Here is a 143,423-nt window from a genome sequence, read left to right on the forward strand (position 1 = left end):
ATCTAGTGTTGCGAAAAGTGCTTGGCGCTACGAAAGATGCATCCCTGGGAAAGCTGGGTCCCAACTGGGAAGGTCCGTACCGAATCATCTCATGGCGCAGGAAAGGAACGTACTACTTGGAGACATTAGACGGAAAGAAGTTAGGCCACCCCTGGAACACAGAGCACCTGAAGAAGTACTACCAATAGTGCAGCAGTCACAATACCTACTGCCTTACTTTTCAGTCTAATTTTAGAATGTTATGGCTTTTACTTTTTAGAGCTCAGTTTTTCTTTTTCATGAACAATTTGGTTTATTGAACTTATGAGAGGAATTTTTTATACATGCTGACGAAAGTCTACAATGAAATCAAAAACAAATCCACAAAGTGGACGGATCACCCAAAGGGTGAAAAACCTACGAGTCCACGAAGTGGACGGATCACCCAAAGGGTGAAAAACCTACTAGTCCACGAAGTGGACGGATCACCCAAAGGGTGAAAAACCTACTAGTCCACAAAGTGGACGGATCACCCAAAGGGTGAAAAACCTACTAGTCCACGAAGTGGACGGATTACCCAAAAGGTGAAAAACCTTCAAGTCCACAAAGTGGACGGACCACCCAAAGGGTAAAAACCTAGTCCACAGAGTGGACGGATCATCCCATGAATGAATGTTTGCATGGTGGACGGTTAGCAAAAATACGTTTGAAAGTCCATTCAAAAAGTGGACGGGTTAACTGGATACATGACGGTTAATGAGCAAGCAACATGCAATAAAAAGATTTGATAAAGTCAAGTTCAAAAATTACAAATGACGGTTCAAACAAAGTTCTCTAAACAGTGAAATTTTTTACAAAAGGGAAAGTATTCTATTCATTCTTCGGAGATGAGTTCCCGTCCAATGGACCGTCGTCTGGCTGAGTAGGAGGTTGAACTTCACCTTCATCGGCTGGAGCAGTGACGGCAAACACTTCGTCTGTACTTTCTGACTGGACGGATTGCGCGAGTGTTTGCCCTTGAGCATCAATGTTGATATGAGATACGTCCAAGTCAGGGTACGACGACTTAACTTGACGGATAGCGTCATCGAACCCGTCTGCAAAGGAGTTTCCAAGCTCCGTCAGAAGATTCTCAGAATCACGGTATTCTTGGACGGCTATCTCCTTGGCGTTGTCAAGCTTCGACACCGTCTCCGTCAGCTGCTTCTCTTTATCCTTCAAAAGTTCGCGTAGATGCCCATTCTCTTTCTCCACTTCGCCTCTAACTTGCTCCGAGCACTTGAGCTTTCTGTCCATATTAATCTTATAGGTCTTCAGCTCATGTAACTCTTCCTCCATCGTCTTGTTTTTCTGTCTCAGACGGTCCATGGACGTCTCATGATTAAGGCAACGGCCAAAAAGCCCCTTCATCATCACCATGGCCTTAAAAAAAAAAAAAAAAAAAAAAAAAAAAAAACAATGTCATGATAATGACGGGTGTAAAGGAACTTAGCAACAATACTAAACGGATCCAAAATTACCTGCGCAAGGGTGAAGAGGCCTGTTTCACCCATCGCCTCCGTCGAGTGGTTGCCAAGGTCTGCGTAGTCGTCAGCTGTCAGCATGGATGACATCTTCTCAAGGGCATAGTTCGAATCTTCCCGGAAAAGGACGGGTGGTTTCTCCCCTGAAGGTGCTGGACCCTTCATTAAGCCTTTGCCTTTTCCGTGTTTGATGGGCGTTTTCTCAGCTTGTAAGGCCACGACGGGTTCGACGGTGGTCCTTTGTTTCTTTTGAGGACGGTCCGTCTTCTCATGTTGAGTTCGTTTTGACGGTACCGTCGGGGTCGTCCCCTTTGCTTGACCTCCGTCCTGCTTTTTCTTCGCTGCTTGCTGTTTAATAAGGGCTCTCCTTCTGGCGGCGTCCATCTCTGCAAATCAAAGACGGATGAGAGAGGAAAGGTAAAGTAAGCATAAGAAAAATGAAAGACAGGAATAGTTTTGACGAACTTACGTTTCCGAATTCTGTTGTCGTATTGACGGGCAGCGGATGAAGGTTCGGGTCCGTCACAATACCAATTCAGAGTATCAAGGGTGACGAGCTAAGCCCAAGTTCTTTCCTGCAGTTTCGTCTTGTTAAAAATTCTCTCCAAGAAACTCCACTGCTCCAAGTTAACCTGAGGACGGTCCCGAGCTGCAATAAAGGACGGTTAGACCTAGAAAATAAATTAACTTCAAAGACTGGACGGAAACAAAAAGGGGTACACATACCCGACGGAGGCATTATGCCCCATGTTGTGTCGACGGGCATGTTAGTTACATCTCCTGGACGGCACATCCATTCGTCCCCTTCCAAAAAGAAGTAACGACTCTTCCAGTCTCTATTTGAGTCTGGAGTGTCACTGACGAGCCTCAATAAGGGACTTCTAGCTGCAAAGCTATACATCCCCTTGGACTTGACAATCTCTGTTGGACGGTAACAATGGAAAAATTCTTCCACCGTCAACCTTCGGGCACCTTCAGACATTGCCCCATACAAAACCTCAACCCCAATGAACACTCTCCATGCATTTGGGGAGATTTGGGTGACGGACAGACCAAGGTATTGAAGAAGTCGACGGTGAAGAGAACTTAAGGGAAATCTGAGCCCCGCCTTTAAAGCTTGCTCGTAGATCCCAACACCGTCTAACCCCTTGTAGTAGCATTTCTCGGATTTGTTGGGAAGACGAAGACGGATGTTGTCAGGTATTTGGTACTTTGTCCTAATTGTGTTGAGTTGAGATTCAGTCATGGACGACCTAAAATCATTTACCGTCCAGAGAGGCAGCATGACGAACTCCCTAAGCCCATCTGGGCCAATTATTGATTGAACGGGGGGATCCACACCGTCCAAGCCACTGCTGGACGAGTCAGAACTATCCGTCTCTATACCACCGTCAAGGGAAGAAGAGGTACTTGACGGATTCCTCTCTTCACTTGAAGTGTCAGGATCTCTTGGACCTGACGGAAACTTTTCATCGTAGCCCGCCCCCTCGCGGACAAACGACTGGTTACTTGACGCACTAGACATTACCTACATTTATGACGGTATAACCTAAGACACCGACGGTTCTAAAGAAAGTGCATATACTTAAAACAATGAAATTCAAAGAAAGACGGAGAAAGGTTTGGAATACATACCGGATTTGCTGTGCGACAGGAAGGCACTGTAGTTGTGACGGTTGCGCTCTGCTCACAAGTTTTTGACAAGAAGAAGAAATGAAGGGAGGAATATCTGGCCTTTTATAGAGCAAAGGGCACGGAATACGAAGCGACGCCTCGAATTTGGGAAATAGCCAATCCACGAGGGCCACGTGCTCTTCGTCAGAAATACAGGCCACGTGTCATCCGTCGTGGTACACCAAGCCCGTTCCCATTTAATACATTGTCTTCAAGTCATTCCATGGATCCGTCAGGTTATAAGGACGGATCCAAGGACTGAAGGGGGCAACTGAAGGGGATAAAAATGGTAAATGGACGGAGACGTTGAGGACGGATCGACACCATCGGTGACCCAGATATGACGGTTGGATGTTGCTGAATATCCGTCTTGTATAAATTAATTATGGATGCCACGTGGCATGCCGTTTGATGTACTTCAGATAAGCCTTTGCTTTATCCCCACGCAAACGTGTACACTTAGACTTCTTGCGACACACGTTTGGGAAGACTCTTATATGGAAAGGAACTTGAGAAGGAAGTTGTATCCTTAAAGAAAGGTAATTCTACTCAATATAAATACCCCAGAAACCCTAGGTATGAAGGTACGCATAATATTCTTAACTCTAGCACTCTAGGGTTAAAGGAACAAGACTCTAACTTGACCTTCGGAGGGTATTCGGCCGACACCACACCGGTGCTCTCTTCTAGGTCCTTCGTTTCCTTTTTGCAGGTATTGCTTTCGTTTGAGGAGCGCTTGCAACTCACTGGTGATATTTTCGGCATCATCAATAAGGATTATTTTAAGCACCGTATCTGGTTACACATAGTAGAGAGCGCAAGTTGCAAAAGCTATATGTGACCGGAGACAAAATTTGCCCTAGTTCATCTTGTTTGTGAAGAAGCTGTTGTGTTTGTGCACCGTAGGGTTTTGTAACCAAACATCTTCTTGTTCTTCATTGTGAAGATGAACTGAAGAACTTTGCAGCCAACATCTTTCTCAAGTTGGTGATTGAAGTCGCGTACTGGGATCCGTACAATTGGTTAGTCACGTACTGGGAGCCGTGCATCAAAAGGAGAGATTATACTACAGAACAAGTCCAATTGAGTATTTGGGTAAGGGTTCAATTGTAGGTTGGTAGAAGGTACTGAGATTCCTTTACTTGTAACCGCTTGTTTTGATAATAGTGGATTCTCGGGAGTGGTGACCTTAAAATCACCCGGTGGGGTTTTTGCCTTGGAGGTTTTCCCCATTCGTAAACAAATCACCATGTCAAATTTATTTTCCGCTGCACTTTAGTTTATAGGTGATTTGTTTGTGCTACCACGCATTTGCATGTTAAATTGGTTAATTAATTAAACTTAACTAATTAATCCAACAAAAGGGGTCAATACATTTTTGGCCTATCACTATAGGTTAATGGTGATTGGGTTTACTGGATTTGGGTTTGGCCATTGTGGGTATTTGGAGTTTGATATTTTTGCTTGGGGGTTGATGGCAACTTTGTGAAGTAGGACTTGGCTTTATGTAATTGGCTTTTACTGGGTCTCTTTGTAGAGGAGCAAAAGGGTTTGGTTTTTAAGGAGCTTTTCCTTTTGGTTTCTTGTCTCTTTTGTGCATGTTTTGATTTTTGGTTTTTGTTATTGTATTTAATTTATGAGTGTAATTAGACTATCGCTCGGAAAAAAATTGAGTATTGAGTTATTATTTTGTTTATTATTGTTTATGCTAGTTAGGGCTTAAATTAAATATAACCCAAATAAAAATGATCAAATTCATTCCATATCTCATATTAAGAAATTATTGCTATTTATTTAATAATTTAGTTTTAATTATTTTATAATTTATTATTGCTATTTATTTAATAATTTAGTCTTAATTATTTTAGAATTTTTTAGCTTACATATGAATCCATGGTTTTTAAAACCAAACTGGACCGTTCGGTTCAACTAGTTCGATCGTGAACTGATGCTAATATTGGTCAGAATATGTACAGAAACCGAAAATTCATAAAAATCGTTTAAACTTGGAGAATCGTAGGTTGAATCGTTGGAATCGGCAACCAGTATGATTGAATTGGTTCTGCATGTAGAGAGATCTTTCAGATCTAAGACCTTTGGTCGACGATTTGAATGGCTGAAGTGGTTGAGGATGTAAAGTTGTAATTTACAACTATGTTTTAAGTTGGCTTTATTCCATGACAAAAAGTGTTGTATTTGCTTTAATTTTGTTCCTTGTATTTTATGAGATTTTATTGTATTGGGTTTAGTATTAAGTTGGTGAAGAATCGAGCATATATTGGATGAACAAGTGGATTTCGCGAGTGTCTCATGAGAAGCCTGCCCTCGAAAGAGTCACGTAAGAAGCACATGCTGAAAGCTGAAGAGTCGTGTCAAGCTGTTAGTGTCACGAGTGTCTTGCGAGAAGGCCAACCTGCAAGATACCTAAGAAACTCTCTGCCTAGAGGATTTTAGGAGTGACTTTCTTACCTGTTGGGAAATTTAGACCCCAGTTGTAGAATTAACAAGTTTTAAACCAAAGTTATTAATTAGATTTATTATAAATAAAACTTGTTAAAACAAACAAACATCAATATCATGTTAAAAATAAGTGCAGCGAAAAAGTAAATAAGACAAGATATAATGACCTAGGAAAACCAGTGAAACAAACTAGTTTCTCAATAAAAAAAACCTAGAGAAAAACCTTCCCGAAAAGCAATTCACTATAATAAAGAGAATTTTCAGATCTAGTATAAAACCTTTGTCCCCAGACCCTACAATCCTTACAGATGAACTTACAGTAGAAACCTTCTACCGCTTCAGAACCTCTAAACTCTTCAATATGTGAACGCCACCCTTTTAATGCATGGATCTCAGTACGTGACTCACTCACCAACTTAAGGAAGAAGAATGTTGACTGCAAAGTTCTTCACTTCATCAACAATGAAGATCAAGAAACACTTAGTTACAAAACCCTAAGGCGCAAAAACACAGTAGCTTTTTTCAGAGAGAATAAGGCATCGGTCAACGTTTTTATGTGTTCTTCTTGTATTCTCTTATGTGACAGCCTCTAAAATAAGCCTTATATATGTCTAGAGTTGTGAGAAAAGAAACCCTACACAAATACATAAGTATGGGCCGAAAATCAGATCTAGAAATCTGAATTTCGTAATTTTCGATAGATACCTCGATAGATAGTACCTGTCGAGTCTCGATAGATAGATATCTGTTGAGCAGCTGTTGAGCTTTAATGAATCAACACTTCTTCACTTGTTTCTTGGACAAATTTGCATAATTTCAATACTAGACTTGAACAGATTTGCGTGGTTTCAATACTAGACTTGAACTCTTGTTCTTTGAAGTATTAAACACATCCTAAATCTATCCAATTATAAGTAAAATGCGTTTTGTCAAAGGATTAGCCAATTACATAAAATATGTCCTTAACATTACCCTTCACTCATTTTATATATACCCTCATTACCCACAAATGTATAGGAGGTCATTTAGAGAGAAAAACTCTAGATAGGTTTTCTATAACACAACACACGCATCCTTTAGAGAGAGAGTTACTCATCCTTAGTGAGAAATCATTACCTAAACACAACCCACATCTTTTCAGAGTATAGAGAGTGTTTTGGAGCTTGGGAAGTTTTGGGGATTTGCCAAAAGAAGTCGGTAAGGCTTGGCGGATGCAATCGGATGTATTGTGGGATCCGAAAAGCTAGTGAAGATAAGACTACGAGAAGTTCGTTGGTAGCAGGAGCTTGGAGGGCTCAAGTACATTAGGTAGACTAGGCTTGGAGGGTCTTTTATTATTCGTGTACTCCAACTTATTCACTAATGGATCGATTTCGACTTGGAGGGTCGCGGAGAAATTTTTCGCCGAGTTCTTCAATTTCCTCTTCGATAACACGTCTTGGTGCTATTGTGTGTTTGCATATCTCTTTCCTTACTCTTATACTTTACTTTTATTGTTTTATTGTTCATGTGTATGAACTAGAGTAGATCCGGTGATTACATTTCATTTACTCTTATTCCGCACTTAGATAAGTTAGAGTAAAAGCAATCTAGCCTTAATTTTAAAATTGGGGTCTAACAAGCTCTTGTGTTTTAGCACAAATCCGAGCTTTCAATTATGATAACTAAAACCTAATCTATAATCCAAAATGGATCGAAGTGGACCAAAGTGGACTGAAGTAAACGAAGTAGATCGAATAGCCAAATTGGATTGAGTTGGACCAAAATGGACCAAAGTAGTTAGGATGGACCGAAGTGGATCAAACATGACCAATATTTCCTCTCTCTTTTTTCTTTACAACTAAAGTTTTTAAGTTTCAAATATATTATTCAAATTTATCATTCCCTTAAAGAAGATTATTATGATAATCAAAACTCATCACAAAATTATACTTGATATTACTCAAATAATTGATAGACACATTCAAATGAATAACCAAGATTGTGTTTTGATATATATTCAAATTCTCACTTTCAAAATGACTAAATATTAACTCAAGCAAAAATTAAACCAAAGCTATAAGAGGGAGAGAGAGAGGAGTTGTCATAGGGAACTCAAAAAACACAGCACCAAAAAATATTAACCCAAAATAGAGTTATAAGAAACTCAATTATTCGTCAATCTAAAGTAGGGTTGCATGAAAGAATGAAAAACAAAAAAAATATTAATCAAGAACTTAAAGGGTGAAGCATAAAAATATCATTTCTCATATAATATTTATTGACAAAATTTTGTACATAAGCTATATTAGAAATTTAACAAATTTTCTCAATATCCCTAATATCAAAAGCATATAGAACATATATAAAAAATGCATAAACCAAAGAAAAAATGAAAAAAATTACTTTCAGGACCTAAAATACAACAAAGTCATATTTTTGGAGAAAAAAAAAGGTTACCTTTAATACATTAAACAGTTTCTAAATCTATTTCATCTTTCTATCTTTACCAATATATCATACTATTATTTTCGGAGTGTTTGATTGGTATTATTCCTTTATGAGGTGGTAAATATTCTTCAAAATTATGTTATACTGTCTAAGTTTCAAATAAATTATTCAAATTTCTCTTACTCTAAAAGGAGATTATCAAGATAAAAAAAAAAAATCATAACAAAATTTCACTTAATATTACAAAAAAATAGGCACACTCAAATGCATAATCAATATTGTGTTTTGATATAAATTCAATTATCACTTCTAAAATAACTAAGTATTAACTCAAACAAAAATCAAACCAAAGTTATAAGAGGGAGATGGACTATTTGTGACAGGGAACTCAAAAATACAACACCAATACGAATTAACCCGAAATAAAGTTTTAAAAAATAAAACGATTTGTCAACCTAAAGTAGAGTTGTAAGGAATAATATAAAATCAAGAAAGAGAGAGAATAATAACTTTTTCTAGAGAAAATATGAGAGAGAGAATAACAAATTTATAGAAAATAAGATGAGAGGAAAAAGAGTAAAAATAAAAGATATAGTAATAAACACCAAATTATTCAAGCCATGCTATGTAATAGAATAACATTATATTTCTTATATACTATCTTTATAATTTAATAAGATAACATCTATGAAATCAAAGAAAAGAAAAATAAAAAAAGATAACAACTTAAAAATAAAAAAATAAATCACATCAACCTAAAGTAAAGTTATAAAGAACAGAAAAATTCATCAACCTAAAGTAAAGATACAAGAAAAATAATAAAATCCACCAAAAAAAGCAAAAATAGAGAGAGAGAGAGAGAGAGAGAGAGAGAGAGAGAGAGAGAGCTTTTGTGTGTGGGGGGAAAACTACGCATAGGATGAGAGAGTGAATTGCAAATTTATAGTAAGAGGTTAGGAATAAGAAGAGCCAAAAAAAGAAGAAGATAAATGGATAGAGGAAAAATGATATTAAGGTAGATAGTAGTGGGGATATGAAAATGTAAAAGGGAGAGGAATGTTGGAGAATGTGTAAAAATTAGTTGAGAAATTAATGATTGGAAGATGATGACTTAAGAGAGAGAAAAAAATTATTGATTATAGAGAATGTGTGAAGTGGAAACCCAAAAAATATATATATATATATATATATATATATATATATATATATATATATATATATATATATTATTTTGGTATCTAGAATATAAACAAGGTTATTAACTTACTAAGTGATGTAGAACAATATCAAAGAGGAAGATAATACAACAAAGTGTAAAATGCAAAACTGACCTTCTAATTTTCTTCAAATTTCATTTCAGTCATCTAACTTTGCTTTTGTTCATTTCTATCAATTTTTGTTATATGTTGTGGTTAATTTTCAATTTTATAAATTTTTCTTCAAATTTTTTAAATTTAAAAATCCAATTAATTATTGAAAAATATTTTCTAGATTTTTTAAAAAAAATTAACAAAAATTAACGAAAATGCCTTAATTGAATAAATCTGAAACTTAGAGGACCGAAATGAACGAAAGTAAAGTTAGAAGTCTGAAATAAACGAAAGTAAAGTTAGAGGACTGAAATAAAATCTGAAGAAAGTTAGAGGGTCAGTTTTGCATTTTAGCCTATAACAAAATTTAAGAGACAACCTAAGAATTTGCACTTAGGTTGCCTATGTTTTTCTATGTAATTAGTTAATCTTTCGACAAAACGCACTTTACTTGTAAATTGGATAGACCTAAGAAGGGTTTGATACATATCAAGTGGTTGTATTAAAAATATGAAGATTAATCCAAGAAACAAATGAAGAAAAACTATTTTACTGAAACTCAACAGATAGCTTGATAGAAGGCATCTATTGAGATTTACTGGACAAGCTCGACACTAGCTTGATCTATCGAGCTTTACGAATTCAGAAATTTTAGATCTAAATTTCGGCCTATGCTAATGTATTTGTTTAGGGTTTCTTCTCTCATAATATAAGGCTTATTTTAAGAGCCATCACACACGAATACAGTGACTACGAGCTTAATTTTCTCTGTGAGAAGCTGCTACGTTTATACGCCATAGGGTTTTGAAATCAAGTACTTCCTGATCTTCATTGTTGAGTGAAGAACTTTGCAGCCAACAACAATCATTCAAGTTGCTGGAGTTAATCACAAACTAGGATCCATGTAAAGGGTTAGTCACAGATTGAAGATTTGTGCATCAAAGGAAAGAAGACTACTACAAGATCAAGTCCAATTGGATATTGGAGAGAATGTTTAACTGTAGATCGATATTTTGGGATAAGCTAGGGTAGTGGTTATTCTTCATACTTGTAACCGCTTGATTATTGATTAGTGGATTCTTGGGAGTGGTGACCTTAAATTCACCCGGTGGGGGGTTTTTGCCTTGTGAAAAGTTTTCTCCATTTATCAACAAATCACCGTGTCAATTTAATTTCTGGTGCATTTAGTTTATTTGATGATTTGTTGGTGCCTCCACAATCTGCATGTAATTTGACATAATTAATCAACTTGGATAATTGAATTAATTAACCGGGGTCAAGCTATCTTAACCCAACAGCCTAGAATTTACACGAAGCACAAAAATTTAGGAATCAACACCCAACAATTTGGAATATATCCAATATAAAATTTTATTCATCAAATGTCCCCTTAAGATAAAACCACCTAAAGCCCTTTTATAGAGCTTCCAGAAATAAAAGATAATCCTAGCAAAAAACTGAAGCTAATCTAGAAACTAATCCCTTTTTAAACTTATCTGAACTCATAATAAATCTTAAAATCTAAAATATTACAATGCAAATTTGAAATAATGTCAGTTGTGCTCTCGCATCATACTACCTCAGTTGGAGAAAACTTGACATCGAGTTTTGAAGTGTTATAGAATTAGGACTTTGGCATATAACACTTCAATTTGGAAATCACCTTAGAGAGCATTGAGAATAGAAAAACCATGCATTCATCACATCATTAAACTCTTTCAAAATCACAAAATCAATGTGTGAAATGCATCATCTTATCTTGAACTAATGAACCATAGGAAGCACCTTGGTATCAAGCTTTCGTCTTAATCAAACTGTAGATCTTTATGTAACATAGAGGGTTGATCAATAGCACAATCATCAAATTCACCATTTACGTTGTGCGCACCCTTTAAAGTTGTACTCTTTTGTTCACATTTCTCACCTTCTTGTTGAAACTCTATAGTAGATTTGTCTTATTGCACACGTTAAAGCAACACTTATTGGTGGTTGTACCTTGTTGTCAACATAAGTCTATGGTGTCACTTGATGTTTCCATTACCAAGATCTCAGCACCAACATTTGCTCAAAAAAAAAAAAAAAAAGATCTCATCACCAACATTGTCTTCTGTATGGGAAGCAGTAACCTCATGTTAATATGTCATTCATGGCACCCTCACTGAATCAAGTCAAGTATTAATTTTTTCATGATCTGGATTAATCTCAACAACCAAGTCTTGAAAAGCTTTCAAGAAATTTTCGAATGTTTGGTCCATGGCATATTTTGATTTCTTTAGTTTTTTTAAGTTTTGATGAAAGGTGGATTGTGCTAGAGTGGGCTGAAGACCAGAAATTTCACGAACATTCATCTTCTTTTCATCAAATTGTGCAATTAGTTGTCTATTTTATTGCCACACACTGTCTTTAAATCTTCAAAATTGCCATGATGAAACTAGGATGGATAATTTCTGTTGAGAACATTATGATGCATATATATTCTTATTAAGGCTGGCTTTCTTCTTCTTCTTTTTCCCAAGTAATTACACAACCAATCCATTTGAAATGAAAATCCCAGTGTTAGGACATATGTGATTCATGTTAGGAACATATGTCAACATTTTATGTAATTGACTAATCCTTTGACAAAACGCACTTTACTTGTATTTGGGTAGATCTAGAATGTGTTTAATGCTTCAAGAAACAAGATTTCAAGTTCAAGTGTTAAAGCCATGCAAGTTTTTCCAATAATCAAGTGAAAAAATGTTGTTCATTAAAACTCGATAACTAGTATCAATTGAGGTTTAAAAGAGCTATTCATCCCGAGGCTCGATAGTTAGGGTATCTGTCGAGGTTTATGAAACTCATTTTTTTAGTTTTGATTTTCATCCAATCCGTGAGTATGTGTTTGGGCTTTGTTTTCTCACAACCCTAAACATATATAAGAATTATTTTAAGGGTCGTCACAAGGAGCACAATTGCACAAGTGTGGTTACCTTAAAATCACTCGATAGGGTTTTTGCCTCAGAGGTTTTCCCCATTGTAAACAAATCACCACGTCAACTTTATTTTTCGTTGCATTATACTTTAGTTGGTGATTTATTTGTGTTGCCACATACATTGCATGTTAATTTGATTAATTAATAAACTTGGGTAATTAATCAATTAATTTATCACAAGGGGTCAATACATTTTTAGCCTATCATAAATAATCTATAAAAAAATATTAAATAAATGTAACCAAATACCTAAAATCTCATCACAATTGTCAGAGCTCTAATTCCAATGATCCCTCTAATGTATCTGTAAGGGAGAATAAAAAGGGGGGGGGGTGAGATAACTCAATAAGTGGAATTCACTAACATTGGGGTGTGGGAACAAACCTTTCAAATAAATAATTCTTACAACAAATTCATAACTTGTAACTCATTAATATTTTATCATCAAATATTTCATATAAAAAAAATATATCTTTATATTGTGAGCCATCATAATATATATATATATATATATATATATATATATATATATATATATATATATATATATATATATCAATACCATCATATACACAATTTCCTAGGTTTTTCTCGTGGTCAACGTTTACGCCCGTTGACATGGTTGTGTTGTTCCCTTTTTGGGACTGGAACCTCATTTTCATCCCCTTTCTTAAGGATGGCTCCTTTGGAACCTAAAGATGCACTCTCTTGCTAAGGAGCTTCCTTTTTGGATCCTCAATAGTATACTCCATTGCTAAGGAGCTCTCAAATGTGCATTGTCTCCTTTTCTAGAACCGTTCCTTGCTAAAGACTAGCTGCAATATGATGGTCCCTTGCTAATTTTTTTTAAATGGATTTTTAAATATTTTAACTTTATTTCTTATGTAATTTCTACTACTATCAAAGAACATCTCTTTTTTAGTTATGATTAATATGGTTTCCATAGTTAGAGTTTGATTAGTTTTAAATTTAAATTTAGTACTATGATTGTATTTAATTCTTGATTGTTGATTTAACTATCAAAGAACATCTCTTTTTTAGTTATGATTAATACAGTTTCCATAGTTAGAGTTTGATTAGTTTTAAATTTAAATTTAGTACTATGATTGTATTTAATTCTTGATTGTTAATTTAATTTTTTAAGTGAATTCAACGGTTTATGTTACTACACTGTAAAGTTTTTAATGTTCTCCACATGGTAATTTCTATTTTATTTTTTACTTCTCCTTAGAACCTCTTTGTTTTCCAATCAACGATTACTAATTGACATTTGGCTTTTTTTCTTTATCTACTCTTTATTACTTTGTATTGGTTTTTTTCTATACCATATCTCTCTCTCTCTCTCTCTCTCTCTCTCTCTCTCCATTGGCAACCTATCGTTTTCCAAAATTTGATGATGATTCTATGACATTAAATATGCATTATTAGTTTGTTTGTTTTTTTTTTTAATTTAGTGTTTCTAACTTGATTTGTTTTGTATTTCATTCTTTCTTTGATGCATTGGGTGTGAGAATGAGTGTTTCCCTAACATTACTCCACTTAATGTGGACAAATTTATTTATCTAATTTAGGCAAAATATTATATTTTAAAAATTTTAAAATAAAAAAGGAGTGGAATTATAAATAATTTAATGATATATATTGGGGATGTGGTTGAATTTTTTTTTTTTTTGAGAATCGGATGTGGTTGAATTTAAATGTTAAATAAAATGATATGAGAAAAAAAAATACATAACAATAAACACTAACTTATCCAAATAATTATATGTAATATAATAAAAGTTCATTCTTATATACTATTTTTAATTATTTATAATGCAATATGATAATATTTAACAATCAAAGTCATAAAAAAAAAATTTTAAAAAAAACTTAAAACACAAAACTAAATCCCATCAACCAAAATAGAGTTCTAAAGAATACAAAACTTTATCAAGCTAAAATAAAGATGCAAGAAAAATAAAAATAAAAATCCACCAAAAAATTGAGGGACAAAGAGTGGGAAATAACTACTTTTTTGTGAGAGACAATTATGTAAAGAATGGAAGAGTGAATGACAAATTTATACTAAGAGGATGATAATAAAAAGAAATAAAATAAAGGAAGATAAAAGAAAAGAGGAAGAGTGATATTAAGGTAGAATGTTTGGGAAGATGAAAAGGTAAAGAGAAGGAGAAAGGTTGGAGAAAGCGTAAATGTTAAAAAAATGAGTACAATTTGATGAGCACAATTTTCTTTTATTTGAATTTAAGTAAAATATTACATTTTTTATTTTTTAAAACAATAGAGAGAAAATATAAATAATTTAATGATAAGGAGGATGTGGTTGAATTTCAATATTGAGTAAAATAAAAGAGAAGAAAAAAAAATAAGAAAAATTAAAAGATATAACAATAAACACTAAATTATCCAAATTATGCTATGTAATGGAATACTATTTTATTTTTATCTACTATTTTTAATTTTTTATAATGTAATCGGATAAAATTTAACAATCAAAGAGCAAAATAATAATAATAATAATAATAATAATTTAAAACACAAAACTAAATCATATCAACCTAAATTAGAGTTCTTAAAAACATAAAAATTTATCAACCTAAAATGGAGATGCAATAAAAAATAAAAATCCACCAAAACATTGAGAGAGAGAGAGAGAGAGAGAGAGAGAGAGAGAGAGAGAGAGAGAGAGAGAGAGAGAGAACCTTTTTGTGAGAGAAAACTATGCAAAAAATGGAAAAGAATGACAAATTTATAGTAAGAGGGAAGGGATAAAAAGAGACAAATAAAGAAAGATGAAGGGAAAGATGAAGGGAAAGATGAATAGCAATATTAAAGTAGAGGATAGTGGAGAGATGAAAAAGTAAGGGAAGAAGAAAGGTTGAAGAAAGTGTAAATATTTAAAAAATAAGTAAATGTAAAAAAATTTATAGGAAAATTGGAAATAAAAAAGAAATATATATATATATATATATATATATATATATATATATATATATATATATAGATGTTAAAACCGAATAAAATGAATATGTAAGGTCAATAATCTATTTATATATATATATATATATATTGTAAAAAAATATGAATAAATAATAATTATGTGGTGAATGACGTGGCACAATAGGAGCTCAGCAACAATAAATGTCATGCTTCAGCTTTTAGTAATGTAAGTGCACAATTTGTACTCGGACCCAAAACGAGCGATGGGCTCAGGCCCAAAGATCCTTATACAATGAATTTGTAGAGTATGGGTTTGAAACCTAGGTTTGGGATGTTGAAAAATTGATAAGCAGGCTAGAATGCCGCAATATAAGCAAGTAACAAATGAACGTGACAAAAAACTCTCTTCGGACGTAAGCCGATGACAATTTGTATAGCCCCTTTTTCTCCAAGCCAAAGATTACAATTTTTGGGTTTCTTTTCAAAGAAAAGCCTTTTCCTTTTTTCTCCTCTCTCGTCTTCTTATATCATTCTTCTTCTTCCTTGTTTCATCCACGTGTAACACAGATCTTTTTTCCAGATACTTGTCCCATCCACCACCTTCTTAAAGTATTCAAACGATAGCTGGAAGGCTGAACACTACTGTTCAGAGGTCATTTCTCTATTAATGCGGCCAGGGAGGTAGATGCAGGGCCTTTAATGCGGTGGTAGCAGCTTTTTCTTCAGATATTTTCTCACTCATTCCTGCTTCTAACGGGTGCTTGGATCACACCTTTACCCAACAGATCTTTCAGAATTCTGTCCCTAAATCGTTTAGCAAGTCCCACGGCCTTTACCGGGCCTGTCCGAGGAGATACTCCTCCTTGGACAACTCCTCGGACCATTATAGTGCGGACTGACCTATAAGCCTAGTGGACTTTGAGTGGACAGACTTGTACCAACTAACCAGGCCTAAAGCCCAAACGTTTATTTAAGCATTTTTACCCCCCCACAATAGCCCCTCGAAACTTCATTTTTCTCTCCCATCCGAGGAGAGAAATGGAGTTTTGAACCAAACAGCGCACCCTCCACACATTTTGCAGACCGCCACACGTGTAGGGATCCTTTCGCTCCTTTAAAACCGTCTCTGACGCTTCGAAATCCAGAACACTTGCATTTATGACTGCAAGTTACATCTTGTCCCCCACGTTCAACGGTGAGATATGCATCCAACAGCCCAGGTTTGTTCTAAAAAATTGGGCGGGATAATTCTGATTCGAGGCCGCCACCCACACATCAAAACGCCTGGGAATCCGTATCTCCATCCATTCTTTCAGAAATCAATCACATCTAAGTGTTAATCATTATCTTTCCTCTCCAGAAGCTCGTGAAGAATCGCCTAATCATTTCCCGTAAGTTTTCAATTTTCTTTACTCATTTCTTCTCGGCTTCTGTCCTCGGCCACCATTTAGACCCCTTCCCTCTTTTAAACTTTTTTTTTCACTCCTACCAAATGGGTAGATTTAAGTGTTTGGTAGATATCGACGCCGGTATGGAGGGTTTTTAGGCCAAATATAGGATTCTCCAAGACGTAGGCTTGAAATATTGCCCAGTAGAAGCCATAGGCGACGCTAGGAAAGAGGGAGAAGTTATCATTCCCATCATCGCCTTCCTAGAAGGTGGGATGACCCTCCCCATGAAAAACGTAACCAGCGAATACCTACGCAACCATAGGTTATACTCAAATCAGTGCACACCAAATGTATTTAGGGTCTTAGGTAGTGTTGATGCCTTAAACGAACAAATGGGTCTAAACCTCACGTGGCACGACGTTGTTTATATGTACGAGTGCCATAAACTTAAGAGTGTAGGATACTACCTTAAATCCAGGTCTAGCATTGTTAGACTCATATCCTGTTTTCCCAAGTCCAACAGAGGCATGAAAGACGACTATCTTATCGCCTCAGGAAACTGGTTTGACAGTCCTCACTGCCTAGTCGAATAGGGAGACCCAGGTGTGACTCCATAGGAGTTAGATTTCCTAACCCATGACTCAATCCCATTTATTTTACCGTTTATAATTTCATTACACATTACTGCACTTTCCTTTGATATTTATCGCTAATCTAACCATGCTCGTCTCCTCGGATGTTTCTTTTCACAGATAAACAACACGTACGTCAGCATCTAAGCCTTTGCAACGTCGCAGACTTGAATCGCGTTCTTTGCTTCGAAGTCTTTGTCAGCGAAGACCTACAAGTGAGAGCAGCCCACCTGATATTAGGATACGATCTTTTATCAGAGGATTTCTAGGAGATTGACAATGCAATCACTTCGGGAGACAAACGACGCAAAAGGATAGACGTTTCTCGACGAGGCTTCCTTTCTGACCACAAACTCCCAGACGACCCCTCCATCATACTATACTCTCGCCCTATTGCAGCGATTCCTCTTTCGACACATTCCCAGACAACCGCCATCCGAGAAGAGCCAGCGTCCTCGCAACAATCGTTGGACGAGGAGATAGATTAGTTTCGACTCGAGGAAGCTGAGAGACCTCGAGAGGATCAACTCGTCATCCTCTCGGACGAAGAGCACGTGCCTACAGAAACTTTGGGCATACAAGGTTTAATAATTGCACAACCTAACTCTAGCTCCGAAGAAGACGATATGTCCACTCTAAGGAAGCTGATGACAAAGAGGGGCTCGAAAGCCTCTAACAAGGACGCAGGTGGGTCCTAGGTCCCTCCATCCTTGCCACCACCCCCTCCTCCCTCCGATCCTAAGCTTCCCATTCCGGAGCCTAAGAAGAAGAGGAAGAATGAGGCTGAGGAGGCAGATGCGGAGAGGCAGAAGAAGCTAAAATAACAACAACAACAACAGAAAACTGGCAAAGGCAAGGGACGTGCCTCTTCAGTGGAAAGTAGGGAGAACTGGGACCTGGCTGAGGTACACCATACACCGGCCAACTGGTCTCCCGAGCTGAAACTGGATGGGGCACCAATCTCTTGTCAATCCAGCATTAGGGCGTTCCAGCAAGGTCACGCTCACCACCTGGCCGAGACTTTGGAAAGGCCCCTTCTTCTGCCCAAGGATATGGACGCCTTGGACAAGATGAACCAACCGCATCTTTTTCTTTCGCTCAAACAGGACTTGGCTTTGGTGAGTGTCTCAATCTTACCCCCACCTTACTACTTTCATTGCACTTTAACAAAAAAACCGTTCTCATGTATTTTGAATTTGCTTTACTAATAATGCATTTATTTTAATATTTCAACACAGGCCATTCAAGAAGTCTTCGCTGCCGAGAAGTGGGTGGAAGACTCTCGGAAGAAAGCTGTAGCTAAACTGGAGGTCAGGTAGGAGACTAAGAAGTCCCTAGGCCAAGCTCTTGCGCAAACGAGATCTTAACTACGCAGTTGGCAGAGCAGAAGAGGGAGAGGGACGGTGCCGAGGCCAGTCTGAAGACTATGAGGACCCAGGTGGAGGGGCAACGCAAGCTTCTGCGTTAGAAGGACGAGGACTTGTCCAAAGCCCAGCAAGAAAACTCTGACCTGAAGAAGGAGCTTGCTAGGATGAGGGAAGAGGCTCGTACCTTCAAGGATACCATAGAGGTCGCGAAGAAGGCTGCTTATAAGGATGGGGTGGAGGCGAGAGAAAACCAACTGACAGAGAAGTTTGCCGAGCTGTACAGGGAGTACTGCCAACAAGTATGGGCGGAAGCTCTAAATGTGGCAGGAATTCCCTCAACCTCTGAGTTGAGGAAGCCTGAAAACATTTGGCTTCTCCAGGACATCCAGGTGCTCAAAGAACTTCCTCTTGTCGCACCTGCCCCCGAGACGGCGCCTTCAACGTACCCATCCATGATTCTAGAGCTCGTTCCAACTCCTAAAGAACCTGAGGGTTCTAACAAAGAGAAGGAACAAGGCGATGGAACCGAGAAGCCTAGAGCCAAAATGTCGAGGCCAATGTCCTCCCACCAGTGGTAAGAGATAAAGGGAAACAAGTCCAGACCTCATTCGAAGCAGAGCTTAAACAAACAGAGGAGGACCGCAAACCAAAAAAGGCTGCCAGCACTTTCGAGTAGGACCCCCTTCAAAGGCTTAAGGCTTAGGCTAGTTAGGACTTCTTCCCCTTTTCTTATGTAGCAAATTTTGTATTAAGGCCTTTGCTTCGAATGTACACTTAAAAGAAATTAATGAGAGACTTTGACCGGTTTGATCTTCATCTGACTTCCAATCTTTAGTACAAAAATACTCATTCGCCTCTTTTTAGCGCAACAATGAATGAATGGAACAATTAACTCCACCTTCAACATTTCAATTAGCCGTAACTTTAAACAAAAGTATATACACTTAGTGTATACTTGTAAATCATGCCTCAAGAGCATAATATATGTAACACAGCAATACACAATCAAAATTTAACTCAGGATTCAATTTGGGGCATAAAAGCAATCCACCAAACTTATTGTGGTTCATCAAGACATCAAGACTAACGTGGTATGGCTTCTGCTAATGTTCTCAAAGTAGATGGTCTAAGGACCCGACATAACTGAGGTTCTGTTTAACAAACAATAGGATATCAATTTTCACAAGGCATGTGGCCTGAGGACCATGCATGTCCAAGTTTCTATTTGATACTTAGAAATAGTAAATTGAAATGTTAATTTCTCCAAAGTAGAAGGTCTGAGGACCCGACATAACTAAGGTTCTGTTTAACCAACAATAGGATATCAATTTCCACAAGGCATGTGGTCCGAGGACCATGCATGTCCAAGTTTCTGTTTGATACTTAAAAATAGTAAATTGAAATATTAATTTCCCCAAAGTAGAAGGTCTGAGGACCCGACATAATTAAGGTTTTGTTTAACAAACAATAGGATATTAATTTTCACAAGGCATGTGGTCCGAGGACCATGCATGTCCAAGTTTCTGTTTGATACTTATGAGTAGTAATAAATAAATCGAACTGTATAATGATAATTTGAACAACGAACGACAAAAATACTTTTTATTAATAATAATACCTTCGTAGATTGTTTACATTCCATGGGCGTTGTACAATTTTTTCATCTAAATCAGCTAAGCGATATGACCCTATGCCCGCTACAAAGATGATCCGATATGGTCCTTCCCAATTTGGTGCTAGCTTTCCCCATGCAGGATTTTTGGCAATACCCACGACTTTCCTCAACACCAAATCCCCAGGTGCTAGTGGCCTTAACTTTACATGAGCATCATATCCTTGTTTAAGCTTCTGCTGGTAATAAGCCATTTGGACCATGGCAGCCTCTCGCCGTTCCTCAACCAGATCCAGGCTTTTTCCCAGGAGGCCATCATTATTTCCCGAGCTGAAAGAACTCGTCCTTAATGTGGGAAACCCAGATTCTAAAGGTATCACCGCCTCGGCCCCGTAAGTCATAGAGAAGGGTGTTTCTCCAGTGGATCTTCGCGGCGTAGTTCGATACATCCACAAAACGTGTGGCAACTCCTCTACCCATATACCCTTCACATCATCCAGCCTCTTCTTAAGTCCACTGACTATAACTTTGTTAACGGTCTCGGCTTGCCCGTTTCCCTAAGGATAAGCTGGGGTGGAGTATCTATTTGTGATGCCCAAGTCATTACAATATTTCCTGAAAGCTTTACTATCAAATTGCACACCATTATCTGAAATAAGTGTGTGAGGGACCCCAAATCTAGTGATAATGTTCTTCCAGATAAATTTCTTGGAGTCCACATCCCTAATATTTGACAAAGGCTCAGCTTCGACCCACTTGGTGAAGTAATCAATTCCCACGAGTATCCACCTTTTGTTTCCCATAGCCCTCGAAAAAGGCTCAACTATATCCAGTCCCCATTGAGCGAATGGCCAAGGACTAGACAAAGGATTAAGGACTCCCCCAGGCTGATAAATATTGGGAGCAAACCTTTGGCATTGGTCACACTTTCTAGTGTAGTCTTGAGCTTCTTTCTACATATTAGGCCACCAATATCCTTGAGTCAGAGCCCTATGGGCTAAGGATCTCCCCCCCAGTATGGCTCCCACAAATTCCCTCGTGTAATTCTTCCAAAAGTGCCTCTGTCGCTTTAGGATGTACACATAGCAGGTATGGTCCGAAAAAGGAGTGTTTATACAATTTCTGATCCACGGACAACCAGAACCGAGGCACTTTTCGGTGAATTTTATCTGCTTCAGACTTCTCCTCAGGCAGAACATCGCTTTTTAGAAAAGAAACCACGGGGTCCATCCAGCTAGGTCTGGGCCTTATCAGATGGATATTGACGGCACTTGTGGTGGTTAAAGTTGGTTTCAACAAGTCTTCGACAAGGATAATCCTAGGCAAACACTAAGCCGAGGACGTCACAAAAGTGGCCAACAAGTCCGCATGCGTGTTTCCACTTCTAGAATCATGCGAAAGGATGAAAGAATCAAACTCGGATTGTAAACATTTGACCTGGGTTAGGTACTCTTACATTCTTGGATCCCTAGCCTCCATAGTCGCTGTCACTTGGCCCACAACTAATTAAGAATCCGAGGACATATGAACTACCTTTCCCCCCATTCTCCGCACCATATTCATACCAACCAGAACAGCTTTGTACTCAGCCTCGTTATTAGTGACCGAGAACGCTAATCTCAATGATTTTTCAAAGATAATTCCCTCAGGGGATACCAAAACAAGTCCAACGCCAGACCCTCTCTAGTTTGCTGCCCCATCAACATACGCTTTCCAAATCGGAGGTCCTTTACCCGTGATCATGCCAACTGATTTTTCATCCATGTGCGATTCCTTCGCATTTTCTTCTAACGATGATTCAGCGAATTCTGCCACCAAATTAGCGAGAACATGGCCCTTCACCGAGGTGCGTGGCATATACTTGATATCAAAAGCTCCTAGAATGGTTCCCCACTTGGCTACCCTCCCCGAGTAGTCAGCACTTCGTAGTACCGACTTGAGAGGCAGTTGAGTCAAAACCACAACGGTATGGGACTGGAAATAGTGAGGAAGCTTTCGTGTGGCATGAACTACAGCCAAAATTGCCTTTTCCAAAGGCAAATAATGCACCTCAGCTTCATTCAAAGATTTGCTGACATAATAAACCGGTCTTTGTATCCCATTGTCGTCCCTTATCAGAACCAGACTGACTGCATGGATAGCTACAGCTAGGTATGCAAACAGGATTTCATCGACCTCCGGCCGAGACATGATGGGTGGCCGAGAAAGATATTCTTTAAGTTGCTGAAAGGCTAAAGCGCACTCCTCGAACCATTGGAATCCTTTCCATTTATTTAACAGTTGGAAAAAAGGTCTGCACTTGTCAGCGGACCAAGAGATAAATCTACTGAGAGCAGCAGTCATCCTGGTCAATTTTTGAACTTCCTTTGGATTCCGAGGTGGTTGCAAACCCTGAATGGCTCTGACCTATGCCAGATTCACCTCTATTCCTCTATGAGTCACCATGTAGCCTAGGAACTTTCCAGAGCCCACCCCAAAAGAACACTTTGAGGCGTTAAGGCGCAGCTTGTACTTCCTAAGTGTTTGAAAGGTGTCATCCAAATCTTTCACATGCATAGGTACTGCCTTACTCTTCACTACCATATCATCCACATATACCTCAATGGTCTTTCTAAGTTGCGATTCGAACATCCTGGTCATCATCCTTTGGTAAGTAGCCCCTACATTTTTTAAACCGAATGGCATCACTTTATAGTGATAATTCCCCGTAGAAGTGATGAAGGTGGTTTTCTCCTGATCACCCAACGCCAATGGTATTTGGTGATAACCTTGGAAGGCATCCAAAAAACTCATCCAAAGAAGCCCGACCGTAGCGTCCACCAGCTGATTGATGCGAGGCATCGGGAACGAGTCTTTTGGGCAGGCTTTGTTCAGGTCTGTAAAGTCCACACATACTCTCCACTTTCTGCTCTTCTTTTTCACTACGACTATGTGCGCTAACCATTCTAGGTAGAAAACTTCTTTAATAGCCCCAGCCCTTTTGAGCTTGAGCACCTCTTCCTTGACGGCCTCGGAATACTCTTTCGAAGAGCGCCGAGGTGGTTGCCTCTTGGGAACAACGGTAGAGTTGACGTTCAAATGATGGCAAATGAAGCTTAGGTCAACTCCTACAGCCTCATAGGGATCCCAGGCAAAGACATCAATATTGTTTTTCAAAAACATCACCAATTCCATCTTTTCTTAGTGTGGTAACCGTATCCCAACTTGAAAGAACCTTTCGGGGTCATCAGTTATGAGAAATCTTTCCAAATCTTCACATATGGCCTCCTCTGCTGTCACCGCACCAGGCACATCCAGAGTTGTTAATTGCTATAAGTCTTCCACGGCCGAGGTCGAGGACTCTGATTTGGCTTGATGCAGTACTGCGGTCGATATGTATTGCCTTGCCACTGATTGGCTACCAAGAATTTCTTCAATGAATCCCCCCGAAGGAAATTTTACTTTAACATGCAAAGTTGAGGAGACGGCACCCAAAGCAAGCAGCCAAGGCCTGGCGAGGATGGCCGTGTATGGAGAATATGCGTCAACCACAATGAAATATACATTGACCGTTTCCGAGCCAGACTGTACGGGCAAGCAAATCTGTCCCTTCAATATAACAGCCTTCCCTTCAAAACTTATCAACGGCAAGTCATAAGGAGTGAGATCCTCCAGCCCTAACTTAAGCCCTTTGAATAAGTCAGGGTACATAATATCTGCACCGTTACCTTGTTCGACCATCACCCTCCTGAAGTCATAATTCCCTATCCTCAATGTGACCACCAAGGCATCGTCGTGTGGTTGAATAGTTTCAACCTTATCTTCATCGGAGAATCCCAAAATAGGCATACTCCCCTTGATCCTCTTCGGCCTCGAGCCAAGCTCCTCGGCCTAGGAATGTGACACCGCCATCACTCTTGTGGGACAGGAACTGGTCCTGCCCGGTGCAGTGAAGACGACATTAATCGTTCCCAAGGGCGGCCGAGATGAGTTGTTCTTCTGATTATTTGAACCCGAACGATTTCCTTGTCCGTTGGGTTGATACAGGTGCTGCTTCAATTTTCCCTCGCTAACGAGCTGCTCTAAATGGTTCCAAAGGGTCCGACTATTCTCGGTGGTATGACCCACATCTTGATGATATTGGTAAAAAAGGTTCTAATTCCGTTTCGTAGGGTCCCCCGCCATCTTACTGGGCCACTTGCAGTAGGAATCCTTACGGACTTTTTCCAGCAATTGGTGCACGGGTTCTCAGAATACAGTATTAACTATTTGAGGAGTGGCTGAACCAGATTACCCAGGGTAATCTCTCCTCGGCTTATTGTTATGGTACCTGTCCGACCTGAAATCCCTACTCTCCTATGGGATAACCTTCGCCTTACCCTTACCTTGTTGTTGATCTTCCTCAACTCTTTTGTACTCGTCGATGCGATCCATGAGGCGACGTACACTCCGTACAAGCTTTTTGGTCAAGGATTTCCTTAAATCATGATAAGTTGGGAGGCCCACTTTGAAAGTGTTAATCGCCACCTCATCAAAATCTCCATTGATCTCGTTAAACATCTCCCAGTACCTGTCGGAGTATGCTTTCAAAGTCTCACCCTCCCTCATGGCCATAGATAACAATGAGTCCAAAGGTCGGGGGACTCTGCTGCATGTAATGAATTGAGACGCGAATGCCCTGGTAAGTTCCATGAAAGAATCGACAAACCCTGACTTAAGTCCGTTAAACCATCTCATAGCAACAGGTCCCAGGCTAGAAGGAAAGACTTTGCACATCAAGGTTTCGTTCTGAGAATGCACCGCCATCCTCTGATTAAAATGGCTCACATGTTCGACTGGGTCTGTCTTGCCATTATAGATGGTGAAGGTGGGCTGAGTGAACTGTCTAAGGAGTCTTCCCTTCTCAATCCTGCGTGAGAAAGGTGACTTAGAGAGTTGGTGCAACGCTCGGCTTATAGCATCGTTCCCCAAGCCCCTAGAGGGAAACTTCTTATGCTTTCGACTCGGTAGGTCATCCTTTTCGTAAGAGAAGGTTTTGCTAGGGGGAGTCCTGGACCTTGGACTGTAACTGCTCCCCCGGGACCCCTTGAGGAAGGATTGGATGGGGGTGAAGCCCGCCTTCATCTGACACAGCGCAGCTTTTTCTTGAGGTGGTCAATCTCCCTCTGCATGGCCTTGGCCTCATCCTCATAGGTGGCACTGCTTCCATCACGCGAATAGCTTGCATCAGGGTACACGGAATGCACGCTTCCCTCTTGATCCCTCCGACGCTCAAGAAGCTCAAAAAGATCTTCGCGCTGGGACCCTTGAGATTCTGCATGATGCGAACCCAAGCCTGCCATGATGTTCCAATTCCTTCAACACTAGATCCTCACAGATGGCGCCAATTGTAAGTGCACAATTTGTACTCGGACCCAAAATGAGCGATGGGCTTAGGCCCAAAGAGCCTTATGCAATGAATTTGTAGAGTATAGGTTTGAAACCTAGGTTTGGGATGTTGAAAAATTGATAAGCAGGCTAGAATCCCGCAATATAAGCAAGTAACAAATGAACGTGACAAAAAACCCTCCTCGGACGTAAGCCGAGGACAATTTGTATAGCCCATTTTTCTCCAAGCTAAAGATTACAATTTTTGGGTTTCTTTTCAAAGAAAAGCCTTTTCCTTTTTTCTCCTCTCTCGTCTTCCTATATCCTTTTTCTTCTTCCCTGTTTCATCCACGTGTAACACAGATCTTTTTTCCAGATACTTGTCCCATCCACCACCTTCTTAAAGTATTCAAACGATAGCTGGAAGGCTGAACAGTAGTGTTCAGAGGTCATTTCTCCATTAATGTGGCCAAGGAGGTAGATGCAGGGCCTTTAATGCGGTGGTAGCAGATTTTTCTTCAGATATTTTCTCACTCATTCCTGCTTCTAACGGGTGCTTGGATCACACCTTTACCCAACAGATCTTTCAGAATTCAGTCCCTAAACCGTTTAGCAAGTCCCATGGCCTTTACCGGGCTTGTCCGAGGAGATACTCCTCCTCGAACAACTCCTCGTACCATTATAGTGCGGACTGACCTGTAGGCCTTGAGGATTTTGAGTGGACAGACTTGTACCAACTAACCAGGCCCAAAGCCCAAACGTTTATTTAAGCATTTTTACCCCCCACAAGTAATATAATAATAATAATAATATAGATATAGATATAGATATAGATAAGACTAAGATGAGAACATTATGATGCATATACATTCTTATTAAGGTTTGCTTCATATTTTTTCCCAAGTAATTACACAACCATACCATTTGAAATGAAAATCCCACTAAAACATCTTCAGGCAAAACCAACTTTTTTTTGTTCATTTGATAAACCCAAACATTCAATGAGCCTGTCTATCTCATAAACCTTGAAATTCCATAAATTTGACTCTTGATAAAAATAAAAAATAAAAAATAGTTGGCTCAACTATTACCATGGTTCTCTAGAATAATAATTAATAAATTTCAACAAAGAATCTTAATAAGAACCTGTATTGCTGACTGGTGCCCTAAACTGATCATATCGTGTGGATTGTCTTTGCACTGCTTCAGATAAGTTTCTAATGGGTTCTTGAATTGGGTCTTGTATTTGTTGGAAAAAACTTGGTTTGGGCTAATGTTGTTGTGTTGAGCTAAGTCAAAGGCTTTGTCTATAACCAGATCCGGCGTTGGTGTGCCATTCACGATGATTGCTATTTCCATGGCCAAAACACCAATTGTTTTTTGGCAAAAATACTATTTTGGTCATTTCATTTTCGGACTCACTATCAATTTGGTGCTTCTTATTTTTTTTTAACTTGCAGTTAATTTAGTTCTAACATTTTGGTATTGCTCATTGTTATTTACAACTTGTGGATAATTTGGTCTCTATTATTTTTAATTTGAAAACTTTACTAATTTAGCTAACCAAAACCCATGAGGACTAACTATTTGGAAAATCTCCAACATCAAATTTTATTCATCAACAGTCAAATTTCATGTCAGCTTCTATTTTGCAATTTTGAGAAAATATCAAACATTTATATTTCGTATCTAGGTCTCTTTCGCAATCTTTGCTATGAAATACTCAGCATAGAGCTCGTGGTGCAGTACTAATTTTGGATAACATGCTTAATTGTTATTTGCTAAGGTTGATGGGAATTTCGATAATCAATTTGTTTGATTGATTTTAACAAAGGATGGATTTCACATTTAAAAACACTCGAAATTTGCTCCTTTCGTAATTAATTTTGCTAGATTGTCTTGTTGTAAGTTGATATAGACGTGATAATTTGTACTTAACAAGGGCCATGATAGACATATCACCATATCCGCCATCTATTCATTTACCTTTTTCTGGCATGTTTGGTTGAGTTATTGGAAGTTATGACGCTAAATTGTTGAACAAAAAATTAAATAAAAAGCTTTTATTTAAAACTTAATTCTTTAAATTACAACACTTTACCGGCTCTGATGCTTTGACTCACTAACACTAGTGCACACGCAGCAGCACCTTTTCTTTCACTGCACATGGCACTGCCTCACTAGGTACACTTGCACACACTTCACTCTTTTAGACACCTACTGACACACACAACCACTACTGACTTTATTTTCTTCTCTTCACCTGCTTCACTTCACGTCACACTTCACCTTACACACCACTTCACACGTCACAAGTCTCTCACTTGGTGTTTTATGACACACTCCACTTCACAAGTCTCTCACTCACCTCATTTTATCTATTTATACTAGATGTATGTTGGTTAGGAAACCAACTTGAAGCTTCCTATTGGCATTAAATTAATATCTTTCTCTAATTTTTTAGACATCTTATAAATTTGTGGCTGAAATTCACTAGTGCATGGAAGCTTTTAGAGAAAATATGAAAACTATCTTGAAGAAAATTCCTAAAAGAGAGCAAGAGAGAAATGTCTGGAATTAGAGAGAAACTTCTAGAAACAGAGAGATTGTGTGAGAAGTTTTAGAAGATTCTAGAGAAAGAGAGAGAGCAGAGAGGCAGTGCTTAACACGTTTCTTCTTATAATTGACTTACAAAAAGAAAAGAAAAGGAAATCCATATATATAACTACTTTGCCAGCTCCTTTGTTGGGAAGTGCATTATGATTTGTCAATTCTCGTCTATTAGAGTACGAATTTTCCTGATCAATCATCTTTCGCATGTTCATCATTTAGCTGCTCGTAGAATTAAAATTCCTGATTCTGTGAGAGCCAATTTATCATTAATAATCATTTTGTTAGTCCCTGATTTTGTCTAGTATCTTTTGAATCTGACCACTAGTTCAACTTTGACTGCTTGGCTTGTAAGCTGCTAGCTTTACCTTCACTTTGTTGAGCAGGTTCTGTTTCGTTCTATATATTCTAAGTATTGGAGTTGGTAAAATGGAGGTAAGGACAGGCTGGAATGGAAATACAACTATGCACGAGGATGCTGCAATAAAAAACAGTGAAGAAGCAGAGAAAAGCCCTTCCATGATTAATGATCAAGATGATTCGGATAATAAAGGAGAGAAGAATGCTAAAACTGTTTCATTTCTCAAGCTGTTCTCATTTGCGGATTCCACTGATGTTCTCTTGATGATCATTGGCACAATAGGTGCCATTAAGAATGGGCTAGGTATGCCTATTATGACAATAATCTTTGGGGAAATGGTTAATGTTTCGGGAATTAATCAGAATAACAAAGACATAGTTCGCGAAGTTTCCAAGGTAAAAATATGCTCCAAAAGCTTAATTTATGATGTCAATTTCAATCTTTTTCACTAGAAAGTGTAGTTGAACATTTGGTTTTATTCTTTACTTATTTTTTACGACAATTAAAAAGTCCCATCCAAATTCTATTAATGTTATCATCTAGTTTTTCAATTAAAAACTTATCTTGATTTTAAAGATGTATGTGAATCCTTTTCCTTTGTGATATGCTATTATTGATAGAAGGTGACATTTAGTACCCTGGTACTGTTATAGGTTTGTGTAAAAATTCTCTACTTGGCAGCAGGGATAGGTGTTGCAGGATTCCTCCGTAAGTACATTCCATGATCAAAATCACTGCAAATTTTTAACGCATAAAAGAAAACCTTTCATCCATCACACATTGGGAAATGATAAACTTGTCTTTGTTCTTGTTAGAGGTGGCTTGCTGGATGGTCACAGGGGAGCGAACACGAATAAGGGGTTTTTATTTGAAGACAATTTTGAGACAAGATATTGCTTTCTTTGATATGGAAGCAAACACTGGAGAGGTTGTTGGGAGAATGTCAGGGGACACTGTTCTAATACAAGATGCCATGGGTGAGAAGGTACTATATTGTTGCACCAATAACTTTAAAACTCACAACTAGCCAAAAGTCGGCCTGAGTTATATTCATATTATGCATCTAAATGTGTTCCTGGTAATAAAAGAGTATGTTTGCTTGTACAGGTTGGGAAATTTCTGCAGCTAGTATCAACATTCATTGGGGGATTTTTTGTAGCATTTTTCAAAGGGTGGCTTCTTGCCCTTGTCCTGCTATCCTCAATTCCTCCTCTAGTGGCATCTGGTTGTCTTATGTCCATCATCAGATCCAAGACAGCATCCCGTGGACAAAGTGCTTATGCAAATGCGGCAAATGTAGTTGAACAAACAATTGGCTCAATAAGAACGGTATGTCATGTTTTCAAACTATCTACCTGCCAGAGAAAATTTCTAATTTAGCTCTGAATAGAGTGTGTTTTGCATTGTTGGTTTTTCTAGAAAATGTATGATATCCACCATTTGGTTCTTTTCTAGGTTGCATCATTTACTGGGGAGAAGCAAGCTATAAATAATTACAAAAAGTACCTTATAACTGCTTACAAATCTGGTGTTTATGAAGGTTTGGCATCTGGATTAAGTTTGGCCACTGTTTTGTTAGTCATGTTCACCAGCTATGGTTTGGCTATATTGTATGGATCAAAATTGATACTAAGGAAAGTATACAATGGGGGTGATGTGCTGAACGTGATCATGGCTATAATGACTGGATCTATGTAAGATGCAATTTGAAATTGTTTACTTCCAATTGTATGTAAACATGCTAAAAAAGACTTAATTCATGCTTCATGTGGAAAAATTTCATCTATTCTCTTCCCTAGTTAAGGATGAAACATGCACACTCAAACTTATGTAATGATGTATCTGTAACTTTTTTGGCTTATTCATTATTTATTTCATTCATTTTGCTATCATGTGGATGTTTCAGGTCCCTAGGCGAAGCATCTCCCTGCATGAGTGCCTTTGTTGCTGGTAAAGCTGCAGCTTATAAGATGTTTGAGACTATCAAGAGGAGGTCAGAGATAGATGCTTATGACTCAAAGGGAAAAATTTTGGATGACATTCATGGAGATATAGAGTTTAGAGATGTTTATTTCAGTTATCCAGCTAGACCAGATGAGCCAATATTCAGTGGATTCTCTCTTTATATCCCTAGTGGCACAACTGCAGCTTTGGTTGGACAAAGTGGAAGTGGAAAATCAACAGTGATTAGTCTAATTGAGAGATTCTACGACCCTCTAGCTGGTGAAGTTCTCATAGATGGCATTAATTTGAAAGACCTCCAACTTAAATGGATTAGGGAGAAAATTGGTCTTGTTAGCCAAGAACCTGTCTTGTTTTCATCCAGCATTAAAGATAACATTGCATATGGAAAAGATGGAGCAACATATGAAGAGATCAAAACTGCATCTGAACTCACAAATGCGTTTAAATTTATTGATAAATTGCCTCAGGTTATCTTATCCTCCATTTATTGGAATATAAGAGGCTATTTTCTGCTTTATCACCACAGAAATTGTTAATTTACTTTCTAATTTGAATTTTGACTTCCAGGGACTAGATACTCTGGTTGGTGAGCACGGAACACAACTGTCTGGTGGTCAGAAGCAGAAAGTTGCCATTGCAAGAGCAATTCTAAAAGACCCAAGAATCCTACTTCTCGATGAAGCTACCAGTGCACTTGATGCAGAGTCTGAGGGGGTAGTACAGGAGGCATTGGACAGGATTATGCTCAACCGGACAACTTTCATTGTTGCCCACCGTTTAAGCACGGTGAAGAATGCTGATACAATTGCAGTCATTCACAGGGGGAAGATGGTAGAGAAAGGTATCTTGCTGTATAGCCATCTGACTCTTTTCTTTATAGCCTAAATCTGTTATCTTTGCAATTATTCCCACATTATGTGAACACTAAAATCAGCAATTTTCATTAAACATATTCATCATTGTGCATAATTTCAGCAACTATTTGATTTACTGGTTTATATTGGATGTTAAATGTGTCGAACCGTGAGCTGTGCCATTTCACCTCAAAACCAATTAGTGATGAGGAAGACACACTCAAATTTTTTATGGCATTCAGCATCATACCATGTGGGCCTGTTTTAAGAGTGGTTGTAGAGAATCAAATTGTGGTCCCCCAATAATCCCTCCCTCACAATGACACTCCTGTGACTTGAAACCATGACCTTGGCTCTGTGTACGTTTTTAGACCCCTTAAATACAAACAGATTAACCTAGTTATTTTGCCAAGTGGTTAACTTAGATAAATTATTCAGATTTAGGTTAACACAAGTAAATCATATTATGCAAAGCAGTGCGGAAATATAAAGAACACACGATATGATAATCCAAGAAAACCAAACCAGTAAAAAACTTGGGAAAAATTTAACCTAACTATCTTCAAGGTAAAACAGATCCACTATGAAAGAATTGAAGTTTTACAATAGCGACTTAGACCACTAACATCCTATTACTACCTCAAATAGAAAACTTACTATCACGACTATGTGACAGTTCCGAGTCCACGGACTGCTTCTTTTTTGGATTCATGGCAACCACAAGTACTCCCATTTGTGTTTTTCTTTAAACTCTTTATGCAGTAGCTGAAGCGATCACCAAGCTCTCGACATCAATCTCGATCTTGATAACCCTAAGTGTGTATGAAGGCAAACACCTCTAGATCTCAGAAGAGATTCATACACACAGCATAAACAACAACCTAAAAGCGTGGCTAGGGTTTTTCCTTTTATACTTAAGGCAAAACATAAAACCCTACACGTCATATGGGCTTAGGCTGAGTTGGAAAATCCTGCAAAAAAAAAAATTTTGCATGAGCTTCGATCGATCGAGCCTTGCAGAAAGTGAATAGTAATTTTCTGCAATTACTCGATTCCAACTTTACATTAAACATACTTTGAGCAGCCTAAATCTATGCTCTAAGTTTTGATCATGGTTTGCCAGCATTACATATTGAAGTTCTAATATATTTAGATCCTAAATTCTTAGAACCCAACACTCTGATACCATTTGTCGGACAGTAAGCTGTGTCATTCCATCTCAAAACCAACTGGTGATGAGGAAGACACACTCAAATCTTTTATGACATTCAACGTCATACCATGTGGGCCTGTTTTTAGAATGGTTATAGGGAGTCAAATTGTGGTCCCAACAAAATGAAAGTTACAATTTGCAAGAGGAAAAAGATATTTCCTTACAACACTTATTGCCACTCAAATTTGTCTTGAAATCTTCCGATTGAATTTCTAATCAACTCTCAAACCTTGGATTACTCCAGAATGGAAGATGCATATAACCTAAAAATTTATATGTCAATCTGTCAGGCACACACTCAGAACTAATCAAGGATCCTAATGGAGCATACTCTCAGCTTATATGCTTACAAGAAGTAAATAAGGATTCAGAACAAGGTGCAGATGATCAAAACATATCTGAAATTTCTCTTGAATCTTTTAGACAGTCAAGTCCTACACATGGTCAAAGAATGTCATTTGTACAAAGCTTAAGTCGTGTATCATCAGTAGGAAGTGGCCGTCATTCTTTCTCAGACACAGCATTTGGTTTGCCAACAAAAGTTACCTTCCCTGATGAACAACTGGCAGAAACAGAAGAAAAATATCCCAAGGTCCCAATCAACCGCATTGCCTACCTCAACAAGCCAGAGATTCCAATACTTCTTCTTGGTACTATTGCTGCAATTATCGATGGCGTAATACTTCCTATATTTGGTATACTGCTTGCTAGGGTAATCAAATCATTTTATGAACCACCTCCTAAAATGAAAAAGGATTCAAATTTTTGGTCACTAATGTTTGTGGCCCTTGGTATGGTATCATTTCTGGCAATTTCTGCAAGAGGGTACCTCTTTGCTGTAGCTGGGTGTAAGTTAATAGCACGTATTCGATTGATGTGTTTTGAGAAGCTGGTTCACATGGAGATTGGTTGGTTTGATGAGCCTGTGCACTCAAGTGGCTCAGTTGGTGCTAGGCTCTTAGCAAATGCAGCAACAATGCGTGCCCTTGTTGGAGATACACTTGGTCAGATGGTTCATGTTATCACTGCAGCAACTGCAGGTTTGGTCATTGCATTTCTTGCAAGTTGGCCGTTGGCATTTATTATCCTTGCATTGATTCCTCTCATTGGAGTCAATGGATATATTCAAATAAAGTTCATGAAAGGATTCAGTGCAGATGCAAAGGTCAGCTCTAAAACTAATAACCCCATTTTCCTTTTTGTTTGGCTATGGCATGCTCTATAAATTATGACTTTCAAGAGAAAATGAAGTAAAATTTAGTTCTTGATTGGAGAAAATGGACTCAACCATTTAAAAATACTTGGAGTCTACTGGTTAAACATACGCAATAATTTCCTCTGTTTCGAAACCAAAATAAAAAAATAAAGAGAAGAAGAGTGTCGTGCAGGGAACAGCCTACTCACTTGAGGCTGTTTAGTTTAAAATCTCTGAGCTGCCACTTTAAACACAGCTAATTAATTTCACAATTTTAATGGTGCATAAAATTATTATTTACTTGTAGTTAATGAAAATCTATGTGGTTGCAGTTGATGTACGAGGAAGCAAGCCAAGTTGCTAAGGATGCAGTTGGAAGCATCAGAACAGTTGCTTCTTTCTGTGCTGAAGACAAGATGATGGAGCTGTACAGAAGCAAATGTGGAGGCCCAACGAAGTCAGGGATAAGGCAAGGCTTGATCACTGGAATTGGATTTGGGACTTCTTTTGCCTTGCTGTTTCTTGCATATGCTACAAGTTTCTATGCTGGAGCTCGTCTCATCCATGCTAGGAAAGCAACATTCTCAGCTGTTTTTCAAGTAAACATTCCTCCTATATTTATATTTGACAAGCTTAAAAATTTCGTATTCTAACTAGCAGATAATATTTAAACAAGACTGTTCCACACCAAATTACCTTATCTAAAGATGGATATTTGGCTTGCAGGTTTTCTTTGCTTTGACCATGGCAGCTTTGGGAATTTCTCATTCAAGCAACTTAGGTCCGGATACTGGCAAAGCAAAGAATGCTTCTGGTTCCATATTTGCAATAGTGGACCGGCAGTCAAAGATAGACCCAAGTAATGAGTCTGGGATGACACTGAAGAATCTGAAGGGAGAAATTGAGCTTCGTCATGTAAGCTTCAAATATCCATGTAGGCCAGATATTCAAATTTTCCGAGATCTTAGCTTAACAATTCATTCTGGGAAGGTAAAGTTACATCATTAATTTCCTGCAACCAGCACAAAATATAATCACAAAAGTTGTTCTTGCTTGCCATTATACAAAAATTAAATTAGTATGCAATCTTTTTTTCTTTTTCTTTTTTCAGACAATTGCTCTGGTTGGAGAAAGTGGGAGTGGGAAATCCACTGTGATAGCATTATTGCAAAGGTTTTATGATCCTGATTCTGGTCATATTAGGCTTGATGGAATTAAAATTCAGGAATTTCAAGTGAAATGGTTGAGGCAGCAGATGGGAGTTGTGATTCAAGAACCAATTTTATTTAATGAAAGTATTCATGCCAATATTGCATATGGAAAGGGAGGAAATGCAACTGAGGCAGAAATCATAACTGTTGCAGAGTTAGCAAATGCTCACAGGTTCATTGGTGGCTTACAACAGGTTAGAACAAAGAAAAGCATTTCCCCATATTCGTTTCATTATCATTTCTAATGTTTCAAGTGATTAAGTCAATTAACAAACTATATAAATGAAGAGGATAACATCACTTTGACTTCTACAACTGTTGGTAGTTAATTTTAATGTGCAAATAGCAAACTATAATTTTTTTTCGTCATTGTTACAATGCAAAATGCAGGGTTATGATACAATAGCAGGAGAACGTGGAGTTCAATTGTCTGGTGGACAAAAGCAACGGGTAGCCATTGCACGTGCTATGATTAAAAGTCCAAAGATATTATTATTAGATGAAGCTACTAGTGCACTAGATGTTGAGTCTGAGAGGGTGGTCCAAGATGCATTGGATCGTGTCATGTTTAACCGAACTACAGTTGTAGTGGCACATCGATTATGCACAATTAGGAATGCAGATGTAATCGCAGTGGTTAAAAATGGAGCTATTGTAGAGAAAGGAAAGCATGACAATTTGATTAGAATCAAGGATGGCTTTTACTCCTCCTTGGTAGCGCTGCACACAAGTGCTTCAACTGCTTGATCGCCAAATAATTTTTTTTAACACTGCTTTTACCTTTTCAAATAGATGAAATACATAAATGTATGTTATTTTTTCTTCTTTTAAATTTTATAGTTTAATTTATTTATGCTTTTCTTCGTAAATAATTTGTCCATATTTGTAATATCAAATGTTAGAACTTCGAAGTATTATGTATTTATAGTGGATGAATAAGAAAGAGCAGAGGATGAAAAAATTGCCATATGATGGTGCTAGTAGACAAAGTATGAGTTTCCACATATCTCATTGTATTTTCTATAATTTTTCTTTAAATTTCAAAATAAATGCAGCAACTATATATAGTGTTACGTATGGTTTTATCTATTACAAAAGTTTGGTGTATAAAGTCAATGACTAAAGCATTTGAGTCCAGAAGAAAGAAAGAATATCAATATCTTAATAACAAAATTGGGTTTTATTTTCGGACTTTTGGAAAGAAGAACCAATTTGCATGTTGTTGATACCATATTTTGTTCGGTTTTAAATTTCATTACAAAGTTTAGTCTAAAATTAATGAATTTCATTGTTATAATAGTTCTACACCATTTTTTGTTTATTTTTATCAATTTCTATACGGTTGACTAAATTTGATTGAGCTTCATTTGAAATCTAACCAGGTGATTGGATTAATTTTGGTGTTATATTTAAGACGATGACTAGGTATGAATTTGGTGAGATATCACTAATTGAATGATATTAACCATGTTTTTTTTTTTTTTTTTTTGAGAAACAAACACACACACACACATAAGGGAGAAGAAAAGGGAAATGAGATCTAACACAAAGGCACATCACAACTCTACTTAAAAGTCATGGTAACTTTTAAAAGAGCGTGAGACAACCATGTTGTATTTTAATTGTGAAAAAATTATGTAATTTTCTATGGGAAAAACTTTAGTGTAAATTAGTACTAAATATACCATTTGAGTCTCTTTTATTGAGCTTCAAATTGATTAAGGAATTTAACTGATTTTCGTAAATTACGTGTCCTATTTTTTATCTAAGTCCATTTAAGTTGTCATATTTGGTCCCTTTATTTTTATCAAGTTATAGATGTGATTTATTTAGAAGTCAAGTTAATCAATCTATATCTATATAGATCTAAATGTTGAAGTGTAACATTTATTTTTACTATAATCTTGTTAAGCCACATTTGCTACCACATCATTAGCCCTACTAGCTTCTTCTTTTTTCTACCTTTTACTACTAACATTTTCCCAATTATTACTCCATCATTATATATATATATATATATATATATATATATAAACTCCTTCAAACCTAATTTGAGAACTTTCCAATTCATCTCTCTCTCTCTCTCTCTCTCTCTCCTCCAATTAACATTACCATTTTTAACTTCCCATTTATTAATACATTAAACCAAATCTACTACCATTTCCTATTCAACCTCTCTCTAGACTTTCTCCTCTCTCCCTGCTTGTGTGTCATAAAAATACCTAATATTCTAAAAAAATAAAAATAAAAACTCTCTCTCTCTCTCTCTCTCTCTCTCTCTCTCTCTCTCTCAATTTATGTTTCCTAACTTTTCAACTTTCCATTTATTATAATATGGTAACAATTCCTTAATTTTTATCTTTCCTATATATTTAATGAGTTCGAATTTGGTAAAAATGAGGTGTAAGAGATTGCAACATCAGAATTTTATTTAAAATTCAATACATCCTACCACATCTAATAACATCTCAATAAACTCTCAATTTAGTTGGATTTATATATACGTATTAGAATTGATTGGTATAGTTGTGTTCATTCTTAAATATATGATTAAATGATGTAGCATGTGATTGGACTATTAGAGGGGTGAAACATGAGTTTTACACTATATCCTTACAGAATTTAATCTCATATTCAGTTGACCTTTGATTTAAACTTCCTTCAACTTTATGACTCTTCATCTGGACAAAATGGGAAATTAACCATAACTTTCCAACTATATAGTTAGTAGGCCCGGTTCTCAAACTATATTATATAGTAACATCTCGAGTCTTAGAGGCTCGATTTTGGGCCTATAAATCGAGTCTTTGAGGCTCGATTTTCCCAGTTTGATGTGGTGTCTTTTCCACGTGGCGTCCACCTGGAAATCAAGTCTCTAAGACTCGATTTATGTGACGTGGCCATCTGGGTATGACGTGGTTGGTCCAGGTGGAAAAACAGGAAACCGAGTCTCTAAGACTCGATTTCAAGTTGGGGTTTTTTCATAATTAACGCCTCTCACACAGATATGACACTCCACTCTCACTCACCCTCTCTCTAACACAGAGCAGACACTTTCACGCTCTCACTCTCCCTCTCACTCACCCTCTCACTCTCACACTGAACCTCAGCCTCTCTCACTCACTCACCCTCTCCACTCTCACTCACTCACCCTTTTCTCTCACTCACTGTTCTCTCACTCAATCTACACTATTTCACATTCATCGCCTTCACCAAAAGATTTCATAAAGCCACAACAAGGTGTACAGAGCTTTGAGTTCCTTCAGTCTACGCAGTCTCTCAAAACTAAAAAACTAGAGGTTTGTAGGTTTGATTTTTTATTTTTTATTTTTTATTTTTTGGTTTTGTTTTGTGCTTTGTTCTGTTCGTGGGTTGATATCAGACAAATTTCAAATATTTATCTTGAACTATGCATTGTTCTGCAGTGATGATGTTAGGGTTTGTTAACTGGGTCTTTGTTAAATTAAATTGTTAATGTTAGGGTTTTGTTAAAGTTGATGATTTAGTGTTTAATTGGATCGATGTTACTGAAAGTTTGATGACTTTCTTCTTGCTAAATTTGATAATGTCAGAAATGATATTTTGCTTATTAATGTAATATTGATGTAGTGTTATTTTATTTGATTTTATTTGCTAAGTTCTTGCCTTGCCTACATTTACTGTGTTGGGATATTTTATTTGATATTGAATTATTGTTTTTTTTTACTTCTATCATCTAGTCCAATTATTGTTTGTATTACTTTCTTGTGCAATATGGCTGCTGCAAATGCTGGGCGAATTGACTATACACAGTCTGGACCCATTGACAGGTCAGAGTTGTCACAGCAACTCAAGCATCGGTCCGAAGCTATTTGGAATGGGCAGGTAAAACACAACACTAAAGATTTAACTAATGTACATGCATTTAATTCATACAATGTACACACATATGCTGTCATATATTAATTCATGGTTCTGTTCTGTGCAGGATCCAGGGTCCGTTACCTGCCGTAGCCGTAGTTTAGAGTTCTCCAATCGAGAGCCAATGGTGGACGGCCAAGTCAGGAACATCATCAAGGCAATTAGTTTGGAGGGACTCCTTTGGGTCCTGGGTAGAGAGATTGACCATGGCCTGATAACGGCCTTAGTGGAGTGATGGCGACCCGAGACTCACACCTTCCATATGCCACATGGTGAGGTCACTATCACATTGCAAGATGTGGAGGTTCTTCTCGGGCTTCCTGTTGATGGTGACGCTATAACAGGCAGCACGAAGAAAACTTGGGTGGATGTGTGCCGGGACTTCCTTGGCTTTCAACCTATAAATCAAGACAGCCATAAGCAACTTACTGGCCAGAGGATTCTCATCAACCGGCTTTTGGAGCAAGTTGCTAATCCATTGCCGCCTAATGCTGAAGAGGATTAGCTGCATAGTACGCATGATGCTACATCCTAGCGCTACTGGAGGACACAATATTCATGGACAAATCCGGCGATAGGGTGCATCTAATGTGGGTGCAGCAGTTGGAAGACCTTCACAACCCACAAAGGTACAGTTGGGGAAGTGTTTGCCTTGCATGGTTGTACCGAGAGCTATGCAGGGCAAGCGAGGACACCAGTCAGATTGGTGGGTGCTTACTGTTGGTCCAGTTTTGGGCATGGGCTAGGTTCCCCTATTTGTGCCCGGCAGTTGAGCGTAGCCCGCCAATGGGTGCTTATGGTCCTCTAATGCGTGGTCCACTGTCCCTGAAATAAGTCTCTACCTCATATACGTCATATACATTATGTGATCATTAGCTAAGCCCACAATCATGTAACTTGACTTCATTTATTTATTTTAAAGGCTTCTAGATATTGACCCCTTGTTCTTGATTGTAGGTGGTTGTGGGTCCCAAACAAGAAAAATAGGCCCACCCACATCTTCAGGGACAGGTATCGCGAGCAAATAGCTTCAATATTGCCAGGCCAGGTATGAAAATGCATTGTTTTACATGTTTAAGAACAAGATATAGGTTTGGTGAGCTTTGAAATATAAACATTGTTGCCTAATGTGTTATGTACTTGTTTTTTGGCTATTGTAGGTGGTGTGGCAGCCATATGAAGCTGAGTTAGAGGACCTCCCATTGTATACCCTCCCATTGTAGTGCATCTATCATCCAGGGCTATAAATTGTAAAGACGTAGTTGTTTGTTGCACCACCTCAGTATCAACTTCCGCAAGCAACTCCAAACTTACGTACAACTCAGCAGCATTTACTTGGGGCATTTTCTAGATCCTATTAAACATTATCTTTACATGTTTTTCTTCTTTGATTGCTATATACCCATAATTTATCCATTCATGAAGGACTTCTTATGGGTAACGATAAATAATCTTGATGTCATACCAAGCAGGGTTCAAATTCAATTCGTCCATTATTTTCCTCTTCCAATCATTTAACATTTTCAACTTACGACGTATCATCATGTAGTACATTCGATATCCGGCCCTCTAAATGGGAATCCGTCAATCTCTCCAAGATTGTCAAGGGGTCCACCGTAGTATACATTTATATCAATATTCTTCAGAGTTTGTGAACCTATTTGAGAGTCAAGTATATATAAAGTGGTTAATACAAACAAATAATCAAGAAATGTCATGACAAATTCAATGCAAGCAACACTTTCTAAAGCACTTATATACACTAAACAACCAACTAAAGAGTGAGGAGACCCTTACCTGACATGAGGATGTGCAAATGTACTGCTGGGATTGTATGAGAGTGAAAGGGGGAGTGAGAGAGGTAGACTACAATGAATGTTGGGCTTGTATGAGAGTTAAGAGAGGAGCAATGTTCTACTGCTGAATGTGTATGAGAGTTGAGAGAGGAGCAATGTTTGCTGCTGAATGTGTATGAAAGTTGAGAGACCCAAACATTCATTGAATATAGTTTTGCTTTGTCTATAGTGAATATGGTTTTGGTTTTCTGCTAAATCCCGAGAGACCCAGACCCAAAAAAAACAAAACAAGATGGGACTCAAACATGACCAGCCCATGTGGACCAATAATTGACCACATTTAAAAATCGAGTTTTTGAGACTCGGTTTCACTTTTAGCAAACCGAGTCTCTAAGGCTCGAGATCCAAGTGGCGTCTACATGGAATCTCAGATCACAGAAATCGAGTCTCTAATGCTCGGTATAAAACTCGAGTTTCTAAGACTCGAGTTCCAGGTGTACTCCACGTGGAATTAGGCGACATCAAACTGGGAAAACCGAGCCTCAAAGACTCGATTTATAGGCCCGAAATCGAGTCTTTGAGACTCGAGATGTTACTAAATAATATAGTTTGAGAACCGGGCCTACTAACTATATAGTTGGAAAGGTATGGTTAATTTCCCATTTTCGCCTCTTCATCTCCCCAATCAAATAACTATAAAACCATTCAATATCCACTCTATTAGAATTATAAAAAATAAATAAAAACTATTGATTTGTTGTCTATATATATATTTGCAATTGTTCTACCCCACTTCTACAAATTTGGAAAGTCCATCCAAAGTGAGTTCTTTCTTTCTTTATTACTATTTTCCCCCTCATATTTTTCGGGTTTTCCCAATTAACTTTTTTGGTGCTGTGCCATCGGAAATCTCAAGTGCCAACAACATGGTTTCTATAAACCAACATAAATCTTTCTTTCATTTTTTTTTTCTCATTGATTTATAAAATTTTGAGAGATGATTTTTGTGTTTCGGGTATTAAGGAGAGAAATTTTGGATTTTTATGAGATTTTATTTACTTATTTATTTTTAAACTTTTGAATCATGGTTTTGTTGGGCTTTGGATTTGGGTCTTGAAAGTGTTTGTATACATTTTTTTCAGTTTGATATAAGGGTGAGAAAATTTGGTGTTGAATCATAGTTTTTGAATCATAGTTTTGTAGGAGTTTGGTTTTGGAAAATGTTTCTCCTCTTTGTTTTTTTTTTTAATTATAAAATTTTAGGTATGTTTTCTACATTTTTGGTATTAAAAGTAACCCCTTTTTCTCTAGAAATCTAGATTTTTTTTTTTTTTTTTGTATTTTAGGTCCTGAAGGTAGTTGTTTCATTTTTTTCTTTGGGTTATACATTTTTTATATACGTTTGCTATGCTTTTGATATTAGAAATAGAAATTTTGGATATTGAGAAAATTTGTCAAATTTCTAGCATAGCTTATGTACAAAATTATGTTAATAAATATTATATGGGAAATTAAATTTTTATGCTCCACCTTTTAAGCTCTTGATTAAGATTGTTTTGTTTTTGGCCAAAACGCAAAACTCGTCCTCTAAGTTTTATCACTTTTCATTCCAGTCATCTAAGTTTGCATTATATCATTTCAATCATCTAAGGTTCAAAACTCTTCAATTCAGTCCTCCATTAAAAAGCCATTCATTTCTACCATTAATATCCCCAAAACGACATCGTTTTGGATTAATTTTAATTTAATTATTTATTTCTTATTTATAAAATGTTAATTAAAAAACCAAAAATATTAAATAAATAAAAAATGTCCCTCCTAGCTATCATCAATGGCTTCCATATCCAACAAGTCAACAATGAAATCCCAACAAAACTATACAAATCCCAATATCATGAACACCATTACCATTGCAATCATCTCAACAAGAGGTTACAAGTAACAGAATCCTAGTACCTTACACTAACCTACAGTTGAACCTTTACACTAACCTACAGTTGAACCTTTACCCCAATACTCAATTGGAGTTGTTCTATAGTGGCAATCTCTCCTTTTAATGCACAGCTCCCAGTACGTGACTAACCAATAGATGCACGGATCCTAGTACGCAACTTAATTCACCAACTTGAGAAGGATGTTAGTTGCAAAATTTTTCAGTTCATCAACACGATGAAAATCACGAAACTCCTTGGTCACAAAACCCAACGGCGTACAAACGCAACAGCTTCATCAAGAGAAATAAGAACTAGGGCAAATTAGGTTTTCAGTCACAATTTGCATGAACACACTTTGCTCTGCACTTGTGCAACTGTGCAACCTATGACGACCCTTAAAATAATCCTTATATATGTTTAGAGTTATGAGAAAAGAAAACTCAAACATCTATACACGGATTGGAATGAAATCATATTTGAAAAACTGATTTTCATAAGTCTCGACAGATACCCTATCTATCGAGCAACTGTCGAGCCTCGGGTTGAAACAGTTTTTTAAACCTCGATAGATACTAGCTGTCGAGCATTAAAATCTAGCACTTCTTCACTTGATTCTTGGATAGACTTGCATAGCTTTAATACTTGAACTTGAAACCTTATTCCTTAAAGCATTAAACACATTCTAGATCTACTCAATTACAAGTAAAGTGCGTTTTGTCAAAAGATTAGCCAATACATGATGACATCTATTCCTAACATAAATCACATATGTCCTAACACACCCGGTGGGGTTTTTGCCTTGGAGTTTTTCCCATTCGTAAACAAATCACTGTGTCAACTTTATTTTCCACTGCATTTAATTTAGGCGACAATGCACTTTTGGTCCTTACATTTTGGGTCAATTTCTATTTTGGTCCCAAAATTGATTTCTTTGCTAATGTCATCCCTAAAAAAAGAAAATCGTTTTTAAAATGGTCCTTTCCGTCAGGCTAGAAACGGAGAAATCTTACGTGGCTAACGGAATGCCCTATTTGCTGACGTGGCTATTAAAATATTATTAAAAAAGATTATTTGGCAAATTTTAAATGCCATGTCAGCATTTTAATTTTTTTAAATAAAGCCACGTCAGAAATTTTATATAAAAAAGAAATTAAATTTAAAAAAAAACCTTAAATCTAATTTAATTAAAAAAATAATTTGTTTCTCTAAAGTTTATCCTAAAAAAAAAAAAAATCTGTAATTCATTTTTTTTCCTTTTCTTTCTTTCACTTTCTGGGTAACCAAACACAACATCCTCCTTGAAAACTCCACAAACAATCCAGAAAATCACATCCAGATCTGTGAATTGAAATTCAAAACAAAACACATCACTAATAGTAGCCACAACCCATCTCTAACCCAAAATGAAACCCATTCACTTTTGCCTTCACCAATCCTAACAGTAGCAGTGGCAATGGACTCCAACCCAATGGTACATCTCCGACGACCTGAAGAAACTCCTCAATGGCGACAACTTCTGCAGTCCTTGTTGGGTGGTTGAGTCAAGCGACCGCTGATCGATCGGCGCGACTGAGGTTTGGTCTCGTCAATGGTTAGATTGCGGCGTTCAAGCTCTCCCCATCGTTTGGTTTCTAAGAAATCGTGAGAAAATGGAAAAAAAAAAAAAAAAAAAAAAGATTGGCCCCAACTAACCCAAATCGCTGGTCACGATGGGAATTGCTGTTTAATTTTTTTTTTTTGGCCACTTCTAATTAGATTTACTTGATTTGTGGTCATTGTGATTTAGCTTTAGGGAGCTGTTTCTGGGTTATACTCCTTTCAGTTTGGCTTTCTGTAATTCAAGTGGGTTTCTTTTTTGGGAATGTGGGTTTGAGTTCTTCCTGGGTTTGATGGGGAAGAACACCTAGTTTTTTTTTTTTTTTTTTTGAGAAACAAGTTGTTTTTTTAATTAAATTAGATTTAAGGTTTTTTTTTTAAATTTAATTTCTTTTTTATATAAAATTTTTGACGTGGCTTTATTTAAAAAAATTAAAATGCTGACATGGCATTTAAAATTTGCCAAATAATCTTTTTTAATAATATTTTAATAGCCACGTCAGCAAATAGGGCATTCCGTTAGCCACGTAAGATTTCTCCGTTTCTAGCCTGACGGAAAGGACCATTTTAAAAACGATTTTCTTTTTTTAGGGATGACATTAGCAAAGAAATCAATTTTGGGACCAAAATAGAAATTGACCCAAAATGTAAGGACTAAAAGTGCATTTTCGCCTTTAATTTAATTGGTGATTTGTTTATGCTACCACGCATTTTGCATGTTAATTGAATTAATTAATTAACTTAGCTAAATTAATTGGTTAATTTATTACAAAGGGTCAATACATTTTTGGTCTATCAATAGTGATGTTATTTTGACCGGCCCCTTGGCTAAAATTCACTACCGCAACTATGTGTGTGGGAGGATAAGTTAAGTGACTTGGTTAGGGTTTGTTAAGAGACCCTAATTTGTAGGATTGCTAGCTCAAACCAACTAGAATTTAGAACATGGATGAGAAAGAGACTACCTTCAAACCAACAAAGATCTGAAGATCAATCTAATCCTCATCCCTTTTGCCCTTCTAGCCTTAAAACTCTAGATTTAGGTGTCTTTTAGGAATTTTGGCAGAGTTTCAGTAAGGCTTAATTTTCTGACCTTTTGGAAATTGGAAATGGGGATATTTAAAGGGGAATGGGTAGTTAGGGTTTGTTAACACGTTTATGAAACCAGTTGATCAAGCTGGTTGCCCTAGAATCTCATCAAAATGGAAATCGAGTGATTTTAGGATTTTTGTCCAGAGAGTGCGTACGTCACAAATTGGGTGCTTACGCATCATGTACTCAGCATACGCACTCTTTATAAGCTTGGGCCAAATTAGGTCAAAATTGTCTTTTGGGCTTTAGGGATCCTATCTATTTCATAGTTAGGCTAGGGCTTGGACTACGTTGGGTCATGTTTAAGCTTGTCATCCTCATTGGGTTTCGCACACAATGTTGACCATTTCAGTAGCAATTCAAACTCTCGTCATCAGAGTTGGAGGGCTTGGATATAAGTCAGAATGAAATGGGATATTTACAAGTTGTACCCTTGTATTTATTCTAACTCCTTAAAGGAATGATATTTGTTCATCACAAAGATTGTAATGACCAATTTTGATTGAGGGGGAGGAGAGGGAGTAGAGTAGATGGATATCTACTCTATTCCCCTCTTTATCTACTCTCCCCCCTACTCTACTCCTCCTCCCTCTCCCTCAATCCAAACTGGCTTATCGGAAATATGTAGATGATTAAATACAAATATGCAACTGGCTTATCGGAAAAAATGTAGATGATTAAAGACAAGGAGCATATTGTAGTTATGGTGTGATTATCCATTTATTCCATCACAAAGTCCCCACACAACCCATCCAAAGAAACTAGACTTGGAGAACAATAAGTTACTCTATTTTAGGATTCTGAAAAAGCAAACGGCACCACATACTATATACTCTTTTGTCTTAAATATTGCATGGCTGTTACGGCAGCGGCCACATTATATTCTTCCAAAAGCTGCATTTGCATGTAAGTGTAATGTAACAGACCTACCAAGCTACTGCCGTGACTGCAAAGAAATCATACATGTTAGCTCTCAAAGCTTCAATGCTTTTAGAGAACTTTTATGTCTATATTTAGACTTGGACACATTGAAATTTAATTAAGAGAGTATGGTCCGCTAAGAACTCTATAGTTTCATAGCTCTATAGTTTCACTTCCCCTTTTATTAGTGGGGAGAAGCCAATACATTGCACTATTTATGCAATGCAACTCTAAAGAGAAGCCGGGAGCTTTCTGGGTCAATATGATACAGTCAGTGTATGTGTCCATTTGAAGAGGTACAAGCCAAATTCATTTTTGTTGGAATATATTTTAAAGAGCGGTGATAGTTATACACTGTGTGTAAAGGACATGTTGAAATCTTGTTTTAAACACGATTTCAGCTGAAAAGTGTATAACAGTGTATAACTCAACGTGTGCAACAATAATTAGCATATTTTAAATACAACTACCTTTATATTATGTTGACTTTAAAGCAAAACTTTTATGTAGGATAATACTGAGTTAGCCGTTTCAAGTATCCTTTTGATCGTTTTAGTGTATTACACTTTCCTGAATGACTTTTATTTTTTGGATCTTTTGGCATTTTGGTTTTTGTTCATTATAATTATGGTTATGACAATATCATAATGTTGTTGATTGATAATGGTGATTTCCACTGGAACGTTTAGCTTTGCAGAGTTCATGATTTGCTGGCTGCCAAAGGGTTGCCGAGATTTTGATTTTGCCATTGAACAGATCCAAGTTTCATTTCATTTTCTGTTTCTGCAAAAGGTTCTTTACAATTTTGTACTTAACAAGGGCCTTGATAGACGTCACCATATCCGACATCTATTCATTTACTTTTTTCTGGTATGTTTCTTCTTGTAATTGACTTTCAAAATGAAAAGAAAAGGAAATCCATATATATTACTACTTAAGTTCTTTTACCAGCTCCTTCATTGGGAAGTGCATTAAGTTCTAGATGAAGATAAAAGCAGAAATATGTAATGCAAGCAAGGTTCTTGACTTTCTGAGTTAATTTTCCTGATCAATCATCTTTCCTGATCCATCATCTATCGCCAATTTATCATTAATAATCATTTCATTAGTCCCTGATTTCATCTAGTATCTTCTGAAACTGACCACTAGTTCAACTTTGACTGCTTGGCTTATAAGCTGTTAACTTTACCTTCATTTTGTTAAGCAGGTGCTGTTTCGTTCTAAATATTCCAAGCAAGGTAGCTGATAATTGGACCAGCATATTGGAGTTGGTAAAATGGAGGTAAGGTCAGCCTGGAATGGAAATACAAATATGCGTGAGGATGCTGCATTAAAAAACAGTGTAGAAGCAGTGAAAAGCCCTTCCATGATTAATGATCAAGATGATTCGGATAATAAAGGAGAGAAGAATACCAAAATTGTTTCATTTCTCAAGCTGTTCTCATTTGCGGATTCCACTGATGTTCTCTTGATGATCATCGGCACAATAGGTGCCATTGGGAATGGGCTAGGTATGCCTATTACGACAATACTCTTGGGGGAAATGGTTAATATTTTGGGAAGTAATCAGAATAACAAAGACATAGTTCGTGAAGTTTCCAAGGTAAAAATATGCTCCAAAACCTTAATTTATGATGTCAATTTAAATCTTTATCACTAGAAAGTGTAGTTGAACATTTGGTTTTATTCTTAACTTATTTTTGACGTAACAATGAAAAAGTCCCATCTAAATTCTATTAATGTTATCATCTAGTTCTTCAATTGAAAACTTTTCTTGATTTTAAAGATGTATGTGAACCCTTCCTTTTCCTTTCTGATATGCAATTATTGATAGAAGGTGACATTTAGTACCCTGGTACTGCTTTAGGTTTGTGTAAAACTTCTCTACATGGCAGCAGGGATAGGTGTTGCAGGATTCCTCCGTAAGTACATTCCATGATCAAAACCGCTGCAGATTTTTAACGCATAAAAGAAAACCTTTCATTTATCAGGCATTGAGAAATGATAAACTTGACTTTATTGTTGTTAGAGGTGGCTTGCTGGATGGTCACGGGGGAGTGACAGGCTGCACGAATAAGGGGTTTGTATTTGAAGACAATTTTGAGACAAGATGTTGCTTTCTTTGATATGGAAACAAACACTGGAGAGGTTGTTGGGAGAATGTCAGGTGACACTGTTCTCACACAAGATGCCATGGGTGAGAAGGTACTACATTGTAGTATCAACAACAATAAAAATCACAACTAGCCAAAATTCAGCCTGAGTTATATTCGTATTATGCATCTAAATGGGTTCCTGGTTATAAAAGAGTATGTTTGCATGTACAGGTTGGGAAATTTCTGCAGCTGGTATCAACATTCATTGGGGGATTTTTTGTAGCATTTTTCAAAGGGTGGCTTCTTACCCTTGTCCTGCTACCCTCATTTCCTCTTCTTGTGGCATCTGGGGGTCTTATGTCCATCATCAGATCCAAGACAGCATCCCGTGGACAAAGTGCTTATGCAAATGCAGCAAATGTAGTTGAGCAAACAATTGGCTCAATAAAAACGGTATGTCATGTTATCAAACTCTCTACAAGCCAGAGAAAACTTCTAATTAAGCTCTCAACACAGTGCGTCTTGCATTGTTGGTTTTTCTAGAAAATGCATGATATCCACAATTTGGTTCTTTTCTAGGTTGCATCATTTACTGGGGAGAAGCAAGCTATAAATAATTACAAAAAGTACCTTATAACTGCTTACAAATCTGGCGTTTTCAAAGGTTTGGCATCTGGATTAAGTTTGGCCACTGTTTCGTTAGTCATGTTCACCCGCTATGGTTTGACTATATTGTATGGATCAAAATTGATATTGAACGAAGTATACAATGGGGGTGATGTGCTGAACGTGATCACAGCTATAATGACTGGATCTATGTAAGATGCAATTTGAAATTGTTTACTTCCAATTGTATGTAAACATGCTAAAAAAGACAATTCAGGCTTCATGTGGAAAATTTCATCTATTTTTTTCCCTAGTTAAGGATGAAACATGCACACTCATAAACTTAAGTAAAGATGTATCAGTAACGTTTTTGGCTTATTCATTATTTATTTCATTCATTTTGCTATCATGTGGATGTTTCAGGTCCCTAGGCGAAGCATCTCCCTGCATGAGTGCCTTCGTTGCTGGTAAAGCTGCAGCTTATAAGATGTTTGAGACTATCAAGAGGAGGCCAGAGATAGATGCTTATAACTCAAAGGGAAAAACTTTGTATGACATTCATGGGGATATAGAATTTAGAGATGTTTATTTCAGTTATCCAGCCAGACCAGATGAGCCAATATTCAGTGGATTCTCTCTTTATATCCCTAGTGGCACAACTACAGCTTTGGTTGGACAAAGTGGAAGTGGAAAATCAACAGTGATTAGTCTAATTGAGAGATTCTATGACCCACATGCTGGTGAAGTTCTCATAGATGGCATTAACTTGAAAGACTTCCAGCTTAAATGGATTAGGGAGAAAATTGGTCTTGTTAGCCAAGAACCTGTCTTGTTTTCATCCAGCATCAAGGATAATATTGCATATGGAAAAGATAAAGCAACGTATGAAGAGATCAGAACTGCATCTGAACTCGCAAATGCTTTTAAATTTATTGATAAATTGCCTCAGGTGTTGTCTTATCGTCTATTCATTGGAATATACGAGGCTATTTTCTCCTATATCACCATAAATATTTTTAATTTACTTTCTAATTTGAATTTGACTTCCAGGGACTAGATACCCAGGTTGATGAGCACGGAACACAGCTGTCTGGTGGTCAGAAGCAAAGAGTTGCCATTGCAAGAGCAATTCTAAAAGACCCAAGAATCTTACTTCTCGATGAAGCTACAAGTGCACTTGATGCAGAGTCTGAGAGGGTAGTGCAGGAGGCATTGGACAGGATTATGCTCAACCGGACAACTGTCATTGTTGCCCACCGTTTGATCACGGTGAGGAATGCTGATACAATTGAAGTCATTCACATGGGAAAGGTGGTTGAGAGAGGTATCTTAAAGTATTGCTATTTGACTCTTTTCTTCATAGCCTAAATCTGTTATTTTTGCAAATTGTTCCCCAATATGTGGACAGTTAAATCAAAAAATTTCATTAAGCATATACATTACTGTGCATAATCTCAGCAACTTTTCGATTTACTGTTTTATATTTTGGACGTTAAATGAAATTACAATTTGCAAAAGGAAAAAGATATTGCCTTCTGATTGAATTTCAGATCAACTTTCAAACCTTGGATTACTCCAGAAAGGGAGATGCATATCAACTAAAAATTTATCTGTCAATCTATCAGGCTCACACTCTGAACTAATCAAGGATCCTAATGGAGCATACTCTCGGCTTATATGCTTGCAAGAGGTAAACAAGGAGTCAGAAAAAAATGCAGAAGATCCAAACAGATTAGAAACTTCTGCTGAATCTTTTAGACAGCCAAGTCTTAGACATAGTCAAAGAATGTCATTAGTACAAAGCTTAAGTCGTGCATCATCAATAGGAAGCAGCCGTCGTTCTTTCAGTCACAGCATTTGGTTTGCCAACAGAAGTTACCCTCCCTGAAGAACGACTGGCAGAAATAGAAGAAAATTATCCCAAGGTCCCAATCAGCCGCATTGCCTACCTCAACAAGCCAGAGATTCCAGTACTTCTTCTTGGGACTATAGCTGCAATTATCGATGGCATAATCCTTCCTATATTTGGTGTGCTGCTTGCTAGGGTAATCAAATCATTTTATGAACCACCTCCTAAACTGAAAAAGGATTCAAAATTTTGGTCACTAATGTTTGTGGCCCTTGGTATGGTATCATTTTTGGCAAATCCAGCAAGAGGATACCTCTTTGCTGTAGCTGGGTGTAAGTTAATAGCACGTATTCGATTGATGTGTTTTGAGAAGCTGATTCACATGGAGATTGGTTGGTTTGATGAGCCTGTGCACTCAAGTGGCTCAGTTGGTGCTGGGCTCTCAGCAAATGCAGCTACAGTGCGTTCCATTGTTGGAGATACACTTGGTCAGATTGTTCATGTTATCGCTTCGGCAGCTGCAGGTTTGGTCATTGCATTTTTTGCAAGTTGGTGGTTGGCATTTATTATCCTTGCATTGATTCCTCTCATCGGAGTCAATGGATACATTCAAGTAAAGTTCATGAAAGGATTCAGTGCAGACGCAAAGGTCTGCTCTAAAACTAAAAAGCGCATTTTCCTTTTTGTGTGGCTATGGCATGCTATATACATTATTACTTTCGAGAGAAAATGAAGTTAAATTTAGTTCTTGATTGGAGAAAATGGACTCAACCGTTTAAAATACTTGGGAGTCTATTTAGTTAAACATACAACAACAATTTTTTGTGTTTAGAAACCAAAATTAAAAAATAAAAAATAAAGAGAAGAAGAGTGTCACGCAGAGAACAACCTACTCGAGGCTTTTTAGTTTAAAAACTCTGAGCTGCCACTTTAAACACAGCTAATTAATTTCACAAGTTTAATGGTGCATAAAATTATTATTTACTTGAAGTTGATGTAAATCTATGTGGTTGCAGTTGATGTATGAGGAAGCAAGCCAAGTTGCTAATGATGCAGTTGGAAGTATCAGAACAGTTGCTTCTTTCTGTGCTGAAGGCAAGGTGATGGAGTTGTACAGAAGAAAATGTGAAGGCCCAACGAAGGCAGGGATAAGGCACGGCTTGATCACTGGAATTGGATTTGGGACTTCTTTTGCCTTGCTGTTTCTTGCATATGCTGCAAGTTTCTATGCTGGAGCTCGTCTCGTTCAGGCTAGGAAAGCAACATTCTCAGATGTTTTTCAAGTAAACATTTCTCCTATATAACAATATTTGACAAGCTTTTAAAACGTTTTGAATTCTAACTAACAGATAATTTTTAAACAAGACTGTTCTACACCAAATTACCTTATCTAAAGATGGATATTTGGCTTGCGGGTTTTCTTTGCTTTGACCATGGCAGCTTTGGGAATTTCTTATTCAAGCAAATTAGGTCCGGATACTGGCAAAGCCAAGAATGCTTCTGGTTCCATATTTGCAATAGTGTACCGGCAGTCGAAGATAGACCCAAGTAATGAGTCTGGGATGACATTGGAGAATCTGAACGGAGAAATTGAGCTTCGTCATGTAAGCTTCAAATATCCATGTAGGCCAGATATTCAAATTTTCCGAGATGTTAGCTTAACAATTCATTCTGGGAAGGTAAAGTTACATCCTTAATTTCCAGCAACTAGCACAAGATATAATCACAAAAGTTGTTCTTGCTTGCCTTTATACAAAAATTATATTCAATTCTTCTTTCTTCTTTTTTCAGACAATTGCTCTGGTCAGAGAAAGTGGGAGTGGGAAATCCACTGTGATAGCATTATTGCAAAGGTTTTATGATCCTGATTCTGGTCATATTACGCTTGATGGAATTGAAATTCAGGAATTTCAAGTGAAATGGTTGAGGCAGCAAATCGGTGTTGTGATTCAAGAACCAATTTTATTTAATGAAACTATTCGTGCCAATATTGCATATGGAAAGGGAGGAAATGCAACTGAGTCGGAAATCATAGCCGCAGCGGAGTTAGCCAATGCTCAAAGGTTCATTAGTGGCTTACAACAGGTTAGAACAAAAAAAAAAAAAAACATTTCCCCATATTTGTTTCATTATCATTTCCACTGTTACATGTAATTAAGTCAATGAACAAACTATATAATTGAATAGGATAATATCACTTTGACTTCTACAACTGTTGATAGTTAATTTTAATGTGCAAAAAGCAGACTAAATTTCTATTTCTGTCATTATTACAATGAAAAATGTAGGGTTATGATACAATAGTAGGAGAACGTGGAGTTCAATTGTCTGGCGGACAGAAGCAACGGGTAGCCATTGCACGTGCTATGATTAAAAGTCCAAAGATATTATTATTAGATGAAGCTACTAGTGCACTAGATATTGAGTCTGAAAGGGTGGTCCAAGATGCATTGGATCGTGTCATGGTTAACCGAACTACAGTTGTGGTGGCACATCGATTATCCACAATCAGGAATGCAGATGTAATCGCAGTGGTTAAAAATGGAGTTATTGTAGAGAAAGGAAAGCATGACTTTTTGATTAGAATCAAGGATGGCTTTTACGCCTCCTTGGTAGCATTACACACAAGTGCTTCAACTGCTTGATCTCCAAGTTTTTTTTTTTTTTTAACATTGTTTTTACTTTTTCAAATGATGAAATACATAAATGTATGTTATTTTTTTTTCCTCTTTTAAATTCATAGTTTGATTTATTTATGATTTTCTTCATAAATAATTCATCCATATTTGTAATATCAAATGTTAGAACTTCAAAGTATAACGTATTTATAGTGGATGAATAAGAAAGAGCAGAGCATGAAAAAATTGCCATATGATAGTGCTAGTGGACTAAGTATGCGTTTCCACATATCTACATATGGTTTCATCTAGTAAAAAATTATGGTGTATAAAGACAATGACTAAACCATTTGAGTCCAGAAGAAAGAAAGAATATCAATATCTTAATAACAAAATTAGGTTTTATTTTCAGACTTGCAAAGAAGAACCAATTTGCTTCTTGTTGATACCATATTTTATTCGGCTCTAAATTTCATTATAGGTTTTAGTCTAAAATTAAAGGATTTCATTGTTTTAATAGTTATATCTTATTTTTTGTTTATTTTTATCAATTTCTATACAGTTGACTAAATTTGATTGAGCTCCATTTGAAATCTAACCATGTGATTGGATTAATTTTGGTGTTATGTTTAAGACGATGGTTGGGTATGAATTTAGTGAGATATCACTGATTGAATGAAATTACCCATTTTGTATTTTATTTGTGAAAAAAGTATGTAATTTTCCATGGGATGTGAGCTAAAACTTTAGTGTAACTAGTAAGTTTTCCGTGGGATGTACGGATACTGTTGTAATGTTTTATGTAAATTTGTTTTTGGAAAATATTAGACGTATATTATAGCATATTTATTATAAAACTTTGTTAGTAATGAGTTCATCATAAAAAGTAACAATTATGAATTGCTCACATATATCTATTATAATTATTTTGTTTAAGTAATGAGCAATAATTAACACAACTTGGAGAAATATTGTATAATAAAAGTTGATAAAAACATATTAATTCATTCTATGTTATTGATTTTTATTATATGATGTAATAAAAAGCTTCATTACGAAATCTTTTTTTTTTTCCTTCAATCTTTGTTATTAGGTATGGTGATGCTTGTTATCATCATCAGTTTCTCTATTTTCAACATTTAAAGTTTAGTCCGTCCATATTTGTTCAATTTTTTAGCTTTCATCATTTTTTTCCTTTTGTTGCATCATTTGTGTTAATCACTAATGAATTGGCATCGAGAGATTCTTAATTGAATCTTGCAAAGTTTGGACTTTGTCGCTAAGATTTTTCATAGTATTTGTATTTACATTAAATTTTTTATGATGTTACAGTTTTTTGTAAATATTTTTATTTTTTATTTTTGTTAATTTTGGAATAGTGCAGCAAAAAGAATTAATATAGCATATTAAATTGTGTATTTTTTTTCTTCCATACCTTTTTATCATTTGAAGGTGCATCAAAAATCTTAGCAACTATGTAATTTTCAAAACCATCATTTAGATTGAATTCATTCAAATGAAGTAGAGAAATCCATTTTTTTCCTTTTTTTTTTTTCAAATCATGTGGAATTCATTCTCCAATATTAATATTTTTACAATAATTTAAATAATTTTTACCTCAGTTTATTTTTTAGCAAAATATCTTGTAGATTCAATTATGATTTTCTCAGCATCTCAATCAAATATCACAAAATTTTTTTTGATAGTTGCATCAAAAACTTCAATTTGAATCATGTATCTGAAGTAGTTTGCAATTGTATATATATAGTAGTTATAGTGAGATAAATATATTATAAATATTTGGAGAGTATGTAGTTAATGTAAGTGCCTCTAACTTTGAGATAGAAAGATTTATTTTTGTTTCACATTTTGCATACCAAAATGATTTTGCTTGTGGTTTGACATTCCTTTCACAAAGTACGCATAAAATGTAATACCAACCTATTGTTGTATTAATATTACTTATTATTGCAGTACCCTAGCAGTTCACATCTTGCAATGAACTTTGAAATTAATATGTATTATTTTTTAAATGTAAATAATATGATGTATGATTATTTTGTTACGTAAATGATGAGTATAAATTGAAATGATTAACAAACATGTTTCGTAGGATCTCATTCAATGCATTTTATCTTTACTATTGTCTTCATAATATTTAAAGACAAATCCTCCTATGAAAATTTTTTTGCATGTATTTTTGGTATTTCTTGTATAATATCATGTTTTTTACCATTCCTATCATTGAATTTTTTTAAAGAAAATATTAAGTTAAGGCATTTTATGAGATAGTATATGATATTTATTAGACTTTTTTGTTATTCTAAATTTTAGAAATATACACTTGTCAATTATTTCAGCAACCTCAGGGATCTTAAGATTTATATATATTTTTGTTGCACTGGTCGATGACAGAGAATTAATCTGCATAAATTGCATAGAACATTATTAATAAACAAAAGCATATTGAATTGAAATTGGGGAAAAATGAAGACATGATTTTATGAGGATGAGATTTTTTAGAAGTATCACCTATACGTGGGGGAGGAAGAAGAGAGTTTGTAAGAGGGTAAGAGTTTTTTTTTTGATTTACACGTGGGAATGGTCAAACTTGAGTCATAATATGTAAGGTAAGAACTGTCTTAAGTTTTTCATAAGGTTTGGTCTACTATGAAAAGGTTGTTCATAATGAATTAATTTTGGTCTAATGGGTTTAATTGTCAAAAACAACCCATATTATATATAATAGTAAAAAGAAATTACTATGATCTATTGGATAACAGTAAAAAAAACTTAATAAAAAGAGGTAAAAAATGCTAAATTTATATAATAGTAAAAATAAGTTACTATGATCTATTGGATAATAGTTAAAAAAATAAACTTAAAAATTAAAAAAAAAAACTTAATGAAAAAAGGTAAAAAGGGTTAAATGCAATATTAGAGTGCCACGTGACAGGACTGTAAAAAGAAGTTACTATAATCTGTTAGGTAACAGTAAAAAAAACTTAATAAAAAGAGGTAAAAAATACTAAATTTATATAATAGTACAAATAAGTTACTATGATCTATTAGGTAACGGTTAAAAAAAACTTAATGAAAAAATGTTAAATGCAATATTAGAGTGTCACGTGGCAGGACAGTCTAAAGAAGTTACTATGATCTATTGGGTAACAGTAAAAAAAACTTAATAAAAAGAGGTAAAAAGTGCTAAATTTATATAATAGTAAAAATAAGTTATTATTATCTATTGGGTAACGGTTAAAAAAACTTAATGAAAAAGGGTAAAAAATGTTAAATGCACTCTCACATGAGGTCTCTACTTTTATATATATATATATATATATATATATATATATATATATATATATATATATATATATATATATATTGATTTCCTTGGAAAATTAGTACTAAATATACCATATGGGTCTATTTTATTGAGCATCAAATTGATTAAGGAATTTAATTGATTTTCTTATATTACGAGTCCTATTTTTTATCCGAGTCCATTTACTTTGTCATATTTGGTCTCTTTATTTTTATCCGGTAATACATGTGATTTATTCAAAAGTCAAGTTAATAAATCTATATCTATATATATCTAAAAGTTGTTTGCCTTATTTATCCCTAAGACTTTTAATTTCCTTATTGAGTTTGAATTAGAATTAAAGATTGGATGTGAGAGAAGAGAGAGTGAGTGAATTAGGGTTTGGAGAAATAAAAGGAAAGAAAAAGAAATTTTTTTGGTATTTTGCAATTAATGTTAAACAAGAAAGGGAACCAAGGTAGTTGGAATATAGATATTAATACTGGTAAAATCAAATAAGGGAAGATAATAAAGCATGGCATTGATGATAAATGAAAAAAAAAAGGTTGGAAATATGGTTAAGCCCAAATTGGCATACGACATAAGACAAGTGCATACGCACTCTTCTAAAAGCATACGCACTTGAGACTCAAGACAGATTTCCAAAAAACAACCAAAACAAGAACCCTAACTGTCTAAAAATTTCGTGCACCAGGGTAGGGATGCGTACGTGTCTTATCCTGTGCATACACATCTCAAGGCAGATTAAGGTTCCTACATGTTCTTGACACAAAAGCAGAAATGAACAAAATTAAAGACATGGTGTGAATTAGAGACATGCAAAATGATAAATTAATACTTAAAAACAAGGGCAAATTACAACTTACCCGCTTGTAGTTTGGCCAGAATTTAACCTGTGATTTGAAATTTGACACTTTACCCACTTGAGATTATTTATTTAGAGTTTTGTAACCCACCTCTGTTAAAAACAAGGCTAGATATGTAATTTTGCTCCATTTTTATGTCTCTCTCCTCCAAAAACACAAAAAACATAAAAATACAAGATCAAATAATATAAAAAAGAATTCAGCAAAACACTTGCATCATGGGATTTCAAACCACAAGAAGACAATTTAAATTTTGCTCAAACCTCAAGTGGAAAATTTGTAATTTGCCCTAAAAAAACTAAAAACAAAAGAAGAAACAAGAATAGAGGAGGGGAATGTGGATCATGGGAGGATCCACATCTCCTCCTCGTAGCACTTACGATGATGTTATTTTAACCGGCCCCTCGACTGAAATCAACTACTACAGTTGTGTGTATGGGAGGATGAGTTAAGTGACTTTATTAGGGTTTGTTAAGAGACCCTAATTTGTAGGATTGCAAGCTCAGACCAACTAGAATTTAGAACATGGATGAGAATGAAACTACTTTCAAACCAACAAAGATCTGAAAATCAATCTAATCCTCATCCCTTTTGCCGTTTTAGCCTTAAAACTCTAGGTTTAGGTGTCTTGTGGGAATTTTGGGAATTTCGGTATATAAATGTAGTTCAAGCTTTTACACCAGGGTTTTTATCACTCTCTCTCCTATTCTCGTGGACTTCAAATTCTCCAAGCCACTTTTCTTGGGGATTCCCTTCCTTTTATATCCCTTTTCCATGCATCTCAGCCCTCTACCTGTATATCTCAAGGCATCCCTCTATATACTTGTCCCATCAAAACTCTGCTAAAGGTGGTAGAAATGGCTGCTAACTGTAAAGGTATTGTTTAGGGGTCATTTCCACATTAATGCAACTAATAAGGTTGGTGAAGGTATTGGATGCGGAGGCGAGATGTATATCCTTCAATGCTCTAGCCTTTGTCATATCTTCTCCCAAGGAAAAAAAAAAAAAAAAACCCTCTATGTCATATCTCTATTTTCATACTATTGTGGAGGAAAATAAAAATAAAAATAAAACTATTTGACTCTTTAAAGTCAATTAAATTACTAAAAGAGGGGGAGAGAGAGAGAGAGAGAGAGAGATGAATTGTGTGATCCCTGGATTCCCTACTCTCTGATGTATGGACCAAATAATAATGAAAAATTTTGGTGCCACCAACTAGTGCACAACTCGCCCATGTGATGAATTGTGGTTTGGTGGAGGGATGACCCATCATTACCCCTCCACCAATCACAACTCGCCACATGAGCGAGTTGTGCACAAGTTGGTGGCACCAGATGAACTCAATAATAATACATATAATAATTTCGCCACTAACGTCATTGATTACGATTTCTAAACATGTTTATGCCTCTATGGGATTTGATTTTTCTGAAACAGGGTTTTATTGAAGAAGAATTGTGTGCCATAGGCACAATCTATTAACTTGTGTCTCTTTGATGTGGCTTGTTAGTTTTGGAGGGTGCAAGCAAAAGGATTATCCTTATCAAATTTTAACTCATTATATATAAATATATATATATATATATAATAGTAGTAACTGACAAAAATAATATAACGATGGTGTTAACAGGCATGGTAAATTGTCAGTTAAGAAATAATTTTATGTCAAATTATTTTGTCTTATGTTAAACTTTTTTACCAATTTTATTGGATGTAAACTAATATAGCTAACTTTTTTAATTCTACACTTTCACTTGTCACAGCAATAATATTCTCAGTCTTTTCATCAATTTATACTAATTTTTAATTAGCTTACTCCCACAATAAATTATCCTAACATTAATTTCCCATAATATAAAATAATAGTCCCCACTTGCCAGTTTTTTTTTTTTTTTTTGAGAGCCAGTTACTTTGGCAAGCAATCTCTGTTGTTGGCCTGTTGTCGATTCTGCAACAATAAAATAAATAATAATAAAGAGAGAACGAATAGTTGGACCCCCACTGGCGGCGCCATGTATAATTGAGGGTGGTCACAGTATAATTGAGGGTGGTCTGTGACCACCCTCAACTTGGAAAAAAAAAATTATGCTTTAAAAAAAATTAAATTCCAAATTAATATGAGATGTTGACCACTTAAAAAAAAACTTGACCACCTTAAAAAAATCCTAAACATCCTAAATAAAATTTGTCCATTAAAAATAAAATTTGACTTCTCCAAAATTTTGGTTCATTGAAGATTAACCAAAAAATTGTGAAAAATGCAATGTTCACAACATGTCCTCAACACTTTCATAACAAATCCTAAGTGGTAGATTGTTATTGATAGGACAAAAAAATAATTTTAATGACATGTAAATTAGAACTAATAACAATTGCCAACTAGAATTTGTTGTGAAAATATTGTAAACGTAGCATTTCTCAAAAAGTGTCCAAATAGACAAATTAGCCTAAAAGCCCAAATCAAATGTTTAATTATAATATTTTAAATTGTGTTTTCAAAAAACATATTTTAAAATTGCTATTTTTTAATTAAAAAATGCATATTTTCCAATAACTAGTCAGTTAGTGCTTGCTTTATTCTTTAGGTTGAGTTTATTAGATTTATGTGATACATCTTGTATATACATATATGTACTAAAATAATACCTCAATAGTTTATTGAACATGACTGAAAAAAAAAATTATATATAATAATTTAAAATTTTATATTTATTTACCTTTAAAAAAAAATTTGTGACCACCCTGAATTTTTTTTTATGCTAATAAAATTAAATTTTGATTTATAATTTGAGCAACTTAACAATATATTACATCTTTCAACAGATGATAGCAGCACAAGTCTGATAGGTTCATAGTGGACAGGGGTGTAATGCCTATGGGCTACTCTTTGTTTTGGTCCTTTCCCTGGGGATATGTATTAATGGTTTACTGTTCCCCCTAGTTGAGCTTAATGCCTCAGTCTTTTACTTGTATTCTATTTCGTTTCAATAAAGTTCTCTATCGTTTTGAGTTAATATATATATATATATATATATATATATATATATATATATATATATATATATATATATATATATATATATTGGGGTCTTTCAAGCAAAAAAAAAAACTCAAAAAAAAATTGAACTAAAATCTAAAAAAAAATTATAATAAAACTACTACAGGCTGGACAATGGCTTGATTCCTTTGACTCAGCACACTGCTCAATACAACACAATTTTCAATCTTTTATTATTTTTTATTATATTATTATTTTTCCTCACCAGACATATATTACTTACTTCTCATTTTTAAATATTTTTTCTTTTTTATTCTTAACCATATACATCTTCTGTCTCATCGATTTTTACATTTCATACTTATAAATTTTATCACATCTTCATCTAAACTTTTACATTTACGTTGTTTCAACTACACTATGTTTGTTTAAACAAAAATATTTTTTTAAAAAAATGAATTATTTTTCAAAAATTATTTTTTATAAAATTAACTATGACATCTGCTTTAGATAATAGACCTATACCATCAGATTAAGATATCAATCATTTTTTGTTATAAATAAATATTGAATCTCATATTTTAATTTCACTTATTCTTGATCTTGAGCCCAACCAAAATATCCTCCTCCATTTGCATTAATAAAAATATAAACGTATTAATTCTTCCTAATCAAAACTACATATATAGTAATAACAACATACAGTGCATACTGACTGTCAACAATTGTATTTGCAACTTGCAAGTTCTTAGAATCTTAATGCCATTACATTCCATTACAAGAGGCTAAAAAAATCATTATATAGAATGTCAGCATGTTCTAGAAGCCGAGTTTATTAGGATATTTTATGTTTTTTATTTCTTGAGCAACAATTATGCTGTACTCTATACGTGATAAGGAATAGCCATTCAAAACAGGTTCAAAGTTCAAACCAATTCATAACTCATGGTTCAAGTTTAGTTTTTATACAAATGTGTTTTTTTATTATGCGACTAATTATTTTATGGAGAAGAAAAAAGTAGTTAACATTTTTTTACTTCTTTTTATATTTCTCATGAATATATTACTAAAACTTTCCTAAAATAAATCATTAACAAATACTTTAAACGCACAATAAACCATATAGCGGTAACAATATACATGGTATGTGTGTGTCAATTGTATATTTGTATTGCACCTTGTTAATGATTACACAATAGGCTAAAAAAAAATCAATATTATATGGAATGCCAACATTTTCTAGATGCCGAGTTTTGTGGTATATTTAATCTTTTGTTAAATCATTGTTTATCTCTCTCTTTCTTCAACAATAAGTATGCTCTTATCTTATATGTGATCACCATTCAAACTGTTTTAAACCAAGACTTTGGTTATCAAAAAACCAGTACTTTCGTACAAGTTTAATTAGTTTTCATTTTTTTTTTTCTTTTAAACTGCTGGGACCGTTAATTAAGTCACCCTAGGCTTCGTAGCTTAAACTTTAATTTTTTCTTCTCTTATCTGGGGCTAAGATAACACTCAATTTATAGTTTACAGAAAGCCTCGACTTTTGGTATACTAACCAAATTTTCGTTGCTCTCTCGTTTTCTCTGTGATCATTTGGTAAAGGGTTCTGTTTTCATTGGTTATTGTGACTTCAGTTGGCAAAGGGTGTATCTCAGGTTTCTTGATTGTGATGGGAGCCACAGGGCTTCAGAGATTTTGTTTCTGACAAAGAACAGAACAGAAGTTGGTAAACATTCAGTTTCCGCGTTCTCTGTAGACAGGTAAAACTAACGTAGAAAAAGTACATCTTTTACTGTTAATCTCATGCCTCATCAGATTTTTTTTTCATGAGGAATGAACAACCTGCTGTACTTGGTTACAACAAGCATGCAGCAGGAAACATATACTACTGCTGTCTGATCTTTACATTCTCGTTGACAAGGCTTGTCTTCCTCCATGGGGATTGCTCAAGATAGTTTAGTACTGATTTATAATGTTTTGAGTAAATAGAAACAGTAACATATATTGTATCAACTTCTCTCTTACAAATCTCTCAATCCAAATACACAGCACAGGGATCATGGTGCCACACAGATTTCAGTTCACATTCAGCGGCAGAAACACAAAAATATTCCACAAAAGAATCCCTGACTACATGAACCTTTAGATGTATTCCTTTGAAATTTCTTGGTTGAATTCTTTAATTGTAAAGTTACTTCATTAGATGACGTGTTTGACCTTCTCTTTTTTTTTTTTAATGGACATCTTAGCCTTCGGTTGATTTACTGTTGTCATCTAAGTCTGCTTATAAAGGCTTCCTCGGAAAATTATCATATATAACATCCTGTGAAAACAAAATAAAAAGAAAAAAAAAAACACACCAAAGAAAAAGTAATCACATATACAAGACGGTATTTATGCGGTTCGGCAATTTACCTACGTTCACGGAATTGCAGGAATTTCACTATTATAAGGAAAAAATACAAAGTGGGGCAATACAGTTTTTTCTCAATCTCAAAAGCAACAACAACAAACCCTAATCACAAAATAGCGTTTTCTACATCTTGCACAAAGGATTCACAATGAGCAACAAAATGGGCCAAAAAAATTTTCCAAGAGCCGAAGTGCTCGTGAATTAAGCCTCAGAAAATCTCCCATTAAAAACCATGCAACATTTTTCGAGTCAGGTCGGGTTGGGTCGTCAACCGGATCAAACACAACTAGACTCTACAAAGCCCAACAAATATCCCACTTGGAGACTAGTTCAATCACCAACATCGCCCGCTACCTCCAAAAACAATCCCTCATCCCAGCACTAGTAGTTTTGCTTACTTTAGTGTTTGCCGTCTGCTTGAAGGTTTTAAATTAAGATATGATAAATTAAGATATGATGAATGTTGATCTGTATAATTCCGACAAGGTCTTAACTTTCCAAGTGATTTAAATGAGTTTTACTGTTTCTTTCTTTCTTATTGCTAAGCTAATTGACCAATACAATCATTTCAAGGTGGAGATAATTCTTGTTACTTGCTTACTTCTTGCAGCTTTAGAATTCCTCATTCCTGCTACACTTCTTCATGAATCACCATTTATTTTGACAATTGGCCACTGGTCCAACTTATCTGGCTTTGACTTATAAGTTGCTAATTTCAGAAATTAATTGTGTTCAGCTGGTGCAATTTAAGTTCTATGTGTTCGGTTTGAAGTAGCTGTAAATTGGATTGGGATCTTGAACTTGGTAAAATGGCCACCACGTCAAATGGAGACGCAGAAGCAGAGAAAAGCTCCAGCATTGATGGGGAGGAGAAGACCCAGACAGTTCCACTTCTCAAGCTTTTCTCGTTTGCAGATTCCACTGATGTTGCATTGATGATTGTTGGCACCGTTGGAGCCATTGCAAGTGGGTTAGGCATGCCCCTTATGACAATATTGTTTGGCCAAATGATCAATAGCTTTGGCACCAACCAGAGTAGCAACACAGAAATTGTTAGTATAATTTCCAAGGTAAATAGAAAATGCACGGGCTAAGAAAATAAGGTTTACTTCAATCTTTATGAATGGAAAGATGTGACTTAAACTTCTGATTTTATTTTTCATTACTTTCCTGAGAGTTTAAACTTCGATTTTCCCATATTATAGCATGTGTAGGAATGCATTTGAATCCTTGATCCTTCTTTTATATTTTTATTTGTTGAAATGACGATGCTAGTAATTAACCACCTGTGAAATTTTAGGTCTCTCTAAAATTTGTCTACTTGGCAGTGGGGATTGGCTGTGCAGCATTTCTCCGTAAGTATATTCCATGTTCAAAATCATTGCAGATTTTTTATGCATAGAGAAAATCTTTTATATACAACCCATTGAAGATCAAGAAAATCACGTGTTGTTTGACAGAGGTGACATGCTGGATGGTCACGGGAGCAAGACAGGCTGCACGAATAAGGGGTTTGTATTTGAAGATTATATTGAGACAAGATATTTCTTTCTTTGATAAAGAAACTAACACTGGTGAGGTTATTGGGAGAATGTCTGGTGACACTGTTCTCATACAAGATGCCATGGGTGAGAAGGTATAGTATATCTGCAAGAATTACATCAGAACGAAGTTTTGTTTATCTTGTGCACCTAAATGTAATCCTAGAGTCAACTAAAGTCTGCTTGTGCAGGTTGGGAAATTTATACAGCTGATATCAACCTTCTTCGGGGGCTTCATAATAGCATTTGTCAGAGGCTGGCTTCTTACCATTGTCTTGTGTTCTGCTATTCCTTTTCTTGTTATGGCTGGTGCTTTTGTGGCCATTATAATATCCAAAATGGCATCCCGTGGACAAAGTGCTTATGCAAAAGCAGCAAATGTAGTTGAACAAACAATTGGTTCAATCAAAACAGTAAGTCACTTTTTCAAAACCAAATACATTTGACAAAAAAATTTGGATGAATTTATTGATACAGTTAATCCAATTTTGCTCCTTTTTCTATAGCAAAATTATGACATCTATCATTGCTTCCAATCTAGGTTGCATCCTTTACAGGAGAGAAGCAAGCTATAACAAATTACAAAAAGTTTCTTGTAAATGCTTATAAATCTGGTGTTCATGAAGGCTTAGCTGCTGGAATAGGTTTTGGGACGGTTATGTTAGTCGTGTTTTGCACCTATTCTTTGGCTGTGTATTACGGTACAAAGTTGTCACTAAAGGAAAAAAACACATACTCTGGAGGTCAAGTGATGAACGTGATTGTTGCTGTCTTAACTGCTTCCATGTGAGCTACATTTTTTTGTTTTAATTATGTTGCGGAAATTATTGATAGTAATTATAATTCCTATTTCCCCAATAAATAAAAATTTTATTCTAATTTTTTTGCTGAAATTACACGAGCACACATGCACAAAAATATTTGAATCTGTGTATGGATGTATTTATATCTTTTTTGCCTTATATGTTTATTTACTTCTTGCCTTCTACAATAATATGGATGCTTCAGGTCCCTAGGGCAGGCATCTCCCTGCCTGAGTGCATTTGCTGCTGGACGAGCTGCAGCCTTTAAGATGTTTGAGACTATTGAGAGGAAGCCAAAGATAGATGCTTTTGACAAAAGTGGAAAAGTATTGGATGACATTCGTGGAGATATAGAATTGAGAGATGTTTATTTCAGCTATCCAACCAGACCGGATGAGCAAATATTTAATGGTTTTTCACTTAATATCACTAGTGGCACAACTGCAGCATTAGTGGGAGAAAGTGGGAGTGGGAAATCAACAGTAATCAGTCTTATAGAGAGATTCTATGATCCACAAGTTGGGGAAGTTCTTATAGATAACATTAACATTAAAGAGTTTCAGCTTAAGTGGATAAGGGGAAAGATTGGTCTTGTCAGTCAGGAACCTGTGTTGTTTGCCTCTAGCATTAAGGCTAACATTGCATATGGAAAGGATGGTGCAACTATTGAAGAGATAAGAGCAGCAACCGAACTTGCAAATGCTGCCAAATTCATAGATAAATTGCCACAGGTTACAATTTTCACTCTCTAAGACCCTTCGTTCACCTTCAAGATTAGAAAATTGCTATTTTACTTTGAGATTTTGAATTTTACTTCCAGGGACTAGATACCATGGTTGGTGAGCACGGAACACAGATGTCTGGTGGACAAAAGCAAAGGATTGCAATAGCTAGAGCAATTCTGAAAGACCCACGAATTTTACTTCTGGACGAAGCTACAAGTGCACTTGATGCAGAATCAGAGAAAATAGTGCAAGAGGCATTGGACAGGATTATGGTTAACAGAACAACTGTCATTGTTGCCCATCGTTTGAGCACAGTGAGGAATGCTGATATGATTGCAGTTATTCACAGAGGAAAGATGGTTGAAAAAGGTACCATCCTATTAGTATAGTCTTACTATATTAGTCATTCACATGTAGAGCCAATATCATGTATACATAGAACATGGTAGTTAGATTTCTTGTAGCCTAGGTTTATTGTCTTGTTGAACAGACTGTGTTATACTCATCAGGTTACTGAATTCTAAAAATTTTCAAGTACAGAAGCCCAAGTTATTTTGTAAATGTTCAGTAATTTTCTGAACCTTCATGCTTAGCTTTTATATTGTGGTCAAATTCCAATTTTTAAAAAATTGCTCAGTTGTTCACTTCTTCCTTGTAGTTTGACAATTGTGAAAAGAAAGAAGCAAATTTCCTTGTGGTATTATTTGTGTTTCATTTCATCACACAAACTTGTTTTTCTAATTTCCAGTAGTAGTTATGGATTCCCCTCCCCCACCGCCACCCCCTATCTTTTATATTGGGGTCAAATTCCAATTTTTTAAAAATTGCTTTGTTGTTCACTTGTTCCATGTAGTTTGACAGTTGTGAAAAGAAAGAAGGAAAATTTCCTTGTGGTATTATTTGTGTTTCATTTCATCACACAAACGTGTTTTTCGAATTTCCAGTAGTAGTTATGGATTCCCCTCTTCCACCCCCCCCCCCCCCAAGCAAAACTAAAGCTTAAGACCATTGGTTGGTTGCAAATATATCATAGAATTCAATCTCTAGTGTGGTGTGAGAGAGGCAATGAAATACTCATTTCATAGTGTATTTGGTTATTGATCAGGCTCACACTCAGAATTACTCATGGATCCTGATGGAGCATACTCTCAGCTTACACGCTTGCAAGATGTAAAAAAGGAGTCTAAGCAAGCTACAGATGATCAAAACAAGTCTGAAATAACTATGGAGTCTTTTAGACAGTCAAGTCTTAGGCAGTCAAGTCGAAAATCATCAATCCTTCGATCTATAAGCCAGGGATCATCTAGAAGGGGAAGCAGTAGCCACCGCTCATTCTCAGTTGCTTTTGGTATTCCCGCAGGACTTGATGTGACTGATACTGCATTGGAAGATCTAGATAACCCTCCAGAAGCCAAAACAAAGTCTCCAAAGGTCTCCATTCGCTGCATTGCCTATCTTAATAAGCCAGAGATTCCAGTGCTTCTAGGTGGAACACTAGCTGCAATCATCAGTGGAGTAATACTTCCAATTTTCGGTTTGCTAATTTCCAGTGTAATCAAAATGTTCTTTGAACCGCCTCATGAACGAAAAAAGGATGCAAATTTTTGGTCACTAATGTTTTTAATCCTTGGTGTAGTATCACTTTTGTCATCTCCAGCACGATCATACCTATTTTCTGTGGCTGGGTGTAAGTTAATAGAACGTATCAGATTAATGTGTTTTGAAAAGGTGGTTCATAAGGAGATTGGTTGGTTTGATGAGCCTGAGAACTCAAGTGGTGCAATTGGTGCAAGGCTCTCAGCAGATGCAGCAATAGTGCGCGCCCTAGTTGGCGATGCACTAGGTCAAATTGTCCAAACTATTGCATCAGTAGTTGCAGGTTTAGTCATTGCTTTTCATGCAAGTTGGCAGCTTGCATTTATTGTCCTTGTATTGGTTCCTCTGCTTGGAGTCAATGGATATGTTCAAAAACAGTCTATGAGCGGATTCAGTGCAGATGCAAAGGTATGCTATATAATTAATGACACAGTTTTTATGGCTGCAGCATGCCTAATATTATGAATTTCGAGGAAGAAAAAGTAAGAAAAGAAATTCTCTTTAAGTTTCAATCAAATGAACATTTCAAATTAACTTTCTAAGTTAATTATAATTTATGAATTATTCATCAAGACTAAATTTACTTGCAGGCAATGTATGAGGATGCAAGCCAAATAGCTAATGATGCAGTTGGGAGTATAAGAACTGTTGCTTCTTTCTGCGCTGAAGAGAAGGTAATGCAACTATATGAAGAGAAATGTGAAGGGCCTAGGAAGGCGGGCATAAAGGAGGGCTTGATCAGTGGAATAGGATTTGGGACATCTTCCTTCCTATTGTTTAGCGTCTATGCAACCAGTTTCTATGCAGGAGCTCAACTCATTAAACATGGCCAAACATCATTCTCAGCTGTTTTTCGAGTATATAAGCCTTTGATAACCATTTTCTTTTTCCAAATCTACTTCAGAACTTTTAGGGAAAAAAAATATAAATGAGATTCATTTCTCCAAATTATCTTCTAATTTATTTAACATGAATGCATGGTTTGCAGGTTTTCTTTGCTTTGACCATGGCAGCTATTGCGGTTACTCAATCAAGCTCCTTTTCCACTGATACTCAAAAGGCCAAAACTGCTTCTGCTTCCATATTTGCAATATTAGACAGTAAGTCAAAGATAGACCCAAGTGATGAGTCTGGGACGACATTAGATAATGTCAAGGGAGAAATTGAGCTTCATCATGTGAGCTTTAAATATCCATCTAGGCCAGATATTCAGATTTTCAGAGACCTCAACTTGGTTATTCCTGCAGGCAAGGTAAAGTAATATTCTCTAACATATCATGTTTTAAATTCCATTTTGGCTGTAACAGGCAAAGACAAAACATTGACCTTATTTTATTTAGATCCAAGTCTAAAACTCAAAATTGTGTTTGTTTGAATCTGTTTCTTTCAGACTGTTGCCCTGGTTGGAGAAAGTGGGAGTGGTAAATCCACAGTGATAGCATTATTGGAAAGATTTTATGATCCTGATTCAGGTCATATTACACTTGATAAAACTGAAATCAATAAGCTCCAATTGAAGTGGCTGAGGCAGCAAATGGGGCTTGTGAGCCAAGAACCAGTTCTATTTAATGACACAATCCGTGCTAACATTGCATATGGAAAGGGAGGAGATGGAGGAGATGCAACTGAGGCAGAGATTATAGCTGCAGCAGAATTGGCCAATGCCCACAGGTTCATTAGTGGATTAAACCAGGTAAGAACAATGTGAACAACGATAATAATAAGCTAATGCTTAATTAAGCAACTAATTAATTTTTTTTTTTCTTTTTGATACAAAATGCAGGGTTATGATACTGTAGTTGGGGAACGAGGAACCCAATTATCTGGCGGACAGAAGCAGCGCATAGCAATTGCACGTGCTATAATTAAAAATCCAAAAATATTGCTATTAGATGAGGCTACCAGTGCACTCGATGCTGAGTCTGAAAGAGTAGTGCAAGATGCATTAGACCAAGTCATAGTAAGCAGGACTACAGTTGTGGTGGCTCATAGATTGTCCACAATAAAAAATGCAGATCTGATTGCAGTGGTTAAGAATGGAGTCATCATGGAGAAAGGAAGGCATGGGACTTTGATTAATATACAGGATGGATTATATGCCTCCTTAGTTGCGCTTCACACAAGTGCATCAACTGTTTGAGTTTCTTAAACCCTTTTCCATGTTCAAAATCTAGTTAAGGGTTTATTATAATCTATTTTCTTGTGTATGCATAAGAAGAAAAAGTTCCCTTGTGAGAGACAACATAACCACTGTGTTGACTCTGTAGTTTTCATTATATCCCACAATATTAGTCTAGCCCTCACCCATATGCGTAGTTGCGCAGACTCACCTACCTTAAGCTACATTATAGAATTATTGCTTATAGTAAGAAAGTTGAATTCAACACTAAGTGTGACCATGTGAGCAATCTGCATAAATCATCCAGCAAGTTCAAATCACCTCACCCGAACTATTGATGTATCAAACAAAATATTTCAAGAATTTTCCTTATAAAAAATTGTAATCTCTAGTATTCTATTTTAAAATCAAAGATTCAAAATAGAAAGACAAAGTAGTGTAGTGATTTTTTCATATTATATGCATTTACAAACTTGAAATTGTATGATATAGTGACTAATAAAGATACACATGTTCAAATCGGCACTACAAGTAATTCAGGGGGTTCAAATAAACCCCGACTTAATATATATATATATATATATATATATATATATATATATATATATATATCCTTTTACCAGTTTAATTTACCCTTAAAAATATTTTGCACACCCTGATCACAAATTAGTTCAACCCAGAACCAAGCAACATCACAAATTAGTCTTATCCTAAAACCAAACAAATCACTCTCCCCTCATAATCCCATCTCATCTCTTTTCTCAACTTGACTATCTTGGTATCACCAACTCTAAGAGTAAAGATTAAGTGTTTGTAAGTTGTGAATATTTTTCTCTTTATTATAAATTTTTATAATATATATTTATGTGTGTGTCTGTGTGCACGTATGTGTGAGTGCATGGTTGACACTAATTGTGTGTGTTATTTTTTTTATATCTTGTTATAATATTTTTTGTGTGAACTGTGATGTGTGTGAATGTGTGCATGTATAATATAATATAACTTTATATAATTTAATAAAAATGAAATACAAAGGCTTTTTTTTTTTAAGATACAAACACAGACACACACAAGGGAGAGGGAAAAGAAAAAGGGTTCTAACACAAAGTTATCTTTTCATATTCTCAAGTACATCAAAGTGGACTAAAATTGGCCGAAGTGGACCGAAATGGATGGAATAGGACTAAATTGGACCAAAGTCATCCACACCATCAGCCGTCCAGAAGAAAGCACCAAGACGAGGCTAATGCTCATGGTCGTCCATGGACGAAAGCACACCCGCAGCACTCATCCTAGGAAAGCGCCCATCCCCATCCTGAAGGGATTCATCCATAAGAGGACCCCTGGACGAGACTTTTACACTTGGGAATTACTGAGTACATTTCACCACTCCGCAACATACGCAAAACTTTCGGTGACTGTTGTATGAGAAAATATAACTCCTAAATGGTTGTGGAAGTTATCCTTGAACCCTCACACCTCCTCAAATCTAGGGGAGGTTACAATCCCAATAATTGTTCCTAGGACACTATATAAACACCCATTCAGACCAGAAAAGGGTACGTTTTTACTTCTCCCAAAAAGTTGGAACTCCAAAAATATAGAAAAAAAACTAACTTTGCCATCAGAGGGTTCATAGCCGGCAACCCCGGTCACCTTTGATCGCTTTTCTTTCTTTTTCAGGCCATTGAGAGAGCAAGTGGTCCTTTCAAGTCCGAAACATCCAGCCTACTAATTTTCTTTGCATCATCAGTTGGTGCCGCCTGTGGGTACAAACAACAATCACTGTTCTTTTCGTTTGATTATCTGTTTTGTTATCAATGATTAGCCTTTCCCAAACAAAAGGCTGAATGGTTCGAACAAGATCAAGGGCTACCAGCCCAAGCCACCAGGAGAGTAGGGATGCTTTTAGTAATCCCCTTCGCGATCACAAGTCAACGTTTGTCATGCAACCGCCTTCTGTTCAACATATGCAATCCATGGCTACCGCTATGGCAGAACTTACCAGTCAGAATTAGGAGTTGAATAGGGAGATCAACCTTAGAAGGCAGCGCCAAGATGGGCACATGGAAGGACGAGCCCAGAGTCAGGAAGGTGGAGGAGAAAATGTTAAGTCCGAAAATCAGACAAGGGGTACCGCTTCAAGAAGAGTGCCACACTTGGAAAGAGAGATGGACCAGATGAGAAAAGCCATGGATGAGATGAGGGAGAACATGAGGTGGTCGAACCCAATGGATGATTTAGTTCACCAAACGGACTCTCCTTTCACAGCTTCCATCAACAGTCATCCCCTACCTTCGAAATTCAAAATGCCTTCTTTGGATTCGTATGATGGAAATCGTGATCCGTGTGATCACATTGCTACTTTCAACACGACCATGCACCTTCAAGGAGTCCCGGACGAGATTATGTGCAAAGCTTTCCCGATTATGTGCAAAGCTTTCCCTACCACACTTAGGGGACCAGCACAGGTGTGGTTTAGCAAAATACCCCCAAACTCAGTGGGATCGTTTGAAGAGTTGAGTAAGTTGTTTGTCAATAATTTCATTGGAGGACAACGCCACAAGCGTTCCTCTTCTAGTTTGCTGACTATAGAGCAAGGGGAAAATGAGAGTTTGCGGTCCTTCATTACCCGGTTTAAAAGGGAAGCCTTAACGGTAGACGAAATGGATGACAAGTTGTTGTTGGCTGCCTTCCATAATGGGGTCAATTCTAACTTGTTCATCCATAAGCTCTACGAGCAGGAACCACAGACGATGGCCGAATTCGTCCATTCGGCCCAGAATTTCATGAATGCTGAAGACAATATCATAGCCAAGAAGAGAAAGAGAGCAGAGCGCTCGGAAGCGGGCCACCAGCGTTGCTCAGATCAGGGACCTCGTCTAAAGAAGGCTCGGGTAGACGAGAGAAAAGACAAGGATGGTAAGAAGGCAAGTTCCTCAGCGAGGAATCAGCAATACACACCCCTGAATATGCCACTAGAGCAGGTTCTTATGCAAATCAAGGATGATCCGTCCTTGAAGTGGCCGAATAAATGAAAGGAAATCCTAACAAGCGCAATAGGAGCAAGTATTGCCGCTTTCATAGAGACCACGGGCATGACACGGACGAGTGCTTTGATTTGAAGTAGCAGATAGAGAATCTCATTAGGTAAGGAAAGCTAAGGAACTTCCTTGGACGAGACCAAAGAGATGAGAAACTGAAAGCTAAGGTGAAAGAGTCATCATGACCTCCACTAGGAGAGATAGGAGTAATTATAAGAGGAAACTCGATAGCGCAGTCATCTAAGTCGAGGAAGACATACCTGAAGGTGGTGCAGAACATCAAGCTGTCTAGACGACCTCCTAAGACGAGGGAAGTAGACGAGCAAGTCGTTACGTTCACAGACGAGGATGCAGGATGACTTCACCACCCACACGATGACACAATAGTCATCACCCTACTCATTGTTGACTACATGACCAGGAGGGTGTTGATAGACAGTGGCAGTTCTACGGACATTCTGTATTACCCCGTCTTCCAGCAAATGAGGCTAGGACGAGATCAGCTTCGACCAGTGAATTCACCATTGGTAAGATTCGGAGGAATGAAGGTGCAACCAGTGGGCACCATCACTTTACTAGTGGTCGTTGGAACATATCCACAGCAGATAACCAAGGAGGTAAATTTCCTTGTTGTTGATTGTGCATCGTCATATAATGCAATTATTGGAAGACCAACTCTGAATAGTTGGAAGGCGGTAACATCTACCTACCACTTGTCCATCAAATTCCCGACTGAGCACGGAGTGGGTCAAGTACAAGGAGATCAATTGGCCGCTAGAGAGTGCTACTTAGCCATGCTGGCAATGGACGAGCGTATACAGGCAATGAGTATAGACGGAAGAAGGATCGCAGCGGAACCCACTGAGGTGTTAGAGGACGTCCCTTTGGACGAGAACCAGCCTGAGAAGTTCACTAGAATTGGGGCGAGCATGGAAGAAGAGGTAAAGCATGCTTTTGGTCCAGTTTTTGAAGAAAAGCCTCGATGTCTTTGCATGGATTCATGAAGACATGTTTGGCATTGATCTAACTGTTATTACTCACAGCCTGAACGTGTGTCCCTATTCAAAATCAATGCGTCAGAAGAAAAGGGTTTTCGCTCTTGAGCGAGACAATGCCATCAAGGAGGAAGTCTAGAAGTTGGTTACCGCGGAGTTCATCCGAGGAGTTTATTATCCAGATTGGCTGGCGAATGTAATCATGGTGAAGAAAGCTAACGGCAAGTGGCGAATGTGCGTGGACTTTACTGACTTAAACAAAGCTTGCCCTAAGGATAGTTACCCATTGCCGCGCATTGACCAGTTGGTGGACTCAACAGCAGGTCATAGGGTGTTGAGCTTCATGGACGCCTTCTCAGGCTACAACCAGATAAAGATGGATGAAGCAGATCAAGAGAAGACCTCATTCATTACAAGCCAAGGGTTGTATTGCTACAAAGTGATGCCCTTCGATTTGAAGAACGCACGGGCAACCTACCAAAGACTGGTTAACCACATATTCCGTCTTCAAATCAGGCAAAATGTGGAGGTTTATGTAGATGACATGCTGGTGAAAAGCCAAGATGAGGACAATCATCTGAACAACCTTCAAGAGATTTTTAATACACTGCGGCGGTATAACATGAAATTAAATCCAAGCAAGTGTGCTTTCGGAGTTTCGTCGAGGAAGTTTTTGGGGTTTATGGTTTCGCACAGAGGAATTGAAGCAAATCCGGACAAAATCCAGGCGATACTGAATATGGAACCACCGAAAAATATCAAGGACGTCTAGTCTCTTACCGGACGAGTTGCCGCCTTTAACAGGTTTATGTCGAAAGCTACTGACAATTGTTTGCCATTTTTTAAAGTCCTCAGGAAGGCATTTGAGTGGACAGACGAATATCAAAAGGCTTTCCAAGACTTAAAGACATATCTCATGACAGCACCGTTACTAAGTCCGTCTGTACCTGGAGAAGAGCTGTATTTATACTTGGCAGTGTCCTCACACACAGTAAGCTCGGCGTTGGTCAAAGAAGAGGGGAAAATCCAGAAACCGGTTTACTACACAAGCCGTGTAATGAGAGGAGTAGAAGGATGATGCCCAATGATGGAGAAGCTAGCTTTTGCCTTGATTACGGCTTCCAGGAAGCTGAGGCATTATTTCCAAGCTCATGTTATCAACGTCTTAACAGATCACCCCATAAAGAAGGCCATGAACAAGTTGGAAGCCGCTGGATGATTAATACAGTGGACTGTGGAACTTAGCGAGTTTGACATTAGATACCTTCCAAGGAGTGCGATAAAGGCGCAGGCATTAATAGATTTCATCACAGAGTTCACCCCCAGCCAGGATGAGTTGGACAAAGACGAAGGAGTTGAAAGGTGGGTTATTAATGTAGACGGATCGTCCACACTGTATGCAGGAGGGATTGGAGTCATACTAAAGTCTCCAGAGGGTGACAAACTGGAGTACGCGGCCCGTCTACAGTATCCAACCACCAACAACGAAGCTGAGTACGAAGCTCTACTCAAAGAATTGGAATTGGCTAAGTCCTTAGATGCGGAGTCAATAATAATCAAAGGAGATTCTCAGCTAGTCATCAACCAAGTAAATGGAACGTGTTATACCAAGGAGGATCAGATGAAGAAATACCTCAGGAAAGTGAAACGACTTGCACGAAAGTTTTCAGCAGTAAGTTTTGTTCAACTCCCCAAGGAGGAAAATATGGAGGCAAATGCCTTGTCAAAAGCAACTTCGGCAGGAGGAGTGACGAACGATTACTACAATGTCCAATATATGCTGAGCATAGACTTTCCGGACATACAGTAGATAAGAGGGGGAGAAAACTGGATAAGTCCAATAGTAATCTATCTTAAAGATGGAAGGCTTCTAGAAGACAATGATGAAGCTAGGAAGTCGAGGGTCAGGGCAGCCAAATACGTCCTCATAAACAAAGTGTTGTACAAGCGAGGTTTTTCCCAACCTTACCTAAGGTGCTTGGCTCCGGACGAGTCAAACTATGTTTTGAGGGAAATTCATGAAAGAGCATGTGGAAATCATTTAAGAGCGAGATCACTAGTCCATAAGGTCGTCCGTGTAGGCTACTATTGGCCTACAATGCAGGCAGATGCTAAGGCCTATGTCAAGGTATGTGACCAGTGTCAGCGCTATAGCAATGTCCCTAGACAGCCGTTAGAGTACCAGACCCCAATGATGGCCCCATGGCCCTTTGCACAATAGGGACTGGATATCCTAGGTCCCTTCCCCATGGGAATTAAACAAATGAAATTTTTGGTAGTAGGAATTGATTACTTTACCAAGTGGGTAAAGGCTGAACCTCTTGCAACAATCACTCAGCAAAATGTTAAAAATTTTGTATGGAAGGATATTCTACGTAGCTTCAGAGTACCCAGGGTATTAGTATCGGATAACGGACATCAGTTTGACAACGGGCCCTTCAGGGACTTTTGCAAACATTTTGGAATCAAGAATCACTATTCCTCACCCTCCCATCCACAAGCGAATGGAAAAGCAGAAGTAGCAAACCGATCCCTGCTGAAGATCATCAAGACTCAGCTTGAGGGGGCAAAAGGGATATGGCCAGACGAGTTACCAGGTGTTCTTTGGGCCTATAGGACGACTATACGAACTCCGACAGGAGAGACCCCCTTTAAGCTAGCCTATGGAAGTGAAGCCGTCATACCGGCAGAAGTTCATGTGGCTAATCATCAAGTGATGAAGTATCAAGAGAGAGAGAATGGGGAACAACTTCGTCTTGACCTCGATCTTATTGACGAGGTGAGAATGGATGCGGAGCAAAGGACAACAAGATACAAGAATCTTATGGCTAGGCAACATGATGCCATGGTGAAACCCAGACGATTCAGTGTTGGGGACCTTATTCTCAAAAGAGTCTCCTTGGCAACCAGGAGCCCAGCTCATGGAAAACTGGGACCCAATTGAGAAGGACCTTATAGGGTAATCAACTGCAAAAGGCAGGGGTCTTACTACTTGGAAGCTCTGGACGAACGAAAGTTAAAGCACCCCTGGAATGTGGAACACCTAAAGAGGTACTATCAGTGATGAACTTGGACGAAATAATCCGGGGGCGAGGTTGACACTACGGGCAACTACAGCCACAATTTGTGTTTGCTTATACCTACTGTTGTGTTCTTATTACTACTATAGTGTGTACTAAGAATAAAAAGTGCACTAGTTCTTAAACTTTTACACCGTCTACAGACCAGTTTGTAAAAGACAAAGTTATGTATTTTCTTAAGTGTTTTAATAAGGCACCAGCTTCTAAAGCGTGCCATATTTATGGACAATGTTCATGCAATAATATAGTTTGGATTTCTGATATACTTAATCTAGTGTACATAATGATACCCACAAGGGGGGCAAAAGCCTAAGACGAATGAAAATCTCTGAACGCAGGGATGTATCATTCATAAGCTTTCCTCGAGATGAGGATAAAAAAGCTAAGGCATACTCATCCAAGCTTTCCTTGAAATAAGGATAAATCAAAGAGAAAAGCTAAGGCATACTCGTCCAAGCTTTCCTTGAAATAAGGATAAAGCAAAAAGAAAAATCTAAGGCATACTCGTCTAAGAAAGATAGGCAAGAAGAAGGCATACGTTAAGGCATAAAGTTCCAAAGATGAGCATCTAGCCAAGACGCCTCAATGTCTTAGGATGAGTAAAACATTATAAGCCTCTTGCAAGAAGACGAGTGATAATTGCCTAAAGGACAAGGTTAAATACTGCAAAGTCATCATTGTCGTCCTAAGACGAGTTACACATGTAAAGATTTAACTGGCTAATAAAGACGTCCATGCCTAGGTGGGTCGTCCATAAGAAAATCACATAGATGATCATTCAACACTTAGAACACTGTTTAGAAGCCAATGACATAAATGGTGAAAATAATGGATAAACTCATCCATACAATAAATAACAGATAAAAGAAAAATATTCTTTAATCTAAAGAGGGTAGACGACCATCGTCCAAAAACCCTTATAAGATAAGCCCTAAAAGTCAATTGTTAATAAACTCGTCCAGAACACTCTGAACGAGATAATTGTACTCAAATACATTTTTTTTTAAAAGGATCCAAAAACAATGGACCAAAAGAAAAGCAGAATAACAACAGCACTAATTTAAAAATTCTTCAAGAAGGGGGGCACCAACGTTGGGGTCGTCCTGAGATGGCTTGGTGGTGGCATCGTCCTCAATGTTAACATCTGAGCCTGTTTGAAGGAGAGAACTTGTAGCAGCGCCAAGCTTGAGTTTAATGGTGCTAAAGTCAACTCCAGGAAAGTTGTCTATAGCATCCATTCTAAAATCTTCAAACCCTGCTGCATAGTTTATGTCCAGCAGGTCAGTAAACTCCTTGGACGCTTTGAACTCCTCCACTGCGTCGTCTTAGCCTTCTTGAGGAGGAGACTCAGCTCGTCGTTATTTTTTTTAAGAAAGTCAAGACGATCATCCTTCTTAGCAGCATCGAATTTCAACTCCCCCACCAAAGCACTCAAACCCTTAACCTCATCCTTGGCCTTATTCGCCACCTCGGCCCAAGTTCTGCAGTCGTTTTTAATCTCTTCTATTCTTTTCTCTAGAAGGATCCTCGTCTTGTCCATCTCCATGGCCTGCCTGGACGCAGCTATGAACTTCGACATTGCCTACATAGAAGACAAGAAGGTTCAAGAGATAAAAATAACAATAGATAACATGGCTAAAGCAAGACGAGACAAAGGTGCTCACCTTAAAAAGGTCGTGAACACCGGAGTGCTCAAACTCCTTCAAAGACATGTCGTAGCACACAGCCACGTCCTCACCTATTACAGCCTCTTGGAATCGTTCCTAAGCCAAATCCTCATTCTCCAATAATTTTGTAGAAATCCTTTGAGGAGAATAAGTTTGTAGAAATCCTTTGAGGAGAATGGGACGAAGCAGGAGCATGGGTCTTAGACAGAGCGACGCCAACAAGCGTAGACAAGTCAACATCGACTGTGAAGGACGGCAAGGAGGAAGGAGGGTCAAACTTGGCAATTTCGAGCCTGGACGACCCATGCTTGGTCTTCTTCCCCTGACGACTGGGCAAGCTTCCCAGGTCCAAAGGACAAGCTCTTCCTCTTGTCTCCAGCAGCAGGACGAGGCTAGGGTTGAACTTCAGGCTTGGTCATCTCGTCAATCACCTTCTTTCCCTTATTTTCTTTCATGGTTGTCATTCCTGAAAAACACATGTACACACACACACACACACACACACACACACACACATACACATATATATATATATATATAATAAAATAAAATTTTCAAAATTTCAAGAAAAGCACTCACGTCTACGGACAGTTTGCTCGTGCGCGAGGGCTTCAGCAGATGGATCAGGGCCAAGTCCCCACCTGTGCAAGCGTCGAAGAGTCACCAACAAGTGAAAATTCCTCTCGGGGTGTAGACGAGCTCTGTGGATGCGGTCATGGTGAAACTTACTCAAAGAAGGACGTCTAACAGCTAAAAAACAAAAACAAAAAAAAAGAGGAAAATTAAGGTTAGACCACTATCTAAAGATAAAATATAACAAAATAAATATAAAAAAAATGAAGGAAAAATATAACATACCTTCTTGACGAAGGTTCCCTAATTCTCCAGTATAAAGGGCAAATACATCTCTACCAGCCTCGATAGGATGCCCCGCCCAGAAACTAGAGACAAAGAAAAATTATGTCTTCCAGTTTCTGTCAGACAAAGGTAAAGACTTAATCAACCTATAGTCATTGCCCCTAGCTGTGAACTGATAAAAACCTAGAGATTGACTTATCTCGGAGGGTTTATAACAGTACAAAAACTCGTCCACGGTGATAGGACGATTCCCATCAAATACCTCCCTCCATAAGACTTGCATAAAGACAATAAGAATCCACGCATTGGGGTTAAACTGACAAACTCCCAAGCCCAGCCTAGTGAGTAATTCTTTAGTAAAGGCATTCAAAGGAAATCTAAGCCCCCCTAGCAAATAAGCTTCGTAAATACCTATCCCAAAACGGGGTTGGTAACACCATTCCCCTCGAACGGCTAACCTAGGATTTAGATCGTCTGGGATTTGGAACCAACTCCTAAGAGCATCTAACCTCTTCTCGTCCGTCTTAGAAGGGATTTCTATAGCACAACTATACACAGTTTCTTCTTCGTCCAAAAGGGAGGATGGTGGGACGCTCGTCGAGGTATCAGCTCCAAAGGCTGCCATCGTCCTAATATTTTCCTGTAAGGTTTCGACGGGAATTCCAGGAACACCAGAGGTATATTCTTCCGTTGTGTGGCCACTACTACTACTACTATCGTTACTGAAAGTGCTATAACTAGAAGAATCATGGTACTCGTCTATGGCCTTATCTACACTGTCGCTAGACGAACAGGTAGCCATTTCAGACGTCCTAAAGCTTAAAAAGGAAAGCCTGAGAGTGAAAGTAAGGGGAATACTTGGCTCTAGAAGAAAGATACTAAGGACACTGAGAATACTCTTAGACGAGGCGACGGACGAGAATGTCAAAACAAAAAATTTGAAAAAATGAGAGGGGCCACTATTTATAGGTAGAGAAGTCTCGATATTCACAATGACGAGACCAATGAGAAGACGACACGTGGCATCTGCCTCGAGGAGGTAAGTCGACGTGACCAAACACCTATGAAAGCATGACACGTGGTACGCTGTCTGAAAAACAAATAAAATAATAAATAACAATAATAAATGTTCTTGGAAAACTCATCCTGAGGTCTGGTGATATACTGCATGACCCCTGGATGAAGGGGCAACTGATGAGGAATGAAGAAAAATTTACTCCAGACCGTCCATGGTCATCCACACCAACAACCGTCCAAAAGAAAGCACCAAGACGAGGCTAACGCCCATGGTCGTCCATGGACGAAAGCACACCCACAGCACTCGTCCTAGGAAAGCGCCCATCCCTGTCCTGAAGGGATTCGTCCACAAGAGGACCCCTGGACGAGACTTTTACACTTGGGAATTACTGAGTACATTTCACCACTCCGCAACATACGCATAACTTCCGGTGACCGTTGTATGAGAAAATATAACTCCTAAACAGTTGTGGAAATTATTCTTGAACCCTCGCACCTCCTCAAATCTATGGGAGGTTACAATCCCAATAACTGTTCCTAGGACACTATATAAACACCCATTCAGATTAAAAAAATGTACATTTTTACTTCTCCCAAAAAGTTGAAACTCCAAAAATATAGAGAAAAAACTAACTTTGCCATCAGAGGGTTCTTGGCTGGCAACTCTGGTCACCTTTGATCGCTTTTTTTTTCTTTTTCAAGCCATTGAGAGAGCAAGTACTCTTTTCAAGTCCGAAACATCCAGCCTACTGATTTTCTTCGCATCATCAATAATAATAAAGTGATGTAAAACTATAATCTTTTATAAGTAATATGTTCCAATGTGATGGAATTGTTTGTTGTTAAAGTAACATCAATCATATTTATTATCACGTTAGTATTTTAACTAAATTATTGTGCATGTGTATGTGATTTTATGTGTCAGTTAAAGGCTTTACTCAAGTTAAAAATTTGGTACCATGTAAAGAAAGTTGTTACACCACCAAAAAAAAAAAAAAAAATCATATCAAGAAAACTAGTTGTATGTACGGCTGTCCATGGGTCGGGCGGGTCGGGTTTGGCCCAACCCGCAACCGACTCGTAAGAGATCGGGTTTGCAAGAATCCAAGCCATAACCGACCCGTTAAGAGGGTCAGGTTTCGCGAGTTGGATATGCGTTGGGTGGGATCGGTTTCGGGTAAAGCTGAAACTCGCTGAAAAGTGGAAACCACCAAAATTCGGCGAGATCTCGCCCAATCTGGCCAAGATCCGGTGAGATCTAGCTGGATCTGGCAAAGATTTCGTCAAATCCGATGATTTTTCACCCAAATCGTGCTAAGAGTCACTGGATCTAGTGTATTTATGCCAAATCTGATTGGTTTAATTGACGAAATCTGCAAAATCAAGCTAAAATCTCGTCGGAAAGCTAGAGAATTCGCCAGAATGTTCATGCTCTTCTGGCGAGTCAAGTTTCACGAGTTTTGAAGAAAGGGACTCGAAACCAGCCCGCCAGCATCAAGTTTTGGAGAACGGGACCCACGTCTGACCACCGAAGCAGTCAAATCGGGTGAAAGCGGGTCAGGTACGAGCGGGTTGGGCGGGTGGCCGAGTGGGTGGGACAGCCCTAGTTGTATGTAATAGTTTATATGAAAAAAGAAAATGAAAAGGGAAAAAAAAAAACCATTTTTAAGTGCTTTGTTATCTCTGTCTATTGAAGCTTATATAAATGACATACAGTTCTCTAAGTAGGAGTAGAATTAATCCCTTTATCCTAGCCTTCAATACTACATGAGCGTACAAATATGAATTCATTGGTGAAATGAGATTTTTTTCAAGTGAGTATAAACTAAAAATAAATAAATGGTGTCTATACTCAAAGTATTTGTATTACATATATTTTCTATTATAAGTTACATTTAGAACAAAATATTATATTTTCTAAAAAATTCTTCTCAAAAAATAAAAGTTCAAAAATGTGTAAATTCATTTTAGTAAAAACTGATGGTCATATCATAATTGATGAGTTATAATTAGTTTCGAAAATAATAATGGCATAATGCATTATTTCATACATTAATATTTATATACATGTTTTGTAAAAACAAAGAACCAAAAGAAAATAATGACATGACAATTAATGTAGCTCAACAAAAACATAAGAACAATAAATGTCACATTTTTAGCGTATAGATATTGATTGATTGGTTGGTTAGGACCTAAGATGCACTACTTCCCTCGGTGCTTTTTTCTTTTCCTTTTTTTTTTTTCAATGGAAGATATAGAACTGCTCAGCAAGTTACAAAGTTGTTAGCTCCAACCAGTTGATGCAAGATAGCACAGACATTATGTGCTTCTTTCTAAAAACTTTAATGTCATAATATATACCCTTAATCATGGCCCTAGATAGATAGATCCTGATGGATGAATCTTTCTAATGACATGGGATCCTAGAAATACCACGCAAATATCGCTCACCAAACTTGTCAACCCAAAATACCACCTTCATGAACTAATGCGTTTATGCATCATTGCTGTGTCTAGACAGGAAATTGAAAAACATAACAAAAGAAAATAAATTGGATAAATATAAGTTTCTCCTTTAAAATACTAAAGTAACACCGCTAGTCGTCATCTTCACTTTCGTCACTATATGAAACTAGACCACTTATACCAACATCTTGGGACTTACTAGTATTACTATTAGATTTTTTCAACGGCTCCGAAGATTTTTCTGCATCAACAGCATGGATTTTCACTACCTCTGAAAGCTGCTCGATAGTTCCTGTTTCTAACCTTGCTTTCTTTGCTTGTGGCTTGACTTTAATAATCATACCTAATGGACGAGCAGGCATATTTTTCCTCCCAATTGATTTCTGTTCCTGCAAACAGTGACAGGTTGTGTGCTTAGAAACCAATGCATACTAACAATTTCAACAGTTTTATTTCACTAGCAAAATGGTCAACTCTCATAAAAAAGTTGGATTGGGTCATTGGCAATCAGACCAAGTTGACTTGACTGGATCATAGGTACACCATATCAGTAGTCATAGATAAGCCCAAAACAGACTAGTAAGAAAGATTTCAGCTTTAGGTTAAGCATATACTCTAGGAGGGGAATATACATAAGGCAGAACTGCAGGACCATTGATCTGCGATGGCTCAAATTACTCCACACAATTATTGCCAAATCAAAACTGTCGCTTTTGTCCTAAGTCAACATCCTCAAGTATCCATTTAGACAAACACCAAACAAATTGATTAAAATGTTAAAGAATCACTAGATTATAAATTAGACCAGTTCAAGACTTTTTTATATTTTATGAAGTAGAAATATAATGACCTCCTCAAGCGGGTCTAAGGATCAACTTCTTGTATATAAATGTAGTTCAAGCTTTTACACCAAGGTTTTTATCACTCTCTCTCCTATTCTCGTGGACTTCAAATTTTCCAAGCCACTTTTCTCGGGGATTCCCTTCCTTTTATATCCTTTTTCCATGCATCCCAGCCATCTATTTGTATATCTCAAGGCATCCCTCTGTATACCTGTCCCATCAAAACTTTGCTAAAGGTAGTAGAAATGGCTGCTAACTGTAAAGGTACTGTTTAGGGGTCATTTCCACATTAATGCAGCTAATAAGGTTGGTGAAGGTATTGAATGCGGAGGCGAGATGTATATCCTTCAATGCTCTAGCCTTTGTCATATCTTCTCCCAAGGAAAAAAAAAACCCTCTATGTCGTATCTCTATTTTCATACTATTGTGGAGGAAAATAAAAATAAAAATAAAACTATTTGACTCTTTAAAGTCAATTAAATTACTAAAAGAGGGGGAGAGAGAGAGATGAATTGCGTGATCCCTAGATTCCCTACTCTCTAATGTATGGACCAAATAATAATGAAAAATTTTGGTGCCACCAACTAGTGCACAACTCACGCATGTGACGAGTTGTGGTTTGGTGGAGGGATGACCCACCATTACCCCTCCACCAATCACAACTCGCCACATGAGCGAGTTGTGCACAAGTTGGTGGCACCAAATGAACTCAATAATAATACATATAATAATTTCGCCACTGACATCATTGATTACGATTTCTAAACATGTTTATGCCTCTATGGGATTTGATTTTTCTGAAACAGGGTTTTATTGAAGAAGAATTGTGTGCCATAGGCACAATCTATTAACTTGTGTCTCTTTGATGTGGCTTGTTAGTTTTGGAGGTGTGTAAGCAAAAGAATTATCCTTATCGAATTTTAACTCATTATATATATATATATATATATATATATATATATATATATATATATCTAACAAAAATAATATAACGATGGTGTTAACGGGCATGGTAAATTGTCAATTAAGAAATAATTTTATGTCAAATTATTTTGTTTTATGTCAAATTTTTTTACCAATTTTATTGGGTGTAAACTAATACAGCTGACTTTTTTAATTCTACGCTTTCAATTGTCACATCAATAATATTCTCAGTCTTTTCATCAATTTATACTAATTTTTAATTAGCTTACTCCCACAATAAATTATCCTAACATTAATTTCCCATAATATAAAATAATAGTTCCCACTTGCCAGTTTTTTTTTTTTTTTTTTTAAGAGCCAGTTACTTTGGCAAGCAATCTCTGCTGTTGGCCTGTTGTCGATTCTGCAACAATAATAATAAAGAGAGAACGAATAGTTGGACCCCCACTGGCGGCGCCATGTATAATTGAGGGTGGTCTGTGACCACCCTCAACTTGGAAAAAAAAAATTAAATTCCAAATTAATATGAGATGTTGACAACTTAAAAAAAAAAAACTTGACCACCCTAAAAAAATCCTAAACATCCTAAATAAAATTTGTCCATTAAAAATAAAATTTGACTTCTCCAAAATTTTGGTTCATTGAAGATTAACCAAAAAATTGTGAAAAATGCAATATTCACAAAATGTCCTCAACAGTTTCATAACATATCCTAAGTGATAAATTGTTATTGATAGGACAAAAAAACAATTTTAATGACATGTAAATTAGAACTAATAACAATTGCCAACTAGAATTTGTTGTAAAAATATTGTAGACGTAGCATTTCTCAAAAAATGTCCAAATAGACAAATTAGCCTAAAAGCCCAAATCAAATGTTTAATTATAATATTTTAAATTGTGTTTTCAAAAAACATATTTTAAAATTGCTATTTTTTAATTAAAAAATGCATATTTTCCAATAACTAGTCAGTTAGTGCTTGCCTTAGTCTTTAGGCTGAGTTTATTAGATTTATGTGATACATCTTGTATATACATATGTGCACTAAAATAATACCTCAATAGTTTATTGAACATGACTGAAAAAAAAAATTATATATAATAATTTAAAATTTTATATTTATTTACCTTTAAAAAAAAATTTGCGACCACCCTAAATTTTTTTTATGCTAATAAAATTAAATTTTGATTTATAATTTGAGCAACTTAACAATATATTACGTCTTTCAACGGATGATGGCAACACAAGTCTGATAGGTTCATAGTGGATAGGGGTGTAATGCCTATGGGCTTCTCTTTGTTTTGGTCCTTTCCCTGGGGATATGTTTTAATGGTTTACTGTTCCCCCTAACTGAGCTTAATGCCTTAGTCTTTTACTTGTATTCTATTTCGTTTTAATAAAATTTTCTATCGTTTTGAGTTAAAATATATATATATATATATATATATATATATATATATATATATATATATATATATATATATTGGGGTCTTTCAAGCCAAAAAAAAAACTCAAAAAAAATTTATAATAAAACTACTACAGGCTAGACAGTGATTTGATTCCTTTGACTCAGCACACTGCCCAATATAACACAATTTTCAACCTTTTATTATTTTTTATTACAGTATTATTTTTCCTCACCAGATATTTATTACTTACTTCTCATTTTTAAATATTTTTTCTTTTTTATTTTTATTTTTAAATATTTTTTCTTTTTTATTCTTAACCACACACATCTTCTGTCTCATCGATTTTTTCATTTCATACTTATAAATTTTATCACATCTTCATCTACACTTTTACATTTACGTTTTGCCTTCCTCCTTATTCGTAACTTCTGTGTCTCTACCAATACCAATGCAGTAGTGTCTCTTCTCAAGTTTTGAGTCTCGAATTTCTCAATACAATCTGTACAAATATACCTTTGTTCATTTCTTTTCTTTTCAAATTTTTTTTTTTTCCTTTTGAGGTTTTTTGGTTTACAAAATGCAATTTTTTTTTTTTAAAGCACAAATTTCATGCCAGCCAAATCTTGAATTTTGGCCGGTATTTACCGAAACACCCCGAAACGGCAGAAATAGACCAGAATGACCTAAAATTTTTTCTGAAATGGAATAGGGTGGATTGCTGTTCTTGTTTGTTTACTGACACGGTATTTTCCGGCCGTTACAGCCAAAACGGAATGGAATTAATAATATTAAATCAAAAATAATTAACTAAAGGTTAAAAAGAAGTAAAATTTTGTAATTTATACTTCCTCAAGAACGCCCTCAGCAAAATTTCTAAAACCGCCACTGTAATAAAGCTAATTTTTTGAATTCTACACTTTCACTTGACACTTCAATAAAATTCTCAATCTTTTCATCAATTTATACTAATTTTTTATTAGCTTAATCCCACAATAAATTATCCTAACATTAATTTCCCATAATATAAAATAATAGTGCCCATTTGCTAGTTACTATGCCAAGCAATCTGTGCTGTTGCCTGTTGTCGATTCTGCAACAATAATAATAAATAAAGAGAGAACGAATAGTTGGACGCCCAACCTAATACTAGTAACAAATTTTTTTTTTTTTTGGGTTAACAAATTAGTATATTCAAATTTGTTTGGACTAATTTTTTATTTTTATTAGAATTCAATTTTCTTCTCAAAAAAAAAAAAAAAGAATTCAATTTAGAACAAGAAGGCGGCCGCTGTAACATACATGATATCCGTTTTTAGATGAAAACGCAGCATAAAATATGACTGACTTTTCATTTTTGGCCAGTCAATAGGCATGCATATAACTAGGGGTTCGCGGTGCAATTTTGGGCTATTTTTAACACCACATTTTGCAGTGCGGTTTAACTAAAATCATAACTGCATCACATTTTATTTTTGCAGTCACATGTGCGGTACGATGTAATGCGGTGCGGTTTAAAGTTTAGCCGAAACCATAACCACACCGCACCTCATTTTTGCAGTCACATATGAGATGCAGTGTTAAAATGTGATTTGAATGATTTGAAGTTGGTATATTTTTCAAATTTTAGGTTTTTTCTACCCTGTCCAAAACTAATTTTTCCCTTTGTTTTGGGCCAAGTTTTAAACTATTAAGCTAGTTTTTCTTTATTTTGAGTTGACTTTCCTAATCAACACTTACTAGAGTTATCAAACTCTTTTTTTTAAAAACTATTAAAAATAATATATTTAATATTAAAAATAATTAAAAATATTAATATATAGACATCTGCTCTAGATAATAGACCTGCTCTAGATAATATTAAGAGATATGAGATTCAATATTTTTTATGACATCTGCTCTAGATAATAGACTTATACCATCAGATTAAGGTGTCAATCAGTTTTGGTTATAAATAAATATTGAATCTCATATCCCTTATTCAATCATCAGAAATTTTATCAATTGGAAATAGATAATATTTAATTTCACTTATTCTTGATCTTGAGCCCAACCAAAATATCCTCCTCCATTTCCATTAATAAAAATATAAACGTATTAATTCTTCCTAATCAAAACTACATATATAGTAATAACAACATACAGTGCATACTGACTGTCAACAATTGTATTTGCAACTTGCAAGTTCTTAGAATCTTAATGCCATTACATTCCATTACGAGAGGCTAAAAAAAATCATTATATAGAATGTCAGCATGTTCTAGAAGCCGAGTTTATTAGGATATTTTATGTTTTTTATTTCTTGAGCAACAATTATGCTGTACTCTATACGTGATAAGGAATAGCCATTCAAAACAGGTTCAAAGTTCAAACCAATTTATAACTCATGGTTCAAGTTTAGTTTTTATACAAATGTGTATTTTTATTATGTGACTAATTATTTGATGGAGAAGAAACAAGTAGTTAACATTTTTTTACTTCTTTTTATATTTCTCATGAATATATTACTAAAACTTTCTTAAAATTACTCATTACCAAATACCTTAAACGCACAATAAGCCATATAGTGGTAACAATATACACGGTATGTGTGTGTCAATTGTATATTTGTATTACACGTTGTTAATGATTACACAATAGGCTAAAAAAAATCAATATTATATGGAATGCCAACATTTTCTAGATGCCGAGTTTTGTGGTATATTTAATCTTTTTTTAAATCATTATTTATCTCTCTCTTTCTTCAACAATAAGTATGCTCTTATCTTATATGTGATCACCATTCAAACTGTTTTAAACCAATACTTTGGTTATCAATAAACCAGTACTTTCGTACAAGTTTAATTAGTTTTCATATTTTTTTTCTTTTAAACGGCTGGGACCATTAATTAAGTCACCCTAGGCTTCGTAGCTTAAACTTTAATTTTTTCCTCTCTTATCTGGGGCTAAGATAACACTCAATTTATAGTTTAAAGAAAGCCTCGAGTTTTGGTATACTAACCAAATTTTCGTTGCTCTCTCGTTTTCTCTGTGATCATTTGGTAAAGGGTTCTGTTTTCATTGGTTATTGTGACTTCAGTTGGCAAAGGGTGTATCTCAGGTTTCTTGATTGTGATGGGAGCCACAGGGCTTCAGAGATTTTGTTTCTGACAAAGAACAGAACAGAAGTTGGAAAACATTCAGTTTCCGCGTTCTCTGTAGACAGGTAAAACTAACGTAGAAAAAGTACGTCTTTTACTGTTAATCTCATGCCTCATCAGATTTTTTTTCATGAGGAATGATCAACCTGCTGTACTTGGTTACAACAAGCATGCAGCAGGAAACATACACTGCTGCTGTCTAATCTTTACAGTCTCGTTGACAAGGCTTGTCTTCCTCCATGGGGATTGCTCAAGATAGTTTAGTACTGATTTATAATGTTTTGAGTAAATAGAAACAGTAACATATATTGTATCAACTTCTCTCTTACAAATCTCTCAATCCAAATACACAGATCATGGTGCCACACAGATTTCAGTTCACATTCAGCGGCAGAAACACAAAAATATTCCACAAAAGAATCCCTGACTACATGAACCTTTAGATGTATTCCTTTGAAATTTCTTGGTTGAATTCTTTAATTGTAAAGTTACTTCATTAGATGACGTGTTTGACCTTCTCTTTTTTTTTTTTAATGGACATCTTAGCCTTCGGTTGATTTACTGTTGTCATCTAAGTCTACTTATAAAGGCTTCCTCGGAAAATTATCATATATAACATCCTGTGAATACAAAATATAAAGAAAAAAAAAACACACACCAAAGAAAAAGTGATTAACATGTACAAAACAGTATTTATGTGGTTCGGCAATTTACCTACGTTCACGGAGTTCCAAAGATTTCACTATTATCGAGGAAAAATACAAAATGCGGCAATACAGTTTTTTCTCAATCTCAAAAGCAACAACAACAAACCCTAATCACAAAACAGCTTTTTCTATATCTTACGCACAGATTCACAATGGGCAACAAAACGGGCCAAAAATTTTTCCCAAGAGCCTAAGTGCTCATGAACTAAGCCTCAGAAAATCTCCCATTAAAAACCACGCAACATTTTTCGAGTCGGGTCGGATTGGGTCATCAACCAAATCAAACACAACTAGACTCTACAAAACCCAACAGATATCCCACTTGGAGACTAGTTCAATCACCAACATCACCCGCTATCCTCCAAAAACAATCCCTCATCCCAGCACTAGTAGTTTTGCTTACTTTAGTGTTTGCCGTCTGCTTGAAGGTTTTAAATTAAGATATGATGAATGTTGATCTGTATAATTCCAACAAGTTCTTAACTTTCCAAGTGATTTAAATGAGTTTTACTGTTTCTTTCTTTCTTATTGCTAAGCTAAATGACCAATACAATCATTTCAAGGTGGAGATAATTCTTGTTACTTGTTTACTGCTTGCAGCTTTAGAATTCCTCATTCCTGCTACACTTCTTCATGAATCACCATTTATTTTGACAATTGGCCACTGGTCCAACTTATCTGGCTTTGACTTATAAGTTGATAATTTCAGAAATTAATTGTGTTCAGCAGGTGCAATTTAAGTTCTATGTGTTCGGTTTGAAGTAGCTGTAAATTGGATTGGGATCTTGAACTTGGTAAAATGGCCACCACGTCAAATGGAGATGCAGAAGCAGAGAAAAGCTCCAGCATTGATGGGGAGGAGAAGACCCAGACAGTTCCACTTCTCAAGCTTTTCTCCTTTGCAGATTCCACTGATGTTGCATTGATGATTGTTGGCACCGTTGGAGCCATTGCAAGTGGGTTAGGCATGCCCCTTATGACAATATTGTTTGGCCAAATGATCAATAGCTTTGGCACCAACCAGAGTAGCAACACAGATATTGTTAATATAATTTCCAAGGTAAATAGAAAATGCACGGGCTAAGAAAATAAGGTTTACTTCAATCTTTATGAATGGAAAGATGTGACTTAAACTTCTAATTTTATTTTTCATTACTTTCCTGAGAGTTTAAACTTCGATTTTCCCATGTTATAGCATGTGTAGGAATGCATTTGAATCCTTGATCCTTCTTTTATATTTTTATTTGTTGAAATGACGATGCTAGTAATTAACCACCTGTGAAATTTTAGGTCTCTCTAAAATTTGTCTACTTGGCAGTGGGGATTGGCTGTGCAGCATTTCTCCGTAAGTATATTCCATGTTCAAAATCATTGCAGATTTTTTATGCATAGAGAAAATCTTTTATATACAACCCATTGAAGATCAAGAAAATCACGTGTTGTTTGACAGAGGTGACATGCTGGATGGTCACGGGAGCAAGACAGGCTGCACGAATAAGGGGTTTGTATTTGAAGATTATATTGAGACAAGATATTTCTTTCTTTGATAAAGAAACTAACACTGGTGAGGTTATTGGGAGAATGTCTGGTGACACTGTTCTCATACAAGATGCCATGGGTGAGAAGGTATAGTATATCTGCAAGAATTACATCAGAACGGAGTTTTGTTTATCTTGTGCACCTAAATGTAATCCTAGAGTCAACTAAAGTCTGCTTGTGCAGGTTGGGAAATTTATACAGCTGATATCAACCTTCTTCGGGGGCTTCATAATAGCATTTGTCAGAGGCTGGCTTCTTACCATTGTCTTGTGTTCTGCTATTCCTTTTCTTGTTATGGCTGGTGCTTTTGTGGCCATTATAATATCCAAAATGGCATCCCGTGGACAAAGTGCTTACGCAAAAGCAGCAAATGTAGTTGAACAAACAATTGGTTCAATCAAAACAGTAAGTCACTTTTTCAAAACCAAATACATTTGACAAAAAAATTTGGATGAATTTATTGATACAGTTAATCCAATTTTGCTCCTTTTTCTATAGCAAAATTATGACATCTATCATTGCTTCCAATCTAGGTTGCATCCTTTACAGGAGAGAAGCAAGCTATAACAAATTACAATAAGTTTCTTGTAAATGCTTATAAATCTGGTGTTCATGAAGGCTTAGCTGCTGGAATAGGTTTTGGCACGGTTATGTTAGTCGTGTTTTGCACCTATTCTTTGGCTGTGTTTTACGGTACAAAGTTGTCACTAAAGGAAAAAAACACATACTCTGGAGGTCAAGTGATGAACGTGATTGTTGCTGTCTTAACTGCTTCCATGTGAGCTACATTTTTTTGTTTTAATTATGTTGCGGAAATTATTGATAGTAATCATAATTCCTATTTCCCCAATAAATAAAAATTTTATTCTAATTTTTTTGCTGAAATTACACGAGCACACATGCACAAAAATATTTGAATCTGTGTATGGATGTATGTATATCTTTTTTGCCTTATATGTTTATCTACTTCTTGCCTTCTACAATAATATGGATGCTTCAGGTCCCTAGGGCAGGCATCTCCCTGCCTGAGTGCATTTGCTGCTGGACGAGCTGCAGCCTTTAAGATGTTTGAGACTATTGAGAGGAAGCCAAAGATAGATGCTTTTGACAAAAGTGGAAAAGTATTGGATGACATTCGTGGAGATATAGAATTGAGAGATGTTTATTTCAGCTATCCAACCAGACCGGATGAGCAAATATTTAATGGTTTTTCACTTAATATCACTAGTGGCACAACTGCAGCATTAGTGGGAGAAAGTGGGAGTGGGAAATCAACAGTAATCAGTCTTATAGAGAGATTCTATGATCCACAAGTTGGGGAAGTTCTTATAGATAACATTAACATTAAAGAGTTTCAGCTTAAGTGGATAAGGGGAAAGATTGGTCTTGTCAGTCAGGAACCTGTGTTGTTTGCCTCTAGCATTAAGGCTAACATTGCATATGGAAAGGATGGTGCAACTATTGAAGAGATAAGAGCAGCAACCGAACTTGCAAATGCTGCCAAATTCATAGATAAATTGCCACAGGTTACAATTTTCACTCTCTAAGACCCTTCGTTCACCTTCAAGATTAGAAAATTGCTATTTTACTTTGAGATTTTGAATTTTACTTCCAGGGACTAGATACCATGGTTGGTGAGCACGGAACACAGATGTCTGGTGGACAAAAGCAAAGGATTGCAATAGCTAGAGCAATTCTGAAAGACCCACGAATTTTACTTCTGGACGAAGCTACAAGTGCACTTGATGCAGAATCAGAGAAAATAGTGCAAGAGGCATTGGACAGGATTATGGTTAACAGAACAACTGTCATTGTTGCCCATCGTTTGAGCACAGTGAGGAATGCTGATATGATTGCAGTTATTCACAGAGGAAAGATGGTTGAAAAAGGTACCATCCTATTAGTATAGTCTTACTATATTAGTCATTCACATGTAGAGCCAATATCATGTATACATAGAACATGGTAGTTAGATTTCTTGTAGCCTAGGTTTGTTGTCTTGTTGAACAGACTGTGTTATACTCATCAGGTTACTGAATTCTAAAAATTTTCAAGTACAGAAGCCCAAGTTATTTTGTAAATGTTCAGTAATTTTCTGAACCTTCATGCTTAGCTTTTATATTGTGGTCAAATTCCAATTTTTAAAAAATTGCTCAGTTGTTCACTTCTTCCTTGTAGTTTGACAATTGTGAAAAGAAAGAAGCAAATTTCCTTGTGGTATTATTTGTGTTTCATTTCATCACACAAACTTGTTTTTCTAATTTCCAGTAGTAGTTATGGATTCCCCTCCCCCACCGCCACCCCCTATCTTTTATATTGGGGTCAAATTCCAATTTTTTTTAAATTGCTCAGTTGTTCACTTGTTCCAAGTAGTTTGACAGTTGTGAAAAGAAAGAAGGAAAATTTCCTTCTGGTATTATTTGTGTTTCATTTCATCACACAAACTTGTTTTATGAATTTCCAGTAGTAGTTATGGATTCCCCTCTTCCCCCCCCCCCCCCCCGCGCGTCCCCAACCGAAACTAAAGCTTAAGACCATTGGTTGGCTGCAAATATATCATAGAATTCAATTCTCTAGTGTGGTGTGAGAGAGGTAGTGAAATACTCATTTCATAGTGTATTTGGTTATTGATCAGGCTCACACTCAGAATTACTCATGGATCCTGATGGAGCATACTCTCAGCTTACACGCTTGCAAGATGTAAAAAAGGAGTCGAAGCAAGCTACAGATGATCAAAACAAGTCTGAAATAACTATGGAGTCTTTTAGACAGTCAAGTCTTAGGCAGTCAAGTCGAAAATCATCAATCCTTCGATCTATAAGCCAGGGATCATCTAGAAGGGGAAGCAATAGCCACCGCTCATTCTCAGTTGCTTTTGGTATTCCCACAGGACTTGATGTGACTGATACTGCATTGGAAGATCTAGATAACCCTCCAGAAGCCAAAACAAAGTCTCCAGAGGTCTCCATTCACCGCATTGCCTATCTTAATAAGCCAGAGATTCCAGTGCTTCTAGGTGGAACACTAGCTGCAATCATCAGTGGAGTAATACTTCCAATTTTCGGTTTGCTAATTTCCAGTGTAATCAAAATGTTCTTTGAACCGCCTCATGAACGAAAAAAGGATGCAAATTTTTGGTCACAAATGTTTTTAGTCCTTGGTGTAGTATCACTTTTATCATCTCCAGCACAATCATACCTATTTTCTGTGGCTGGGTGTAAGTTAATAAGACGTATCAGATTAATGTGTTTTGAAAAGGTGGTTCATAAGGAGATTGGTTGGTTTGATGAGCCTGAGAACTCAAGTGGTGCAATTGGTGCAAGGCTCTCAGCAGATGCAGCAATAGTGCGCGCCCTAGTTGGCGATGCACTAGGTCAAATTGTCCAAACTATTGCATCAGTAGTTACAGGTTTAGTCATTGCTTTTCATGCAAGTTGGCAGCTTGCATTTATTGTCCTTGTATTGGTTCCTCTGCTTGGAGTCAATGGATATGTTCAACAACAGTCTATGAGCGGATTCAGTGCAGATGCAAAGGTATGCTATATAATTAATGACACAGTTTTTATGGCTGCAGCATGCCTAATATTATGAATTTCGAGGAAGAAAAAGTAAGAAAATAAATTCTCTTTAAGTTTCAATCAAATGAACATTTCAAATTAACTCTCTAAGTTAATTATAATTTATGAATTATTCATCAAGACTATATTTACTTGCAGGCAATGTATGAGGATGCAAGCCAAATAGCTAATGATGCAGTTGGGAGTATAAGAACTGTTGCTTCTTTCTGCGCTGAAGAGAAGGTAATGCAACTATATGAAGAGAAATGTGAAGGGCCTAGGAAGGCAGGCATAAAGGAGGGCTTGATCAGTGGAATAGGATTTGGGACATCTTCCTTCCTATTGTTTAGCGTCTATGCAACCAGTTTCTATGCAGGAGCTCAACTCATTAAACATGGCCAAACATCATTCTCAGCTGTTTTTCGAGTATATAAGCCTTCGATAACCATTTTCTTTTTCCAAATCTACTTCAGAACTTTTAGGGAAAAAAATATAAATGAGATTCATTTCTCCAAATTATCTTCATATTTATTTAACATGTATGCATGGTTTGCAGGTTTTCTTTGCTTTGAACATGGCAGCTATGGCGGTTACTCAATCAAGCTCCTTTTCCACTGATACTCAAAAGGCCAAAACTGCTTCTGCTTCCATATTTGCAATATTAGACAGTAAGTCAAAGATAGACCCAAGTGATCAGTCTGGGACGACATTAGATAATGTCAAGGGAGAAATTGAGCTTCATCATGTGAGCTTTAAATATCCATCTAGGCCAGATATTCACATTTTCAGAGATCTCAACTTGGTTATTCCTGCAAGCAAGGTAAAGTAATATTCTCTAATATATCATGTTTTATATTCCATTTTGGCTGTAACGGGCAAAGATAAAACATTGACCGCATTTTATTTAGATCCAAGTCTAAAACTCAAAATTGTGTTTGTTTGAATCTGTTCTTTCAGACTGTTGCCCTGGTTGGAGAAAGTGGGAGTGGTAAATCCACAATGATAGCATTATTGGAAAGATTTTATGATCCTGATTCAGGTCATATTACACTTGATAAAACTGAAATTAATAAGCTCCAATTGAAGTGGCTGAGGCAGCAAATGGGGCTTGTGAGCCAAGAACCAGTTCTATTTAATGACACAATCCGTGCTAACATTGCATATGGAAAGGGAGGAGATGGAGGAGATGCAACTGAGGCAGAGATTATAGCTGCAGCAGAATTGGCCAATGCCCACAGGTTCATTAGTGGATTAAACCAGGTAAGAACAATGTGAAGTGAACAACGATAATAATAAGCTAATGCTTAATTAAGCAACTAGTTTTTTTTTTTTTTTCTTTTTGATACAAAATGCAGGGTTATGATACTGTAGTTGGGGAACGAGGAACCCAATTATCTGGCGGACAGAAGCAGCGCATAGCAATTGCACGTGCTATAATTAAAAATCCAAAAATATTGCTATTAGATGAGGCTACCAGTGCACTCGATGCTGAGTCTGAAAGAGTAGTGCAAGATGCATTAGACCGAGTCATAGTAAGCAGGACTACAGTTGTGGTGGCTCATAGATTGTCCACAATAAAAAATGCAGATCTGATTGCAGTGGTTAAGAATGGAGTCATCATGGAGAAAGGAAGGCATGGGACTTTGATTCATATACAGGATGGATTATATGCCTCCTTAGTTGCACTTCACACAAGTGCATCAACTGTTTGAGTTTCTTGAACCCTTTTCCATGTTCAAAATCTAGTTAAGGGTTTATTATAATCTACTTTCTTGTGTATGCATAAGAAGAAAAAGTTCCCTTGTGAGAGACAACATAACCACTGTGTTGACTCTGTAGTTTTCATTATATCCCACAATCCTTGCAAGCATTAGTCCAGCCCTCACCCATATGCGTAGTTGCGCAGACTCACCTACCTTAAGCTATATTATAGAATTATTGCTTATAGTAAGAAAGTTGAATTCAACACTAAGTGTGACCGTGTGAGCAATCTGCATAAATCATCCAGCAGGTTCAAATCACCTCACCCCAATATTGATGTATCAAACAAAATATTTCAAGAATTTTCCTTATAAAAAATTGTAATCTCTAGTATTCTATGTTATAATCAAAGATTCAAAATAGAAAGACAAAGCGATGTAGTAATTTTTTCATATTATATGCATTTACAAACTTGAATTTGTATGATATAGTGACTAATAAAGATACACATGTTCAGATCGGCACTACAAGTACTTTAGGGGATTCAAATAAACCCCGACTTAATATATATATATATATATATATATATATATATATATATATATATATATATATATATATATATATATATCCTTTTACCAGTTTAATTTACCCTTAAAAATATTTTGCACACCCTAATCACAAATTAGTTCAACCCAAAACCAAGCAACATCACAAATTAGTCTTATCCCAAAACCACACAAATCACTCTCCCCTCATAATCCCATCTCATCTCTTTTCTCAACTTGCCTATCTTGGTATCACCAACTCTAAGAGTAAAGATTAAGTGTTTGTGAGTTGTGAATGTCTTTCTCTTTATTATAAAGTTTTATAATATATATTTATGTGTGTGTTTGTGCGCACGTATGTGTGAGTGCATGGTTGACACTGATTGTGTGTGTTATTTTTTTATATCTTGTTATAATATTTTTTGTGTGAACTGTGATGTGTGTGAATGTGTGCATGTATAATATAATATAACTTTATATAATTTAATAAAAATGAAATACGAAGGTTTTTTTTTTTTAAGATACAAACACACACACACACACAAGGGAGAGGGAAAGGAAAAAAGTGTTCGAGCACAAAGTTATCTTTTCATATTCTCAAGTAAGTACATCAAAGTGGACTAAAATTGACCGAAGTGGACCGAAATGGATGGAATGGGACTAAATTGGACCAAAGTGGTCCAAAATGGACCAAATGCCAAACCGTAATAAGTAAACATATCTCAAAAAATTAATAATAATTATAATAATAAAGTGATGTAAAACTATAATCTTTTATAAGTAATATGTTCCAATGTGATGGAATTGGTTTGTTGTTAAAGTAACATCAATCATATTTATTATCACGTTAATATTTTCAACTAAATTATTATGCATGTGTATGTGATTTTATGTGTCTGTTAAAAGTTTTACTCAAGTTAAAAATTTGGTACCATGTAAAGAAAGTTGGTACACCACCACAAAAAAAAAAAAAAAATATATATATATATATATATATATATATATATATATATATATATATATATATATATATATATATATATCAAGAAAACTAGTTGTATGTACGACTGTCCATGGGTTGGGTGGGTCGGGTTTGTGCCCAACCCATAACCGACTCGTAAGAGATCGAGTCTGCAAGAATCCAACCCACAACCGACCCGTTAAGAGGGTCGGGTTTCGAGAGTTGGATTTCCGTTGGGTGGGATCAATTTCAGGTGAAGCTGAAACCCGCCAGAACCCACCAAAATTCGGCGAGATTTGGCCAGATCTGGAAGAGATTTCGTCAAATTCGATGATTTTTCCCCCTAATCGTGCTGAGAGTCACTAGATCTAGTGTATTTATGCCGGATCTGATTGGTTTGGTTGAAGAAATTTGCGAAATCAAGCTAAAATCTCGTCGGAAAGCTAGAGAATTCGCCAGAATGTTCATGCTCTTCGGGCGAGTCAGGTTTCACAGGTTTTGAAGAAGGGGACTCAAAACCAGCTCGCCAGCGTCAAGTTTTGGAGAACGGGACCCTTGTTCGACCACCAGAGCAGTCGAATTAGGTGAAAGCGGGTCGGGTACGAGCGGGTTGGGCGGGCGGGTGGGTGGGACAGCCCTAGTTGTCTGTAATAGTTTATATGAAAAGAAAATGAAAGGGAAAGAAAAAAAAAAACCATTTTTTAAGTGCTATATTATCTGTGTCTCTTGAAGCTTATATAAATGACATAAAGTTCTCTAAGTGTCCGTTTGGTTGGGCTTTTAGGACCCAAAACGTAGCTTTTACATAAAGCTAGCAGTGGCTGGGCGTTTGGTGAAGCCTAAACGCAAATTTTAGATAAAAGTTGCGTTTTAAGGCAAAGGCAAAAACGCTGAAATCAGAAATGGTGGTCTGAAGGTCCATAACGAAAACGCGCATCAACGTTTTCAGCTATCCATTGAGCTGAGACCTAAAATTACCGAATCACCCTCTCATCTCATTTCCTGCTTCGCTGAAATTGCTGTGTAATAATTCCTCTCATCTCTTCTCTGCTCTTGATTCTCCGTGCTGCTACCGATCTCCCTGTGGTAAGTCATCTGTGACTTCTTCTTTTTCTTCCTCTTCTGCTTTCTTCTTCCTCTTCTTCTTCGTCCTCTTCTTCTTCTTCCTCTTCTTCTTCTTCCTCTTCTGCTTTCTTCGTTTTCTCTGAAGTGTAATTTTTTTGTTTTAAATTTTTTTTTTCTGATCTGAAACAGGAATCTTGAAGGTACGCATTTGATCAAAAAGGCACCAACCAAGACTGATCTGCTACCAAAATCCACCAGGTACCAACAGTGATCCGATTTTTTTTTTTTTTTTTTAAGATCTGAAACAGGGTGTATTTGATCTAACTTTATTTGTACCTTTTTGAGTTTTTGAGGGTTTGGAGATTTAATGATGACCCATTTGGTTCTTTAGTTGATTGGGTTTTGAAATTTGTTTGTTGATTGGGTGTATTTGATCTAACTTTGTTTGAAACCATATTATGATTTATTGATTTTTTTTTTTAATGTTTATGAAACTCTGCATGTGTCTGTTAAATGCTAAACACAATGCATTTTGTCCAATAGTTTGCACACCTTAACAAATAGAAGAAAAAAAGACCAAATAGCTTGAGGGAAATGAAGTTACTATCTTTAGCTAAGACCAATATTTATGCATTAATATTTTCCTATAGATGGATATGATGTATTTTTTTATTATTGAGTTTGTCTCTAGTATGGATTTACTATTGGAATATGAAATTACATGACATGACTGTGTATTAAACCCAAAAAAAAGAAGGAAGACATGATCAGAACTAGTCTAATTCGTATATTGCTGGACCTTTTTTGTGTTTAACCACTGGACTATCGTTGAGCATGTAGTTGAAGTTTATAGACACCATACATCAACTTTTCATCAGCTGCTGCTGCTGGGCATGACCCATCAGCAGCAGCAGCAGCATCCGATTCTTCTTCTGGGGCGTGCCCGGCGGCCAGTGCTCATCGGCTAGCTGGCGATGGGTCATGCCCCGGCAGTGATGCCGCATCATCAGCTCCGCCGATGGGTCATGCATAATATACTTCATATATACTCTAGGAATGCACTGCATAATAAAAAATATGAACTAGTTACTTGAGGAAATTGACACATATTTAATTATTTTCACTCATTTATGTGTAAACTTATTTTTTATGTTATTGATTGTGTGTTTTTTGCATTTTTTACAATCTTCTATTTTTTGCATTTCTTATGGTTGGTTAACTTTATAGATGGGAAAAAATACCACTTCCAACCCCGAGGTAAAAAAGGCTAGAGCAGATTGGGATATTAATCCATCGTGGACAACTACTTTTTGTAACCTTTTTGTGGAACAAATTCAAGCCGGGAATAGAACAAAAGGTGCTGCCTTTAGACCCGAAGGTTGGTTCAATTTGGTGACCAAATTTTGTGAGGAGACCGGTCAAAACTATGATAAGGACCAATTAAAAAGTAGGTGGGATGTATTAAAAGGTGATTGGAGAGTGTGGGAAAAATTGAGGAATCTTGACACAGGTTTAGGTTGGGATGCAGTGAAGGGAACGATTGCCGCTCCTGATTGTTGGTGGGACCTGAAGTTGAAGATGAGTTGAGTATTTTATTAATATGTAGTTAGTTGGAGATAGTTTTTTTTTTTTTTATATTATTCTTATATGAGTGAAATTACAATTACATTTTGTAGGAATTACCCAAAGCTAAAAAATTCCGAGAGAAAGGTCCACAGAATCTAGAACAACTTGAGATAATGTTTAGGGATGTTGCAGCAACTGGGGTAGCTGCATGGACCCCTTCTTCAGGTACATTACCTCCAACAATGCCAAAAGAGGGTGCTGGTGATTCAGATGGTAGCTCCGAATTTAAGGATAACCAATGTGACATGAGTTTAGACATTGGTAGTTTGCAGCAAGGAAATACTAGTCAATCACGTAGTTCAGGACAAAAGCGAGCTAGTGAATCAATACCCTCACAGAAGAAAAAGAAGAAGATAGGAGGAGCTGCAATGTTGGACAATCGTATTAGTGAGTTAATAGCGTATGTCGAATAGGTACGAAGGTACTTCTCGAGAGTCACCAATTTCAATTGATAATGTAAAGTCGATTGTGAAAGAAAATCTAGGAGTGGATTTTGCGTTTGTGGTTGAAGCTTCCATTCTCTTTCTAAAAAAGTCACGTAGGGAGATGTTCCTAACTTTTAAGGACCCAGAGTCACAGCTGAAGTGGCTACAAGCAATAATTTATAGGCAGCAAAAGTGACTAACCTGATGTGGTATTAACTATGTTGTATTAGCTTTAAACTAAGTTAGCTATGTTGTATGAACTATGTTGTATTTGCTATGTTGTATTAACTTTAAACTAAGTTATGTGATATTTAGTATTAGCTTTGGACTAATATATGTGTAATGCAAACATATTTGAAATTTTCATTACAGTGTTATGTACTTGATGTTGTGAATTGTCTTGGTATGTTGTGAATTGTCTTGATTGAATATTTGTTATTTTGTTGTGTAGCTGAAACCAATATGGATGATTATAATGGTACTCATGAGAGTGGCCATTTTATGGAACTATTAATGGATGGGGATTACAGAAATTATTGTGATGATCATGATGGTAGTGATTATAACAATGTTGACAATAATAATGATGGTGATAACAATGATGGTGATAACAATGATGGTGGTGATGATGATGATGATGATGATGATGAAAGTAGTGACAGTGATGATGACAGTGATAGTGATTCTGACAGTGATGATAGTAATAACAATTCTAACGAGGAGTTTTACCAGCTTGTGACAGTTACCTGTGAAGCAGTTGTGACATATTTCAATAAGTACATTAGTAAGACTCCTTGTCATGATTCTGAACAAACGGGGTGGGATTGGCTGAGACGCTGTATGGAAGGTAATGAGACTTTGTGTTACAATATGTTTAGAATGAGAAAGGAGGTGTTTCACAATTTGTGTCAAGTTTTACAACGTGACTTTGGACTTCAACATTCAAGGAATATAAGGTTAGAAGAGTTAGTGGCAATTTGTTTACTGATACTTGGTCATGGAACATGTAACCGAATGGTTCAAGAATTATTTCAGCATTCGGGTGAAACCATAAGTAGACATTTTGAGAAGATGATCACTCTGTTAGGTGCTCGCTTTGCAGAAGCATATGTAAAGCCTTCGGATCCAACTTTTAGTGAAGTTCCAACCAAAATACAAGACCATCCAATTTATTGGCCACATTTCAAAGTATGTGTACTATTGTATATTTGAATAAGTGTTATTGTCTATAAGATAATACAATGCATGTGGAACTGAAAACTATTAATGTTTTTATTAGGATTGCATCGGTGCGATTGATGGCACACATGTGATAGCGATTGTACCTACTGAGAAGTCCATTCCATACTTTGGAAGAAAGGGATATCCAACCCAAAATGTGATGGCTGCATGTGACTTTGATATGTTATTCACATTTGTTTTGCCTGGATGGGAAGGTGCGGCACACGACACCCACATTTTTCTTGATACTATTCGTACACAAAGTAATAACTTTCCGCACCCACCACCAGGTTTGTAATTGGTTAATCAATTGTTCATTATAATGACATATTGTGTGTGTGTTTAATACAATTGAATTTCTTTGTTTAGGGAAATATTATGTAGTTGATTCTGGATACCCAATGATGCAAGGCTATTTGGCACCATACAAAGGGATATCATACCATCTTCAGGACTTTCGAAGGAGAGGTGGAGGCCCTAGAACTAGACATGAAAAATTTAATCATGCTCACTCATCTCTTCGATGTGTGATTGAGCGCACTTTTGGTGTGTGGAAGAATAAATGGAGAATTATTAGAAACATGCCATCTTTTCCATTCCATATCCAAATACTTATTGTATCTGCTACTATGGCTCTTCATAATTTTGTTAGACTAAATGATAGGGATGATAAGGAGTTCATAAATGCCAATGAAGATTCAATTTCTAGAAGAGAACATAATAGTGAAGCATGTAGCAGTTATGAGCAAAACTCAGGAACTTTAACAGATCCTGCAATGGTGGTTCTTCGTGATTCCATTGCAAATTCTATTTGGGGAGGTAATAATTAGTAGTTGTATTTTTTTTTTTTTTGTATAATATCATGTAGTACAATTTATATTTGGATTATTGGTATGTATTTTATATCTTTTTACATTTTTATATAGCACAATTTAAACTTGGATTATTGGTGTATATTTTATCATCTTTTTACATTTTCATTTTGTGCTTCATGATGATGAAAATTGTTTAGATTTAATTAATATTAATAAGAAGTCATTAATGGTAATAACAAATAATTATGCCACTAAAAAAGAATAATTGCCCAAACATTATTAAAATAATACCAATAATATAAATTTATTATTATTATTATTATTTAGTAAGTATATGAAGTAGTTGAATTATAAGTATGAAATAAACTCCCTTATATATACATTGTCCTTTTTGGTAATTTGTCCCTCAAACTGCAACTTTTATAGTTTTAGCCAAACACTCAGCTTTTTCAAAAAGCACTTTTTAACAGCTTTTACCAAATACTCAGCTTTTTGAAAAATCACTTTTTCATTATGCACTTTTTCAAAACTCAACTTTTTCATTATGTACTTTTTTAAAAAGCCAAACCAAACTCACCCTAAGTAGGAGTAGAATTAATCCCTTCAACCTAGCCTTCAATACTACATGAGCATACAAATATGAATTCAGTGGTGAAATGAGATTTTTTTCAAGCGAGTATAAACTAAAAATAAATAAATGGTGTCTCTACTCAAAGTATTTATATTACATATATTTTCTATTATAAGTTACATTTAGTACAAAATATTATATTTTCTAAAAAATTCTTCTCAAAAAATAAAAGTTCAAAAATGTGTAAATTCATTTTAGTAAAAAGTGATGGTCATAGCATAATTGATAAGTTATAAGTAGTTTCGAAAATAAATAATGGCATAATGCATTATTTCATACATTAATATTTATATACGTGTTTTTTAAAAACAAAGAACCAAAAGAAAATAACGACATGACAACTAATGTAGCTCAACAAAAACTTAGGAACAATAAATGTCACATTTTTAGCGTATAGATTTTGATTGATTGGTTGGTTTGGACCTAAGATGCACTACTTCCCTCGGTGCTTTTTTCTTTTCCTTTTTTTTTTTTTTTCAATAGAAGATATAGAACTGTTCAGCAAGTTACAAAGTTGTTAGCTCCAACCAGTTGATGCAAGATAGCACAGACATTATGTGCTTCTTTCTAAAAACTTTAATGTCATAATATATACCCTTAATCATGGCCCTAGATAGATAGATCCTGATGGATGAATCTTTCTAATGACATGGGATCCTAGAAATACCACGCAAATATCGCTCACCAAACTTGTCAACCCAAAATACCACCTTCCTGAAATAATGCGTTTATGCATCATTGCTGTGTCTAGACAGGAAATTGAAAAACATAACAAAAGAAAATAAATTGGATAAATATAAGTTTCTCCTTTAAAATACTAAAGTAACACCGCTAGTCATCTTCTTCACTTTCGTCACTATATGAAACTAGACCACTTATACCAACATCTTGGGACTTACTAGTATTACTATTAGATTTTTTCAACGTCTCCGAAGTTTTTTCTGCATCAACAGCATGGATTTTCATTACCTCTGAAAGCTGCTCGATAGTTCCTGTTTCTAACTTTGCTTTCTTTGCTTGTGGCTTGACTTTAATAATCATACCTAATGGACGAGCAGGCATATTTTTCCTCCCAATTGATTTTTGTTCCTGCAAACAGTGACAGGTTGTGTGCTTAGAAACCAATGCATACTAACAATTTCAACAGTTTTATTTCACTAGCAAAATGATCAACTCTCATAAAAAAGTTGTATTGGGTCAGTGGCAATCAGACCAAGTTGACTTGACTGGATCATAGGTACACCATATCAGTAGTCATTGATAAGCCCAAAACAGACAAGTAAGAAAGATTTCAGCTTTAGGTTAAGCATATACTCTAGGAGGGAAATAGACATAAGGCAGAACTGCAGGACCATTGATCTGCAATGGCTCAAATTACTCCACACAATTATTGCCAAATCAAAACTGTCGCTTTTGTCCTAAGTCAACATCCTTAAGAATCCATTTAGACCAACACCAAACAAATTGATTAAAATGTTAAAGAATCACTAGATTATAAATTAGACCAGTTCAAGACTTTTTTATATTTTATGAAGTAGAACCTCACCAAGGTAAGGTCCCTTTGGACCACCCTTATGGAGTAAACCACAGACACAACCCCGCCTGCCAAAACTGTGTATCAGGTAATTAAGGAGAACTCCTTGTGGGGATTTGAACCCAAGATGTCTGGTTACAGCTCATCCCAAGCCTCCCACCACTAGGCTTACACCCTGACAGGTAGTTTAAGACTAAATTATGAATGTGCTGAAATAAAATGCAGACCAACTTCTGCACCTTAAACACAATCTAGAACAATTAGCCTCAGAGAATCCTTTAGCTACTGCATTGAACAAGATGTCCCAGGAAAGAGATGGTTTCGCAAAATCTTCAACCATAGCTTCATATGCAGAAGGAAAAGTTTAAAATCTTATTAAGTTAGATCCAATATGCAGGAGGTATTAACTTTGGAAATCTGAACAAAATATATTTATTATGAGCTTACTAAGACCTGGCAGAACCCAGAAAGTCCATCAGCTCACTCAATGTACAGACATGGACCCATTCAACAGCCGCCCCCCACCCCCCCCCCCCCCCAACCCACCCACCCCCCCCCAACCCACCCACCCACTCACCCAAAATAAGACCAACAAACAAAAAAGGCTAAATTTACACTCTGACTTTGACATGTTTTCATTTTCATCCTATACTTTCAATTTTTTTTTTTCATTTTAGACCTTTAACTTCCGTCCAAATCATGCTGTTAAACCCGAAAAGACAATGTAGTTTTGCTATTAGAAACATATGGGGTTTAAAGAAATCCATTTTAGTCCTTTAACTTACATTTGTTTCCATCGTAGCCTTTCCATCCAAATCACATCATTAAACCCCCAACAAACGAAGTAGTTTTGCAATTAGAAACATATGGGGTTTAATGATGTAGTTTGGATTGAGGTGGACATAAGGACTACATTGGAAATAGACATAACTTAAAGGACAAATTAAAACTACAACAATAGAACAGGTCAAAGTTAGAGGGCGTAATTTGTACCCAAAAAAAAAAGGTGCAAAAGCAAAAGAAAAAGAAAAAGAGAAAATTGTACGAGACGGAAACATGCTTATGTCATCAATACTAACCTCGATTATAGGGGCAGGGGTTTTTTCCTTAAGCTCATGTACAATATTAGACTGTGCTGCAACTGCTGCCTGGAAAAGAATTGAAGAAACCACAGCAATAAAAGACGAAAGATGAAGTTCAGGATCAAGTACTTCCTTGATTCTCAGCATAACCATGCAACTCATATGCCTAACAAATGCCACTACTGAAAGAATTGCGCCGCTTAGTAACATTTTTATTTCAGAAAAACAATCTGTGCAATGTGCCAATGCAAAACCAGTTTAAAATGTTCAGCAAAAGTTATATAGTCCATAAAATCACTTTGCTTCAATTCCTTCTTTTTTTTAATAATTAAATCACTTCAATTCCTTATTGTTTGAACACTTAAACATCCCTTCCATGGACATATATGGTCTACTTAAACTGCATACCTAGACTTCTTAGTCATGGTCATATGATAGAATAATTCTCAACAAAAAGATAACAGTCTCCATCAACAATTTTTGGGGGACATATATAACATTGAACTAACCTTAAGCGTCCTAATTGCCAGGATTTATGTTGAGATGCACAATCTTTACCCTATTAAATCAGCCTAACTACATATATAAAGGGAAGCACAAATAAATTCAGGAAATGTTTAGTCTGACCATAAATTTTGATGCACAGGAAAATAGGATCCTAACTAATAATTATAAACTTTGCCACATCCTTACATTAGAACGTTACAGTAATGACCTCACGACAAACTCATGATTTTCAAGCCAACTAATTTTGTGTTTCCACGTGGAGAAAAAAAAAAAAAAAAAAAAAAAAGGAACTTGATATAGAACAATAAGAAATTTACCTGGAAACTCTGCAGCTGCTGAGCTTCCTCATCTGCAATTTGTTGTTCATATTCCCTCCTTGACTAAGAGAAAAAATAAAATAAATTAAAACCATACAGCAGAAATGTTTTAATAAATTAATTAATGAACTCTAATGAAAATAGAAAGGAAACCAGTGGCAATAGATTTGCAAACTGAGATTGCAAATCACTTATACTTTTATAAAACTGTTCTATCTTTCCAGTGATTATTCATATTCTGACAATTTCCAAGTATCTCAGCTTAGTGACTCCAAAGGTACATCCAATAGTACTTATCAGAAAATGATGTACTTCATGTAGCACGGGATAGATAAATTTCTTAGACCATAATCTCACCATTTCAACCTTTTCAAGAAACTCAGTCTCATCATCATCCAAAGCTTTGGGTGGTCCTGTTAAAAAAAAAATTGGTTAGTCTCATTATCTAAAGTGCTCATTGAGAGATAGCAACAAAAGCATAGATCATTTTTGCCCTGTTGTGATGTGGTCCCCTAGAGTTGCAGAAAAAGGAAAACAAACACTTGGCTTATGATTAGAGCCGATCACTCACTGTGCTTGAAACGTTCATTAAACTCTGCATCTTTCTTGTCTTTGTTCTCCTTTAGAATCTGCATTCAGAAAACATAAATTTTAAAATGCTTGAATAGCTGAAAGCTTATATGAATATAAACATACGGGGTGCATATAAGTTATAACCAAAGGATTTATAACAGCCAGAAAATCCTGTTTCAACTTACCTACACGCTAGACAAGGATCAAAAGGGCAAAGGACTCAATTTTTTAGCAAATGGACCCCTATCAAAAACCCTAGGTAGTAACAAGAATTCCCAGTATCTAAAATGGGTTTTCAATAAACTGTTAGAGACATGGGAAGCAATCACACTTTGCTTGTTATGGAGTATTTAGAGAGAGCATAACGCCGGGACATTTGAGTGAATTGAATCTACAACTGTTCAGCTGAAAATTTTATTCCAGAGATCTTTTTGGAGTCGGCTAGAACTTTTGGAAAATTCAATTCAATTCTTCATCCTTTTTTTTTTTTTCGATTTTTTGAATCTTAGTAACCTTCATCTTATTTTCAGTTTTTGAGCACTTCTCTTGTATACTTCCCATGTGCATGGCTTCACCCTTGGTTAATAAAATTCTTTGTTATTCATGAAAAAGAAAAAACCCGAATAGCTCATTTACTCAATTTTTGCACCATCTCTTTTGACTTAGTTTTCCTTCTAATTAATAGTATGTATCACATATGATTAGAAAAATATATATAATTCACCAAAAGCTATGTTAAGTACCAAAAGTTTAGTCTTTCATGAAAAAAAAAATCTACTCAATAGTAATGCAACATAAATTATACAAATTTTTAAACTTTTTACATTGAAACAAAAAAAAGGGGGGGGGGGGGGGGGGTGTTATAGTTTTACCTCAAAGAGAGGTCTATCTCTTTGGGCAGTGCCATCCTCAACACGCTCGCCTCTTGCCTTTTTAGCTTCATCCAACTGCCTCCACCAAAAACAAAAGCTTAGTATTTTTGTTTGTTACAGATAAGAAAGAGTAATGAGCTTTTGAATTCGGTAAAAATAGAAGAAGAAGAAGAAAGGGTTATTGAGAAATCGTAATAAACCTGTTCCTCCGAGACGAAACTCATAAGCCGTATCGGACGGCTTGGTTCTTCAGCCATTGTTACTACGAATCAGTACAACGCTAAACCCTAAACTCTCTCTCTCTCTCTGCGCTTCCAAAACCCCTATTCCTCGGCGATTATGATTTAGATTTTGAATCTCAGCGAGCCCCTTACAGAGTGCAGAGTGTGTGCAGGGATTTTGCACTTAGGTGATACCTTGGCTTTCCTGACTTTTGAAGTTTTTTTTTTTTTTTTTTCCCTTTTTCTTTTTTGTGTGACTCCCTGCCGAAAACCCATTTCTAATAAGTTTGTTTATATTTGGGATAGTGTTGAAAAGAAGGGTAAATATGTATTTTTACACTATTCTTATGTTTCTCCCCTCCAAAACATAAAAAACATAAAAATTTAAGAGAAAACAAGATCAAAATGTGCTATTGGTAAAAAAAATTATGCAATTTCTTAGAACTTCAACTTGTATTTGAACCAATCATCTCAACCACAAGCAAACAACTATTCAGATTTAGATCCAAATTTTTATAGATGAATTCAAGAACAAATGAAACTTAAGAACAAATGAATTTGACCAAGGCATATATTTGAAACTTAAGAACTAATGAATTCAACCCAAGCACAAATGAATCCCAAGACCCACAGCGAGCTGCTACCCACGGCCCCACGAACTCAGGTCCACCCACAGCACCACGACCCCACGCTGATGTCCACCGTGACAACCCAAAATCAGTCATGCTCCTCCTCCACCGTGACCCCCACCCACAGCACCACCGTCACGCTCCTCAAAACCCAGACCCAAATCAGTTATGCTCCTCCTCCACAAATCAAAACTCAAACCCATAGATTGGCTTCACCGGCGACAGATTGGAGATGTTGGAGGTGGGTATGGCTTCGCCGACGTGAAGGAGATTTTTGTCTTGGTGGATCGAGTACATGCAGAGCTCGAAGTGGGTGGAGGTGAGAGAAAAGAAGAAAAGGGAGAAAACTCACCGGTTTGGCGTCGGGGTGTGGGGTGGAGCTGCGTCGGAGTGTGGGTGAACGTCAGACCTTCGACAGAGTGTGGGGTGGAGCTGCATCTCTCCGTTGTCAGTGCGTGGGTCAGATCAGCTTTCTCGCTCAGATCTCTCTCTCCCTCCCTCCGTCTTCTTTTCAAAGTTTAGATTTTTTTTTTTTAGTTATAGATTGTTGATGTTTTTTTTTTTGGATTGTTGTGAAGTTTCAGGATCAGTGGGTTTTTTTTCTTCATTTGAATCTGAGGCTAATTTGATTTATTTACTGCTTCAATTAGTTTTAGAGTAGTTAAATTGATAAAGTTCAAATTGTTATGCTTCACTTGGTTTGATCTACTTTCTTGTTTGATTTTTTGATAAAAGTTGTTAGAGTAACAGAAAAATTAGAGGTGGGTTACAAAGTATAAACGAAATAAACCACAGATGGGCAAAGTGTCAAACTTTAAACCACGGGTAGGCACATCAAATTAGAGGCAAACCACAGGTAGGTAAAGTGTAATTATCCTTTTATATTTTTATGGAAATAGACATGAGTTGAAAAGTACGTAAAAATACGTGTAATGTTATATGAAAACTAAAAAGTCTTTATCCCTCATACTCCATAAGCTGTTATACTTGTAAAGTGAGCATTGCTCCAAAAGTATGTAATCATTAAAGGTTAAATGATTGATTTAATTTAAGGAAACCCGACTTTTGAAGTATTTTAATAGAGACTAGTATTAATATCAATTAATAAAGTTTCTATGTTAATAATTTTAAAATAAAATCACATTTTAGAGTTTAAACTATATATAATTTTAAAATAAAAAAATTTAATATTGAAATTGTGAAAAATAATAAATTAACAAATTAAATCTTCAACCTATATTAAACATAATACAATATGATTCCATTTAAATGGGTTAAGGTTTAATTCGTTATTTTTTAAAATCCTATAGTTTAATTTGTTACGAGTTATTCTATGGTTATATTAAATAAATTAAAATCCTTTATTAACCATTAAGATTAGGTAGATAGCTTTCTCAAAAAAAAAAAAAGATTAGGTAGATATGATACATACAAAAAAATGTATGTATTCTAAAATTCTCTATTGTTACTTTTAAAATTATAAAGTTAATTTGTTAATTTTTAAAATATTAAGGTTTGATTTATGGATCCGATTTGCATGGGCCTTAAGTCATTTATTAATAAGTTATTTTTAAAAAGTTTTAATAACATTTTTATGAGAAACATAAATAAATAAAAATTTTCAAAAAAAATTAATCTTTCAAAAAAATAAGTTGTTATTTCCCTTTACCATAATAGTTTCTAAAAGTATTGTCATAAAAAAAATTCCCTTAACAAAATCCTTAATTTATTACCTTTTCATACTGTTTAATTTGTTATACCTTCAAAATTATAGGGTCAAAATGTAACTTTGACTCATTTTAATTTACTTATAGAGTGTCAAATTGTGAAAAGCATATCATACAATATGTACCATTTACCTTGAACCACATAGTATAAATAGAGCATTCTCCACACACACACACACAAAAAAAAAAAAACTATAAATAGAACGTGAAAGATCCAACTTTTATGATTAAACCAAAAAATTTATGGTTAATTATCAAAATAATTAAAAATAAAAAGTGAGTCTTCATCAAAATTTCTAGAGACTTTTATTTAACCGAAATAGTTTTGTATAACATTTGCATTGAGCAATTTAACATAATCATAATGTGTAGTTAGCTACATTTCTTATCTAGATCTATGTTATTGGAGGCATAACATAACCAATAATCTTCGACAAATTAGATAAGAGCTCAATTTATAATTAAAATTGAATAATTAAATATCTAGGAAAAAAATCATTTTTAGTCATATTACAAAAACAAAACTTGTAAAACCAAGTTTTCATATCAAATCTAGATTTTTTTGCATCAATTGTAAATAAAATTTAATATATATATATATATATATATATATATATATATATATATAATAAATGCCAAAATACATTGTTTTCCCGAAAGTTTAACTACTAAGCTTTTTAATCTTTGAAGTTTCAAATGAGCACAAAATAATATTAGTTTGTAAAGTTTAAAAAATGAGTGTTATTTGTCCATTCGGTAGCTCTCATTAATTTCCTTGCCTATTTGTCTAATGGAGCAATTTGGTAATTATTTATTTATTTATTTATAATGTAACAACTCATTTTATATTAAAAAATCACACATAAGCTAACAAACCCAAACCTGTTATTGTCAAGTTGATTCATTCCCAAATCCGCATGAACAAACCAGAGAGAGAGAAGCCTAATTATGAGAATATTTTTCATTTGGGAACTTCAAGCAATTAACCAAAAGTCGCCGGCACTTGAGAAATAATGTTATGAAGCAATCAAATGATAATGAAACACGAAAAAGTAAAGAACTAACACCAACCATACTTGTTAAGGCCCGTTTGGTAGCAGTGTTTAAGTATTGTTGTTTAGTTCTCAGTGTTGTGAAAATACGTGATTGAGTATTATAGAAATACATATCAGAACTGTAATTGTTGTCTAAACACGGAAAAATATTGTTTAAAAGCGGGTACCAAGAAGGCCTTAAGAATCTTGTAGGTCAATCAACTAACACTTCTTAGTATTTCTAATAAAAACATTTTCAAGGTTCAAATCGCGCGCCCTGCAACCATCAAATCATAAAACAACAAATAAAAAAGAAAAACAGCGCTCCCATGTCATTTGCAATTTGGAGATTTGGGTTTTCAAAATCATAGAATGCTGCTCCCCAGGGAACATTTAAAAAGAAGGAATTGGAGAAATTGGAGTATAAGAAAATCTTGCTATCTAAAAATTGGTCTCCCTATGCACCTTCTAGGCTAGGCCTTGGCGGTGAAATGGTAGACACGCGAGACTCAAAATCTCGTGCTAAAGAGCGTGGAGGTTCGAGTCCTCTTCAAGGCATAATATTGAGAATCCTCACTGAATATTACACTAGAAATGATCCATGTTTAAGTGTTTCATATTCATCTCCTTTTGCACAAGGATGGCCTTCAGCTCTTCCCCTTACACACAAGGATGGCCTTTAGCTCTTCCACTAAACGCGCAATCCCAAACTCAAGGACGGCCTACTGCTCAAACTAGAGTGCTTTTTCTTATTTGTTTATCTATAGTTTTTTTCTATAGATAAACATGCTTCTTTTTCTTTTTTCTTTTTTTTCTAAATACAACTATTTTGTAACTAACTTTCAGCAATTACAACATCCACAGCAGTGGAGCAAAAAATATAGCTATTTGGCACCTATAAAAGTCACTTTATCTATTTTACCTCTTCATACTCTAGCAATGAAGCTATATTTTTAGTTATATAATTAAAATAATACAAATAACTCACTAAAATAATAATAAAAACATCCACACAAAAAAAAAAAAAAAAAAAAAACCACCAACACAGCACAAACATTCACCACCACCACCATTCATCAACCAGAGAAACCCAGCCACCATTCATCAACCATCAACAAACCCCATTCATCAACAATCAATAAAATCAAAACCCATTCATCAAAATAGAAAAATAGAACCCATCAACATAAAACCCAGTCACGGCGACAACGCCGTTTTGTCAATCACGGCGACAAAATCAAAACCCAGCACCAGCGATCATGGGTCTTGGTGTTTGATACGGAGAAAGATTGAAAGACAAAGCAGAGGAAAAATGAGATAACAAAGAGATAGGGGCGAAGAACAAAGAAATCAATCTGCGTTGTCGACGCTCGGCAGGGGCTTGAGTCGATGGCGAGTGGAGGAATTGAAGCTTGCAACGGGAAGAAATGAAGAGTGTGGGGACCGATTGAGGGGAGAGAGGAACAACGGGTAGAAATGTGGAAGGAGGAGAAAGAAAAAAAAATTAAAATATTCTAAACATCAGTGTGAACACAAAATAAAATAATTTTTTTTTTTTTTTTTTTTACCTTTGAGCTATAGTGCACATCTATCTTAGATGTGCACTATAGCTGAGAAGCCAAATTTTTTGGCTATAGCTTCACTGCTGCAGCTCCACTTTCGTGATTGGTGGTACTAAAAATAACAATATAGCTATTTAGCACTACTGTTGTGAGTGCTCTTAGCTTTCGACGGAAAACTGCCTCCACCTGCGCATACAAGGTAGGCTTGTGGCGTGCATTTGACAGCCCTTATTTGTTGTTTACAGCAACTTATTTGCTTAAAATAACTTTTTATCTCATCTTTAAGCATTAAGCTGCCTACAAAGCAAATTAACAACAGTAAATCCATTTGAAGCCGGCTTAATTGCTAAAAGAAGCTGACATTCATACACTTTTATTTTCACAATTACAACAAGGGTAGCTATAAAAGGGCCCACAAACTAGAAAGTCAGCTTAAATTTTACTTAGATTCTTAAGAAAAACTCTTAAGAAACCTTTTTTCAGTTCCATTAAGCATTTGTCACAAACTCTACCTAGCCGTTGGTGTCTTCCAAAATTCTGCTGTTTTTAAACTTTGTCAATCCACGGGTATCAGCGACAGGTGAAACACAGACATCATTCCATGGAAGGCTGCTCCGGTAACTGCCAACTACAAAAATATAAAAAGAGAGATTCAGGGGCAAGTACCTCTGTATTTTGAATCAAGGTTTTCTGGGCATGATGGTGGAAAAGTTAGACAGATAAGTCACCCTTACTACCACTCTGTTACCATATTTTCTGCAGATTATAAAAGCTGGTTTAAGAATGTAAAGGCATCATTGCCAATGATCCTCCTCCCTTAGTAAAAACTGTTCAAGGATGAGGTTGTGGATCCAAAACTCACAGGGTGCATAACTTACCAATCAACCAAAACAATCTCCCTCCCAGATAAGCTAAGATGTAATTGCATGCAGAGAAAAAACACATGTAACATCTTAAAAGCACAGGGGAATCCAAAGACGCATACAAATTAAAAAAAAGCTCACTAAGGGGTTCAAAGTTCAAACTTAAAATACATGTTCTGGCTAAAAGCTGAAAGTGACTTATCCATCATGGCAGCATATGTCTTTGCTCTAGGAAGAGTAGTAATTGCATTTTTTTTTTTTTTTTTTTTTTGTTCTTAACCATTTAGATTGCTTGATCTGAAGGCAAAAATCAAAATAACTCTGGCTTGTTCTTAACCATCCAAAGACGCATATTATCTGGCTTGTTCTTCATCCCAACAGAGGCCTCATCCACTATATAATATCATGCTCAACAGAGCACTTGCTCTGCATATGGTATTTGTTGAGTGAAGTAACTCTTATCTACACTCCTGCCTAAGGTCTGAGGTTTCACTTTGTTGCCTGGTATTTGCTTGATCACTACACATAACAACTCTCTCTTGTCTGATATCCCCCAGTCAGAGCTATTCATCTTCTACAGATGAGCATATAATGTCACAGACTAAGTAATTAAATTATTTAGAGACTTAACTCCTCATTGTACCTCAACTTTCTGTCTTTCAGATGGTTCACTGTCCCCCCCCCCCCCCCCAAAAGAAAAAAAGAAAGAAAAGAAAGAGTTTCTAATCCCTCTGATGCTTCGTTTTTTTCCTTTCTTTCCATTAACAAGAAGTGAATCTAGGGTCCTAAAAGTTCATCAATGCATGAGCATCAAAAAGAAACCCTGAAGAGATTTTCTTGCTTCCAAATTCTTTGGTAACCTAACTTGCATACTACTAACCCACCAAAATATCTACAGCTCTTCTGAGAACCTATCATACTTCTGTAACTTTTTGGACTACTTATTGTATACTTGCTGTACAATTGAGGCAGACCCTCTTCATCAATATAACTACCTACTTATCAATAAATAAATAAAGAGTAAAGACCAATCTTTTTCTTCTCCTTTGATTGGTAAGTTTACATCCACACCTTGTGGGTCATAGACCCACAACCACATCCTTCACCCCATTCTTACAGGAACCCTAAAAATCATTTTAGGTCTAGTTTAGAGTTTTCTGTCAAATTCAACCCTCAAGATGCATTAATATTATAGAAATAATAAGTCTAAAGGAGTTGTTTAGGGTTAGAGAAAGAAACCAACATAGTGGGGCCTCAACTGATAAGGGTGGCCATGAGGCCATGTAATACTAAGGATGATCATTCAGAGAAATGAGGACTTCAATCTCAAATTAGAGCCACTAGAACGCATGCATGATCACATTCCCATAAAATACCATGAGAATGGACAATAAAGTACTGAAAACATGAAAAATGGCTATGCAAAACCACATTTCAATTTTCAAACACAACAATCTGAACAAAGTGACAATTACACCTTCACCTATTACCAGTTCGATACATAATGTCCCATTCAATCATGCAAAAATTCCAGGAAAAGAAAAAAAAAATACTCTTCTAATTCTAATTCATAATTTCAAGAATCATCTCAGGTAGGTCAATATAATATCCAACAAAGGAATTAACTGCACACTCAACTCAAATTAAAGCCATTGAAAGCTACTGGCATAAGTTCTCAACAAAACAATGACTGCACAATAAAAAAAAGTCTAAGCAATCATAACAAAAACATTTCGAAACACAGTTCAACTAGTAGGCGAAAAGCAAACCAACCTTTCTCATTGGGTCGAAAGCATCTTGCAAACTTGATGATTCTCCAAAATCTGATTAATTGCATCTCTAAACTTATAATAATCCTCAACTTTATTATAAACCTGATGCGAAATTCGCGTATATCCTGTGATCAATCCATCCTTATCCCTCGGCTCTTTCTCGCCGTCATCCTCACACGGAGGCCGATAATATATCGGTACTTCAACCTTATACTTCTCCCTCAAATGCGTCCGCAACGAAAATGCATCGTCATCGCTCGTAACGCAGAGCTTCGAAGGCAATGCCACCATTATCATGCTTGCACACATCTCCGGCGGCGAGCCTAAGCTCGTCCCCCAAGATTCCGCGAGCATTTTCCCCATCTTCACCACTTGTTCGTGGTTTCTAGCCATGATTCCCTCGATGCCGCCTTCGAATCGGTTCACAAATTCGATGATCGTCGGGATAACGAGCTGTGGGCTATAGTCTCGGGTTCCGATCCACGAGCTCTCGATCGGGAGTCCGTTACCGTACTCGTGAGAAACGACGGGGTGGTGCATTGCGGAGGAGGAGGAGTTCGATTTCCGGCAATAGAGAAACGCCACCGAAGGCGGAGCGAAGAACCATTTGTAGAGGTTGCTGACGTAGAAATCGGCGCCGATTTCTTGAACATCGATGGGAACACTCCCAATTGCGTGAGCGGCGTCGACGAAGACTTGGTCCACGCCTTGCTCTCTGCAGATTTCGACGAGCTCACGAACCGGAACAAGAACCGACGGCATTGACGTGATGTGATCGATGATCGCCAATCGAACTTTCCCGCCGTTGGATTTCGCTTTGGACAATCCTTTTCGGAACTCGGCGATGATTTCGGAGTCGGAGTTGACAGGAAACGGAAGGCGGACCTCGATGACGGAAGCGCCGGCGCGCGTGACGTAAGCTTGGATTGATTTCTTGATAGCTGGAAAAGCGCAGTGAAACATAACAACGGTGTCGTTTACGTGAGAGAACCGGCGCCCGACTTGCTGAAGAACGATGGCGGCGGCGGTGGTGGCGTTATCGACGAGGGAGATCTCGTCGAGGTCGGAGGCGTTGATTAGGGTTTTGACAACGGCGCGTGACTTAGACAAATTGGGGCGGAGCGTGGAGAAGTAGAACTGGTCAGGTTGTTTGAGGAAACGGAGCTGCCAGGTGCGTTGAGCGGCGATAATGGATTCGGGGCAGCACCCGAAACTGCCGTTGTTGATTCGGGCCGTGCCCGGTTGGTGGTGAGAGAATTCAGAACCCAGGAGGAATTCCGGGTCGGAAATGGACAATTTGAGGAGTTTGGGCTTTTTGGTGACGTGGTCGCCATTCCGAGGGTCTTCTTTTTCGTCCATGGATTCAGAATGAAATGGAATGAAATGAAATGAATTTTTATAGATTATGAGAAATTTACACGAAAACTTTCATACGCACGCGGCCTCTCTCACTGGTCCTTGCCTTGGTGTTGGTGATAGCATCGTAGATAGAGCAAAGAGACAGATGAGTGCAAGTGTGACTGTGTTTGCGTGTGGGCGCGCACGTGCGGAATACGACGTCGTCTGACCTGCCCGCCGCGGCTCCTGGGTCTTCTGGACTCTGAACCAATATATATATATATATTCTCTTATTTTGGATTAGGATATAATTATAAAATGTACAAGTTACATTACTTAATTTAACAATAGAAGATAAATGATATGTCCATAATATTTTCATAATATTTTTACAACAAATTTTAAGTGGCAGGTTGGTAGTGGTTGTTATTATTGAGGCAAAAAAGTGATCTTCATGTTAGGTTTAAATTTGAACCAATAACAACTAATTACCTATGATTTGTTGTGAAAATGTTGTGGACGTAAAATTACCAAAAATGTGATTATTCCTTTAAATAAGGAACGATAGATAATGATTCATTCAAAAAAGATAGCTAAAGTAATGACCATTTATTTAGGTCTTAATTTGTGAAATGGAATATTCTTTTATATGAAAAATGTAAAATTCTATTATTGTTGTTCTTATAAGGATAAAATAGCATTATTTTGTGTGGCTTCTGGGGATCAAAGGATCTGAAGAGAAAAAGGAAAGTTTTTCTCTCTTAAGAAATGCAAGGGGTGCATATATTATGTTAATTAATAATCTGTTTTTTGCTCAATTTGTTGACTCTTCTTTTAAAGGTTGATATTATATATATAGACTGAAATGACATTAAAATAGAAACGACATAGATTTCAATCACTCCCTCTGACTGAAATGGAGGGAACAAAAGAACCTATTCTTATGGTATAATTTAATACTGTGTTGAATACTTGAATGGTTTAAGGAAAGGAATAAAAAAAAAATGCTGTGTTGAATATTTCACTTTCTTTTGTACCACTACTGGTACTGGTAGCTCTTTGCCATTTCATGCTTCACATTATCTTTTATTTTTTTAGAGGGCCCAAATGATAGTTTAGTATTAATTTAATGGTATTATTTGTAGTGTTCTATATATGTGTTTAAGGAGCTGGTATATTATGTGCCAACCGCATGAGACCAGTCTCACACAAGCAAGTGGGCTCCACATGGGTATTATTTGTAGTGCTCTATATATGTGCTTAAGGAGCTAGTATATCAAGCCCTAGAGATTGAGACCAGCCTCTCATAAGCAGGTGGACCCCGTACGCAGTGACGGAGGCATTCATTGACCAAGGGGGGTAGTGGCCCCCCCTAATTTAAAAAAAAAATATTTATATATATATATATATATGCATTAATTTTAGCAATTTTGTTCTATAAAATTACATTTTACCCCTTTTAACAATATTATTGAATTTTTTTAGAGTAACTTTAAAGATACAAACTTATTTACAATATTTTTATAAACTGTTGGAGTACAAATTCTTATTGGTTCGCATTTGGGTTTATTACTTGCATCACTTTTTTACTTATCAATAATCACTCGCTATATCATCAATATACTTCTAGCACTTTTCTCATTTTAAAGGCCATTAAAAAAATTTATAGATCTAAAATCTAAAACAACATATACTAGCCCAAAAACATTTGTGCAACAACAAAAATCACCAATAGTAAAGCTAAAAAAAATTAAGTCTAATTAACCAATTTTACTCAAATATACAACTGCCCTTTAAAAAGTTTTAAATAGAATAATTGTCTTTACCTAGCAAATGCACACATTAAAAACTAAAAAAAAAAACCTCTACAACTAAGAAGTTGTCAAACTAGAGGTCAAAGTCGCCCCCCTTAACTTAAAATCCTGGCTTCGTCCCTGCCCGTACGTATATGTGCTTAAGGAGCTAATGTATCATGCGCCAAAGCATGAGACCAACATCTCATAAGCAGGTGAACCCCGTACATATATGTGCTTAAGGAGCTAGTGTATCATGCGCTAGGCGCATGAGACTAGCATCTCACAAGCAGGTGGACTCCACACCTATGAGACCCACCTACCTGTAAGAGGCAGGTCTCATGTGCCCAGCGCATGAGAGATTTTTCTGTGCTTAAGATGCTTGTTAAGAATTTTGAACATCCTACCAAAAACAAAAAGAGAAAGAAAGAAAAAAAAATTTAACGCAAAATCTTAAGAATTTCTTGAAACATTAAGAATTGCTAAACTAAAAGCCTAAGGTTTGTACTTCATATTCATATGCTTCATTTTTTTTTTTTGTATATTTGATTAACAAAAGGTTAAAAAAATATTATCTAAAATTAAGATTGAACTTCAATCGAGTAGTGTGCAATGAACAGAGAATGTTAGGTGTCAAAATAGCTATGTGCGATGAGCATGGGAACTCAGCTAACATTAAGCTCCAAGGAAAACCTTGTAAGAGAACTCTCGTCAACCTTGTTAAAACAAAATTTCAATAAATATTTAACTAAACTCAAATTAAAATCATGTTGCATCAGTCTCGATAATTTATCCCAAAATTTAATCTATGAACAGCTATTTAATAAATTTACTAATGTATTGTTCATCAAACCACCAAATAAAAATATTTTAATTTATTTATTTATTTATCTCTCTCTCTCTCTCTCTCTCTCCATGAAAAGGAAGGAGGAGATCGAGATGGAGTGGAGCAGAGCTTGACGTATCATGGCGAAGCTATCAACGATGGCTAAATCGTAAGATCCGAGCTCCAAGTTCTAATTCATTTGGTATTATACCAATCTCGCTTGGTTTGGTATCAATACGAGTTTCAATCTATTGTGAAGAGATAAAATTACAACATGGTAAAATTGTGAATGTAAAAGGAGAAGGTGTTGTTGTGAAATGGAAGGTGGAGGAAGAGAAAAAAAATATATTTGTTTTATTAGAGAGAAAAAACAACATCTATATATATATATAGGTAAACCTTGGAGAAAATCTAATTAGAATCTAAATTGAGCTCTAATTTTATGCCATGTATCCTAAAATTTATCTTAATTTTGATGCATAGATACTTATTACATGCTAAAATTGAAGGAACTAGGCAAAATTGAGCTCTAATTTTGTGTCATTTGTCCTAAAATTTTTCTTAATTTTGATTCACAAATATTTACTACATGCTAAAACCGAAAGGACCAGGCATTAGAAACGAGAGAAAGATAAACGATGAAATTATCTAGGGGGGCACATGAGATACACGTCCATTAGCAGAACCTGGTGGAGAAGATAGCTACCTCTCTCTCTAACACTAAAACCTTTATTGAGATCTCAATCCATTGTGTGCAGGATCATTCGTGAGAGAAAATTATGACCAACTTTTCCATGAAATCGAATCCAAAAGGTTTGTCTGCTAAGGCCATGCCTCTTCTTCTTTTGATTAGATCCAAATTATACAAAATTTTAAGTTATGGTTTCAATTATTGTTAAAACAATCAAATAGCTTATGATGTTCGATTTGTAAAAATTGAATTGTTGTTGAATTTTTATATTGAAAATAATTAATGGTTTCCTATTTTTGGTTTTGAGTTTGAGTTGTTTAAGTTAAGCGCAAAGGCTCTTCATAAGAGTAAAAGAGGTAAATTGACAAACTGTCTTTTTTTTTTTTTTTTGTTCTTTCTTTCTACTAGGTTACTTGCCTTTGTTGTTTCCTCACTTAAAAGCCACATTTCAGACTTTGGCACACTTCCTTTAAGTGTAAAAGTCGTGCCCTTTGAATTCCAATACCTTTATTTTCAATTTTTAATTTTTTACATCACTCACTCTAGAACAATTATTGAAACTAATGTGTTTGTTCTTGGACCAATGCAAAAGATATTGGTTCATCAAGATTGGCAATGTTTATATCTTTGTAGATATCCATCCTATTTATTTTGTTTAATATATGTTGACCGTTTCAAGTCATATATATCAATTGTGTGGCAAAAAGATTTAAATTTTGTTAGGGATTGATTTCCATTCTGCATTCAATATATTTGAAAGAATGTTTATTAAAACGAGTGAAATATAGGATTGGCAGTAGCGGGTATTATAAAAAGATATATTTGTTGTGTCGCTAATAATCATAGTTCCCCAAAAATGATTCTCTGGATGCTAAACTTATCAATCTATTATAAGAAAAATATGGACTAGATTTAGAATGGCTTGAATGATGGTGATGAAGATGATCGCAAGAGGTACCTTCTCAATTCCCTTAAAAACAACATTCAATTCCACAACTCTTAATTCTTTTCTAAATTTCAGTCTTATGTTGTCTCTATTCATTCCTTGAGAGTTTTCAAAATGGAGTCATTAAACATGAATGCTAGACTATGGTTAAATCTTTTTTCTTAGCATTGACCTTTAATTTTACCTCTTGGCAGTAGTGGGTATTATAAAAGGATATATTTGTTGTGTTGCTGATAAACATGATTCCCCAAAAATGATTCTCTGGATGCTAAACTAATCAATCTATTATGAGAAAAATATAGACTATAGATTTAGAATGGCTTAGACGATGGTGATGAAGATGATCGCAAGAGGTACCCACTCAATTCCCTTCAAAACAACATTCAATTCCATAGCTCTTAATTCTTTTCTATATTTCAGTCTTATGATGTCTCTATTCATTCCTTGAGAGTTTTCATAATGGAGTCTCTAAACATGAATGCTAGACTATGGTCAAATCTTTTTTCTTAGCATTGGCCTTTAATTTTACATCTTAAAAATTGCCTACAAGATGTTTGTCAAATGCTTGACTATAAGATTTTTGTGACGTAAGGACTTTTAAAGCGTTTGTTTTTTGTTTTTGTTTTTGTTTTTTTTTTTTTTTTTTTTTTTTAAGTTTCTATCTAGAATCCTTTGGCTATTTTGTTATACTGAGCTTTGAGGTTTGAATTGATACTTTAAGAGATAAAGAAAACCTAAAAAACTTCAATATGTTAGAGAGCTCCATTTAATTTAAATTGTTGACTCCCTCTTTAGTTATATTTTTGTGTTGTTAAGCATTGCATGAGCAATTAGTCTATTGAGAATTACATGAGTCATTATTGGTATCCTTGAAACAAAACTTATGAGAGTATGATATCCATTGATTCGAAAATTTACATTTGCAATTCTAATATGGAATGTCCTCTTTTGACTTATTGTATCCATCTCAATAACACTCGTATCTTATTTATTTTACTTATGTGAGTAGAATATCCATTGTATTATGTGGACAATTGATTTGACTAAAAAATTTGCATTTGCCTAATTCTAAAATAGAATGTCCTTTTTTGGCTTATTGTATCCATTTTAATGAATCTTAGTATCTTTTTTTTTTCTTGCATTAGTTTTTACATAACCAATAATATTGATTAGGACAATTGCAAAATCATTCTAAATCATCCCTCCTCAAATAATAGAACCGCAATGGAAGAAATCAATAACCGATTATTAGTAAGATTATAACTATAGTTCATGTTGTTTGAACCCAAAACATACAATAACATTAAACATTTCCAGGTCATGCAGCAACTTGGTTCGAAATGCTATTGTAAATGAGTAAAACAAACCATTGATATGGAATTGCTAGCACAAAACAAATGTCATTCGTGAAAGAGTTTCAAATTTCACAAATACAATGCCTACGACCTAATTACTAAAGCATGTAATTGTAAAAGGTTTTCTTGCTTTAGAGACAACTACTAAAGCTTCATGATTTAGTTACAACTGATACTAATTTTTTGTTTCCACTCTTATTTTGCTTCTAGGTTGATTAAAGTGACACGTATACAAAATTTTCCAATGCATCACTTGAGTTAGCAGCTATCCCTAGAAAATTGAGGTCAAAGCACAATATATGAGAAAATCGGTGATATATTAAAGTCAAAGCATAATCAAAATTCAAATTAGCCTCTAATTGTAGTTTAATTTTGTGTTAAGTGACCCATGTATAATACTCGGTAAGAAAGCTGCGATGACCTTCATTAATTATTACTATTGTTCAATATTGCCGTGCGCAAGCACAGATTACAGGCATGTTTAAATAAAATGATGAAACAAATATTGAGTATGAGATAGGTGTATGTGAATTTAAGTTTGTCAAAACATCAAAAGTGAAATTTTCAGACAAAATTGGTTAAAATTGCATTAAGGCTTATTTGAGTGCTCTTATAGGGAGGAGGTAGAGATTTATGCCGCAAGAAGAGTTGTGGAGTTTGTATTAGAAATTGGTATACTAGATGCTATTATGGAATGGATAAAATTTTCAAACTGTTGTATATGGCTTATTACATAAATGAAATACAATATATTTCTCCCTCTTTATATATGCGTTTGCCGCAATGTCAATCACAATAATTGTGTAGTCTTAACTCATGCATCATTAGGACTTTATTAGCTGTGAAAGAGGGTATTTTTTCTTCTCACATAGTGTGAGCCTTACTTCTCATAGAGTGTGAGCTCTACTTCCTCCTCTTCTTCTTCCTCAAACGTGGGAAGTCCAAAAGTGGTCCACTAGAAGTTTAGTCTGTCTAGATACTAAGAAGGCAGGCATAGGTCTTTACCATAGAATCTGAGGTTCTCAAACGTATACAAAACATGAAGCTCACAACGGATGAAGATGAGGAAATGACAATCCAATCAGTGAAGAGAGAAAAAATATTAGAGGAGCTTTCCCTAAGCCTTGTCGGGCGATTTCTCACACCAAAATAAATCAACCTACGAGCTGCAAAAAATTTGTTGCAATTCATATGGAAGCTTGGTGACAAATTGAAGATAATTGAAGTGGATAAGGGGCTATTACAGTTCAAATTCTCGATGGAGAGCCAAGTGATGTGGGTTTGGAACAATAGACCCTGGGGTTTCGACAACCATCTCTTGGTCTTGCGAAGATGGGAAAAAGGGATGTTTGTCAGGTTAGTAACATTCTCAAAGCAACCTTTTTGGATTCAAGTGTGGGGTCTACCGTTTGATCTCATTAACAAAGTAGTAGGGAGTGACATTGGTAGAAGCATAGGCGAGCTAGTGGAAGTGGATTGTAAAGCCTTCAACACAAACCAATCTCGGTTCCTACGTATTCGTGTGGAGGTCCCACTCGATAAACCACTTCGGCAGGGTGGCCTGGTGATTAGCCCGGAGGATGAGTTGACACGTGTGGCATTCAGATATGAATGTTTGGCGGGGTGGTGCTTCAACTGTGGTCAGATAGGCCATGAACTCAAAGAGTGCTAGTCACTGATTAACGCCGAGGATGGAGGTCATCCGTATAGGGAATGGCTCAAAGCAGAAATGCGGGGGAGACAAGTTGAAAACGATGGGGGACGGTACCATGCCAACAGAAACCAACGACCAAAACCTCAAAATACCACAACACCATCTCCGCCTGAAACCGATACTCATATGGAGCCTGAAATCGATTTTTCGCTGAAATAGGGAAATGTAACAGCAAGTCCAGATTTTTTGCAAAACTTAAAAAACCAAACACTAAACCCATGTGGAAAAAAATCACACCCTTCCTAGCCAAAACACAAACTAAGTCCCCACAGTCTAGCCTAGTGAAAACGGGCACCAAAAGACAGCATGGCAACAACCATGGGAGTGATGATGCCAAGTGGTGCAAGTTCGAGGAAAGCAAACTTCAAATTGAATTATCAATGGTGGAGGCTAATGCTCAGCCCCGTCAACTACAATGATCGTCCTAAGTTGGAACTTCCAGGGGCTTAGAAATCGCCGGGCAGTTGAAGTCCTCTCCGAAGTAGTAAGGAAAAAAGCTCCCACAATTTTGTTCCTCATGGAAACAAAATTGATTGATAGAGAGATGGCACCAATACAAAGGGATTTGGGTTTTTATGGTATGCTAGCTGTGTTGTGCAATGGTCGAAAGGGTGGATTGGCACTATTGTGGAGAGTAGATGTGACTGTGGGCACAAAAACCTATTCACCAAACCATATAGATGTAAGCGTACACACACAGAGTTCATCTATTTGGAGACTAACAGGGTTATATGGCTACTTGGAGGAAGAACTCAAACCGGAAACATGGAGACTCCTAAGACACCTACATACCTAAGCATCTCTACCTTAGGTATGTTTAGGTGACTTCAATGAATTGTTGGCCTTAGATAAAAAAAATGGTGGCAATAGTAGACTGAAGGCTCAAATGGTTGAATTCAGAAACACTTTCCTCCATTGTGGTTTGGTTGATATGGGATTCAGTGGCTACCCATATACATGGAGGAACGGTAGGCAGGGGGAGCCTTTGTTGATGAGAGATTAGACAGGGTAATTGCAACTACAGAATGGCGTGAGATCTTCCCTCGAACTAAAGTGAGTCACCTTTCAATATCCTATTCTGATCATGATCCTACTGTGATGGACATGGCACCACCCACCCAACCCTAGAAATGACGACACAAAATCCAACGATTTGAAGAGAAGTGGGCGACCCACTCTGATTGTGAAACGATAATCCGGGAGTCATGGAATCAATTACAGCCTCATAGCAGCCCCATGTACTGCCTATTTGAGAAAATAAAAATATGCTGAATGGATCTCATAGCATGGAGCTATGTCACCTTCGGGAATACTCCGCCTTGATGCAAAACAAGGAGAACTCACCTCACTAATGGAAGCAGGATATGGGCAGAATGTTGAGAGGATACATGGAGTGAAGAAAGAGACAAATGAGCTCTTACACCATGAGGAGGTTTTTGGGAGACAAAGGTATCCGTTTGGTTGTCAGTGGGGGATAAAAATAGAAAATTTTTCCATCAAAGGGCAAGCCAGCGACGAAGAAAGAACCACATTGGGGGATTGTATGATAGGGAAGAAGAGTGGCACACCAATGAGGATAAAATTGCCAACATAGCGGAAGACTACTACAAACAGCTATTCACATCTTCCACTTCATTGGACATGGATGCCGTAATTGAATCTATGGATCGGGTGGTAACAGAGGGTATGGCATAATCTTTGACCCGCCCCTATACGGAGGAAGAGGTGAAAATGGCTCTTTTCCATATGCACCCATCTAAATCTCCGAGACCTGATGGTATGTCGCCTTTCTTTTTTCAAAAATTTTGGCATATTGTTGGGCATGATGTTACTACTGCTGTATTATCTATTTACACTCTGGCAAATACCTAAGGAAAATAAATTATACACATGTTGTCCTTATCCCAAAAAAAATGACCCGAAATATATCACGGAATTTCGTTAATTAGTTTGGGAATGTTGTATTAAGAATTATTTCTAAGGTCCTTGCCAACCGGATAAAACCTATTTTACCTAATGTAATTTCTGACTCACAAAGTGCTTTTGTGCCTGATAGAAATATAACAGATAATACTACAATGGCTATTGAAATGATCCATCGTATGAAAAACAGGAGAAAAGAAAAAAAGGGTCATATAGCGGTGAAGCTTGACATCAGCAAAGCATATGATAGGGTGGATTGGGAGTTCCTCCAAAGGATAATGCTAAAATTTGGCCTACCAGAGCAATGGGTCAACCTAGCCATGGAAATGGTGCACACTGCTTCTTATTCAACTCTAATCAATGGAGAAGCTAAGGGATTCATCACACCATCCTGAGATATTAAGCAAGGGGACCCTCTGTCTCCATACTTATTCCTTCTATGTGCCGAAGGGCTTTCCTCTCTCATTTGAAGAGCCATGGAGAACCAACAACTAAGGGGAGTATTGTCTTGCAATGAAGGGGTCAAGCTATCACACCTACTATTTGCGGATGACATTTTACTCTTTTGTGAGGCAACAACTGCTGAATGCCGAAACTTGATTCACATATTGGAGTTGTATGAGAGAGCATTGGGTCAAGCCATCAATAGACAAAAAACCACACTCTTCTTTAGCCCAAACACAAGCCAACAGGTGAAGTTAGACATCAAAAACATATTGGGGGCACAGATCATGACCAATTGGGAGAGGTATCTTAGTTTACCAATGGTGGGAGGCAAATCCAAGGTAAGAACTTTTAGAAAGTTACATGAGCAGGTAACAAAAAGCGTGATGGGATGGAAAGAAAAAAAATATCTCAAAGGCAGGAAGAGAGGTATTAATTAAGACGGTGACACAAGCAATCCCAACTTATTCCATGAGCATGTTCAAAATCCTGTATAGAATTTGCGATGGCATAAACTCGGCACTAGCAAAATACTGGTGGGGCCAAACACGCAATGAGAGGAAAATCCATTGGATTAAATAGAGTAAATTGTGCAACCCAAAGGATAGAGGGGGAATGGGTTTTAGAGATATTCATGCCTTCAACCTTGCCATGTGAGCAAAATAAGGATGACGGCTAATCCAAGGAACACACTCTTTGTTTTTCAGAGTATACAAAGCACATTATTTTCCTAATTGCTCTTTCATGGAGGCTGAGTTATAGGAAATAACCCCTCATTTATGTGGAGAAGCTTGCTTGAGACTAGAAACCTGATTTGGGCAGCCATAGTGTGAGAAGTAGGGGATGGGAGGAGCATCAAAATTAATGATCACAGGTGGCTCCCAACAAGCAGTGGCATTGGCAGCTGCTCTCCCATACGTTCCTGCCTACCACAGTGGCTGCTATTGCACACATAAATCTGGGTACAACAACTAACTGAGACAAACTAATATGTAAGGAGAACTGAAAAGGCATTTTCTCCGTTAAATCGGCCTATCGAGTAGCGCTTTGCATGAGGTAGGCTGAACAAGTGGAGCATTCCTCGCCAAGGTAGGATAAGAGTGTGGAATTGTATTTGGCAACTACAAGTACCCCCTAAGGTAAGAACGTTTGTTTGGCGGGCGTGCTCCGATATACTCCCAACCCGCATGAATCTATGCCAAAGGAAGATCCTTGTAGACCTAGCATGTGCAGTTTGTCATCACCATGATGAGACAGTGGCCCACGCTCATTGGGGCTACCCCATGGCAAGGAATGTTTGGGCAATGGTGCTAGGAAAGTTGCAGAAACGCAGCTCAGCAGTAGAGGAGTTCTATTGCTTGGCGAGAGAACTAATGGATGTATTGACGACAGAAGAAATGGAAGTGTGGGCTATAGTCTCTTGGGCTATCTAGAATGCACGAAATAGGTACCTTGTTGACAAAAAACAATCTCAACCCAGCAACATTCTACGCGGGGCTATGACACTGCTACATGAATACCAAACGCTCAGCTAATGTCTTGGTACACTAGTGGTCGTTTGTTGTCTTTTCTTTTTGCAATGTTTAGTTAGAGTGGGCACTAGCCTCCACATGCAAACCCATGCCCAACCAATATTTAAACATTTTGTATTACGTGGGCCTGGTGATAGCCTTGTATATAGCCTTGTATTTCTATACTCTTTGACAAATAATATTTCTATCTAAACTGTCAAAAAAAAAACCTGTGAAGAAGGCTAAAGAGCTTGGATCGAAATATCAAGTACGTTCAATTGGGGGAAATTCCAAGAACTTATGCTATGTTTGATTGGAGGAGAGAATGGAAAAGGGGAGAAGTAAAAAGGAAAGGAAGATGAGATTTTTCCAATATTTGGTTGTTGTGAAAAGGGAAATGAAAGAAAATAGAGTGGGTGGTGTGGGGAGTAAAAGGACCCAGGTGGGCATATGGGCCTTTGGACTGCAGCATAGAGGGCCGACCTGCTCCAGAATTAAACTCTACGAATTGGCCCATACACAAAGGATCCGAGGACACGTCCGAGGGTAAGTTTCTCCTCGGATAGGCCTAGGAGAACTCAAAACTTCATTACGAAGGTCAAGGCACAACTCTGGAAAGACTAATGGTTAAAGGGGGACACCCTGAACCTCCTAGATGCACCAGTGTTAAAGAAAATATCAAGAGCAAAGGCTGCTACCTCCGCATTAAAGACTCTGCACCTACCTTCCTAGCCGCATTAATGGGGAAGTGACCCCTGAACAGTAAAGCGGAAACTTCCGGTCATTATTCAAAGGCACTTAGAGAAGAAATATCTAGAGGGGAGGGGGTTTTGAGCAACACGTGGATAAAGTGTCAGGAAAAGAGGTATTTAAGGGGGGGACTGTAATCTTAAAGAAAGAAACAAAAAAATAATAGAACAGTAGTCCTCGGATCACGTCCGAGAAGGTCTATTGGCAATTATTATTCATCATTTACAAGTGTTTGTACATCAAAACCTGTTATCAAGTTCTCAATACCCTTAATCTAGATTTCTAGCCCACGCTCTACAAATTTCATTGTTTAAGGCTTATTGGGCCTCAACCCATAACTTTCCTTGGGTCCAGGTGCAATTGTGCACTTACAATTGGCACCGTCTGTGGGGATCTAGTCTAGAAGGAGTTGGGATACTATGCCAGGCTTGGGTTCTCACCGTGCAGAGTCACAGGGATCACAACCGGAGGATCTTTTTGAGTGTCTTGAGCGTCGAAGGGATCGTGAGGGAAGTGTCCATACAGAATACCCCGGGGCTAGCCATACTCATGGTGGGGGTAGTATCACCCATGAGGATGGTGCTAAGGCCATGCAGAAGGAGATTAATCGTTTGAAGAGAAAGTTACGCCGCGCTAGACGCAGGTCTTCACCATCCTCATCTGGTCCTTCCTCAGAGGAGGTACGGGGAGGTAGCTACAGCTCAAGGTCATGCTCACCCCCCAGTGCAACGTCCTCTGGTGAGGAGGACGACTAGCCAGCTCGCAGACGCAAGAAGCTTCCTTCAAGGGGCTTAGGGAACGATGCTATGAGTCGGGCGTTGCACCAACTCTCCAAATCTCCGTTTTCACGGAGGATTGAGAAGGGGAGACTTCCTAGGAGGTTTACCCAGCCCACCTTTACCATCTACAATGGCCGGACTGATCCGGTGGAGCACGTGAGTCACTTTAACCAGAGGATGGCGGTGCACTCTCACAATGAGACCCTGATGTGTAAAGTTTTCCCCTCTAACTTGGGACCTGTTGCTATGAGGTGGTTCAACGGCCTTAAATCGGGGTCTATAGGTTCGTTTGGGGAGCTCATTAGAGCATTCGCTTCGCGATTTATTACGTGTAGCAGAGTACCTCGGCCATTGGATTCGCTGCTATCCATGACCATGAGGGAAGGGGAGACGTTGAAAGCATATTCTGATCGGTACTGGAAAATGTTTAATGAAACAGATGGAGACTTTGATGAGGTGGCGCTCAATACTTTTAAGGTAGGCCTTCCTACTGATCATGACTTGAGGAAGTTTTTGACTAAAAAGCCCGTCCGCAGCGTACGTCGCCTCATGGACCGCATTGACGAGTACAAGAGAGTGGAGGAAGACCAGTAGCAAGGAAAGGGTAAGGAGAAGGTTATCCCGCAGGAGAGAAGGGATTTCAGGTCGGACAGATACCACAACAACAAGCCGAGGAGAGATTATGTTGGGCAGTCCGGCTCGGCAGCACCTCAGGCCGTGAACACTGTGTTCCGGGAACCAATACATCAGTTGCTGGAGAAAGTTCGTAAGGAGCCCTTCTTCAGATGGCCTGGTAAGATGGCTGGAGACCCTGCGAAGAGGAATCAAAACCTCTTTTGTCAGTACCACCAGGATGTGGGACACACTACCGAGAACTGTCGGACCCTTTGGAACCATTTGGAGCAGCTGGTCAGTGAAGGGAAACTAAAGCAGCACTTGTGTCAACCTGGTGGACAGGGCAGTCAATCTGGCTCGAACAATCAGAAGAATAATCCATCTCGGCCTGCATTGGGAACGATTAATGTTATCTTCGCTGCACCTGGCAGGACTGGCTCAGGTCCCACTAGGGTGATGGCGGTTTCCCATTCTCAGGCCGAGGAACCAGGCTGCAGGCCGAAGAGGTTGAAGTTGACCTTACCCGTCTTGGGATTTTCGGAGGAAGATAAGGTTGGTACCATTCAACCCCATGACGATGCTCTTGTGGTCACTCTTAGGATAGGGAGTTATGATGTCAAGAGAGTTATGATTGATCAGGGCAGCGGTGCAAATATCATGTACCCAGATTTATTTAAGGGGTTAAGGTTGAAGTTGGAAGATCTTACTCCTTATGACTCGCCACTCATAAGCTTCGAAGGAAAGGCCGTTGTGCCGAAGGGACAGATTCGTTTGCCCATCCAATCCGGCTCAGAAACGGTTGAGGTGGATTTCATTGTGGTCGACGCGTACTCCCCATATACAGCCATCCTCGCCAGGCTATAGCTGCATGCTCTGGGAGCTGTCTCCTCTACCTTGCATGTTAAGGTTAAATTTCCCTCGGGGGAGTATGTTGAGGAGATCCTCGGCAGCCAATCAGTGGCCAGACAATGCATATCGGCCGCAGTACTTCATCAGTCAGAAGCCGAGTTATCAGCTTTGCCCATCCAAGAGTCATAGCAATTAACAACTCCGGATGCACCTGGAGCGGTGACAGGAGATGAGACTGTTTGTGAGGAGTTAGAGAAGTTTTTAATAGCAGATGACCCAGAGAGGTTCTTCTAGGTCGGCATACGCTTACCGCACTAGGAGAAGATGGAGTTGTTGGAATTTCTGAAAGACAATATCGATGTTATTGCGTGGGATCCTTATGAGGCTCCGGGTGTAGATCCGAGCTTCATTTGTCATCGTTTAAACGTTAACCCAGCCATTGTCTCGAGAAGGCAGCCACCTCGGCGTTCCTCCAAAGAACATGCCGAGGCTGTGAAGGAAGAGGTGCTCACACTCAAGAGGGCCGGGGCTATTAAAGAAGTTTTCTACCCTGAGTGGTTGGCGCATACGGTTGTGGTTAAAAAGAAGAATGGAACGTGGAAAGTATGTGTGGACTTTACGGATTTAAACAAGGCCTGCCCCAAGGATTCATTCCCAATGCCGCGTATTGATCAACTGGTGGATGCCACTGTCGGACATCCTCGAATGAGTTTTTTGGATGCCTTCCAGGGTTACCATCAGATCCCATTAGCATTGGAGGATCAAGAGAAGACTGCTTTTATTACTCCAACAGGGAACTACCATTATAAGGTCATGCCATTCGGGTTGAAGAATGTTGGGGCTACCTACCAAAGAATGATGACCAGAATGTTTGAACAGCAACTAGGGAAGACCATTGAGGTATATGTGGATGATATGGTGGTGAAGAGTAAAATAATACATTCACACGTGAAAGATCTGGCCGACACCTTTCAGGTGCTAAGAAAGTACAAGCTGCGCCTTAACGCCTCAAAGTGCTCTTTTGGCGTGGGGTCCGGAAAGTTCTTGGGATACATGATTACTCACAGAGGCATAGAGGTGAACCCAGCATAGGTCAGGGCTATTCAGGATTTGCAGCCGCCTCGGAACCCAAAAGAGATCCAGAAATTGTCCGGAATGATTGCTGCATTGAATAGGTTTATCTCTCGGTCAGCCGACCGATGTCGACCTTTCTTCCAATTGTTGAATAAGTGGAAAGGGTTTCAATGGACTGAGGATTGCGTGTTAGCCTTCCAACAGCTTAAGCAATATCTTTCTCGGCCACCCATTCTGTCTCGCCCCAAGGTGGACGAGGTCTTGTTTGCTTATCTGGCAGTGGCCGTCCACGCAGTCAGCCTGGTTCTTATAAGGAATGAAAGTGGAGTGCAACGACCGGTCTACTACGTTAGTAAGTCTTTGAATGAGGCCGAGATACGCTATCTGCTCTTGGAGAAAGCGCTTCTGGCTATAGTTCACGCCACGCGCAAGCTTCCTCATTATTTCCAATCTCACACTGTAGTGGTTCTGACCCAATTGCCTCTCAAGGCGGTGTTACGCAGCGCCGATTACTCTGGTAGGGTGGCAAAGTGGGGAACCATTTTAGGAGCTTTTGACGTTAAATACAAGCCTCGCACCTCGGTGAAGGGCCAGGTCCTCGTTGACTTGGTGGCAGAGTTTACTGAACCATTGCTAGAAGAAACTCTAAAAGAAGCACACATGGATGGAAAGTCAGTTGGTGTGATCACAGCCGCAGTGCCTTCGACTTGGAAAATGTATGTGGATGGGGCAGCTAGTCAGAGAGGGTCTGGTGTCGGACTTGTTCTGATATCCCCTGAGGGAATAATCTTCGAAAAATCTCTAAGGCTGTCATTCTCGGCTACTAATAATGAAGCCGAGTATGAAGCAGTCTTGGTGGGCATGAACATGTTACATAAGATGGGTGGAAAGGAAGTCCACGCGTTCTCGGACTCTCAGTTAGTGGTCGGCCAGGTCACGGGGACCATAGAGGCTAGGGACCCAAGAATGCAGGAATACTTGGCCCAGGTCAAGCGTCAGCAAGCAGAATTTGACTCCTTCGTCTTAGCTCACATCTCTAGAAGCGGAAACACCCATGGCGATTCTTTGGCTACGTTAGCAACATCCTCGGCTCAGGGTTTGCCCAGGATTATCCTTGTGGAGGATTTGCTAGAGCCAACTCTTGCCCCTACCAAGGCGGCCCGCATCCATTTAATAAGGCCTGGACCTAGTTGGATTGACCCGGTCATATCTTTTCTTAGGAATGATATCCTTCCTGAAGATAAGTCTGAAGCGGATAAGATACGTCGAAAGGCGCCACGTTTTTGGTTGTCCGAGGACCAGAAACTGTACAAATGATCCTTCTCAGGACCGTACTTGTTGTGTGTGCACCCTGAATCAACGGAAGCACTTCTGGAGGAACTGCATGAAGGGATTTGTGGAAGCCACACTGGGGGAAGGTCCTTAGCCCATAAGGCCCTGACTCAGGGGTATTGGTGGTTGAATATGCAGAGAGAGGCTCAGGACTATGCTAGAAAATGTGATCAATGCCAGAGGTTCGCCCCTAATATTCATCAACCTGGAGGGGTTCTTAACCCTCTCTCCAGTCCTTGGCCTTTTGCACAATGGGGATTAGACATAGTGGGGCTATTTCCGAGAGCTGCATGAAACAAAAGATGGCTTCTCGTGGGGACAGACTATTTCACTAAATGGGTTGAGGCCGAGCCCTTAGCAAATATTAGAGACGTTGACTCCAAGAAATTTTTCTAGAAAAACATTGTCACTAGATTTGGTATTCCACAAACACTTATCTCAGACAATGGCGTTCAATTCGATAGCAAGGCTTTTAGGAAATACTGTGATGATATGGGCATCGTAAATAGATATTCAACCCCAGCTTATCCTCAGGGAAATGGGCAAGCCGAGGCTGTTAATAAGGTCATAGTTAGTGGGTTCAAGAAAAGGTTGGACGATGCGAAAGGTAGATGGGTAGAGGAACTCCCACATGTTCTATGGACGTATCGGACTACGCCGCGCAGGTCCACGGGAGAAACACCATTCTCTATGACTTATGGAGCCGAGGCGGTTATACCCCTAGAATCTGGTTTTCCCACTCTCAAGATTAGTTCTTTTAGCCTGGAGAATAACGATAGACTCTTGGAGAAATGTCTTGATTTAATTGAGGAACGACGCGAGGCAGCTATGGTCCAAATGGCTTATTACCAACAGAAGCTAAAACGGGGATATGATGCTCACGTGAAGCTAAGGCCGCTTGCGCCTGGTGATCTTGTACTAAGAAAAGTTGCGGGCACTTCTAAGAACCCAGCTTGGGGTAAGCTAGGACCAAACTGGGAAGGCCCCTATCGCGTTGTTTCAGTAGCAGGCATAGGGTCTTATCGACTAGCAGACCTAGATGAAAGAATTATACCACGCCCATGGAATGTAAATAACCTTAGAAGGTATTATTATTAATAAAACGTGCTTTTGTTGGTTAACCTTTCAAATTTATAAGTACCTCTGGCGTTTGAAGTTACTGTTCTTAAGAATCAAACAGAAACTTGGTTAAGTGTAGTCCTCGGACCACAAACCTTGTGGAAATTGATGTCTTATCATTTGTTAAACAAAACCTTAGTTATGCCGGGTCCTCGGACCTCCTACTTTGGGAAAATTAACATTTGAAGTTACTATTCTTAAGAATCAAATAGAAACTTGGTTAAGTGTAGTCCTTGGACCACAAACCTTGTGAAAATTGATATCTTATCATTTGTTAAACAGAACCTTAGTTATGTCGGGTCCTCAGACCTCCTACTTTGGGAAAATTAACATTTGAAGTTACTATTCTTAAGAATCAAACAGAAACTTGGTTAAGTGTAGTCCTCGGACCACAAACCTTGTGGAAATTGATATCTTATCATTTGTTAAACAGAACCTTAGTTATGCCGGGTCCTCGGACCTCCTACTTTGGGAAAATTAACATTTGAAGTTACTATTCTTAAGAATCAAACAGAAACTTGGTTAAGTGTAGTCCTCAGACCACAAACCTTGTGGAAATTGATATCTTATCATTTGTTAAACAGAACCTTAGTTATGTCGAGTCCTCAGACCTCCTACTTTGGAAAAATTAACATTTGAAATTACTGTTCTTAAGAATCAAACAGAAACTTGGTTAAGTGTAGTCCTCGGACCACAAACCTTGTGGAAATTGATATCTTATCATTTGTTAAATAGAACCTTAGTTATGTCGGGTCCTCAGACCTCCTACTTTGGAAAAATTAACATTTGAAGTTACTATTCTTAGGAATCAAACAGAAACTTGGTTAAGTGTAGTCCTCAGACCACAAACCTTGTGGAAATTGATATCTTATCATTTGTTAAAAAGAACCTTAGTTATGCCGAGTCCTCGGACCTCCTACTTTGCGAAAAATAACATTTAAGGTTACTATTCTTAAGAGTCAAACAGAAACTTGGTTAAGTGTAGTCCTCGGACCACAAACCTTGTGGAAATTGATATCTTATCGTTTGTTAAACAAAACTTTAAATATCTTATCTTGTCACTCTTCTCATTCCTATTACACGTTTTGTGGAAATCAGTATCTTACCATTCATTAATTCGGATTTTTAAGTTCTATGTCTTTAGGTGTTAAGCAAATTTTTGTAAGAAATGGTCCTCGGACCTTACATCCTATTAAAAGTAATACCACAGATTACAAGGCATTGTTTAACTAAGGCATTGTTTGATATCCAAACTAAGTTACTCTCTGTCGGGTTCTTAAGTATTCTACTTTGCCAAGCAAATCTGCGCATGGTTATGTGGAGGTTATAATTGTGCAACGCCTGGAGTTAGATTTGCTTATTCTGACCTACCTTTAACTATGTATTCATGAGAACTTTTACGACAAGTCCAAAAATAGTAAAGTAAAACAAATGCAACATAAAACAAAGTTGTACTAAAATTGTCTTTCATTAATAATTCTGGCATACATTACATGTTAAGTTTTGGTTACAAAGAAAGAGAAGTCCTAGGCTGGTCCCTAAACTCTTAGAGGGGGGTTTTGCTGAGAAGTGCTGGTTGCTTCGGTGTTTTTTAACTCCAACTCAAAGGAAGATAGAACTCGCTTCCCTTTGTCTGCTGCATTTGTTGGAGGGACATTGGGCTCCATAGTCTGGCTCAAGCCTTTCTCGGCATCCCCACCCCCTTCCATCTCTTTGTTGGAACCTGAAGGTTCTGTAGGATCTGGAACGAGCTTTGGGGCCATAGGAGGAAGAGCAGAAAGAGTTGCCTCAGGGGCAGGTGCAACAGCAGGAGTTTCTTCTATCTCCTGTATGTCCAGGGGAAGCCAAACGTTCTCGGACTTCCTCAGCTCCGAGGCTGAAGGAACCCCTGCTACGTTTAGAGCTTCCCCCCAGACTTGCTGACAGTACTCCCGGCACAAAGCCGCGAAAGCCTCTGTCAGCTGCTCCTCTGTTGCAGCTACCCCTTCTTCATAACTCGCCTGCTTGCCGGCCTCCAGAGAGCGTTTGAATGCGCCAGCTTCCTCCTTCATTCGCGCAAGCTCCCTCTCCAAATCCGAGCGCTCCTTTTGGGCTTGGGCCAGCTCGTCATCTTTTTCACGAAGAAGCTTGCGCTGCCCTTCTATTTGAGTTTTCATAGTCTTCAGGCTGGCCTCGGCACCATCTCTTTCTCTTTTGAGATCAGCCACCTGAGAGACGAGTTTCTCATTTTTCGCGAGGGCTTGGCCTAGGGACTTCTCAGTCTCCATTCGAATGTCCAGCTCCAGTCTAGCCTTCTTCCAAGAGTCTTCTACAAATATCTCGGCTACAAAGACCTCTTGAACGACCTACATAAAGTGTTAAAGAATTAGATGTAGCAGGGCACTCATTAATAATCCAGTATTATGAAGAAGGAAGTATTCATAAAAAATTAAACTTACCAGGGTTAATTCCCTTTTTAAAGATAGGAACAGTTGGGGTTGGCTCATTCTCTCCAAGGTTTTCATGTCCTTGGGCAGCAGAAGTGGGCGCTCCAACGCATCGGCCAGGTGGTGGGCGTGGCCTTGTTGGATTGCCCTGATACTAGACTGGCAGGAAATTGGTGCACCGTCCAGTCTTAGGTCAGGAGACCAGGTGGCCGGTGCTCAGCGCAATTCGGTCACATCTTGGATCTCCCCACTCTCGACTGAACGAGCCCTGCCTTTGCCCTTATCTAGCTTCAGCTGCTGAGTTGGCTACGGCTGTTGTCTTGGTCTTTTTTGTTTTTCGCCAGCAGCCTCCTCGACCTCCCCCTTTCTTTTCTTTTTCGGCTCCTCAGCTGGAAGCTTGGGTTCGGCTGGAGGAGGGGGAGGTGGCAAGGATGGAAGAGCTTGGGACCCTCATGTTTTCTTCTGGGCGACTTTTTCGCCTCTCTTGGTCAGAAGGCCGTGAAGTCTGTCCATGTCCTCCTCGGATTTGACTGGGGGGTGGGCAACTACGAACCCTTCAACTCCGGAGGTCTCGGTGGGCTCTTCTTCCTCGTCAGAAAGTATGACGAATTGATTTCCTCGGGGTCTTTCGATGTCCTCGAGCTGAAAGTTATCTATTTCGTTGTCTAGTGTGTGTGAAGAGGACACCTGCTCTTCCAGGACAACAGTTGCTTGGGAGTGTGTTGAGAGGGGGTTGCCGCGATAGGACGGTTGTACAGAATGGTGTTGGGGTCGTCGGGAAGGTCGTTGTCAGCTAGGAAGTGCGGCCTGGCCACGTGAATTCTTCTTCGCCTTCGGTCACCCGCAATTATTGCGTTCTCGATCTCCTGAAAGTCCGAGGAGATAGGTTTGTACCCTAGAATCAAATGAGCCGCCCTAAGTTGTAAGTCTCCGCTGACGAACACTTCGGAGCGTAGCACTCGATTCAAATCTGCAACGTTGCAGTGGCTTAACGGGGGCGCACATTTTGCTTATCTGCAAAGAAAAAACACCCAAATAAACAAACATGGTCAGATTCGTAGAACATATAATAGATTAAAGTTAGACGCTCATGTAAATGCGAATGCACATGCCTAGATAATTTAGGGAGTTATGGAAGGGGAAGTTAAATCCTAAGGTGTCACACCTGGATCTCCCCACTCAACTGGGCAGTGGGGGCCGTCGTGCTAGTTGCCCGAGATGATGAGGTAGTCATCCTTCATGCCTTTATTGGACTTGGGCAAGCAGGAGATCAACCTAACTACGCTGGAGCGGGATTTGATGTAATAACCAACTCCAGTGAGTTTGTGGCATTCGTACATAAAAACTACATCATGCCACGTGAGGTTCACACCCATTTGCTCGTTTAGAGCATCGACGCTTCCTAAAACTCTAAAAACATTTGGAGCGCATTGATCGGGACACAACCGGTGGTTGCGGAGGTATTCCCTGGTTACGGGTTTCATTGGGAGGGTCATCCCACCTTCTACGAAGGCGACCATGGGGATAATGACCTCTCCAGTTTTCCTAGAGCTCGCCACGGCTTCCACCGGGCAATATTTTAGACCTATGTCGCTGGGAATATGATACTTAGCTCTAAAATCCTCCATCCCAACAGCGGTATCTACTAGACACTTAAACTTCCCCATCAGAAAGAGACGAAAAACCAAGTTCTAAGAGATGGAACCGTTGAAAGGGGGGCCGAGGACAGGATCCGAGGAGAAAGGGTTAAGGAAAAGGAACAAGAACTTACAAATTCCAAGTTGTGCGAATTTCCACAGACTTCTGTAGACAAAAGGTGGTTACTGATGTTTTGATGGGATTAGCCTCTGAGGAAATAAATGAGGATGCAGGTTCCCGAAGCGTCACAACGTGCGAGAAGCAACCTCGAAATTGCATTTGTCCCACCCAAATTTTCATGGAGTAACAAGGGCCGTTGGATGCTCATCTCACCGTTGAACGTGGGAGACAAGGTGTAACTTACGGTAATAAATGCGCGCGTTTTTGAAAATAAAACCGCCAAGTGGCATCCTCTGGAATGCGAAACGGTTTCCACACGAGCAGTTATTTACAAAACGTGTGGGGTAAGTCCTTGTTGAATCAAAACCCTATTTTTTCTCCTCGGATGATGAAAAATGGAGTTTTGAGGAGCTATTGTGGGGAGTAAAAGGACCCAGGTGGGCATATGGCCTTTGGACTGCAGCATGGAGGGCCGACCTGCTCCAGAATTAAACTCTACGAATTGGCCCATACGCAAAGGATCCGAGGACACGTCCGAGGGTAAGTTTCTCCTCGGATAGGCCCAGGAGAACTCAAAACTTCATTATGAAGGTCAAGGCACAACTCTAGAAAGACTAATGGTTAAAGGGGGACACCCTGAACCTCCTAGATGCACCAGTGTTAAAGAAAATATCAAGAGCAAAGGCTGCTACCTCCGCATTAAAGACTCTGCACCTACCTCCCTGGCCGCATTAATGGGGAAGTGACCCGTGAACAGTAAAGCGGAAACTTCCGGTCATTATTCAAAGGCACTTAGAGAAGAAATATCTAGAGGGGAGGGGGTTTTGAGCAACACGTGGATAAAGTGTCAGGAAAAGAGGTATTTAAGGGGGGGGACTGTAATCTTAAAGAAAGAAACAAAAAAATAATAGAACAGTAGTCCTCGGATCACGTCCGAGAAGGTCTATTGGCAATTATTATTCATCATTTACAAGTGTTTGTACATCAAAGCCTATTATCGAGTTCTCAATACCCTTAATCTAGATTTCTAGCCCACGCTCTACAAATTTCATTGTTTAAGGCTCATTGGGCCTGAACCCATAACTTTCCTTGGGTCCAGGTGCAATTGTGCACTTACAGGTGGAGTTTTATGCTAAGCCCGCCATTTTTTTTTCCTCTAAATTGGAAAGAAAATGAGAAGGAAAATAGTATTGATAATATATATATATATATATATATATATATATATATATTATGAGTTGTTTGCTAACAGGCTTTGCTTGAAACTACTTTATTTTTTTAGCTATTAATTTGGTTTGTTACCCAAAAAAAAAAAAAAAAACTTTGTTATCTTTTTCCAAAAGCTTTTTTTTTTTTTTTTTAATACTAAAGAGCATTTTTATTATTAATTAAAGTCTGGAAAACAACTTTAAGCTAAAACAAAAAATTCAAGCTAATATTAAAGCTCCTTCATGCATTACTCTACCTTTTTATATAGATAATGAATTGACAAAAATGCTCGCACTTATTTTTTAAAATGAAACTCAATGTCACCTAATAATAATAATAACAACAATTCAATTGAATTTTTAATTTAATTGAATTGTTCGACCTGACACCACCTAAATCTGAATCGACTAAATCCGAGCAAAGAGGTAGTCAACAAGGAATCTCCAACGTTAGTAACTGATGTGAATGAGTTGAGTGGTGGCTTAGAGGTTTGAAACCAGATGGAAACCAGACCAATTAACAAAATATTGTTGAAAACTGCCATTCTTGTCCTCTCTCTCTCTCTAGCGAGATCACATTGAGATTTGGGATATATCTGATGAGATATCTTTGAGATTTGGACTTAATCCATTGAGATCTGATGAGATTTCGTTCGCCGCCACCTCTCTCGATTTTGACCAAAATCGACTCAATCAAACGAAGAACCAACTCGATGGTGCTCACAATCAATGGCAAGTCCTCTGTTCTAGTACCCGCCAAAATCAAATCGATTTTAGGTGAAGCCCAAATCTAACCCAGATAGCCTTAGATTTAATTTTGAAAATAGGGACGCAAAACACTTTTTCTTATTCCTCACACTTGATTTTTTTTTCTTCCATCAATTTGATTAATTCTTACACCATATAACAATATCAAAACATGTTATCAATGTAATTTTATCAAACACTCAAAAAAAAAAAAGAAAGCTTTTCTATTAAAAACTCTTTATCAGAAAATCAATCGCTAACCTTTGAATCCATAAAAATGGTAGGTATATAGCTTTCGTTGATTAGGAAAATAATTTTTTTTGAAAAAACTCGTTTGGTTTCGCCTATTAGAGCATCCACACCAGCTCATGTAAAAACTTCTAAAACAGAAAAAACTATCAATTTTACACATTTTGAGCAAAAAAACACCCACATCAGTGGGTGTAAAAATGTTTAAAACTGTGGAAATCTATCCATGAGTTACAGTAACCGTGTATATTTACACGGTTACTGTAGCTCGTTTATCCAATTTTTTAAATAATTTTCAGTTCGCTCATTTTTTTTTCTCTCTCTTCTCCCAGTTAACTGCTCATGTTCTTCTTTTTCCTCATATGCACAAAAACACACCCACGCACAAACACATCCACACAGATACACTAGCTCAAAAAAAAAGAAAAAAGACAGAGATACACAAACACGGAGCTCGTGGATCATGGATGGTGGATCAGAGCTGTGGATGGTGGATCGGAGCTCGGATTAGAGTGTGGATTGTGAGTCGGAGCTCGGATCGGAGTGTGGATGGTGGATCAGAGCTCGGATCGAAGCTATGGATGGTGGATCGGAGCTTGTGGCTCGGAGCTGTGGTGGATTGTTGGTCAGAGCTCATATTGGAGCTCGTGGCTTGGAGCTGTGGTGGATCGTTAGTCAGAGCTCGGATCGGAGCTTGTGGCTTAGAGCTGTGGTGGATCGTTGGTCGGAGCTCGAATTGGAGCTCGTGGCTCGGAGTTGTGGTGGATCGTTGGTCGGAGCTCGAATCGGAGACTGGGTGATCTGGAAAATGGGTACACAGAGAGAGAGAGAGAGAGAGAGAGAGAGAGTGGATCGTGAGTCGGAGCTCGGATCGGAGTGTGGATGGTGGATCGGAGCTCAGATCGAAGCTGTGGATGGTGGATCGGAGCTCGGATCGGAGCTTGTGGCTCGGAGTTGTGGTGGATCGTTGGTTAGAGCTCGAATCGGAGCTCGTGGCTCGGAGTTGTGGTGGATCATTGGTCGGAGCTCGAATCGGAGACTGGGTGATTTGGAAAATAGGTACAGAGAGAGAGAGAGAGAGAGAGAGAGAGAGAGAGAGAGAGAGAAATAATAAAAAATTTGATAAAGTTGATTATTTAATTAATAGATGTAGTAGAATAGATGAACTGATATGAGTGATTTGTAAAAAT

The 143,423-nt window shown here is 37.2% G+C and overlaps 5 protein-coding genes and 1 pseudogene across 6 annotated transcripts; 4 read left to right on the top strand and 2 right to left on the bottom strand.

Annotated features, from left to right (window-relative positions):
* The first annotated feature begins 28,406 nt into the window (after nucleotides 1-28,406).
* LOC142612630 (ABC transporter B family member 11-like) lies at nucleotides 28,407-35,967 on the top strand. The gene is made up of 12 exons (XM_075784746.1): nucleotides 28,407-29,008; nucleotides 29,267-29,321; nucleotides 29,429-29,598; nucleotides 29,721-29,942; nucleotides 30,069-30,307; nucleotides 30,520-31,045; nucleotides 31,146-31,419; nucleotides 32,936-33,810; nucleotides 34,173-34,439; nucleotides 34,567-34,830; nucleotides 34,952-35,245; nucleotides 35,442-35,967. Exons 1-12 carry the CDS (start codon nucleotides 28,682-28,684, stop codon nucleotides 35,796-35,798), a joined length of 3,870 nt encoding a protein of 1,289 aa, XP_075640861.1. The 5' UTR covers nucleotides 28,407-28,681; the 3' UTR covers nucleotides 35,799-35,967.
* Nucleotides 35,968-47,566: 11,599 nt separating this feature from the next.
* Nucleotides 47,567-53,499, top strand: LOC142613729 (ABC transporter B family member 11-like; annotated as a pseudogene).
* An 8,683-nt stretch (nucleotides 53,500-62,182) lies between these two features.
* Nucleotides 62,183-70,307, top strand: LOC142614121 (ABC transporter B family member 21-like). Its single transcript, XM_075786667.1, has 13 exons — nucleotides 62,183-62,417; nucleotides 63,807-64,140; nucleotides 64,371-64,425; nucleotides 64,531-64,706; nucleotides 64,803-65,024; nucleotides 65,153-65,397; nucleotides 65,620-66,145; nucleotides 66,235-66,508; nucleotides 67,245-68,143; nucleotides 68,326-68,592; nucleotides 68,724-68,987; nucleotides 69,126-69,428; nucleotides 69,519-70,307. The coding sequence occupies exons 2-13, from the start codon at nucleotides 63,880-63,882 to the stop codon at nucleotides 69,873-69,875; spliced, it is 3,849 nt and encodes a 1,282-aa protein (XP_075642782.1). The 5' UTR covers nucleotides 62,183-62,417; nucleotides 63,807-63,879; the 3' UTR covers nucleotides 69,876-70,307.
* An 18,738-nt stretch (nucleotides 70,308-89,045) lies between these two features.
* LOC142614045 (ABC transporter B family member 21-like) lies at nucleotides 89,046-97,227 on the top strand. Of its 2 annotated transcripts, none has more exons than XM_075786573.1 (13): nucleotides 89,046-89,362; nucleotides 90,731-91,064; nucleotides 91,295-91,349; nucleotides 91,455-91,630; nucleotides 91,727-91,948; nucleotides 92,077-92,321; nucleotides 92,544-93,069; nucleotides 93,159-93,432; nucleotides 94,179-95,077; nucleotides 95,260-95,526; nucleotides 95,657-95,920; nucleotides 96,058-96,360; nucleotides 96,456-97,227. In XM_075786573.1, the coding sequence occupies exons 2-13, from the start codon at nucleotides 90,804-90,806 to the stop codon at nucleotides 96,810-96,812; spliced, it is 3,849 nt and encodes a 1,282-aa protein (XP_075642688.1). In that variant the 5' UTR covers nucleotides 89,046-89,362; nucleotides 90,731-90,803; the 3' UTR covers nucleotides 96,813-97,227. The 2 variants fall into 2 exon arrangements, with proteins under 2 accessions (XP_075642688.1, XP_075642689.1); XM_075786574.1 differs by having other exon boundaries at nucleotides 90,734-91,064.
* Nucleotides 97,228-104,843: 7,616 nt separating this feature from the next.
* LOC142612545 (uncharacterized) lies at nucleotides 104,844-109,465 on the bottom strand. Its single transcript, XM_075784627.1, has 7 exons — nucleotides 109,179-109,465; nucleotides 108,979-109,053; nucleotides 108,105-108,162; nucleotides 107,891-107,946; nucleotides 107,534-107,596; nucleotides 106,707-106,775; nucleotides 104,844-105,182 (listed from the first exon to the last, which is right to left on the bottom strand). Exons 1-7 carry the CDS (start codon nucleotides 109,233-109,235, stop codon nucleotides 104,925-104,927), a joined length of 636 nt encoding a protein of 211 aa, XP_075640742.1. The 5' UTR covers nucleotides 109,236-109,465; the 3' UTR covers nucleotides 104,844-104,924.
* A 4,938-nt stretch (nucleotides 109,466-114,403) lies between these two features.
* Nucleotides 114,404-118,270, bottom strand: LOC142614028 (L-cysteine desulfhydrase). Its single transcript, XM_075786551.1, has 2 exons — nucleotides 116,788-118,270; nucleotides 114,404-114,779 (listed from the first exon to the last, which is right to left on the bottom strand). Exon 1 carries the CDS (start codon nucleotides 118,143-118,145, stop codon nucleotides 116,793-116,795), a length of 1,353 nt encoding a protein of 450 aa, XP_075642666.1. The 5' UTR covers nucleotides 118,146-118,270; the 3' UTR covers nucleotides 114,404-114,779; nucleotides 116,788-116,792.
* Between the last annotated feature and the right edge of the window lie 25,153 nt (nucleotides 118,271-143,423).

Source organism: Castanea sativa, chromosome 10, assembly GCF_040712315.1.
Source record: "Castanea sativa cultivar Marrone di Chiusa Pesio chromosome 10, ASM4071231v1".
NCBI classification, from domain to species: Eukaryota; Viridiplantae; Streptophyta; class Magnoliopsida; order Fagales; family Fagaceae; genus Castanea; species Castanea sativa.

Excerpts from the sequence above, each read along its gene's own strand:
- LOC142614121 (XM_075786667.1), top strand. The coding sequence starts at position 63,880 with ATGGCCACCACGTCAAATGGAGACGCAGAAGCAGAGAAAAGCTCCAGC. Across the intron at positions 64,707-64,802 it reads AAGATGCCATGGGTGAGAAG|GTTGGGAAATTTATACAGCT; the intron begins GTATAGTATATC and ends CTGCTTGTGCAG. Across the intron at positions 65,398-65,619 it reads GCTGTCTTAACTGCTTCCAT|GTCCCTAGGGCAGGCATCTC; the intron begins GTGAGCTACATT and ends TGGATGCTTCAG.
- LOC142612545 (XM_075784627.1), bottom strand. The coding sequence starts at position 109,235 with ATGGCTGAAGAACCAAGCCGTCCGATACGGCTTATGAGTTTCGTCTCG. Across the intron at positions 109,054-109,178 it reads GTTTCGTCTCGGAGGAACAG|TTGGATGAAGCTAAAAAGGC; the intron begins GTTTATTACGAT and ends TGGTGGAGGCAG. Across the intron at positions 107,947-108,104 it reads TAATGAACGTTTCAAGCACA|GACCACCCAAAGCTTTGGAT; the intron begins GTGAGTGATCGG and ends TTTTTTTAACAG.
- LOC142612630 (XM_075784746.1), top strand. The coding sequence starts at position 28,682 with ATGGAGGTAAGGACAGGCTGGAATGGAAATACAACTATGCACGAGGAT. Across the intron at positions 33,811-34,172 it reads GATTCAGTGCAGATGCAAAG|TTGATGTACGAGGAAGCAAG; the intron begins GTCAGCTCTAAA and ends ATGTGGTTGCAG. Across the intron at positions 35,246-35,441 it reads TCATTGGTGGCTTACAACAG|GGTTATGATACAATAGCAGG; the intron begins GTTAGAACAAAG and ends TGCAAAATGCAG.
- LOC142614045 (XM_075786573.1), top strand. The coding sequence starts at position 90,804 with ATGGCCACCACGTCAAATGGAGATGCAGAAGCAGAGAAAAGCTCCAGC. Across the intron at positions 91,631-91,726 it reads AAGATGCCATGGGTGAGAAG|GTTGGGAAATTTATACAGCT; the intron begins GTATAGTATATC and ends CTGCTTGTGCAG. Across the intron at positions 93,433-94,178 it reads AGGAAAGATGGTTGAAAAAG|GCTCACACTCAGAATTACTC; the intron begins GTACCATCCTAT and ends GTTATTGATCAG.
- LOC142614028 (XM_075786551.1), bottom strand. The coding sequence starts at position 118,145 with ATGGACGAAAAAGAAGACCCTCGGAATGGCGACCACGTCACCAAAAAG.